The sequence below is a fragment of the Marmota flaviventris genome, chromosome 8, assembly GCF_047511675.1.
Source record: "Marmota flaviventris isolate mMarFla1 chromosome 8, mMarFla1.hap1, whole genome shotgun sequence".
In the NCBI taxonomy this organism is placed as follows: domain Eukaryota; kingdom Metazoa; phylum Chordata; class Mammalia; order Rodentia; family Sciuridae; genus Marmota; species Marmota flaviventris.
This window is the reverse complement of record NC_092505.1, coordinates 2,824,665-2,950,713: the sequence shown is the minus strand read 5'-3', so window position 1 is coordinate 2,950,713 and position 126,049 is coordinate 2,824,665. Positions and strand designations below refer to the sequence as shown.

The window sequence follows — 126,049 nt, the reverse complement described above, 5'->3', positions numbered from 1 at the left end:
TTGTTTGTTAAAGCTGGAAATGAATGGGAGACCAGAGGTCAAGCCAGCCTGGCTAGGGGACAGACGGCATTTGTTGGAAGCCTGGGTTGGTATTTTATACCACACACCCGTGCACACGTCACATCAACCCCGTGTGCCTGGTTACAGGATCCTTAGAATAATCTTCCCTTATGGCATCGTCAAGATTGTAGAAGAGAGGATTGTGAATGTTCTTACACAAAGAAAGGACAAACAGGAGACGCTGGGTTAATGCGTACACGAGGTGGCCTCGTACTGAAACAGCACACCTGTGCCCCAGAGAGGTGGACAGTTGCCATCTGTCAATACAACACAAGATGGCAAAGCAAGGGAAAGGCACACTCTCAACAGGGAGGACGGGGTGCTCTCTCCAGCCGTCGGGGGGGGGGGGGGGGGGGCGTGTCCCGGGGTAAGTCGTGAGGCTGTGAGAGCTTCAGGGTGGGATTGAGATAATCAGCTGCAGCAACAGATTCATGTGCATTTCTCACCAAATGGACTCGTCAGTGGGATTTGTACAACTGAAGGTCAGGCGCGTGCGCACTTGCACACACACACACACACACACACACACACACACAGGGAGAGCTGGCTCCGAGGGCCCACGCCTCCTCCCAGGACCATCACAGCACTCAGCCCTGCTCCCCCGCGTGAGATCTGATGAGAAGCGACGTCTCTCAGATGGGGAAGGAGCACATGACCATGGGCCATGAGCTGTCTGGTCACGTGCAGAGAGATGCAGGGCATCGTGACTGTTTCCTGTCCCCTCCAGGGAGAGGACAAAGGACAGCTCCTGTGCCACAGACACCTGAGGTCAGGGCCAGGCTGCACGGGCTTCCCGTGTTTCCTGCTGCTCCGTGTCGGGCCACTTCTAAGCAAGGTGCTCAGGCTGGGTCTGCAGAGCCACATTGCAGGCAGAGGGCTCCAGCCACGGGGGCTGGCAGTGTGGACAGGCAGAGCCAGGAGGTCGGGGCAGCCTGCTGCCAAGCCCCTGGCCTGGTCCCACCCCAGGGATGGTGAACAGGGAGGGCAGGTGCCTCTATGCGGGAGCTTCCTGCAGGAGCCGGGCCCAGCCAGCACGAGGCGGGCAGTTTCACCAGGTGGGCTCAGGGGCTCTGCCCAGCAGCTCAGTCTGGCTTGAGGACTCTTCAGAGTTAGGTCCCCTTGGACAAGGGGCAGGACAAGGGCTAGTTCTCCACATTTGCTTGGAAGAGTCCCGAGCTGGGCCACTAGTGCGGACGAACCCTACTTCGTAAGAAGTAGCTCCGGGTCCTCCTGCAGCACGTGGAGTCTGTGCCTTTCATACCGTTTCCAGGTTTAAGGATTTCCCTGTGTGGCCCGAGGGTCACTTCCAGCATTGTCATGTCCTGGCAGCCTTCCATGAGCATGCGATGTCACAGCCTGCGGACCGAGGCAACCCTCGCCTCCTGAAAACCTCTTCCCAGCGTCCAGGGCTCGCAGCAGTGGCCGGCCCCGTCTGCACGGTGGCGGAGCCTCTTACCCAGCATGCTGCAGGGAGGGGGTTTAACTGCCCACGAATTCTGCAGTGGACAGTAAACTCAGAAACTTCTGGGACTCAGCGTCCAGGTCAGGGATCCTGAGCAGCCCCCAGTGGTGGCCCTGGAGCTGGAAACCACTGATGAGCCACCCCACTCTGGTCCTCCCTCATCTCCACATGGTGGGAGGGTCTGCCTCTCCAAACATTAGTACAAATGGATACTGGACCTGAATGAGTAGGATATGGAGGGCGGAGGCTGGAATTGCCGGGTGGTGATGGATTGGAGTTGAAGATACTGAGATAAAGTCACATCCGACTTATGACACATGCAGAGAAGTAGTTGTGTGTAACTATCATGTCAGTGTAAGCACATACTGCCCTGCTGTCGGCTGAGAGGGCCTAGAAGCACCCCGGTAGCAACAAGCACACCCAGCTCCCAGATACTGGTTTCTAATGCCCAACCCAGTTCTGTGGAGGAATGGCTGATCCCAGGATCAGGAAAGGAAATATACACGATTTTGTTAGTCAGTTTTCTGTAACTGTGACAAAATACCAGAGAAAACCAACTTAGGGGAGAAAATGTTTATTGTGGTTCATGGTGTCCGAGGTGTCAGCCCATGATCATTCCGCTCCATTGATTCTTAGCCTGTGGTGAGGTAGAGCGCCACGGTGGGGAGCACACGGCAAAGCAAAGTGGCTCTCTTCACAGCAGCCAGGAAGCAGAGGGAAAAAGCAAGAAGTCACGGACAAAGCAGAGCCTTCAAAGGCTGGCCCCCAGCGACCTACTTCCCCAACGAGGCCCCACATCTTGATAGTGCCCCAGGCTGGCCGCCAAACCTTCAACACACGCACGTGTACACACACACACACACACACAGAAAGAAGTAAAATAAAACCCCAAACACAAACCACGTTGATGGTGCATGTCCAGGAGGCTCAGGAGCCACTGAAGGAGCTCTTAGTAGCCAAGAGAGGAACAACTTGAGCAATAAAATAAAGTGGCATTGCATTAAAACCCAAGTATAAAGCGCATCCCCACGAGCCCATGCTGATATGAATAAATGGCTGAATGGACAAACAGGAGGAGAAAAGACAGTTTCCCATGCAGAAGAATTCCAAGAAGTTTATGTAGGCACTCTGCCCTCAGGCGGTGGGGGGTAAGTCCTGGCCCTTCCACGTGGGCTGAGTATAGTCGCTTCCTCCCAGAAAGGACAGGCGGCTGAGGAAGTGAAGATGCCGGGAAGCCACCCTCACACCCACCAGAGCAAACCCTAAACCCAGCGAGGATCCAAGACTCCGCCCTCCACACCCTGCAGAGGAAGGCCTCCAGCCACAGTGAGCCTCGGGGAGACCCCGGGGAGGCAGTAAGTTTGCAGTGGAGAAACCTGCCAAACAGACCTCCACCAGGTGGCCAAGGTCAAGGTCAGCAGTGATGAGTCCCGTGGACAGGCCACTGTGTGCCTTTGATACCAGGTGATGGCCATGGCCCTTCATCCCCCTCCTCCCCAAAACCCACGGCCCCATCTACCAATGAGAAAAAAACACCAGGCCACTCCAGCTACCCACGTCTTGCCACATGGCCCCCAGGGACTTCTCACACTGCCAAGGTCCCCAAAGATGGCAGTCCTAAGAAGCTGTCAGCCTGAGGAGCCTCCAGGGACAAGAGGACGAGGATGCTACGTGGGGTCCTGGCCACAAAAGGACAAGGGAACCCAGGGAGCTCTGAAGGGAGCCTGGACTCCAGTGGCTGCCGTGTCACCGAGCAGCCACTGTCATAAGACGTCGATGACAGGGAAGCTGGATCACTGTGCGTGGGAACTCTGCGCTCTGTCTCAGTAATTTTTCTCTAGGTCTAAAACAGTTCCAAAGGAGAAGTCTTTAATATATATCTGGGAGATCTGCGGCTGTGGATATCCTTGTCAGGATGTGACCTGACCTGCCAGTGGGCCCCAGCCGTGCTGATGCCCTGGGTGGGCCCCTTGCCCTCTCAAGTTCTAGGCAGTCCTCTCTTCGTATAGGTCGCCAGGCTGGGAGGAGGTGAGTTCTGGGCAAAGGGCCGACCTCAATGGTGACCACACAGGGAAAGCCCTGGGTCAGGAAGGGGAGACGGACAGAAGGACATAGGTGGGGCCCCTGGTCCACTTTCATCGAAAGCCACATCAGCCCCCCCACACACTTTTGATCATAAGCCAAGACGTTGCCGGTGCTCACGCTCCCGGAGCCGAGGTCCTCCACTTGAGCCTGGGCGCACTGACACCCGGTTTCCACAGTGCCTTTCCCATGCTGCTTCAAGCCCAGGGCCTCAGAAAGACAAGCCAGTAAACCGGCCGACGACGGTTGGCGCTTGCCCTGGAAACCTCCCGGTTAGATCCCAGCCTATTTTATTCCACCACAAAGCAGCAGCCACACATCCCGGCCCTTCCCAAGGACCAGGGGCCCTAAAATGACCACTGAAAGTTTTGCTGGTGAGCGATGAGATCTACTCCTGCCAGGCAGGTGCGAGGAGGGACAGTAGATTTACATCAAACAACAGTGGCCACGTGCCCCAGGGCGCTTCCTAGCCAGTTACCAAGCTTCCCCTGTACAATGTCAGGGAAGGGTGGACGGTCAGTCACCAGGGAGACGGTCTTTGGAAAGTGTCAGTTCTGGGCATGCACAGGACCCGTGCTTGCCTTGGCCGTGGGCCTGCGGGCCCTGCTGGACGGCAGGGAAGGCGGCTTGCTCTGGGCCTCAGGCGGTCCTCATTAAGGACCAAAGTGCCAGGCATGGCCTCTGACAGCTGATGGCACACGTGGAACCTGCGGGAGAAAGGGATCGAGTCGCCTGAGGTGGGAGCGGAACTGCCTTTGGCTGGCTCTAGAGGGCCTCTTCAGCAGCCCCTAAACCTACGCTCCCCAGGGGGGCCGTGAGCGCCATGGCAACGGTATGCACACGGTGTGCAGGAAGCAGGCCTCCCGGGCCACCACGCGCTCTGCATCCTGCTCCCACAGTAGTCGTGGAAAGGAGAGGCCAGGCGGCAGAGGAGGAGGAGGAGGAGGAGGAGGGGGAGGAAGGGGAGGGGGAGGAAGGGGAGGAAGGGGAGGGGGAGGAAGGGGAGGAGGAGGAGGAGGAGGAGGAGGAGGAAGGGCGGGATAAACACCCCCCCCCCCAGAGGCCCACGGCCATTCCACAGAGAGGAACCGGAGGCCCAGGAGGTGGGCCAACCTACCCAGTGTTGCCCTGCAGGCGAGAGTGGGACTCAGACCCCAGGCCGCCCCGCCCCTAAGCCAGCTCAGGTCACGCCCACCTAGGACACAGCCTGAACTCTGAGGGCCAGTCCCCTCTGCCTCCTTCCAGCCTCCGCCTGGCCAGGTGCCCTGTGCCTCCGCCTTCCCTGGGGGCTCCTTCTCCTTCGCTTGATTCATGTCCTCTCAACACACAGGCACCAGCCCCACCACAGCATCAAGGGGCCGCCCCAGGGCTTCTCTGTCCCTTTTCTCTGCTCTGTTTGTCCCTTTATAGCTTTTGTCTCTGCTAGGGCATCACACCAGACATCCATCGTCTGTTTATTATCCATCTTCTCACCAGAATATAAGTCCCAGGTGGGTGTTTGTTGTCTGTCTCCTCACCAGAATACAAACCCCAGGCTGGCAGAACTCTGCCTGCTGTGTGTAGTGAGGGAGCTCTTTGCAAGCCCCTCTGCTGGAGATGGTCACGCTGTACATAGGTGCAGGGTGGGGCACAGGCTAGCTTCGTCCCCCCTCAATATGTTCCAAGCCCCACAGTGGGGGCCCTAAACTGTGGATAGTACCAAACCCTATATGTGCTGTTTTTTATTATATATACACACCTATGACAAAGTTTAGTTTTCAGCTTGGGCACAGGAAGAGATTAACATCAATAAGCAATTATAAAATGAAACTAATTATAACAATGCATCATAATAAAAGTTATTTAAAACTTATGAACTGTTTGTTTCTAGAATTTTCCATATAATGTTTCACAGAAAGCAAGACCGCTGGTGAGCTGACCGCTGCTCTATGCTCTCACCTTTCTCCCCTGTTGCCCCCAGGCTCTGCCCGCCCAGGGTCTCTGGACAGCCTACCAGACCTGCCGTGGGGCCGGCCACGCCCTCTGGGCTGGCCACGGGGCGGTGGACACAACCGTCTGAGCTCCAGCTCCCCTGGTCCTGTGACTCCCTCCCTCTTCCCCATCCCAGCCAGCACTTCTGAGCAGAGGCTTCTGGGCCTCCTCAGCAGCCACCTCTGCTCGCAACTGCCCTTCCTCAAAGGTGGAGGGGAGAGGGGCCTCGGGGGTCAGGCACAGGGCTGCTGCCAGGGCCTCCTACACCCCCAAACAGAGAAGGGAAGGGTCCACAGGTGAAGTCCACAGGCGCAGGGCTTGCTCAGGAGGGAGCACAGACAGGAGCCTTTCTGAGCCACACCAGGGTGTCACAGCAGGAGGGACACTTCTGAGGGGAGACCACAGCTGGGCCTGCCAAGACCCTGCCCCCTAAAGCTCAAGGCGTCTGGGGAAGGCGCCAGGAGACCACAGAGGCCCCCTACTACACGTGGCTCTCAACCCAAATTCTTTAAATGAGCAAATAGCATCAATGACTCAATGGTGGGAAGGAAAGACAAGGGAGGAGTGATTTTCCGTTGTGAAGACCTAGCTTTCCTAGCATTCTGTAATTTGCAAAACACAGTCTTACACACAAAGCGGGCAGGGGCACTTACATTTGCTTGTTTTTGTGGGAAGTGATAGAAGTGGGTGGACAGGAGCCCTGCACTCTCCCTACTGAGGGGGGGGGGCAGAGGCTCTACCCTTTGACCCACATAAACCCCTGGGGCGTGGGACACTGGAGGACCAGGGCCCCATCAGGATGCTTCCTGCTTATGTAGACAGGCGGAGCTTCAGAAATCAGATTCACAAGAGGTGCGGCCAGAGCTTCTTTGACTATGATATATACAAGCCCCAGGCCCTAAAACTAGCATTTGGGATATTTTTAAAGCATTCCAAGGCACTTCAGAGTCACCCAAAATAAACAGGACACAACCCTCCTCTTTAAGACGCTTGCAATTAAGTTGGAGTGACAGGATCTACAGATCTGTGCTGTTGCAGAACAGTGGCGGACGAGTCTGCACAGGAATTCGGATTCCATGCCCTATTTATGGAAACGATCTCCAGTCTGCAGCCCACCCCACTCGCGATGGCCGGCTCCAGAGTCCAGCCAAGCAAGGGGCCACTGGATTTTTGGATTGGCCTCAACACCAACCTGGAGTCCGGGAGCTGCTCCTGAGGTCACCTTGGGGGGCTGGATGCAGGGGCTGCTGGGAGCAGAGCAGCAGACGCCCCATTTTCCAGGACCAGCCAGAGGCCAATCACAAGGACACCAGCCTGAAAGGTTGGTCTCTGGGAGGAAGTTATTTCCCACAGAGAACCTTCCAGATGGGAGGAAACAGGATAGTTACAGGAAGGAGGTCCCCCTTGGCAAGCTGAGGCTGCCTGGGGCAGGTCTGAGAGCACTCTGCCGGTTATGGCGCCCGAAGAAACCAAACCCTCCTGCTCAGCCCACCTGGACTCCTCTGGGCCTTCCTCCAGCTCTCGGCAGGTGGCTACTTGTGGTTCTCCCCCAGCAGGGGCTGCTCGCTGAGCGAGCCCTTCTGCCCTTCCTCATCAGATCATAGGCTTACAGTCCAAAGAGAGTTGGGGTCACTTTGCAGTCATGGATCTTGAATGCCCTTAGTCCATCAAAGCTGTTAATCAGACTCAGATGTGGAGTGCGTGGCCTGGCCTGGGACTAGTGGAGTCACTTGAAGTATCTGCAAGAGTGACAGGAGTCAGGACTTGATGTTCGACAGCCGTGGCCTGAATGGGCCCAGGAGCCCGAGGACCAGAGGAGGAGGAGACAGGTCAAGCTCTCCATGGAAAGATGGCAGAGGGTTTGTTTTATGTACAGCTGAGTGAAGGGCAGGTGAGTACCCAGGCCTTGAGGGTGTGCCAGCACACAAGGGCAGACTGGCCCAGACCATGCTGCTGCCACAGCCCTCGACAAGGCTGGCTTTCCAGCTAGCCATTTCCCAGCTCAGTGACAACCAGGTGGCACAGTGGCCACAGAGCCCAGTGGCCATGCCCTCGTGTGTGCATCTTGGCCACAGTGCGTCTGGGTCCAGCTCTGGTGGGCACAGGGCACCAGAGGACACCCTGGAGAAAGAGGTCCCCCACATCAGCTTGAGGAGCACCTAGCCCCCAGAAAAGTCCTTCTAGCCACCGGCGCGAGGGTTCACAGCAGCTGGGAGTACTGTTTCTGTGCTACCAAAGTCAAGGTCAAAGACCTCACAAGAGGGATGACCTCTGCACAGACAGCGGCTCCTAGACCACATGGAGTCGTTCAGGACCCAACACCGTCTGGCCTCCCACCCGGCTGTGTGGGGCTCCTGGCAGGGGCCCCTGGACCCCCTCAGTCCCTGCCCTGGATGAGTTCCTACCTCAGGGGACACACAAGGCTGGCTGCAGGGTGGGGCAGGCTGCTCCTCCTGCTGGACACAGTGGCACTCCCGTTGCTCCATTTCCCCACCACTCAGAACGTTCTGGGCCAGCGCCATCACCCGCTTTGGTTAAGTGAAGAATCTGAGTCTTGGAGAGAAATACCAACGTCCAGGGCCACTCTGTGAGGGTCACAGAGGCATGCCAGGGGCCTGGGGACTTGGGGAGGAACTACTTGCCCCACTCCAGGGATGCAGGGATTGGGGGAGACCTGACTGTGTAGGGAACACGTCAATGAATCTTAGAGAAGAAGGTGACCGAAGGGAAGAGAGAGGAGGACGATCCCTTGAATGAAATGATGTGCAAAGTCAGGGGTGGGACCTCAAAGTGGGGGGCCGAGGTGAGGACCAGATAGAGGTCGGGAGAGCCACCTGGGGAGGGAGCGTCCAGGTGAGCTTCTGTGTCAGTCAGCTTTTCATCACTGTGACAAATATCAGAGAAAAACAACTCAGAGGGGGAGAGACTTATTTTGGCTTATGGTGCCAAGACAAGAAGTCCCTTCCAGGGGGCTTGCCCGGTGGCCTGCTTCCTCCAACCCCACCTGCCTGCGGCTCCCACCTCCTCTCAGTGTCCAATCAGCCATCCACGGGTCTGAGCCCTCAGGATCCAGGCCCTTCCCCAAGCCCACCCTCTGGACACTGCACTGGGACCAGTCTTCCTCACACAGCCTTTAGGTATGTTCCAGACCCCCATCCTAACAGCCACCCTAGGAGTGGTGGGAAGACCAGGCCCTGGGTGGGGACAAGTCCCTCAAGGGCCAAGCAGGGACATGACAGGGTTGGGACCCTAGAGGCAGTACCCTAGGGAAGTCAGGAGGGACAGATGAGGGAACCAAACACCTACAGGGAGGCCCCTGAAATAACTGAAGGAGATAGGAAAGAAGGACCTGACCTGGCCAGCTCCCCACAAAGGCCCATCCTGTCCACTAGCAGAGTGTGTCCAGCTGAGGGCCACCCACAGCACAGCATCACCCACACCACCAGAGCCAAGTGAAGGAGGCGTCACCCGAGCCCTGGGCCTACCACACTTTGTGGGTGCAGATCCTCTTTCCTCTGATCACTTATAAGAAAGCAGAATGGTTTTCAGACTGGGGCCAGAGGATCACGAGTTCAAAGCCAGCCTCGACAACTTCACGGGGCCTTAAGCAACTTAGGGAGACCCTAAGCAACTTAGCAAGACCCTGCCTCAAAATAAAACATAAAAAAAGGGCTGGGGATGTGGCTCCATGGTTAAGTGCCCCTGAACCAAAAAGGAAGGAAAGAAGGAAGGGAGGGAGGGAGGAAGAAAGGGAGGGGGAGGAAGGGAGGGAGGGAGGAAGAAAGGGAGGGAGGGAGGGAGGAAGGGAGGGAGGGAGGGAGGAAGAAAGGGAGGGAGAGAGGGAGGGAGGGAGGGAGGAAGGGAGGGAGGGGGGAAGAAAGGGGGAGAGAGGGAGGGAGGGAGGGAGGAAGGGAGGGAGGGAGGAAGAAAGGGAGGGAGAGAGGGAGGGAGGGAGGGAGGAAGGGAGGGAGGGAGGAAGGGAGGGAGGGGGGAAGAAAGGGAGGGAGAGAGGGAGGGAGGGAGGGAGGAAGGGAGGGAGAGAGGGAGGGAGGGAGGGAGGGGGGAAGAAAGGGAGGGAGAGAGGGAGGGAGAGAGGGAGGGAGGGAGGGAGGAAGGGAGGGAGGGAGGAAGGGAGGGAGGGGGGAAGAAAGGGAGGGAGAGAGGGAGGGAGGGAGGGAGGAAGGGAGGGAGAGAGGGAGGGAGGGAGGGAGGGAGGGGGGAAGAAAGGGAGGGAGAGAGGGAGGGAGGGAGGGAGGAAGGGAGGGAGGGAGGGAGGGAGAGAGGAAGGGAGGGAGGGGGGAAGAAAGGGAGGGAGAGAGGGAGGGAGGGAGGGAGGGAGGAAGAAAGGGAGGGAGGGAGGGAGGGGGGAAGGGAGGGAGGGAGGAAGGGAGGGAGAGAGGGAGGGAGGGAGGGAGGGAGGGGGAAGGGAAGGAGGGAGGAAGGGAGGGAGGGAGGGGGGAAGGGAGGGAGGGGGGAAGAAAGGGAGGGAGAGAGGGAGGGAGGGAGGGAGGGAGGAAGGGAGGGAGGGGGGAAGAAAGGGAGGGAGAGAGGGAGGGAGGGAGGAAGGGAGGGAGGGAGGGAGGAAGAAAGGGAGGGAGAGAGGGAGGGAGGGAGAGAGGGAGGGTGGGAGGAAGGGAGGGAGGGGGGAAGAAAGGGAGGGAGAGAGGGAGGGAGGGAGGGAGGGAGGGAGGAAGGGAGGGAGGGAGGAAGAAAGGGAGGGAGAGGAGGGAGGGAGGGAGGGAGGGAGGAAGGGAGGGAGGGGGGAAGAAAGGGAGGGAGAGAGGGAGGGAGGGAGGGAGGAAGAAAGGGAGGGAGAGAGGGAGGGAGGGAGGGAGGGAGGAAGGGAGGGAGGGGGGAAGAAAGGGAGGAAGGGAGGGAGGGAGGGAGGAAGGGAGGGAGGAAGGGAGGGAGGGAGAAAGGGGGAAGGAAGGAAGGAAGGAAAAAAGGGAGGGAGGGAGGGAGGAAGGGAGGGAAGGAAGGAAGGAAGGGAGGGAAGGAAGGAGGAAGGGACCGGCAGGAAGGAGGGAGGGAGGGAGGGAAGGAGGAAGGAAGGGGGGAGGGAAGGAAGGGGGAAGGGAGGGAAGGGGGAGGGAGGGAGGGAGGGAGGGAATCACTTTGAAATAGCTCCATCCGGGCTATTTTATATCACCTAACACTTCACCTGTTCTTGATTTTATGGCAAAAATAATCTCATAACACTAGACAAAATCTTTGAAGATTAGAGAAAAAAAATAAAAAAGAAAGAAGGAAACCCCTTCCTCTCTAAACACAACCCTCTCGACTTCCCCTTCCCATCTTGAAGCTGTCCTGCTCTCTTCTCGTTGTTGGCAAGGCTTCCTCTGGTGTGCAGACCCCACAGGGCAGGGCCTGCTCTGTCCAGGAACGTCACCAGTGTCATGTCCCCAAGAAGTGGGCCAGGCAGGAACAGGCCAGAGCGCCCATCTCTCATGGCCCTGCTACATCACCAGGCCGTGCAAGCTCCCCGGGGCCTCCACGTGCTGGACAGGATTGCCGTCCTTTATACCTCTCCAGAAAATGTGCCTGTTTCATTAGCCAGATGCAGTTTTTGAAAATTTAGGTCATTTCTTTTTTCTAGTTTTCTATTATAAATGCGTCTCCTATGTGAGCTGATGAGAGATCAGAACACCTACAGGAAAAGTGGATCAGTCTCGATTACTTAAACACGCAAGGCCACGTCGTGATGCGTCATGAATAAGGTCAGGAGAGAAGCCGCCAACTTGGAGAAAATATTTGTAGAATATATAGTAGCCCTTTCTACATCAGGAGCCAATAAAAATCGATAATAAACCAAGTTTGAAGAAGAATAAAGTGCAGAGCATATGAATCAACTGGAGAAACACAAACGGCCCACAAACACGAGACACGTCTCACCTATAAACGGAGAACCAAAATCAAATCAAGGTTTTTGCCCTCATGCAGGTGGAAAAGATAAGCAGGATTTAGAGCATATTATTTTGTGGAAGTGTTGACGGCCGTGGGAAATCAATAAATTGGTTTAGCCGTTTTGGAGGGTAATTAGCAAATAGAAAATTTAAATGTGCTTTTGCCCAGCACACAAAAGCATGAAAAGTGCACTTTAACCCACAAAGCTCACTTCCAAGGCCAGTGTTAAAGAATCATGACACAACCACCGCAGGATATGTACTCGGTGTTTGCCGTTAGCGGCAGCAATGTACAGGGAATGCAGTCGTCCGGCATGTGGGGGGAGGGCTGCAGAGACGGTCCAGGTGTCAGGGACCACAGCCAGCCACAGAGGCAGAGGCGAGTCCGTCTCTACCCAGATGGGACTTTGCCTTTTCTTCGACATTGTTTGAAACATTTACAACTGGTAATAATTTTGTGATTACCGAAGTCATAAAGAGAAACAGGTTGAGAGTATAGATCAAACATAACTAAGCCTGCCTCCCCCTCCACACCGCTGTTTGGGGCAGATGGGCAAAGAGCACACCTTCTCTGATTCTTGGTGCTGCGTGTGGCATTCCAGTTCCTCTCCTGGCTGCAAAACCAGCCGACTCCTCCAAGAGCTGAACCTCCCTCTTCAGGAGGTAATGTGCCTCCCATGACCGTTTTAATCTGCTCCTTTTAATCCTCTTCTGCAGTGTGCCAGTGTCCTGGGGCTCCGGTCCCCTTTCCAAGGCTCCGCACAGTATGTACTCAACACGGCTCGTTTGAAAATTTGGCTTCTGTCTCCTCTCCAACCCCTGGTACAGAAGGGCCGTGTAGGAAGCAGTTGGATTCTTCTCGGAGTAGTCATGAAAAATACTGGTTAGCCTTCAGGAGAACAGGCAGAGAGTCGCCCACTGTGTCCTGGCTCAGCAGCAGCCCTCCAACACTTTGCTGAAGCCCACCCAGACCAGGCCAGCTGCTGGGAGCAGACTCCAGGAGTCCTGGCCAGCTGGGCCCGTCCACACTGCCTGGATACCACCCTCTGCCTGCCCCATCGCCCACTGAGCTGCAGGACGCCCGTCTTCCCTCCCACTGGAGGACAGTGGGCTGTGTGGGGTCCAGGAAGCAGCAGCCAGCACCTCAGGTGTGTTTCAACCCTTCCCTTCAGCTCAGCTCCTCCATCTTCTCCTGTGCTCTGATGACTCAACGTGAAATTCCTCTTTGATTGATCACTTTGGCAATTACGAAGTGAGCTCTGCATAAAGGAATGAGTCTGTGTGCATGCTGGAAGGTGCCGGAAGAAACAGCAATCCAGGCAGAAGGTGGGGATGGAGGCTGCCCCTGCCCCCAACACTGTTGTTCCCTGTGACAGGCAGGCAGGAGCTGGTGCTGAGGCCACTGTTGGAAGTGTCCATCCCTCTAACACCCCTTATGGCACTTAAGTTCAGACACCAAGTTCCCCAAGGCCCAAGGCCCCAGCTAAGGAGGCAGATGAGCAGGACCATGGATGCACCCCAGACTCCTGTCACCTGGCCATGACCAGAGGTGTCATTCATTTTTACCTTGACTCATATGGTTGCATTCCCAGGCATGAAACACAGGTTGGGACACAGGAGCCCCTAGGCTGATGTGGGGGGCATGAGGGAGGCCAGCTTCTGGACATTCACCCACAGAGGCCACCCAGAAGGAAGGCCAAACGGTGGTCTCACGGAGGGACAGAAGTAATGTCCGACAGCAATCCAGTAGGGATGAAGACCTGAGCAACCCCACCTGGCTCAAATGCCACCATTTCCACCACCTGCCATGGTGCATTCTGTGGGTCAACTTGACCTGGCTACAAGATGCCCAAAGAGCCAGCACCACATTATTCTAGGAGTGAGGGAGTTTCCAGGTGAGATTGACGTGAATGGTGGGCTGAGGAGCCCCTGTGTGAGTGGACCTCATCAGATCCACTGAGGGCCTCCCGAGAACAAGAAGGTAGGAGAGGAACTGCCCCCGCACCCCTGCCTGCATGCGCGGGGACCCTGGTATCCTGCCTATGGGCTGGGGCTCACACCCTCGGCTTCCGTGGTCCTCAGGGCCTCAGACCTGGACTAGACGACACAATCAGAGGTCCTGGGCCTCCAGCTGGCAGATGGCACACCTTACACCTTCTCGGTTCCAGAATCCCATGGGCCAAAGCCTCATGATGCAGAGACAATAGTCCCGGACTTCAACAGTTCAACTCAAGGACTCTCCACCTTCACCATGGTGCCAAAGCCATACGCCTTCCATAGAAAATGTCTGCAGGGTTTCAAACTTGCATCTTCCCAATCTTGGAAACATACACAGTAGGATTCTTTCTCAAAGACGCCGGCTGTGGTGACCACAGCCCCAGGACCATGAGGGAAACGGCTGGCACTCCACGGTTTGCTGTGTCACTGAGCTATGGAGTGTGGTAGGTTAGGTGGAGTCAGTGCATTTCTGACTTAGGATAATTTATGATACACTTATCAGACCATAACCCTATCATACAATATATATATATATATATATATATATGTCTTCTACTCTGCTATTGCTCTGAAGAACCCTGACACCCCACCATGGTGCAAACCAGGTCCTTGCCCAGTCCAGTGCACTCTCCGCAGCAGCCAGGTGGTCCTGGGGAAGCATGGTTCGGGTGTACACCTCCTGCATGGCACGCATCAGACACAGAGCAGACTGAGGTCACTTGTGTGGCCCATGGGTCTGCCTCCCCGCCACTTCCCAGACACCCAGCCCCCCCCCACCCCAGCCCTGATGGCTCTCTGAGCAAGGGCACTAGCAGGGTATTGCTCCCTTGGGTCCCCGTGGGCTCCTCACACGTGACCTTATGCCTGGCCCTTCCCCTCGTTTCCAGCTCCCCACAGGGCACATTTTATAGCACTTCCCCAAGACTCTTCTTGTGCTACAATCACCCTACACACCACACCTTGTATTGACATATCAATGTCACCTCATCTCTCTACCCCTGCAGGCCTGGGGTTTCAGCTTCTTTGCTAGCTTCCATACCCCCAGTGCTTAGAACATCACAACCCACAGCGATGGAGTTCTTGGTAAGTGGCACACCTCAGCTTCACGGGGAATCGGGGGCAGTGGGCTGCTCCTCTGTGGGGTGACTCGTTGAACATCTCTGTCCAGCAGTTGAGTTTGTCTTCAGAGATAAACTCTGCCATGGTGCCCCAACACGCCCAGGCACAGAGCCGCTGGCCAGCCACCCATGGAAACACATCAGGTCTGGACACTCACCTGTGCTCTACAAGGAACGGAGGACTTGTCCTGATAACAGAGAGTGGAGAACTGGGAGATGCCGAGTGGGGGGCACCACCCCAGGCAGCCTGGGCAGCCCCAACAGGCTCAGAACCCTGACAAGAGTCCAGCCAGCCAAGGTGCCAACCTTGATTTTTGGAGACGCAAGATCACAATGTGAGATAGGAATACAAATGTAACCACCCAGCAGGGTCAACCCCCCCCCCCAAGGGCCTCTGGGCTGTCCCCTAGGCTCCCTCAAGGCACTTGTGAAGCAAATCTCTGGGATCAAACCCCTGGGAGGTGTGGGCAGGAGCTGCAGAACCAGTAAGGGCCAAAACCATCACCCTTCTCTGAGAGCCCCAGTCCCCAGGAGAGCAGGGAGGGGCACATGAAGTGATCAAGAGCTAGTCTGTCCAGGACTGAGGTGACCACTCCTTCACCTAAGGGGAGGAAGAGTCCCTGAGCTCCTGCTGATGCTCTCTCCTCCCCCTGGCCAGTTCTCCAGATGGCCCTGGAACCTGGAAGAGTCTGTAAAGCTGGTGACTGTCCACCAGGTGGAGACCAGCATGGCCAAGTAAGGGCATTGCTGGCCTGGCTCCCAACAGGCCTGAGGGCAAGGAGGGCCTTGCATGCACCGAGTGCTCTCAGAAAGCATACAGCCCAGACAGTCAACAGATGGAAGCTGATGCTGGGAATCCACTTAGAAGAAACAATAAGCGCATTCTCTGCGCCTCTCCTTCCAAAAGCAACATGCCCTGGGAGCCACCGCAGCCCGCTAGCCACTCCCCCAGCCCATTCTCGCTGGGAAAACCCCAGAGAATTGTGATCCGCAGGCCAAGGAGCTGCCCCCAATCCCTCCTTCTTCCCTCCTGCTTTTCCCACACTCCCTGCACAATTAACACAGAGTGGGGGACCAGCACAGCCTGGACCCAGCAGGCTGCCCACGGGCAATCCTCGGGCTCCTTAAAGGACAGAAACAAAATTGCATTTCAGCTCCAGGTGCAGCAGGGAAGAGCCTGGCCCTCCCCCAAGTGCCCACAACTTGGGAAAGGATGCAGATGAATGAAAAGGAACTTTTCCCACTTCCTATTCAAATTAAGTGAGGGTGGCAAGCTTGCCAGAGGGGGGAGCCTGGGGGAATTTTCTAAGCGGGCTGGGTTTGGGTGAAAACCCAGCCACGGCTCGGCTCAGGGCCCTGCTCAGTGATTACTGAGGACTGAATGACCCCCTGGGAGGCAAGGAGTGACATTTGCACAGAGGACAGGTAGACACTGGATGTCCACTTGGCCCCGTCTCCAAGGTGGCTGGGGTCAAAAGGAAGAGGGGGTGCCTTAATGTTGGGAGGGAGGTGAAGAGGATGAGGGGGCAGAGGAGAAAGGGGAAGAGGGTGGGAGAGAGGAGAAGGGGTGAGACGGGGAGAGGGCAGGGAGAGGAGAGGAAACTGGGGTGAGCAGCAGAAGCGGGGAGAGAGGGGAGAGGGAGGGACAGCAGGGTTGAGAGAGGGACCTGGAGAAAGGGAGGGGGCAGAGCAGGAGGAGGACGGAGAGATAAGGTGAGATGGGGGGGCAGGTGAGAAGGTGGGGAGGGGGCGCGTGGGAGGGGGAGGAGCCAGGAGAGGAAGAAAGGGAGGCAGGAGGGAGGGAGAAAGTGGGGAGGGAGAGTGAGGGAGCAGCCGGCGCTGGAGCGGGGAGTGGAGAGGAAGGGAGGGGACGGGGTGACGGAGGAGAGGGAGAGAGAGAAGGGGCAGCGGGAGAGGGAGAGAGGGAGGGGGAGAGGGTGGGGGAGAGGGAGAGGGGGAGGGGCGGGCCGGGGCGGGCCGGGGGCGGAGCCGGCGGCGGCGGCTGGGCGGCGGGCGCTCGGGTTGGCTGCTCGCCCCCGGCCCGCCCCCGCCCCTCCCCCGCCCTCCCCGCGCGGCGGCCGCGTCGGGAAAGTACAGTAAAAAGTCCAAGTGCGGCGGCGGGCGCAGGATGGGGTCCGGCTCCTCCAGCTACCGGCCCAAGGCCATCTACCTGGACATCGATGGACGCATTCAGAAGGTAGGCCCCCGCCGCGCCCCCCGGCCCCGCGCAGCCGCTGCGGCCTCGGTGTGCCGCTCCGCGGGGGCGGCGGGCGCAGGTGTCCCCGCGCGCTGGCTCCCGGGAGGGGGCCACTCTCGAGGGGGCATTTTTGCATTTCGTGGCACTGGTCCCTTTTGAAAAATCGGATCGGGCAGAGCCGTTGCGTTCCCAGGCGGTGCGTGGAGCCCGCGGTTTCCGGCGGAACGGCCGAGGGGCGCTCGAGCGGCGGTGACCTGCCGGCCGCCGGGCGCGGAGCTCGGCAGTGTCCAGCTCTCCCGCCGCCTCTGGTCGCGCCGCGCAGGTGCGGGCCGGGCCGGCGGGGTGGGTGGGGTCCGCGTCCCCGCAGGTGGGCAGCTCTGACAGCCGAGGGGACTCCGGGCTGCTGTGTCTCCTGGGCCCTCGCTGGGGGTCGGGGCGGCCCGCGGTTAGCTCTGCGGTGCGTCTGCCAATCCCTTGGTGGGAAGGACTTCTCCAGATGTCCAGGGTTCCTTATCCACAGGAGTCGCATAAGAGAGGGGTTCGCCAAGGACCCCCTTTGTTCGTAGCCTCTCCCCTTCTAAGCCCCCTCCAGCGTCCAGGCCCCACAGACCCAGGACCTCTGCTTCTGATTGGAAGACAGGGACAATGGCGAGCTGGCTGGGGTGGGGGTGCTCTCGTGAGCTCCCCCTAAAGTCCCTGAGGAAAAGACATTATGAGGAAATTGCTCCCAGACTTCGGCTGGACATCTCAGGGTGCCAGGGCAGCTGCCACCTTTCTGTTCAAGGAAACCCAGCAGAGGAGCCAGGAGGCGATGGCCAGCAGGGTGTGGACCTCTGGGTTCTCAGACTGCCCTCAGCTAGCTTAGTCAGTAGAGTGTGGTCAACAAGTCACCTCACTCTCAGCTAACTGGGAGTGGGAGGCATCATCAAGGACAGGTGGTCAGCCCCTTACTTCATCATTGTGGACAGTTGATCAAGGGCAGATGGACCAGGTCCTCTGACTTCCATGAATGGTGCCTGTGGACACACAGGGAAGTAACAGCCTCCTTCGTTCCAAAGGAAAGAAGGGCCCTGCCCAAAGGCTTCCCCAGGTGCATGTACACAGCTCACACACATGCATGTGTGTGGACATGCAGACATGCCCACGGGCAAGTGTGTGCGCATTTTCCCTTCAGGTGAGGATTTATTGAGATCTGCCTCTTTCTGAAGTGCTGATGAGGTGCTGTGAGCAGATCAGCGTGGCAGGTCCTTCCTAAGAACTCCCCAGAGGTCCTAGAGCAGTAGGTGGGAAGTGGAGGAAGGCTCAGGAGGGACATAGGTGAGCCCTGGGGCGGCCAGGCTGGATGGGCACTGTGGGCAGGTAAGTTGTCCGAAGTGGACACACCTAAGGTGGGTGACCTCTAGGAAAGCTGCCCACAGGCCACCTCTGAGGGACAACAAGGCAGTAGGTGGAGAGGTGGCGGCCAGGGAGGGGACAGAGCTGTGATGGACAGCGAGTGCCTTGGCTCCTCTGGGTGGGCATCCTGGTCTGTGATTTCCGCTTCGTACAGTGCAAGGAGAAGTAGGTGAGGGAATGTAAACAGAGTGCCTGGAACACTGCGGAACGGATCTGTCCGCCCCACAAACATCCTTCACCCTGCCTGGGGAGGACACTGGCCATGCTCTTTAAATCTGGTCATCCCTGTGGCCCTGCCAGTCAGTCACTGTTCTTGACCCTTCTCACCGTCCTCTGCTTTCTGTCATCTGCAATGTCAGACACTTAGAGCTGGATCTTTGGCCTCGGCTGGGAGCCAGGCCACCCCTGGTTTCTGAATCAGTACCAGCAAGTAAAGCCCGCTCACCCACCTTGCAGGCTGCACACCCAGCAGCACCCACGGGACCTTACCTGCTCAGCTGAGAGCACTTTCTGAGATGCTGTCCTTGGCTGAGATGCCTTTTCTTAGAGTCCCAGGCACTGGATGCTCCTGAGACTTCCCAGCATGCTCTCACTTCAGCCTGACCCACTCTGCCTCCCCTCCGCGGGAAGTCCTGGAGCACGCCCATGTGGCTTCCAAGGAGAGGGCATGGGTGGGGGCCCGGGCAGAGAGGAGGGTCTGTGTTGTTTTCTGCCACAGTGGTCACCAGCCTGGTGACAGGGAAGCACAGCACGCCTGCATTCTCTCTGCTCTTTGTCCCTCTCGTTACCAATGCCGCCCATTTCAGCCTTCCCCAGACAGTGCGGAGATGGAAGACGGGGAAGTCATTCGAACACTGGCTTCGTGGGTACCGCCTGGCAAAGCTCAGGGTGGAGAGCCAAAGCTGTCTGGAGCCGGTGCCCTCCCTGTGGAGGTCTCGCTGTGAGCATGATCCTGCTGGCATTCCCAGGACTCGGAGAATCGTGCAGCTATTGGCAGTCCTCAGTGCTTTCTTTAATAGATGAAGAAAATTCCAAACACACACAGGTGTCATGACACCTGCCCAGGCTTATCTAGCAGGGATCAGCAACAAGGCTTGAGGGACTCTGTGCTCCATCCCAGGGACTTTCCCTTGAGAAGCTGGTTAACGCTCTCAAGCCCCTTTCGAAGGCTGTAGGGCCCTGGAGGACGCACTCCTGCCCTGGGCTCTTGTTGGCAGCACCTCCACTTACCCTCTCTGTGGTTAGGTTTTCTCAACAGTGAAATGGGGTAAGAGTGAGCTGCCATTGAAGGGATTAAATGGGACAGGGCAGATCACCTGGTCGATGAGCCACCTGTCTTTATTGACCATCTGGTGTGCTGAGTGCGGGGTTCCATGTGACCATGATGGCACCGGGTTTGGTTAGCTCTGCTGGGTGACTGCCACCTTAGGACAGGCCCTTCTGACCTGAGCAAGGCGCTGGGCTTGGTTCCTTGGAGAGTACAAACGGTAAACAGTGGCAGTTGCTTCGGGCTCTCAGAGGGACACAGCAGAGCGCGTGGTGGGCAGAGCCCATGGCAGTACATGCATGTGGGCCTGATGGATTGCTTTCCTTTCTCTGTGAAGGTCTTCTTGGTGGGGAAGGAACCCTCCCAGAAGACCAGGCAGCCATTGGGATGTCCTGGGTTAGGACTGCCCAGTGGCCAGGGGCAGCCTCCCGTGGCCAGCATCACATGTACACACCTGTCCCTGTCAACCAGTGTTCAGCTTGCTAGGGTGCACAGGTGGGCAGCAGGCCAGGCCTCCTCCCACCCCTGCATCCAGTCCCCAGGTGGGCTGTTGAAGGAGGGAGGCAGGAGCCCCGGGCCCAGAGTCAGGGGACTTTGGAGTCTGCCCTCTGGAAGCCCGAGCTCTGCGCGGTTGCCCGGAGGTCTTGAATTTCTTTTCTCAGCTTCCCTCGCCCAGGCCCCAAGCCTCAGTACCTGCCCTTTTTTTCTCATTTGTGGAGAAAGGATGGGCTCAGCCGCCGTACCCAGGATGACAGGATAAAGTCCTCTATAACAGGGGCCTCCTGCCTGGTGGTACCTCTGGGCTTGGGTGTGCCAACCTCCCAGATGAGGTGGGAGAGGCCACTGGGGGCCCTCTGGCCAGCCGTGGGCGTGGGTTTGTCGAGAGGTCACATCTGGGCAAGGCTGAGCACCCTGCAGCTTCCTTGCTGCGGTGACCCTGTTCTGGTGGCTCTCGGGGAAGGTCCCCACTCTCGGTGCCCCAGCCCCACCCACCACTCTGAGCAGCTGTGGTTTTGCCCCGGCCTGCTCTGCAGCAGGAACCCGGGTCTCGAAGGGTGAAGAGCACTTGGTTCTGTAGGCTGTTGCTGCTCTGAAGCACAGAACCAAAGGACAGAAGCCAGAGACAGAGCAGCTGGGAATCGGGTTGGGTACCCGAGGACTGCCCCCAGCTTCTGTAGCTGCCCCTGCCCCTGCCAGAGCCCAGGGCTCCCTCCACACTTGGTCTTCCACCCAGCGTGGTCCAGGGGCCTTTGTGAGCCTGCCAGGCCTGGCCTGCCATCTTCCCCCCAGAGGTGTTCATCCTTTGCTCAGAACCCTGCATGGGGAGCCCACAGACTCTGCATGCCCTGCTGGGTGGTCTCTGGTCCTAGCCCAACCAAATCTGGCTCCTTGCTGCCTGCTTCTCCAGTGTCCCCTCCCCCTCATGCTCCATTTGGTCATCCTCACCATTCCCAGCAGTCATTGTCCTCCTGTGACACGTTTGTAACTGTTGACAGGTGAGGAAATGGTAACCTAGCCCGTCGAGCCCAGGGAGCTAGACAAGGGGTCAGCCATACCCCTTGGGTGTCCCAGCCTGAGGATGGAGGTGGGAGTGTGGGGTACGGAGCATTTGGATGTCCAGCCCTCTTTCCATCCTGACCCCTGGGATGACCCCTCTGCCTCCGCTGCAGTAAGACCTGGGCTCTGAATCCTGCAAGAACATCTTGGCTTTGTTTCCCTTTCAAGAAGCCACCTGCGGCCAAGCGCCTGCCGGCCAGGGTGATCCACCAGGTACGGGGGGAGGTGCTGTCCATGTTCTGAGTGGGGCACCGTGCCGTCAGGGAGCACTGGATGCTTGTTATGGTCGGATCTGGACTGTCCCCAGAGGCTCGTGTGTTGAAGGCTTGGTCCCTATGCAGAGTGTCCAGAGGGGGGCTCTGGGGAAGTGAGTGGATAATCCTTGGCGGGATTCATAGCTGAGTGGACTCCTGGGAGTGTAGAATGGGGGGCCTAGTTGGAGGGGGACGTTTCTTAGGGGACTATGTCTTGTCCATGGCCTTTCCTCCCCAGCCCCTTTGTAGCTGCCAAGAGCTTTCCTCTGCCCGCCAGGTCCTTCCACCCTGTGCTGCCTCACCTCGGGCCCAGAGCAGTGGAGCCCACTGACCACGGATTGAAGCCTTTGAAACCTTGAGCAGAATGAATCTTTCCTCTGTTAGTTGGTTTTTGTGGGTATGTTGTCACAGTGATGGAAGCTACTCAGAAACCCTCCTCCACCACGGCTGTGGTCTGAGGGCCTCTTAAGTCAGAAGCCTGGGAAGGGACGCTGAAGACCTGAATGCACATGATGCCAACGTGGATGACCGTTAGTGACCTGGGGATCTCTCAGGCCATGTGCAATGCCACCCTGATGCACAGAGGGGCTGTTCTGCTTCTGGTGGTCATGAGGAGGGTGGGAGATGGGACAGGCTGCCTTGCTGGGTCTGGTTTTGCTCTTTGCCAGTAGAAGTGACCTCTCTGGTCACTTTCTCCTGGGGAAAGTGGACTGTGGTGACGTCCCTTTAGAGTGATCAAGCAGATGATGGTGAATCATGTCAAGTGTTTGGGTGGCATGGGCACCAGGCAGCTCAGCACCTGATGCTTCTCAGAGACCCTGGAAGAAGCCATGGCAGGGCCCTTCTTGTCACCTGTGTGACTCTCCCAATGCCACTGCAAGTCTGAACCAAAGGCAGCCACAGAGAGACAGTGCCCAGGGTCCCCAGACGCTGGGCCCCATTGCCCAGGACCCCTTCACCTCCAAGCTGGAGGTCTCCTGTTGCAGGTGGAACTGTCGTGTGCTGGGAGCCGAGGAGGCTGCCGGTCTCATGAGAGCACGTTGTGGTGAGGGAGTCTGGCCTCAGAGATGTGCAGGGTGCAGAGGAGGGACGTGCTGCCCATCAGCACAGACAGGCTGACAGGCACATGGGGGGTGGGACAGGGCCACAGCAGCCCTGACTGACCTCAGTGCCAGCAAAGGAAGTGCTGCCTGGTGGCCTGCGGTTCCTGGGAGGCTAGACCCTGGGCTTGCTTCCTTGGGTGCCCAGCATGCCTGTGGCCTCTCATGGGTACTCACCGATCCCTGTCCCATCCAGTCACCAGCTCATCTGCTGCCCTCAAGTTTCCACCTGGACAGTCCTGCCCAGGCAGACACTGTCTGGTGCTCCCTTCTCCCAGTCCCCCTGAACACTTGCCACTTCTGCTTCAGGGAAGCCCCGGCGGGAACCTGGGCCCACCAAGAGTGCAGTTGGGGCAGGTGAAGGGTGGGCCTGGGGCTGAGCCCGAGCTGGCTCCTCAGGCCTGTCGGCAGTGAGCCTCCTGCTTTTCATCCTGCGTCTGCACAGCCATGTTCTGAATCTGGGGACAGTGTTGTTGGAGCACACAGCTGGCCCTCGTCTGTGGCAGTGTGCAGAGCGTGTGTGTCCACACTCCACAGAGTCCCTCTGCAGGCCACTGTGCCGTGCCCTCAGCTGCCACTTTGGTGGTGCCCTGCTGTCCGTCTGGAGGAGGCTTCCCCATCGAGGGTGCAGTGTGCTGCCTTGTTGGCTCCACCCTGTCTGCTGTCCCCTGCCCCCGCCACACAGTCCCACAGCAGGCTCACAGAACCCTAGAAACTGGGTCTAGAAACAGTTCAAAGAAGCACCAGAGTGCTTTACTCTTTTTGTTTTAGATTCTCTAATTCATTTCTTAAATCGTGATGAACTACACATGACAGAAAAATGTATGACTTTCACCATTTTTAAGTGCACCATTCGGGGACATTAAGCACATCTGCATGTTTGTGTGGCCATCGCCAATGTCTGTCTCCAGAGCCCTCTCCCCGCGGAAGCTCTGCCCAGCTCCTTTGCGGAGCTGGCCCACAGGGTGCTTCCCAGGCGCAGTGGAGGGATCCTGGGTCTGCCGAAGCTTTGTGGACCTCGGTCGCCCCCACTCTTGTCTCCTGGGCTTGCAAGGGGCCAGCCAAGAGCAGTGGGTCCCCGCAGGTAGAGTGGTGCCCCCCCTGGGGTGAGGATGGGGCCACCAAGCTGGGGCAGGTGCTTTCCAGAGGCAGCCTCACTGTGACCTCACAGCTGGCTGCACAGACCCTGGCAAGGCCCTCTGCCACCGAACCTGGTAGCTGTGTGGCATCTGCTGCTCCCCTTGCTCTCCGTGCCTCAGAACCTCCATCTGTGGGTGGAGGTCAGGGCCTGCCTGCTTCACAGGGTTTGGGGAGATTGGGTGCTTTCATGCGTCCAAGTGCACGGGCCCTTGGTGATTGTATGGACAGCATTGTTTTTGTTACTTATTGGACTTATTGATCCATGTCATGGATTCAGGGCAGCCCGATCCCTATGCCTGGTTGGGAGAGGTCCTCTGGCTCCAGATTACAGAGTGGCCTCTGGCGCCCTACATCCCGCCAGCACGGCTGTGTGCTGGTATGCTTTGGAAACAAGGCCTGACCGAGAGCGTTCAGCTCAGGGACGCCTTTCCCAGGTTAGCTTCAGGCCCACCCTCCTTCCGCTGGTTCTCCTCACTAAAAAACGTCCCTGGTGCCTCTCTTTGCTCCTCCCGATGTTTTGGAGGGAGGTGCTGCGGAGAGCCCAGGAGGCAGGGAGGGTGGACGGGGCACCATGGATCTGCATTTCTTTGGCAGTGGGCAGAGCTGGCAGCTGCAGGCTGAACAGTAGCTGTGCAGGCGAGATCACCTGGCCGTGGAAGGGATTGTATGGAAAGCGTCCATTCCAGCCCTGGGCACTCGGCCTCCATTGCCACTTAGCTGCCCACCCACCATGTGCAGCCTCAGGAGCTGCCCATCCCCTGTGGGCCTCTGGGAAGAGTCCAAACCCACACATGGAGTGGCTGGGGCTGGCGGGTCTGCCTGACTGCCCTGTCAGTGGACAGGGCGCCACGCGGAGAAGCTGCTCCTCCCTGCACGTGGCGGGCTCGGGGTGCCCAGGACAGGGTCTGCGTGGGAGGGGGCCCAGCGCCCGCTGTGTTGATTTATTTTTTGCAGGCAGACCAGTTAATGGAGCCTGGTGATTCAGACTGTCTCTCGCCTCATGGCTTCTCCTCTGCAGAAATTTTTTTTTCAACTTTTATAGCCTTACAAATAACAGGAAAAGAGGCAGCGCAGTTGACATTATCATCAAGCCATCTTCGGTAATCTCTCCACCTGGAACTTATATTTGCAGTGACGGCTCCCGCCGGGCTCTGCAGCTGGGCAGGCTGTCTCCAGCACAGTGCCAGGGTGGCTGGCAGGCACGCAACGTCCAGAGCACTGGGGGACAGCCCTGGGGTGCCTCCTCAGGGCCATGTCACAGAGGTCCCATGGGCAGGGAGGCTTTGGATGGCCATGTGAGGTCTGGAGTCTCGAGGCAGCTCCCTTGCAGGCCTGGTACTGCACAGGCACCGCCAACAGGAAAGCCAGAGCCCGGGACCTACTCAGGCTCTGGATGTTGCAGCTGGGGGCAGCCAAGTGCCGTTGGGGTCTTGGAGACCTACAGCGCCCACCTGGGCCCACAGGGTGCAGGGCTGTGGCCTGAGGCCTATTTCAGTGCTGTCTCGTGCCCACGCGAGGGTGGAGCCCACGCAGTAGGGGTGCAGCCCACGCAGCAGGGGTGGGAGGCGTGGAGCACCCTCTTGGCAAGAGCAGACTGTGGTGTTACAGGAGGCAGGTCCAGAGCAGAGGAGTGTGGCCCCAAGGCAGGGGCACAGGGCAGGGCTGCCTCCACCCTTCCAGAGGGACAGCAGCATGGCCTGCTAAGCAGGGACCTGTCCTGACAGGACAAGCACACCACCCAGCACGCAGCACACACATCACACTAGTGCGCACATGAACACACACCTCACACCACACTTCACATCAGTACACACCACACACCTCACTTCATATCAGTACACACCACACACACTGCATCAACACACCACACGGCACACTCACGCCTCCTAGCACAAGACGCACACACACTACAGACACACCACATGCACTCACACAAACACACAAGCTGTTGACTGTGACGGGGTGACGCAGAGCTGGCAGCACCTTGGGGGTTGCAGAGCGGAGGTGAAGGGCGTCCACAGGGCACGGAGGCCACGCGCCCCTCCCCGCTCAGGGTCAGGCTGGGCCTCCTGGTGCCTAAGGGTTCATCCCTCTTCCTGTCGCCCCATGTGATGTCCCCGGCTCCTGGGATCAGGGGCTGTGGGCTGAGCCCAAGGCAGATGCAGGCTGGTGTGTTCAGCAGCTGTGGGGGCGCCCGCTCCCCGCTGCCCTGCATGGTGAGGCGGGCCAGGCCCTCACCTGCTTGTCCCAGCGCATCTCTGCCCAGCTCCCAGGTGACTCGCTGAGGCAGGGCCTCCCCAGGCCTCTGCAGGCAGCTCCACTTGCATCTGCTCTCCTGCCCCCATATCCGTGGTCCCTGGGTGCCAGATTGTCCACGCCAGAGCCTTGGCTCCTTGGCGGCCGCCTGTCTCCAACGTCATTACATGCAGCCACTAAGTCCCCAGCCAGTTTCTGATTCAGACAAACTATGCCCGTGATGAGCCCCTGTGTCTCAGCTGGAGGGTCAGGGACCCCAGGAGGACACCTATGCCAGGGTTACCAGCACCCCGCGAGAGCGGATTCCTGCTCTGAGATAATCAGTAAGAAGACAAAGACAGAAGTTAGATTAAAAGGGGGGCACCTGATGGTCTCCCAGCCCTGAGAGGAGCTGGAACTGGACACCTGGACAAGGCCCTAGTCCTTTATCTAAGGAAGTACATCAGCTTCCAGTGTGGCCGGGACCTTGTGGTGGCAGGTGACGCCCCTCTCGGCGGCAGCGGTGTTTGATCCTGGGGCTGTGAGCTGAGGCAGGGCCATTGTGACCTGGGCTTTCTCCAGCCAGGAATCTCACCCAGGAGTTCCCAGAAAAGCAGCCCCCTGCCTTCATGGCTCAAGCAAGCCCATAATTTATACATGGCTCCCAACAGACACCTGGAGCCCAGAGGGTCCAGATACCAAGGGCCCCCTCAAGGAGACCCCAGCTCCCACTTGCCCACTGAGTGCCAGGAGTGGCTTCTGGAAGAAGCAGCCAGGGGTTTAGCGACTCCAGCCAGGGGCCTCGAGCCCCAGGCATCAGCTAAAAACAGTCCAGGAGGAATCCTTTTGCAGAGGGCAGTGGGCCACATTGCCCACGATTGCCACGTTACAGGTGCCGTCTGACGTGGGCACATCAGTGGTATTGTGCCGTTCTCAGCGTGGCACGGGGATGTGCTGCCTGCAGGTGACAGCACGTCATGGGTGCTCCACCCCCAAAGTGCATCAGCACCAAGTGGAAGGCTGGGCAAGCTCGGGTTGGGCAGGTGGTGGCAGGGCCATGCAGGAGGTCCCCGCCCTGCAGCCTGGGCAGCAGTCATCTGGCACAGGTCATGAGGAAGACCGCTTCCTTTTTCTGTACAGCTTCACACAGAACAAACAAGGGGAGGAAGAAGGGGGTGGGGAAGGAAAGCTCTCTTCCAAATTCCCATGGAATGAAGCTTCCTCAGGGCTCCCGGGGCTGCACCCAGGGGCCCTGGAGACCCCTGTCTCTTCCTCACAGCCCCACGGCCCCCATCTCCAGGTTCCCACGTGGCCTGCCCACATTGTCCCCACATCCTGCCACTGACCTCTGTCCATCCCTTCCTCACTGAATTGTGTCACCTGAGAAGCAGGTTGTGTGACCCTTGTCCTAGCTCCCACCTGTGAGTGCGACCCCCTGGGGAAAGAGGTCTATGCAGACATAGTCACCTTAGGACGAGGCCATCCTGAAGTAGGGTGGCCCTTCCTCCTGTCCACTGGTGTCCCAGGAAGAGGGCAGCTGGCACAGGACCCAAGACAGACCAGAAAGAGGCTGTGTGAAGATGGAGGCAGGGGGTGTGGGCAAGCCCTGGGGTGCCCACAGCACGAGCAGCTGGGAAGGAGGGCGCTTCCCTGCAGCCTCAGAACCCACCGCCCCAGCCTCCACTGAGACACCTGGCCTCCAGAACTGGAGAACCAGCCTCTCGTTTACCCTACCAGCTGGGTGATTTGTTTCAGCAGCCACGGGAATTTCACTCAGCTGCGTGTGCCACCACACTCTGGCCTTCCCAGGGTCTGGTCCAGCTCTTAAGGGACCCTCCAAACTGTCCTGTGCCCCCTCCAGCAGCCCCTGTCCACACCCTGCCCAAGGCAGCTCCCAGCAGCCCCTGCCCACTGCTGCCCAGGGTTCCCACAGGCCTAGGCAGGCTCTGACTGGCAGCTGGCTCTGCCTGCCCAGCTCTGCACCTGCCAGCTTTGTGCCCTAACACCTTTGCCATCGGTGCCCTGCATCTGCTTCCCTGAGCCATGGCACCTACTCAAATGTCCACTCCCAGGAAGCCCCGTGTATGGACAGACTTGTCATTTCCTGCCACTCTGGCCTTGTCCTCTGGCCCTGGAGCTGGGTCATGTCTCACCTCAGCCCTGCACCTGCCATGGGCAGTGGATGGATGGATTCTTAGCTCACCTCTGGGAAAGGAATTCTGCAGCGTGCATTTTCTGCTTATCTGGGACAGGAGGCATGGGGGCTCCTACCTCTGGGACTGCACATGGCCCCAGAGAGGAGCATACGGGGGACTCAGGCTCTGAGAGCTAGAGATGACTTTTCCAAAGAAGGGAGTGAGTCCAAGGTGGTGCCCTTCCTACCCAGGAGGGTCCCAGGACAGACAGAGTGTCTCCTTGGCCCCTTCCCAGGGTGAGGAATAGGGGACCAGTGGCTGGTCTCTGCCTGAACCCACCTCTGATACTCTGAGGAGGGGGGTTCAGTGGCCCAGAGTGTAGAGCAGGTTCCGGAAAGTGCCAAGGACTGACTGGAATTCAATGGTCTCAGCCTTCTGAGGACTTATTCACCTGGCACCAGTCAGCCTGGGCTGCAGGAACAGGATCCACAGACCTAGGCCTTCACATGAGTCTTGGGGAACATTCCAAACCACGGCACATGCCAAGATGTTCGCACCCTGGGCCCCAGGTGGGAGGAGGGTCTGCCCTCCCCACCTCCCAGGCTGGAGCCTCCCCTCCTCACCCTAGCCCACCTGTACCATTCCCATGTGCCACCTTGAAGCCTGGCTTGCAGGCGCTGCTGCCCAGGGCCCCAGAACCTCCTCTGTCCTCGACCCTGGCCAGATGCCAAGGAGCCCAGAAAGGCTCTGATTAAGTTAAGCCAAAGAGCAGGGCGGAGAGAGGGAAGCCGCCTTCTGGCTGGGGTGGCGGAAGGTAAAGGGGGTGGCCACCAGAGAAGCCTCCAGAAGCGCCCCCGGGAGCGTTCCTTTGGGTCCTCACTCTGCAGTTTCCGTCCCCTGTGACCCTGCATTTGCAACAGTGGAGGTTGGCTTCAGCCATCAGGAGGGAAAATGCAGGAGCGAAGCAGCCAGAGAGTGACCAGTGAGGAGTGGATTGACCATGACGAATGAACGGGCTCCTGCAGCAGAGGCCTGGCGCGCAGGCGCGGTCGGGAAATGGGCCCTGAAGTTGCGCAGAGTCGGGCGGCCCTAACGGAGCCCTGGGGGTTGGACAGTCTGATAGCTGTCCTTGTCACTGGGGGAGGACGTGCCCACAAGTGCCAGAACCCTCCACCCCGTCCTGCCCTGACCCAGGCTCACCACAGCTCTCAGGGAAGGGCTGTGACAGTCTCCCTGTAGCCCATCAGGGACCCGCCACCTCAGAAAAGATTCCCATCTACTTAGAATGGGCTCCAGCTCTAGCCAGGTCCCTGTGGCTCCTGTAACATGGCCAGAGCAACACAGCTTAAAACAACAGCGTCTGGGCTGGGCTGTGGCTCGGTGGTACAGCATGGCCGAGCACGTGCCAGGCCCTGGGTTGGATCCTCAGCACCGCATAATAATAAATAAAGGTACCGTGTCCATCTGCAACTAAAAATATTGTAGAAAGAAACAGAAGTTGATTCTGGATGTCCCTGGGCCCACGTGAGGCACAGCAGGGCTGCGCCCAGGACCTCCCCGCCTCTCCCAGCTCTGCGGCTGTGCCCCTCCAGCATCGCAGGCCAGCCCTTTCAGCTGTCTGCTCCGGCTGCACCTCTCCTTCTCTCCTTTATCCAATCTCCCTCCTCCTCCCTTGGAAAGGACACTTGTGATTGCGCTTAGGGCTCACCTAAATAATCCAGGATTATCTCCTTTCAAAATCATTCGTTTAGTTCCATCTGCAGAGACTTGAGCACATAGGGCACTGTCCACGGGGTGCAGGGTGGCAACGGGGATATCTTCAGGGGTGGGAGGTCTTTCAGCTGCTGCAGGCCGTTGGCCAGGTAGGTGTAAATCCCCTCCTGGCCCGGCTTGCACCTGGCCACCACCCGAGGCTGCAGCCTCACATGCTGCAGGCCCCTTGGGCTGCAGGGCAGAGCAGGCCTGAGGAGACCGTGCCTTGCTTTCTCCTCCAGCTCGCTTCCACCCTGTCCCTGTGTTCTGACCTCCTCGGGGCCTGCCTCTTCTGCACGTCCACCCCTATTCCTGTGTGTATGGCTGGCACCTCTGCCCTCCCTCACTGCCTCCTGTTAACCCTGCCGGGTTTCACTGAACTCACTCACGATGTGCTAAGCAAACCTGCCTCTTGATCAGGGCTTGGTTACAGCCCATGGCACTGTGGGGGAGTGTGGGCCCTTTAAGAGGTGGAGCCTGGGGAGGCCCCAGCCACTGGGCATGGACCTGGAGGGAGGTGTTGGGTGACACCTTCCTCTCTCCCCTTCGCATCCAGCCATGATGTGAGCAGCCCGCTCCACCCACACTCCACCAAGGTGTGCTGCCTCGGGGCCGGGCCACTGACTGTGGACTACACCAGGAGCCAGCCTTCCTGTTCCTAGGTCTGTCATCTCAGGCGTGGGCAAGGTGGCTTGTTCAGTGGGTCATCTCATGGTGACCGTCGAGCTCTGCCAGGGCAGCAAGGGTGGGGCTCAGGGGCCTCCATCAGATCTCCTCAGACCGCCTCTCCATGACGCCAGGAGGCTCTGGACACGTGCCACCTGCCCTCTGCCCGCCATCCATGCCTTCCCCTGGCCACCTCACGGTGGTTTGTCCCCACAGGTGGCGTGCTCTCCAGCCTTTGTAATGAGTCAGCCCCTGAGGACACGGGCATTGGCCTTCCCTCCCCTGTCGTGAGGCCTTACTAACTCTGTGAGCCTCGCTACCTGCAAAGCCCCAGCATCGTAGATGTCCACCTTGAAGGGTGGACACAAAGAAAGTGTGTTTCAACAAATAAACGGCAAGAAAAGGAAAGAGGACCCCCCATCTGTTAGCCAGGACCCTAACAAGGCCCACACGTCGCCCTGGGTGGGTGCTTCATTTTGTTTTGGGGCGTGTCTCCTGATCTTTCATCCCCTTTTCATACCATTGACTTATTGAAGAGCACGTGTTATCTTTGATCTCAAAGCATGGCTCCAAGGTGTGCGTGTAGACAGGTGGATGTCACCCAACCTGAGACGTGAGGAGGGACGGTGGCTTCCTTCCTGGGTTCTGATCACATTGTGGTTATCTTAGACCAGGGGAGGAATGCTGGCGTTACAGACCCCACTGAGATACACATGGAATAACATACCGTCTAGAGTGAGCTTAAAAATCTCCCCTGGGGAGCACCGGACGGGAGCAAGAGGGGAAGGGTAGTGCTGAGCCACGGGATGGGGCCAGGTTGTGCCGCACGGTCCTTGTAATGTGGGTGTCTGAGTGCTTCCCAGAGGACCAGGGCTATCTTTTAAAGAAAGGGTCAGGGACGCTTAGTAATAAGTGGAGAATTTCGTAATTATTTTTATATTCTTTTTCAAACATGACCTGAAAAATATTTCCTACTTTGGAAATGAATATGAGGCCTAATACAGATTTTATTTTACCAACCAAGAAAGTGTGGTTACCTGTGTTCAGTGTTAGCCCATTCTGAATGGGACGGTATCGTAAGTATTCTGGAAGCAAGAGGCAGAATCATGTATCATTATATGTAATTCATAATTAGAGGCAAGTTGCAGAATACATAGATGGATGTGTCAGTGCAGATAGAGATCGATGAGGGATGCATAGGTACCAGGAAGATGGATGGTAGCTGTGAACCTTTCTTAAGTGAACATGTACGTTTGTGGGGAAGAAATAAGTAAAACAGTAGGATGTAGAATTTTGGTCCTAATCTCTTTTGAGCTTATTTTTTGTATTAAATGGTTTTAATTCTCAGATGCTGAAAAGAAAATGGAAGATTTGCACCCTGGGTTGGAGTTTGGTGGTCCCTGAGGGTGGGTCTGGCCAAGTCCTCACTCCAGGCCTCTGTGTGGATCCAGGAGTCAGTCTGAACTGTGTGACTGCTCTGGGGACGGAGGAAGCCTCTCAGAAGTCCCTGGCAGCTTATGTAAAAACTTAGTAGCTCAGAAAAGCTATAAGAGATGAATCACAGTCTACGAGAGGCAAACTAAAAGGAACTTGAGTTGGTTTGGTTTCCTTGAGGGGGGGAGGAACTAAATCAATATTCATTCTGAGTGCAGTCAAGAATATCCTAATTTGAGAACATGAAAATTCTCAAACAGAAGGTGCATATTCTGCTTCTGGGGAGGGACAATAGCAGAGGCCAGAGGCCACCGCTGCTCCATGCAGACTGATCTCAGGTGCAAGGGTGTCCTACGCCTTGGGCTCAGAACCAGGTGAGTCCGGGTTTGCATCAGGATCCAGTGCCCAGGCCAGGCTGGGTTCTTCAGTCTCCCCAGTGCCCTTAGCTGTTAAGATGATGATGACGTTGAGCTGTGGGGTCCCCATGAGGACCCAGGGCTTCTGAGGTGCGTGGCTTTGCTTCTGGCCTGATGGTGAGTCAGCCCTGGTTGTTTGGTGGCAATGGTGGTAAGGGCAGCGTTGGCACAGTTATCACAGGGCATAAACCACAGACCACAAAACCCACCCTCACCGAGTGCTCACAGGAGGACACTCTAGCACCAGCACTCCCCGCTCACCACGATGGACAGGTCCGGCATGGAAGGGTGCCGAGGGGCTGACCTGGGTCCAGCAATAGGACCTTCTCTCCCCAAGACTCCTGTCCTGTCTAAGGAAGAAGAGACCAGCACTAATGGGGTGAGGTCACCGATCCTTTACCCTATCAGGCTTTGGGTTCAGCTACTCCTGCGTGGCTGATCCTAGGGACCAGAGGCCTGGAGGCCAGCTGGAGCAATCAGCCTCTTCCTGCAGCATCCCCAGTCGAGGTGGCCTCCATGTTTATGCCAAGAAGAAAACCCAGAAGAGCTGACCAGTCGAGGCTAGGCCTCCTCCCTGCCCTTGCTGGTGAGGTGGCCTCTGCAGGAGGAAGCGGGAGGAAGGTGACCCACAAGTTTGCTGCCACTTTGCTGAGAACTTCCCATGCACCAGGCCCTCCATCTGCCGGGGTGGATCCTCCCAGCACTTCCGTAGGCCAGGTGGGATGACCCCACCTCACAGCTGAAGGTTCAGAGCCTCAGAAAGGTTGAGAACTCTCCCCTGGGTCAGGCTGGCAAGGGGAGGGGCTGCAGCCCAGCTCACGCCCGACCCCTCCTTACCTGCTCCTCTGCCCTCCCTGCACCTGTGTTGAGAGTCAACACACCTGGATCAGTGCACAGCCCAGGGCCATCCTGGAGGTGTGAGACAGCCAGAACATGGATCTGGCCAGCCCTGGGCCGCTCAGTTGGGACAGCCAGCCAAGTACCCCCTGCGCATGGTCAGAGGAAGATCCCCCTGGGCTGCTGTGCAGGTGCAGCAAGGCCCGAGTGCTGGCAGTGCGGCCCCTGACTCACTAAGCGGTAGGACGCTCGGGTCTCAGACCCGCCTGGGCCTTCCCACCCTGCGGACGGTGCTCAGTTGAGGTTCTGAGAGGCAGAAGTGCACTCAGAGAGAACGAACGAGCCTGAATTCCAAGCCCTGGCCCAGAGCCGCAGGGGCCAGCAGGAGCCCCTGCCTACCTAGAAAAGGCCCTGTCCTCCTGCTGGACTGGAGAGAGTGGAGCTGCGCCCAGCTCTCTGCAGCCCCCTCGGAGCCCCCAGGCACCACACCCTTCCTCATTCCAGGTATACGTGGGCTCGGTGGTCCCAGGATGGCTGCAGCTTTAGGAAGGGAGGGTTCTGTGGAGTCCTGGCCCCTGGGCAGAGAGGCCTGGCTGCAGGGCTTTGGCTCAGGATTCAGTGCAACTGTTGGGAAGGAAGACTGGTGGGACAGCTTCTCTTGCCCTTCCTGCATGCCCTTGGGGTCACCAGGCACATGGGCCTCTCAAGCCCTTGGTTTTTGTGAAATCGCTCCACCTATACTCCTGACCAGGGCACAACCTCGGAACTTCTCCTCCCCATCCCAGGAGCCCGGCCTCCTCCTCTGATCGGATTCTTGTTCCTCCACCCTCGGCCCCTCTGCGTCTTCCCACCTCTCTGATTTTCCCCTGGCGCCTCCCTCTCACACCAGTCCCCCCGCACTCCCAGCTCTATGCTATTTAAGTTCTGATTCCCATCCTTTGGCTAACGGTCGTTTAATTTCCTCATGTGTTTGGCTTAATGCCGAAGAGTATTCTTTCCCAATAAAAACGGTAAAGACCTTTCATTTTCTCGGGAGGATCTTATGTAAATGCAGCAGTGCATTTCATAAGCTGGTTCTGTTTCCTGCGGCTCCCTTGGCTTGGGGAGCTCTGTGACTTTTTCCTTGGTTATAAAAGTCCTACATATTCATCATCGGAAATGAGAAAAATGGAGACTGGTACCAGGAAGAGATTACAACATTACCCCAGCACCCGGAGGGAGCTGATGCTCTGGTCTCAGGGCCGGGCCTGCTGCTATTTCTCGTGCAGGTGTGCATGCATCTGTGTGTCTGTGCATGTGTGAACGTGCGTGTGTGGCTTGCTCTTACAGTTTTGTGCCCTACTGTTTTCATTTGGGTACGTTGGAGCAGCTCCCAAAGCAGCATTGAACGGTCTTAAGAACATGATTCCACAGCCTCCATTATCTCGTGGAGACGTCCTAAACCATCACTGTCTCCTGCGTATGAAGACAGCGTCCCCCATTTCCCTGCGGTAGGCCAGGCACCATGCGCAGGGGCAGCCCTCGATGTGCCTCTGCTAGTGCAGCGGCCGCACCCGGCAGGGTTCTGGCAGGAGCCTGACGTGACCTGCTTGCTGTGAAATCTAGAGAGGATTCCGAGGAGGCACCAGGCAGCACCTGGCGCCTCACGGACACTCGTGCCACCATGCTGGTTCTTGCTGCTTCCCTAAGAGCAGTTCTGGAGATGGGGCTGCGGCCCCCAGGGTGCACACTGTCCCTTGTTCACATAAACTCCTGGGCACACTGGGGCAGTAGGGAGAACGGGGAGCCCAGGGTGCCCGTGCTCCCGGGGAGTGTTGCAGGATGCAGCTCCGCACGGTGTCTACACTTGGTTCTACACATGGTGACGTCTGTGCGGGTTCTTCTCTTCATCTGCCTAGTCACTAGACCTGTTCATCACTCTGGGGGTCCCTTTTCCACCCACTCCCGCCAGACTCCTAGAGGACGTTCATCTCTGTGGCTGAATTTTGGTCATTTAAAAACTGTTATACACATGGAATTTGCAGAATGTGACCTTTGGGGATGGGCGTGGTTCACTTAGCATAGTTCTCTCGAGACCCATGCACCTTTCCATGTGTCAATGGCCCCATTTCCTTGCTAGGTAGTGTTCTGGGGCATGGAGGTGGCCGTTGGCCTAACGTTTCCCCACAGTAGGGCGCTGGGCCATTTCCAGTATTTGCTGCCCATGGCCAGTCCCCAGTATTTGCCTTCAGTTTCTCGGAGGCCGTGTGGCTGTTTTGGAATCAGTACCCTTATTCTGGTTGGTTGGAATACCTCTAGTGTCAACTTGACATTTATAATTAACCAGCACCCTCAAGGTACTCAGTAAATCCAAACATGAGATTCCCAAAGGGCTGAGATCAATGGCCACTTCAAATCTAGCCAGAGAGCGGGCAGTGAAGGTGGCAGGGTGGGGTGTCCAGCCAGCCTCACAGGGCCAGGTCCCTGTGAGGGACCTCTCCCGCCTTGGGCGGGGCTTTGAGGAGGAGGGATTCCTTCTTCCCTCTACCCGCCAGGGGCTCGGCATCAGATACCACATGCCCTGGCCCTCATCTGCAACAGTGGCCATTTAAAATCCTCGGAGGAGAGACCACAGAAGAATTGAAACGAGGGAATTTTGCTGGAGATTTGTTACTCCAAGTTCAAAGAAGCTCCCTGAAAACTGTTGCTAAGGCAGTTGAATAGAAAAATTGCACAGTTGGAGTAAGCAATAACCACGAGATGGTGAACGTAATTGTGTGTTTTACAACAGCCAACCCCAAAGCGCGACTTGCCCGACATGTTTTTTAATGATTTGAGAGGTGACATGTGTTTTCAGGGATGTGGAAAGAAAACTCACGCTGTCTGGTTCCCCAGCCTTGTAGGACCATCTCCTTGGTGAGGATGTGACCGTCCTCCCAGGGCACCCTGGCCATGGCTGCTCCCGCAGGGCTGGGTTGGGTGTTCTCACCCCTGCAGCCTGCCGGGCTGAACCCAAACCCTAACTGCCACGTGCTGGTGTATCTGTCCAGGATTTGGAGCATTTCCTAACGTAGAATCAACGGTGCCTGTGTAGGAAGCCACGGTTCCTGGTCGTCCTTGACTTTGTGCCAGTCCAAACCTGACAGAGCAGCAAGAAATTCCCGAGGCAGCTGTAGGACTGTGCCTCCAACAGAACTAGGAAATGGAACTCCCTCCCGGGACAGGAGATGATCAGCTCAGAGCATGGAGAGCCAGGGGCTTGGCTGCCTCCATCTGCTCTGTGATTTCCAGCCCTTCTGCCCAGCTCCTCATTGCCCAGAAGAGGGAACACTCTCCTGGCAGCCATTACCAACCCCATTTGCATTGAATAGAAGCCGCAGTGTCTAGGGTGAATAGGGCAGAGACAACAGAGTCCTTCTTATATCTCACACCCACATCCAAGGGCACTGTGCCAGGCGTCCTCAGCGTCCTGCCTGCCCTGCACCCAGCAGGAATGCCTACCTGAGCTGCCCTTCCTGGGAAGCAGGCTGGGCCCGCAGATGGCCTCCAAGGGTCCTGGGTCAGCCACCTTGAGAAAGGAACAGGGAGAAGCAGAAGGGAAGCCAGCGATGGAATTAAACCAGCTCTCCACAAAATTTTTAAAAAAAACCTTCCCACGTGTGTGAATATTCATGCAAATTTCACGTAGTATGCGTAGGGGGCGGGCATCCTTGAACGCACACCTCCAAATTTCGGAACTGAGCTGGACAAATGGAACAGGACTCCTGATGTACAGCCAGCGTCTCCCAGGAGCCATACCCGGCCTCCGTGTCTAGACACAGATGTAGCTGCCAGGACCACGTGGCAAGGGCCACACGAGCCCGGCAGGTGCTGGGCCTGCCACAGAGCCAGATGCAGATGAGGTGCTGGGGCCAGGTCCAGAGATGGGGGGGTTCAAAAAGGTGGTGCACACCAGCCCCTCTCCCGAGTGCCGGGCTCAGAGCCTGATGTGTGCTCCTCCAAACCTGGGCCTGTCACTGTCCTCAGCCCCGCTGCTGGGTCTGCTCCTGGGCTGAAGAACTGTAGCAGAGGAACCTCGCTGGGCTGGCCCACTCCAAGCCCCCAAAAGGCAGCTCGGCCTTAACTGCACCCTTCACATCCCTAAAGCCAAGCTGAGCCGTGAAGCTCAGGTCACCTGTGACCTTAGAGACCCCAACCAGCAGGAGGTTCAGCCCTGGTCGTGGTGTGGACCCCAGGGTGCACCCTGGCCTCTTCCCGAGGTCCTCCCTGCAGTGCACAGGGCTCTCATCTGCGTGGCTGCCTCTCGTCTGTCCTGTTTGCCATTCCGGGCATGTCATCCAGCCTGAATTGCGCTCCACCACCAGCGCCTCCTCACTCTGTCTCCTCTACCCTCACGGCGCCCTTCCCAATCTTGCCGCACTGCGTACTGAGATCACAGCCGCATTTACAGGGTGGGAGGCTGGCGAGAAGCCTTCGGAGGAACGCGGGAACCCTTTGTTCTGTGCTCTGGTTTTACGGTAAGACCGGAGCACCCGGAGCTGGAGTGTAGCCAGGATCCACCTCCCTTAGCTGAACGGATGGGAAACCTGGCCATCTGGGGCTTCTGCCTTGTGGAGTGCAGATGCACCTAGTGGGCCTCGGAATGGAAACCCGAGAGGTCCCTTACTGCGTCCCCTTGCGCAGTCTTTGGATGGGGTGTGCAGAGACCAAAGGGAGCCCCAAACCACTCAGCATTCTGTCAGCAGAGCCGCGTCCCCAGAAGAGGCCTCTGGACCCAGCCTCAAAGCCAGTTCAGAAACTCATTCCTTCTTCCTGTGTCTCCAGCCAGAGGCCACCTGGAGGTCCCTGCCCTGCTCAGGGTTCTGGTTGAGACACTCTGAACTGCAGGCAGCGTCTCTCCTGTGCCAGTTGCAGGTGGCCTGAGCTCAGGTGCAGCGAGGTGGGCGCGGGATGATCAGTCTCCCATGGCGGCCAGCCGTCCACTTCCCTTCCTCTGCAGCCTCCCCTGCCCTCCGTGCCCTCGGCTCCTGCCCTGTCCCTCCCTGGGCGCTGCTCCTTCCTACTCTTCCCTCAGGTGGCCACTTGTGAACATCCCAGCAAGGAGGCCCTGTGACACTGAGCTCACCACCAGCTCCAACTCTCAGTAAGAGTCTCTTGGGGGAAGTGAGATTGGTCACCAGCTGGGTAGTGGTAGGTCAAGGGGGCAGGGCAGGATCGCCAGGAGCCACGGCGTCCTGTCCAGGGCTCTAGGGAGCAGGCTGGATGCCACTCAGTGAGACCCCATGTGCCATGGTGGGTGCAGGCTGCCCACTGCAGTCCCCCGGCTCTTGCTCCTAAGTCTCCACTTGAAAGGAGAAGCTCAGGGGATGCTTGTCACATAGGTCCCCCATCCAGCCAACCTGACAGGGCCATGCCATGACAACCCACCCAGGGACTGGGCAGAGATTGTCCTGGGTCCCCCCTTTGCCTTCCTGGCCCACAGGAGCCCTGCACACCCAAGAAACCCCGAGTTGGCCCAGAGCGCCCAGGTGTGCTCAGCCACAGCCACTCTTGCCCTGGACTGACTGCCACAGGACCCTGGCTGCGAGCGTGCCCCTGGGGGCCTCTCCTGCCTTCCCAAGGGCAAGGGGGCAACTTTTCCCGGACAAGCCCTGGGAACGGAGGAGCTGAGCCACACACCATTGCTCCCCAGTGCAGGAGATCTGCAGGTGGGAGTGTGGCCTCCCACTAAAATAGTCAGGTGGTGAAAGATCACCGTGGGCATTTGGCCACTTGGAGACCGTGAGACTGCGAGAGCCTTGCACCACTATCAGAGCACTTCAGAGCCACCTGGGTAGTCAACAGGCATGAAGTTGAATTTTGTATTCAGCCCGGTGGGCTTTTGAGTCATTTTTTTCTGTTGTCCTAGGGATTAAACCCAGGGGTGCTCTACCACCAAGCTGCATCCCCAGCCCTTTGTATTTTTGAATTTTGAGATAGGGTCTAAGTTGCTGAGGCTGGCCTTGAACTTGCGGTCCTCCTGCCTTGGCCTCCTGAGTAGCTGGGATCGGAGGTGTGCACCACCCTGTCTGGCTGAGTAATTCTCTCACATGCCCCCTGCACGCTTGCTCCCCCCGCCCTGAGAGGAAGGTGATACTGATACTGCAGTTGTTTACAGATTGGTGAACTGAGGTTCCTGTGGTCACAGTCTTGCCCCGAGAGTGCAGGAGGAGACAGCAGGTGAAGGGGTGATGTTAAGGGCAGAACTTCAACCCCAAATCCACCGCTCTGACACGGTTCCAGAGGGAGGCTGGGCTGAGTGAAGAGCATCCTCAGGCAGCCCCTGGGGGTCAGCAGACACCCACCCCTGGCTGGCTGGGCCTGGGCAGCTCGGGCAGCTCTGTGTGCCTCAGTTTCCTGTGTCCCCACTTTCAAGTGGCTCCTGGCTTGTGGTTGGTGCCCGGCGAGTACAGGATCCTCCCCCGCGGGCATCCCAAGGCTCCCAGACACCGCAGTTCTCCGACTCGCAGAGGGCTCAGCTGAACATGGATGAAGGATCAATATCCGGCCGAGAGCAGGGCTCTGTCTTCTCATTTATCTCCCATCTCGTTCTAGTATCACAGCATGCCAATCAAACCACATGGAAGGTTCGGGGTGGCTTGCCACGCTTGCTTATGACCTCCAGTGCTGATATGCCCCCAAGCTGGATGGCTACACCAAATTCTTGGTGCCTCTGTGTCTCCTGCTTACATTTCAGCTCATTAGCTGTGTGTGTGTGTGTGTGTGTGTGTGTGTGTGTTCTCTGTTTCTGGATGAAGGACAGAAGGTTTACAGAGCTGTTCAGCATGTGGCTGTGCATCCCTGTGCCTCCTGACACGCGGCCCTGGGGCCTTCTGGGGCCATGAGCGGTGGCGGGCAGGGGTCCCAGTTGGTAACAGCTGGTCGAGGCTGGGTGCTTCCCTGACACAGCCCCATCCTCGGGGCTCCTGTGAGCTTCCTGCTCAGTCTCCCTTGGCCCTGCTGCAGGCTAATTCACAAGGACAAAAGATATGTAATGACCCCACGTCACAGATCTTCCCTTGGCTCCTTAATTGAATGAGGGAACTGGTAAGATGTCACGACCAGTTCCAGAGAGCCATGGAAACCAAACCCGTCCTGGAGTAGAGGAGGAGGAGGAGGGATGTACCAGAGACAAGGATCCTTCTCCCCTGGAGGCCTCCAGTGAAATCTTTCTTGCTTATTCCAAATTTCCTTGCAACCTCCCGCCTTTTGCCCAAAAGAGTCTCAAAGAAGCACCATTCTCAGTAACAGTGGGGCTGGGCTGGCGAGGTGGCAGGATTGTTGCGCAGAGGTGGCGGGAGTGTTGGGTGCCCCAGTGGCCTCTTTTGAGTTTGGTTTGCTGGGAGACTTCATAATTAGTCTTTTAAAAGCCTCCATTATACGCTGTCCTGAGGCCAGGAAGCCAAGCTCAGAGAAATCAAGGCTCTTCCTTTGGATTTCACTTGTAGTCCTTTGTCATAAATCTGGGTGATTCCTGGGGCCCCACCTGGACCCACTGTGTGGGAATCCCAGAGCTGGGCTCGCCCAGAGCCGCAACGCTGTTGCTGAGTAATGGTAGACCCTATCCTATTGGGAGATGGTATTAAAACCACATCCATCCTTGAAACAGGCCTAGCCAGCAAGCCCTCAGCAGCTATGGACTGGACACTCTCTGAGTTGGCCTTGCTCTGCAGGACCTGTCCCCCTTCTCCAGAAGTCTTAGGCAAATCAAATATTCAAAAAAAGAGGCTTCCTGCCCTCCTCTTCTGCACCTTCCAGCCTGGAGTCTGTGAGCCACAAAGTACATCGGCCCAAGGAGAATGAGCTGCTCAGAGGACCAAATGGGAAAGCTAGAACCTGGCCCACCTCGGTGGGTCAGCAGCCGGGACCCCAGACTCAGCCCTGCTGGGCTCTGGCAGAAAGGCTGGGCGTGAACTGAGCCCATGCTGCACACGGGCACGGTGGAACGAGGCCGGGTTTGGGGGCCGGTAAAGGCAGGCCTCCTCTGACGGTGAGGTCGGGGCACCTGCCACTCATGAGGAGAAGGCAGGACCAAGAGCCAGGGGTGGGGGACAGGGAGGGCCAGGACACAGGCTACAGGGAACACACCCTGGAACCTCCCGTACCCTGTGGGCAGGAGGAGCCAGCACAGGCCTTGCAAGGCAAAGTGGCCATCAGGGGAGGGGACAGAGATGAGGCCAGAGGACCAGGGTGACCAGGGCTGAGCTGGGCCAGCAGCCAGACTGGGCACCAGGGCTGACCAGCAGTACTGGTGGTGCAGCTCCGAGGGTGGACACAGGTGTGAGCGGGTGTGCTCTTTGCCTTGTTGCTACCGGAATAGTGGCACTCAGGAAGTGTCACTGGCCATAGGAAGGCTGTTTAGGGAGGAAAGTCTGTTTTCCATATCTCTCTGTTTCCAAGAACAGGAAAAGCAAACTAAGCTAAGTAATAATAATAATAATAATGTGACAGGCACCAAAAAATAGCCATCTTCTCAGGCTTGCTCCTCACCCACCCCCGGGGGCTCATGCTGTTTAGCAAAAGACCAGGGACAGCAGTAGCCAGGGAACATGTTGAAGGAACACAGCCATTATGAGGACATGGGGCCTGGTGTGGACTGTCCCTGGAGGAGTCACCCCCAGTACCCCCAGTGGATGCCAAGAGCTGGAGGGGTCACCTGTAGATATATTTTTTTTCTGCACACACATATATAACTATGATAAAAGTCTAATTTATAAATTAGGCACAGACAGAGATTAGCAACTAAAAAAATACATCAATTACTGCATCACGTAAAACAAGGGTCACTTGCACACAAACACTGTGATGCCTCCATAGTCAGCCTGATAAGCAAGACAGCCAGGTGATAACAGGCAGGTAGTGCATACTGTGTGGATACTCTGGACAGAGAGATGATACCTGTTGTAGGCAGGATGGAGCATGTAATCTAAAACTTATGAACTGTTTATTCCTGGAATTTTCCATTTAATAATTGCAGACCCTGGTTGACCACAGGTAACTGGAAGGTGACATCATGGATAAGGGAGGGCACTGTTGTACCCCAAGAGGGCTGCGCAGGACCAAAACTCAGTCTGGACCTGCTGGACAAGAAATACCAATGTACACTGGGGTTTTTCTCTTCCCAGCCTAGCACAGGCGGTGTGTGCTGTAATCTTACATGCAATTCATGTTTTACACCAGCTATTCCCAGCTGCTTTGTTGAGATTCTGATCCCCCCTCTTTGATTTAGTCATTCAGTCTCAGTCCCTCGGTTCCCCAGATCTGAAAAGGCAATCTTTTTAAAGTTAATGAGCTTAAATTTGCTTTTTTAATGTCAGAGACCCACGAGATAATTGGAGACTCGCTGGGATGCAGCAGCTCTAAGCCTCGCAGGCACTGATTCTGTACCAGGCGTTGGTGAGGTCACTGGCCGCAGGCAGGGTCCCTTATCTTTCACACCCCAACAAAAGAATGAAGTTTTCACAACCTGTATGAATCACCCAAGTGAGGAGACATGCGTGGGACATCCCAGAGCCCAGCATCAAGGTTTTTCTTTTTAAAATAAGCCTCAGGTCAGAACAGAGAGGAAGCACAGGGAATCTGACGTCGCCATGGAAACCGGCTGCCCGCCGTGCCTCACCGCCCGGGCTTCTGTTTTGTAGGTGGTTTTCAGCAAGTACTGCAACTCCAGCGACATCATGGACCTGTTCTGCATCGCCACGGGCCTGCCGCGGTGAGTGCTACCAGTGGGCTTAGATGGGCAGCCCCCCCACGGCCGCTCTTCCAAGTCAGCCAACCAAGCCCCACAGAGGACGGGCACACCTCTGCCACCGCCCCAGCAGGTGTTGGCTGTGTCCACGTGGAGAGGAGTGCCACTGGACCAGACGAGGCACCAGTGCCCTCCCCAGGCTGGTTCCCCTTCCGGTTGTTCACCTGCTGTGGGAGAAAGGAGGGCGATGTGTGTGTGGGGGGGTGTTCCCAGCCCCTCACCCTCCTAGGTGGCTTTTCTGTCCCAGGGGTCAACATTCAACACAATGCTCCTCTTGAGGGGGAAAGAACAAGACAACCCTCCTCCTTCCTAGTCCCGCCCGCACTCCCCATCCCTGCGTGGAATTCAGACTTTCCTGCAGCAGTCAATTAAAAGAGAACACAGGTCCGTGGTTTTCTAAATTGACCGTTGCAGGAAAGTCTGAATTCAGAACTGGTTCAGAAGGATAAGCGGCAGCTCATCTCACTCCTGACAGTCCACACCACGTGGAGGGACTAATAGAGTCCTTGGGATTCCCTAGGAGTTATTTTCCTAAATCAAGTTCATACAACAAGCTAGTGAATTTCTAATTACGGGTTGAGCATCTCTAATCCAAAAATCTGAAATCCATAATTCTCCAAAACCTAAACTGCTTTGAGTGCCACTGTGAGGCCGCAGTGACACACAGGGACACTAGAAACACTGCACCGCAGTGTCTTCAGGCTGCCTGTGGGGAAGCACGTGGATTCCTGTTGAGACTTGGGTCCTGTCCCCAGCATACCGCATTAAGTAGACACAAGCTTCACGAAATCCGACCAAGTCCCAAATCCAAAATGCTCCGGTCTCCCGCTTTTAGTAAGAGATGCTCAGCCTGCACCCCACCTTTCTGATCATAAAGGGCCATCAGGAGTGGTGCTGGCATAGTAACCCTCAAGTTAGGGTCAGGGTCAAAGAAGAGGGGTCAGGAGGACAGTGGAAGCTTTTCACAGACAGGTAAGGAGAGGGAGACTCGATGAGGTCATGGGCCTGAAATCGTGGCAGATGGCCGTTCCTGGCAACAAAAACAGCTCACCGTTGGGGGTATCTTGGGGTACAGTGTACTAAGCACTGTGCTGAGAAATGTGTGCACGTCATCACAACTCTGGTATTCACGGCACCTCTGACACCTTCATTGCCTGGGATTTAAAAATCCACAACTAGAGCAGAGAGCCTCAGTAACTCGGTGGCGGTAGCACAGCTCTAAGAGGCCTCCAAAGATGGGAGGCTGGCGGAGACTCCCCGTACCATGTCAGGAGGAGGGTGAGCTCTGTGCAGTTCAGGTGGCCCTGGAGGAGGAGGGTGAGCCCGAGCCCTCCTCTGCAGACCCGCAGGTCCGCGCAGACCACAGGTCAGATCTTTGACCCGGGGTTTTCCAGTCCCCGTCTCTGTCAGTCAGACGCGCTCCAGTTCCTGTTCTGAATTGTTTAGGTCTCTCCCGCCCCAGGCTGCACTCAGCCACCAGCTTCATCGGGGTGGGTCAGTGTGTCGAGGACCACCTGCCGCCCCTTGGCCCTCGCCAGCTGCCCTTGGGACGCCTGCCCCTCCTCTCCTTGTGTCCTGGTTCTTTCTGCACCTGTCCGTGGGGGCAGCGGGCAGGTGCGTGACTCTGGGGGAAAGGCTGACGTGGGTGTCTTTCAGGAACACAACCATCTCCCTCCTGACCACAGACGACGCCATGGTCTCCATCGACCCCACCATGCCGGCAAATTCAGAACGGTAAGGGGCGGCTCGCCTGCTCTGCAGCTCACTCCTGACCCGGCTGCACCACCTGACACCTGAGCCGCGGTTTTAACTGACTGCGGCGGGGAAGCCTGAACTCTACGCAGGGTGGTGGGGGGGTGAGGGAGCAGGACGGGGGCAGGGGGATTCTCTTGTTTTCTTGCATGAATCCGTGTGTCCTCCCCGACCGGAGCCTGTGAGGAGGCGTGTGCAGACCGGAAACGGAGGCACATGGCAGCACTTACGTGGCAGTGCCAGGCCCTGGGGTCCCTGCACTAACTCAGGAAGGGCTCTAGGAGAGTCCTCGAGACCCTGAGCACTGACCTACTCGGGACAATGCTGGAACGTTCTGGGCACAGAAGGGAGAGGTGGCTGGGGCCTAGAAGGTGAGGAACAGTCGGCTACCGTGCCTCTGTGAAAATCTGCAGAACATGGCCCAAGGAGGACACGGAGCAGGAACCCTCAAGCCAGTGACGGGTCCCTTCACCAGGTAGCCTGGAAGTCCCCAGTCATCTGCACCTCGTTTGCCACCGAGCAAGGCAAAGTCCACACCCTGCTCTCTCCAGGGGTGGGGTGAGTCGGTGAGTCATTGGTGCAGGCTGCCCCTCAGGGCCGGCTCTGGGTCCCCTGCTCCTCACTGACCAGCCTCCAAGGACTCATTACAGGTTATGGAGCCTGTTGGTCTGGTCATCAGCGTCTAGCCCGGTTGTCCATGGGCAGCTCTGAGCCCACACAGGAAGCACACACCAGGCAGGCCCTTGCACATAATGACAATGTCAAGATACTCGGGCTCCAGTGACAGGGTGGGCTGAGCTCTCCATCCGGGCCCCACTGGCCCCCGCAGGCATGTGGACCTGAGTGTCCGGCACCTGGCAAACCTCCTTCCTCCTGCTTGCGGAAGGCTGTGGTCCTGGTCAGCAAGGTCTCAGTGGACATGGCCAGCACTGTCCCCGTCACCTCAAGGCCTCAGCCAGGCCTCCTCCATCCAGCCATGCCCATCAGCTCTCCTGTCTGGAGGACAGTCTCTGGTCACTCCTCTTGCTTTGACTCTCAGTTTTAAGACTCCCCAGAGCCACCACTAACGGACTCCCCAAAGACCCCAGCGGGGCACACACATCTCCGCTCCAGCCCACCTGCCCAGATCCCCTCCCAGGGGAGGGCTGCCGACCGACCCATGACCCCGACACCCCTGACCCTCTCAGGCCTGAAGTCACCTCAGTGGCGGGGGTCTCGCAGTGCAAGCCGACTGCAAAGCTGCTCTTCTCTCCTGCACTGAGTTCAAGCAGGTGTCTGCAGAGGCAGGTGGACTGCACAGGACATTGGGGCAGCACACCTTGGCCAGCCTGCCACCCTGGCCCTGGGGCCTCCTGAACGAGGAAAGCCTCAGACACACCAGAAAAAAAGCCCTCCAGAGCCTACACTCTGAACAAGTGCTTGGCCCGGCTCTGCTCAGCTCGACTCTGCTCACGGGATCTGGATAAATGCCTTTCTAATGCAGATGGAGACAGAGATGCTGCAGTGTGAGGACCCTGCCGTTACCTGGACGCAGTCTCCTCCTGGGCTCCGCAGCCTCGGACTGAGGCACTACCTCTGGGCAGGGAGTCTGCTCAGGTGCCTGGTGTCCACATACCTGGATTCTTTGAGCTGCATGTTCACGGGGGCTTTTCACGAGATCTTCTCCAGATCCCAGAGCTCCTGACCTACCTCCATCCCCATCAGGGGGGTGGTCCCGCTGCACTGTCCCTGCAGCTGAATGCTCCTTGGCCCTCTCTGTCTCCGTTCCCGCCCCTAGACCGTGGTCTTCTGGTCCTTCCATGAGAGCACGCCCCTCCCTGAGGCCTTCCTCCAGAGTGTATGGCCAGCTCCCAGCTCAGACCCTGGGTCTCATGGAGGGAGTGTCCTCTGCCCCCATCAAGGACCCCCACTCCAGTCCTGCTTTCCAGAAAACTCAGCCCTCACCTGCTTGCTCCCCGCACAGAGTTCTTGGAGACCTGTGGAGTGTGGTCCAGACCTTGCATTGGGAACACTGGCCCCAGTCCACCTTCATGTCCTTGTCCCCAGCCCAGCGGGCCCCTCCCCTCTGCATACATCCCTGCACTTCCCCACCCTGTGCTCCCTCTGTGTTCCTCCCCCTCTGCCGGTCCAGAGCCCACCCTTCCTGTGGCTGGGAACCCAGCTGCTGGGATGTTGGGTTCACCCAGGGAGCCTGCGGAGCAGCATGTGCAATCACCCCGCAGCCACAGGCCAGCTGCAGGACCCCAGGGTGATTGGCTCCTGCTCTTGTTTGGAGCTGGCAAGAAAGCAGACTGACTCCCGAGCAACCCTGGATTCCTAACGACCAACAGAAACATAAAGACACATCCTTACTCCAGTTGGACAACCCCAGAGCTCTCCCCCAGGGAGGGGCCCTGGATGCAGTGCTGTCCAGCTCACCCAGGGGTCCTCTTACTCTCGGCCCCCCTCTGTTTCTGTCACTGCGGCCTCCGGCCCCTTGGCGAAGGAGAACCGACGCTGGCATCGCGTGCAGAGACATCAGGGCGGGTGAGAGCTTATGGAGAGGGAGGGCAGAGCAGCCCACACAGACAGAACGCAGGCGCTCCTGCTGGCTCTGGGGTCAGCCACCTGTGAGCAACACAGCTGTCTGCCACACACATGCAGGGTGGCCCAGTGGCCGTCCCACTGCTGGGGTCAATGCCTCTGGGTTCTGGGCTGGCTCCAAGCCTCTTTGTCCAGCTCAGACACCACAGAAGCTCAAGGCAAGCTTATCCTCCAAAGAGGGAGTGGCTTCCCCTGTTGCTGGGGAAGGATGAGGATGGGACTTGACCCAGAACCAGGAGCTTCTCCAGCCCAGAGGCGCTGCAGCTGGCTCAAAGCATCACTTCTGTGAGAGGATCAGGGAACCAGCAGTCAAGATAATCCCCAGCGGCAAGAAACGCAGCCCTGGGAGCCTGGCCCCAGCGCCTGGGAGGTCCACAGCTGCCCGGAGTCCATGTCCAGGTCCACACCCGCCTTCGCCTCTGCGACTGGCCCGTTGTTCTCCTTGCTCAGCTCACCCAAACTGGTGGGGTGCTTGAGCAGGTCACATGGCCCTTGGGCCAGCAGCCCCAGGGCACTGCAGCCACAGAGGGTCTGGACAAGCCTGCCGCACATCAGGGCCACGGGGCATCCTCAGCATCCTGCCCAGAGATGCCCCCTCCTGCTCTGTCCCAGCCCCACCAAAGTGCAATCATCCACCCCAGCCCCTGGACTCTTCTCTCCTGGTCCTAGTCACCACCCCTGCCACCTCCAGCATTGATTTTAGGGGCCAAGAAGAAGGACAAGGAGGAAAGAAAAGCCTTTGCTCCCTCTCAGGGGAGGGCAGAGGAAGCCCCTTCCTGTGTCCACTAGGACCCAGGCTCCCCTGACCACCGATGCCCGTCCTGAGTGCCACTCACAGCAGAGAGCTGCAGGAGCAGAAAACAGGGAAGGAGGGGAGAGGGGAGCAGAGGCCGCCACCCCTCTCCTCATGGCCCCTTCGCTCCCATCCTCCAGCCCTGGGGCAGCCTCTCTCCTGCCTGAGCAGTGCTGACCCAGGGACTCCGCAGGGGCCCTGGTCCCAAGGCCGGCCCTGGCCCCCAACTTGTCCCACGTGGCTATCAGTGAGGTCCCTAACCTCCCCAGGCTTCAAGCTCCGCCCGCCACTTGGACCTCTCTTCAAGCCCACGTGGGTCTACCAACCCTGCTTATCTGACCTGGGCCAGACAGCGTTTATGACACAGTCTCTGCCGAGGAAGGAGCAGGGTGGGAGATGTGCAGGTGTGGACTCACCTCTGGAAGGGGACCCGCTCCTGAGAGGGTAGAGCCCTTGTGCCCACGCAGAGTGCCAGCACTTCATGCCCCACGGGTGCTGAGACTGAAGGCTCGCCACGCCACACAGGTGTCAGGCCAGGTGCTGCTCGCGCTGCAGTTTGGAGCCGTGACCCTCATTTTCTGTGCTGTCCTCTTCCGGAAGTGAGGTCGCTCTATGTGATAGTGACCTTGCTGTCTGTGACAGTGACCTGATGGACCCCTGCAGTCGATAACAACTGCACGAGACGTCGAGTGTCACTGTGACACAGACCAGATGCGCAGCTCAGGCAATAGGCAGGAAGCCGAGATGGGGGTCCCCGGGAGGGCCTCCTGCTCCTCGGACAGCAGGCTTCTTGTTTTCTGCTCCTCACATGGCACAGAGAGGGACTTCTGTTCCCTCTGTCCACTTAGGAGGACGAAAATTCCATCCATGGGGCCCCTTCCTCATGACTTCACCCAAACCCGATGACCTCCCAGAGTCCCCACCTCCTGTCACTGTCACCTTGGGGTGAGGACTTCAGCGTGGCCTGGGGGCTGGGATTGCCTGTGTTCAGACTGCTGGACGTGCATGTGTCCTCCACCCCTGGTGGCAGGGTACTCGCAGCTCTGAGCCCTGCGTGGTAGCACCTGCCTGTCAGCCTAGTCTGACCTGCAGTGTCAGTGCCTAGGGGCGGGAGCCTCTGGGTCCCTGACGTCACCAGCACTGACTGCGTGGGCCCCACAGAGCAGGGAACGAATGAACAAGCAAGTGAGTGACGTGACAGATGACATCTGCCGGTCCCGGGTCTGACGTTTAATCTAGACCCGTGGTGCCTCAGCTCTCTCACCAGGCGAGGATTGCACAGTCTGATCTGTGCAGCTGGGCTGCTTGTCAAGGTCACGCCGTCACACCCACCCGCTGTCCCCAGGCCCTTTCAGCCTCCTGCCATCAGGTTTAAATGCTGCTAGACTGCTGGGTAGAGATGGCCTCTCCCGGGGCTGGCTCCTTAGTGTGCTTTTCCAGTCCCTCCTGGCTGGAGTCTGTTCTTTGCCCAGTGTCCACTGGCTTCAGGCCCTTTCCCAGCCCTTGGCTAAACGTCCCTGCAACGGTGACAGTACACTGTCGTCTGTCACATGGACTGCCGATGTCATCTGCCCAGCCTCTCTGGGTCTCGTGATCACTGGGGTGACCTCACCATGGAGCTGGTACGTTCACTCTTGTCCATGTGGGGTACCGTTGCTCAGAGATCCCGCTGTGCAGACAGGAGGGAGCCTGCCTGCCTCGGCCAGGCGCTGGGGGGGTTCAGGCCATGGCGTCCCAACTTGGAACTGTATCCCCCATCAGTAGTGGTTGTGATGTCCACGTTTGTTTCAGTGACCAAATATGAACCTATAAAGAAAGTTCATCACCTGAATGTATACTTAAAATGTTTAGAATTTATCTGTATGAGGTGGTTGGAACAGCCAAAGAACCTAATTTTAAAAAACAGCGATGGGTCTGGGATGTGGCTCAGTGGTGGAGCCTGTGCTCAGGGTACACAAGGCCCTGGGTTCCTTTTTGAGCACACACAAAGCCCTAATCTGCTGATCCCAGTGCTCTAGCGTGCTTATCTCTCACAGCAGATGTGCAGCGCCCTGGACGGCTTCTCAGTGTAACTGTCATCTCTTTTGCAGAACTCCCTACAAAGTGAGACCAGTGGCCGTCAAGCAACTGTCTGGTAAGGCCCTCCTATCATTTTTTAAATCAAAAGGAAAAAGAAAGTTGGAGATAAACTACTTAAGTGTGTGCATGTGCAGTCTGATGCTGTCACAGAATCTGAGACCCTCTGCTGCTGTGGAGACGGCCCATCCAAGTCCCTACCCTGACCCTGAGGACTCAGCAGGTGCCAGGTGACATTCCCCTGTATCTCCAGGAGCCTGGTGCCTGTCCCCCATTGTCCACGGGCGGCAAAGGCTGGCTTCCGACCCACAGGGCTTCTCAGGGTGCCTCAGCCAGTCAGCCGTGGTATTTCGTTACAACTCCATTTCCTTTTAGGTTTTTAAATCACTTTTATTTATGTACTAGTGATGCGTAATAAAATGGCCCCATTTAAGTGCATAATTTGATGAGTTTTTAAAACTTTGTATGTCCGTGTCTCCCGTCACCAAAATCAGGCTGCAGAATGTGGACACCACCTGGAAAGGTTCTCTGTGCCCTGCCCCGATCATCTCGGTCGCCACCTGACCTGTGTTTGGATGCCATCGTTAGGTTGGTCTTGGGAGAATCTGCCCTCTTTTGGACTCCGCGTGGTTCTGAGACCCCTCCTGGCTACAGTGTGCACAGACGGTTCTCTTTTTTTGTTGCTGAGTAGTTTCCACGCTGTGGGATGCGCCAAGCGTGTTTTCCCTTCGTTCACGGACGGACGTTCACACTACTTCCTCCTGGGGGCTTTGGGAACAAAGCTGCCCTGGGCACTCCAGGCAAGCCTTCATGGGGCAGTTGGTAAATGCCCATGAGCAGGCTTGCTGGGGTACGTGGAGCGGCGCCCGCTCAGTGAGCACCATCCGCAGGGTCTTTCAAAGTGTGGGGCCACTGCACGTCCTCCCAGTGCTGGGTGTCCCCAGGCTGTTTCTGTTCAGCTGCCTCAGAATTTATTGGCATATGAAGGTTGAAATATGACCTTGTCATCTCTCTCATGTCTGTAAGTTTTAGTGAAATCCTCCCTCATCCGGACAACAGTGCCGTCATTAGTCGCCTGACCTGGGGGACATCCTGAGAAATGTGACATTGGGTGATTCTGTTGTACAAACACCAAAGCAAGCTCATTAAGATGCTGCAGCATGCCGGCCGTGGTGGCTCTCGCCTGTGATCCCGGTGGCTCCTGTGGCTAAGGCAGGAGTTCAAAGCCAACCTCAGCAAAAGCAAGGCACTAAGCAACTCAATTTAGAGACCCTGTCTCTAAATAAAATACAAAATAGGGCTGGGATGGGGCTCAGTGGTCGAGTGCCCCTGGGTTCAATCCCCAGTACCAAAAAAAACAAAAAAAAAAGTGCCGCAGCATCATCAGGCCATGCAAGGCCTTGGGCCACCCTCGTACATGCAGGCCACCTTGACCAAAACACTGCTGTGTGATGCGGGAATGTCATTTGTATCTTCTACCTTTAAAAATTAATCTGTGTAACTAGCTACGATTTTATTGGCTTGTGATTTCCAAGAGCCGGCTTTGGGTTGCATTGGTCGTCTCCATTTCTGTTGTATCGATCCTTCTCTTTCTTATTCACTTCCTTCTACGCTCTCCAGGTATTTTTCCCACTAGCTTCTAAAGGTAGAAGCTCTATTGATTTTAGAACTATGTGATGAGAATGGCGGAAAGCTGAGGATTTCCCTGTGAGCATGATCTCAAAAACGTTCTGGGGTTGCGTTTCTTTTTCAGTTTACCTGTGGTTTCTCCTCTGACCCACTGGTATTTAGAGATGCATTGTTTGAACTTGGGGTACTTGAGTCCTACCCAGGATCTTCCTATCGTGGATGTCCAAGGGAATCCCACTGTGGTCAGCGAATGCACTGCCCTGGTCCCGAGGTCATGCAGCTGTGGCCGGCCCTGGCGGCTCCTCCCTGAGCGCCGGAAGGAAGGCCCGCTCCACGGCTGGGCAGGACGTCCTGCGGGTCTGTGGGCAGGTCGATGGGGGGATCCAGGGCCTCTGGGTCTCTGCTTCCTTGGGGCAGACGGTCCTGCGAGCACCAAGAGCAGAGTCCGGGAATGCCCGACCCAGGCTGTGGAATCCTTTCCCTGTCCCCAGCACCTTCAGTTCTCTGCTCTGGGAGAGGAGAGGTCAGCCTCTGTATTCCAGTGGCCTTGCCCTTTGTCCCCGGTGCTCTCAGGCTGTGTGCTTTGCCACCTGTCCTACGTCTCTGTGTGTAGGTTTGGAGTGACCTCCATGGGCAGCATCTTCCGTTCTGCGTCTCAGCCTTGACCTTGACCTTGACCCCTCTAGACCCTTCACACTCAGTGTAACTTCGGGTATTTGAATCTACTGTCTTGCTGCCCATTTTCTGCTCCGTTCTTTTTCATGCTCTCCCCTTCTCCTGCTCCTCTGTGAGAGTCAGCAGGTGGAATCGAGGCCCCCGCCCCTGGCCTGGAGCTGTTCTCGTGTCCTTCTTCACGTGGACTGCGCTCCCCGGCAGTGAGCACGCCACCAACTCTGCTTCCAGGCGTTTGGGCCTGCGTCCTTTCTTCATGTGGACGCAGGTTTGCATGTGAGCCGTCCTCCTCCTCCTCCTGCACTCTGGGCTCCGTGCCTCGGCCTCCTCGGGACACACGCCCCAGCTCTCGCGGTCTGAGAAGCTTAGGTTTGGAGGTCCTCCCTGCCACACGAGGTTTTGCACCACAGCTTTGTCTTTTGGCTGGCTGGCTTCCTGCAAGAGCGCTGGGGCCAGGGTCTCGACCTCGTGGTGCTTAACATTTTCCCTGTCATTGGCGTCTGGGACTTTATTTGGATGGCTTGCATGTGGCTTTCTCTGTGTTTGCCCCCTGGGGTCACTGAGGAGTCTTGGGGTCAGGGTTTTCATCAAGCGTGTGTTCTGCTCCCTTCCTGCCTTCTCTGCTGGGACCCTCGTCCCCTGAGCAGGGGGCGGCCTGCCTGGCCCCACCTCAGGATGGTGCACCTTGGTTCCAGTCTTTTTTCTGTTTGTTTTAATTTTCTCAGAATTTTTTTTGTTTTGTCTTCAGTCTCACTGAATCCTTCCTCTGGGGCATCTGATCCACTGATAATCTCATCCAGTGAACTTTTCATTCCCAATCTGTGCTCTTCCTGCCCAGGACTTTGGTTGCTACTCGGTGGATTCTGACTTGAGGTCTTCCCTGTTCCTTGTCACACCCTCGGGTCTTTTAGATCTTCCACTGGGGTATAATTCTGTGTTAGTGTCATTGCTGGGCTCGCCCTCTGTCTACCTGAGGCTACTTCCCTGGACTGACTCTTCTCCTGGGAACAGGACATAGTTTTCTGATTCTTGAGAACCCCGTGAGTCCTGGTTGTACTGAAAGCTGGGCTGCCGACCATCTGGATTTTGTTTTCCCCCACTGAAGCCTGTTGGGCCGACAAGAGTTGGGGGACTGCCGTCTATCTGTTGATGCCTTCGAGGCCTGTTTTTGAGCTTTGGGATGGCTCCAGGGGCTGTGCCTCTGTTCCCACTCCAGCTCTTTGGAGCAAAGCCATTTAGGTGCGGTGCAGAAATGCCAGGGGCAGCTCATGTTGTCCTCAAAGGTCATTGTAAGGACTTACGCCCTCTATGAGTGACGCAGGGAGCTATAAGAAGGTTTTGAGCCAAGAAATTACATAACCAGATCTATATGCACTTAACAGACTTGACCTTCACATTATTTATCCACAGCGAGCACGTAGCACCGAAATTACAGTGTATAAGACAGGCCTTCCCCTGGGGAGCAGCAGTGTAGGGCATCTGTGTCCCCGACTCTCAGAGTGCTTGATGTGACCAGGCCACTCTGCGAGGACACCACCCTGCAGCCCCATGCTGCGTCTGTCTGTGGGACGACACGTCTCCCTTTGGCCAGCTGAGTGCTGAGGGGCCAGTTGTCTTTACCTCCCGTCTCGAGGCCCCCATGTGCACCTGTGTGGAGGCAAAAGCCCTCCCAGACTCCCCGTCTCAGGCAGAAGCCCCAGCGTCGCATCTCCTCGCCATGTTTGTTCTCTGGGGTTTTGTTGCCCTTTGGTTTGAACCCAGGGGCACCTACCACTGAGCTCCATCCCAGCCCTGTATTTACTTATCCAGGGGTGCTAGGGACCCAGCCCTTGCCCTTTTACTTTGAGCCAGGGTCTTGCCGACTAGCCCAGGCTGGCCTGGGTCTTGCCATCCTGCTGCCTCGGCTTCCTAGGGGCGGGGATCACTGGCGTGTGCATGTCCTGGTGTGTGCATGTCCTGGCGTGTGCATGTCTGCTGTGCTCCCTAAGGAGAAGGGAGGCAGGCAGCAGAGGGGGCAGCAGAGCGTCCCTGAGGCCTAGGAGGCCTCTCTCTCGGTCCTGTGGGAGGACCATGCCTGGGCTCGCTGGACAGCAGGCTCCGGGGTGCTCTGAGGAAGGGCAGAGTGCTTTCCTGACTGAGCGGAGGAGTCTGAGAAGCATCTGAGTCCACCCCAAGCCCCGAAAGCCTCCACCTGAGGTGGAGCAGGCCCCGGGAGGAGGAAGCCCACCTGGGGATCCGCAGGGCTGCCGGACATGGTGAGGCGAGGAGCACACGGAGAGGGAGCCTGGTGCAGCCTTTCAGCTGGCATGTGGTGCTGGCAGCTGGCAGCTTGGGGGCAGGCGGGAAGAGAGCCAGAACCGCCAGGAGGCAGCAGCCCGAGAGGAGGGCCGGGCTGAGACACCAGACAGGAGTCGCCTGAGAAGGACGCCAGGATCCGTCTGGTCCAGAGCAGAGGGACGGACAGCAAAGCCCAGCAGAATGAAGAAACGAGACAGGCCAGCCCGAGCGGAGGGAGACCAGGGGAGGTGGCAGCAGTGCTCAGATATTTACAAGAAAGAGGGAATTTTGAGTAGCTTTAGGGCAACCTGGTCCAGTGGAAGACGGTGGGCTCTTCAAGGAAAAGGACTTAATGAAGCTGGAGCCCATCGTAAAGAGGACCAGCAGCCTGAGGGCTGAGCACCCCCACGGAGGCTCTGCCAAAGGCCTGGTGGCCATGTGCCTGTGAGTCACCTGTGCCTGCAGCAGCCCCCCCAGGCCCGGGATCCCCAGAGCCCCCGAGAAGTTTGGGGAACACACTGAACTGTAAAGCACAAGGGCTGTGTTGACATCTGAGCGTCATGGTGTCTGCAGAGAAGGAACAGAGGAGACGTCTCTCCCAAACATGCCAAGAGGAGACGAAAAGCAGAAAACTCCTGTGGCATCTCCAGGATTGCACTCTGCAAAGAGCGGGAGGGGGCCGCTCTCCAGGCTTCTGGCCTGGGGCCTCCTTGGGAGTTCCCAGGCCCTCACAGGCTGAGCGGACGCTGAGTGGCCTGTGGGGCAGCATGCGCTGTGGCCTTCGAGAGGCCAGGGGCTGCGTGCATTCCTGCAGGACAGCACAGGACTTTGCTCTCCAGAGATAAGCAGCCCTGGGAGAGCCCATGCTGGCCCTGGATCTGCTGTGTCCCTCGGGCCCAGCTCAGAGCTGGTACCACATTACTCTGCCTGAGAAGCCTCCCAGCCTCCAAAGGCACCCTGCTTCCCCAGCACGGCCAACACCTCCCTCGGGGTCCGCACCCTTTCCTTGCTCACATTCCTGGTCAGACTGACACTCTCAGCTCTGGGTGTCCGGGGCCTCTTCTCTTCCTCTGTGTCCATATTCCAGGCTTTCTTAGGGGACAGAGTAGATGTTCTGTGGACCCCCATGGCCTGGGCTTTCCTGAGACCAGCCAGGAAAGGGCACGTGACGGGTACATTTGGAAAATACCTTTTCCTTTTGGAGCTCATTCTTGGTCATGACCTTCCACCTCCCTTCCATCTGGCCTTGCTTCCCGGAGCTTTGTGCCTTTGCCCAAGGTCCTGGCCACGCAGGCCTGAGTTGGGCCTGAGCAACCCCCTTTGTCCTTGAACCAACCAGCCACATTACAGTGGCAATAAAGAGAGCCCCAGGAGAGGAAGCAGGGTTCTGGTTCTGGACTGGCCTGGCTGCCGAGGCCCAGCTCCACGCGGCCTGCACCAGCCCTCCCTGCAGTCCTGTCCTCAGCAGATCTGCGTTCCCTTCAGCGAGAACCCCGGCTGGCCCTGCAGGGCTGTGCCAGGCAGAGATGCCCAGTGCTTGGCTGTTTTGCCACTAGGTTTTCAGGAATCAGTTAAGAGGAGAGCAGTTCAGGAGCAGGCCTTTTAAGAGAAAAGGAGAGGCCAGCGCTGAGCCAGGCCCACCGCAGGCCAAGGGGCCACAGCAGCCCCGGGTCTCCAGCCGAGAACAAACGTGAGGACCTTCGTAAACACGACCCTTCTGTCTGCCAAAGGCTTCTTCTAGAGAAATGTCCTTTTACAGCAGCAAACACTCGCTGTCCCAGCTGCTCGGGAAGCTGAGGCAGAGACCCCTGAGTCCATGCGCTGGGGGCAGCCTGGGCAGCAGTGATACCTTGTCTAAAACATGAAATAAAATTAGGAAAAATATCCCGCTTGCCTTGTCCTGGAAGATAATCCTGTGGCTAGACTACTTTTCCCTTTTGTGAATGAAATAAAATTCACAGAAACTACAAAACCACAGGGCACACTTCTATGCATCTTTTTACAGCAGGGCTCCTGATTCTTTTGAAAGCCTTTGAATCATCATTTTTATTTGACTGAAGCAGTTCAAACTCAAATAGGGGTGTTTTCAAATTGTAAAAGGTGGGATTACAGCTGCGACCTGTCGCCGTGTGCCTGCTGCTTGCCCTCAGCCTGCCCAGGGCTCTCGGGACAGATGCCTGTCACAGAAACAATCGCTGGCTGATTAACCGCCAGGACCTCAGCCCCTGCAGGAGGGGTCCACCCTGCCTGAAGCCCCTGAGCACCAGGCAGGCGATGCCAGCCCCGCAGTGTCCACTGTCTCACTGCGCCAAGGCCCCGCTCCTGCACTTGACCTCGCAGTGTCCACTGTCTCACTGCGCCAAGGCCCCGCTCCTGCACTTGACCCCGCAGTGTCCACTGTCTCACTGCGCCAAGGCCCCGCTCCTGCACTTGACCCCGCAGTGTCCACTGTCTCACTGCGCCAAGGCCCCGCTCCTGCACTTGACCCCGCAGTGTCCACTGTCTCACTGCGCCAAGGCCCCGCTCCTGTACTTGACCTTGCAGTGTCCACTGTCTCACTGCGCCAAGGCCCCGCTCCTGCACTTGACCGGATGTGCCTGCTGGATGACAAGGCGTGCTCCGCTTTCGAAAGCCACAGAGCTCGCCATGCCTCTGTGTTTCTCGGGAAGGCTAGTGAACTAACGGTGCTCTCGGGGAGCTGTAGCTGTCAGCCATTGAGTCACGCCCTACCTGGGGACAGACCCTTCAGCTTCAGAGCCAGACACAGGCCTGTGGTGGGACGTGGGCTCTGTTTGTCCTCCATTTCCGTGACTGCCATCGACTCAGGACGGGGCCTCTTGTCACAACACCCTGCCCAGCCACCCGTCTCCAGACCCTGCATCTGGCCCAGTCAGTGAGGACACGCCATGGAGCCCCCGAGGGCAGGGCAGGTGACCCCCAGACTCACATGTTCTGTTGACACTGCTTCCAAAGGACAATGAAAGGCAAGCCACCAAGACACATCAAGATGCAGATGCCGACAGAGTACACGCCAGTGCTCCCGTAAGTCACAGGTGACGGGCAGCCGGGGTGGGGGGTGGGACGACAGCTGGCAGGCTCCACATTGGACACTGCTCAGAATTCCAGCAGGGCCGGGCAGCCTGCCCCCAGCCACACACCTGTGCCTCTTCCTCAGGGAGAGGGCTCCCGCTGCTCTGCAGATGCCCGGATTTTAAGGTGGTCAAGACCCGGCAAAGCTATGCCAGGGGACCCATCTGATCTTACTGTGTGTGCTGCTGGCACCATTGGGCAGCGAGACTCACCCAGGCCTGCTCCCAACGGTTCAGGAAACAGACCTGGCTGTGGATGCCCAAAGGGAGGCTCAGGACCTCTGGGGCTCAAAACACTGTATGTGAAGGGGTCTGGGGGGAGCGATGGAAGGCCAGAGCTGCCCCGTCTGGGCATTCGGCCAGGAGGGCCCCACAGGCTCTCTGAGAGTAGAACACACTGAGCTTTGAAGACTTAGCATAAAAAAAGGGTGGAGATACGCCATGATTGTTGACTCTGGTTTTTTATCTCTTAGACATGATCTGCATAACAGAGAAGCCACCTTTGTACGTACTCAGTAGTTTTTAGTATATTCACTTTCTTCCATCACCTCTAAAAGAAGGCCTCCACCCATTAACAGCGATGCCCGTCACCTTCGCCCCAGTTCCCCCGCCCCCACTGCCGTCTCTGGATTTCCTCTTCTGCACATTCCGTCCAGCACAAGCTGCAAGCTGGGCCCTCTGTGGCAGCTCCTCCCACGCCTGGTGTTTTCAAGGCTCATCGAGTAGCGCCTGCAGCGTCTTCCCTTCCCGTTTATGGCTGACGGATGCTTCATAGCGGCTGTGTCACTTGGTCCTCGTCACTCTTCAGCTGATGGGCATTTGGGCTGTTTCCACGGGGAGCCATTGTGAACGACGCTGCTGTGGGGGACATTAGTGTGCAGATCTTTGTGCGAACCGTACACGCTGAAAATGAAATGTTTTGAGATGTATTGGGTTAAGTAAGATATCAATTTTTTTCAAGTCCAGCCACAGAGAAGGGAAGGGCTGGAGGCTCACAGCTGGCATTCAAGATGCTGTTGATCCCATCCTGAGGTCCCTGAGCTTGGGGAGACAGTCCCCATATCCCCCTGTGGCTCCCTCCTCCACCCGAGTCCCCTGCTGAGGACTTCCTCAGGACAAACCAGAAGTCTGGGCAGTTACTGCCCCTACACAGATGTCCCCAGGGGGAGGAGCTGATGGACAAACACTTGGTCTCCCATCCCGAGGGGTACGGTTCTCTGATGTCATCTGTGCAGGTGCTCAGAGGAACCCTGGAGCGTTCACTGCCTGTCACCTGTGCGTTCACTGCCTCCTGAGTCTCTTCCCTCCTTGTCCCAGTGCCCACCCCTCCCAGGGCTTCCTGGGGGTGCCTCCAGATACACTCACTTCCCAGCTGCCTGTCTCCAGGTCGGCTTTTGAGGAAGCCAAAGTAGAGCTTAGACTTGGAAAGGGGATGGAAGAGCAAAGGGTGCCCCCAGAGGCTCGTTCATTCATCAGCTGGATGGAACAGCCTCGGGAAAGCTACTTCTCTGCTCGGAGCTTCCATCTCCCTTGTAAAATAGGAATCATAATACACTCACTGTGTGTTCTTAAGAGGACAAATGAAGTAATTTATGCAAAATGCTTAGCAAGGGCCTGCCACTTGGTAAGTGCTAATAAATGGTGGCTATCATTTCAGGTGACCCAGGGGGCATTATTGAATGGCTAAAATTATGTCTCTCTGGAATTGCAGGATTTTAATAGGGAGGAGCTTGCTAGGGTCTCAACCAACACATGCAGTGTGGGCTGTTTTTCGCTTGAAAGTCAAGTTAAGGCTTGGATTTGAGCACAGATGTGTTGTTTATGAGAAATAATAATGTTTCTTAATAATGTTTTCTATATTTAGACCAATGTCGTTCCAAAGCTTTGAAGCCTGGAAGCTTCATAAGCATATACTTAGTCATCCATGCTTGCATTATTTTTAAAACAAATGGGGTGCAGTGTACACAATGAAAACAGCCATTTTTGGAATTGTGTGTTTTCACTTCCCTTAGGGTGGTCTAGCCAGCAAAGACGGCACTCTCAGCACACTGCTGCCAAGATGTGGGTGGCACCCAGCAGCCAGGGTTCCTGGAATTGGTGTCTCAGTCTGGTGACAACGATGACATCCAAACTTCAAGCCACCCATAGTCCAGCTGTTCTCTCTGCCCCTGGTCATTCTTGAGGTCCAGGTGGGATGCCCACACGTGCATCCTGTCCAGCTGAAGTGACATGCCCAGGTCCCAGGGTGATGCACGTAGCCACCACCCCAGTCAAGACAGCACAACGCATCACCCTAGAAAGCTTCCCCGAACCTCCCCAAGTCAGTCCACATCACCCCAGACTCCTCCCTCCTGGCCTGTCACCACAGGTGGTTCTGATGCTCTTGAACTTGCAGACGTGGAACCCTCCCATGGGTGCACTCTGGTGTTGGGGTCTGGAGTCTTTGCCTAGCATCATGGTGTTAATTCATCCATTCGAATTGCTCATTCTCGTGTGGATGGACCTTCCAGTCATGTCCATTTGGGTTCTCCTGCCAGACTCACTTTACAAGCCTCACTGTGGACGCCCTTGATCTTGGGTGCTACCTAGGAGTGAGACTGCGGGTGCATAGGGCAAGGATGTGTCCAACCTCATAAGAAACTGCCAGACTGTTTCCCAAATGGCTGTACCACTTCGTGTCCCACCAGCAGTACCTGAGTGAGGGTGCTGTTCTGCAACCCTCAACACAGGATATCTCGGTTTTTTAATTTAAAACTTCCAGTAGGGGGCTGGGCTGTAGCTCAGAGGGAGCACTTGCCTAGCATGTGTGAGGCACTGGGTTCAACTCTCAGCACCACATATAAATAAATAGATAAAGTCCTATCGATGACTAATATATATATTAGCTGGGGACAGTTTGACACATGCCTGTAATCCCAGTGGCTCTGAAGGCTGAGGCAGGAGGATCGCGAGTTCAAATCCAGCCTCAGCAACGGTGAGGTGCTAAGCAACTCAGTGAGAGCCTCTCTCTAAATAAAATACAAAATAGGGCTGGGGATGTGGCTTAGTAGTCAAGCGCCCCTGAGTTCAATCCCCCATACCAAAAAAAAAAAAAAAAAAAAGCAACAATCTTTCAGTAGGTGCAAGATTAATACCTTGTTGCATTTTAATTTGCTTTCCCCAAATGACTTAATGATTTTGAGCATGATTTTTTAGGGTTATTGGCCATTCAGAGGTCTTATTTGTGAAGTGTCTGTTGTAAATACTTGGTTCCTTTTTTGTAACACTTTTCATCACTGGTTTGTGGAAGCTCTGGTTATGATTCGTTTGTCAGACATACATAAATAGCACCTATTTTTCCTAGTTTCTGACTTGCCTTTTCCGTGTTCTTAATGAGGTCACTGGATAAGCAGAGGATTTTAATTGGTTGACGTCTAACATGTTTTTCTTTTATGCTTAGAAGATGCAACTTCTCTCAAACCACTTTTTCTACCCCAAGCACATTTTTAGAAGACTTAGAGTTATAGGCTGTTGTATTTTAATCCGTGATCACTTCAAGTCACTTGAGTGTGTTGTGAATAGGGGTCTCATTCCTTCTCCCCCGGGTATATCCGGTGTTAACACACCACTTGCTAAGAGATTTCCCTGTCCTGTTGAATACCTCCGGCACCTTTGTGAAAACTGGTGGTCTCTCCTGGGTGGGTCTCTTTGGGGACCCTGTGTCCCGTCTCCTCCATTCACCAGTTCCACGTTGGCTCCATCTCTGGGCTGCTGTAAGTCTAGTACATTTGTCTCTCTTTTCTGTTGCTTTTGGTTAAATGGACCCTTTTCTGTTCACTCTGAAGTCAGAACACTCTCATCGACTTCTGGGGGAGTGAGGGTGCTCTGTGGCTTTGCCACCCATGACCTGCAACGTGCCTGGGTTTGGGGTGACAGCATCCTAGAGACCCCCAGTTCATGAGCACAGTGCCACCTCCCTCGTCTGGTCTTATTTCGCTTCTCCCAGCTTTCTGATTTTAGGATAGTTGTCTTGTATATCCTTCATTAAAGTTATTCCCAAGAATTATCTGCTTTCTGGTTTTATTGTAGATGGGATCTTGTCAATTTTCCACTATTGCTGCCAGATTATGAAAGTAGAATAGACGTGCATATTCACATAGTCTTGTGATCTTTGCCTGATTCCTGTGAGCTCTAGTGGTGTTCTAGAGACTCCTGGGTTTCCCATGGAGACAACCTTATCTTCTGGAAACAACGGCAGTTGTCACCCTTGCATTCCAATCTTCGTGGCGTGTGTTTCTTGTTGACTGTGGCTCCTGCCCAGACGCCAGTGACTCGGGGCCGTGAGAGCAGACACCTGCCTGCTGCCTTCCTGGGGCTGCACTTGTCCTCCACCCTGACGGACGGCGTTGGCCTCCGGTCCTCTCGCCAACTGGGAGTGTTCCTCGACTCCGGTTCTCTGCACGTGTTCAGATGCTGAGGACGTGTCCTTCCGCCCTGGTTGGCTAGTGGTCTTTGTCATTGCAGGTGTTGGACTCTGTTGTACGTTCTTTCTGCGTCCACTGGGATGGTCACTGGTTTTCTCCTTCATTCTATTGATGCAGTGAGTTGATCATATGGTTTGATTTTCAGATATTAAAACTCTCTACTTTCCCGGGGTACACACACCTGTATTTCCAGGAACTCCCCCAGGGAAACCCTGGGGGGGGGGTGCAACCCTCTTCCCCGGGGAGCTGGCTGTCTGGTCCACGCTTGCTTGCCCTGCCTGCCTCATCTCTTGGGGATTTGGCCATGTCTGTGTTTAAGGGGGTATGGGTTTGTAACCCTATTTTTCTGCCCCATTTCGATATTGGAGATATGGGGCCTCATAAGACGCTGGGGGTGGTGTCCTTCTCGACTTCCTAAAAGAGCTCACGTAATCCTGGTACTGCTTCTCCCGCGTCCCTTGGCAGGTCGTCAGGGCTACTGTGTCCTTAGGCGTTTTTGTCCCCCTCAGGTGTCACCTCTTGGCTGTGCCTGGGCTCTCCTGTGTGTTGATGAGCAGTTTTCCGTATTCCATTCCCGTCCTTGGGTTGGCGTTCTGGCCACACCTTCTAGCTCTGATTTTAGTTGCTCGTTCCAGCACTAAAATTCATATCCGTGAATTTATTTAAATTGATAGACTTCATTTTTTAGATTTACAGTGAAAGTTCAGGGCGTTCCCACAGTTTGCCTCCCCACAGGGGACTCAGTGCCGGCCACCGGTATCTGCAGTTGAGTGACATAGGTCACAGTCACTGGGCAGCAATGATACCCTGGCCCACAGAGTCCACAGTCCACGAAGGGCTCACATCGTATGTCCTCTGGGCTTGGGCAAGTGCCCAGCACCACGTGTCCTTCGCAGCATCAGAGAGAGAGCCGTGCTGCCGGGAACTGCCCCGTGCTGCCGGGAACTGACCCCTGCTGCCCTGTGCCTCCTTCCTCCCGGCCTCCCTGCTGCCTCCAAGTGCAGCCTTCTCCAGATCATCACGCAGTCGGAACCACACGGGATGCAGCCTTTGGTGGGCTTTCCCCCTTCCTGCTGTGCGCTTAAGGACTTTCTAGGCTTTTTTGTGGCTTTTTGGTGTCAAGTAGCGTCCCACCGTCTGTGTGTGTCACAGGTTGTCTGGTCACCTAGTGCAGGGCGTCTCGGTGCTCCCAGGTTTTGTCCCTTAAGAATCAAGCCTCTGTTCACATCTGTGTGACCTGTTTTCAGCTCCCTGAACCCCAGCGGGCATCACTGCTGGAGCCTGTGGCCAGGGCAGGGCGTCTGGCTTCATAGGACGCTGCCAGACTGACTTCCAAAGGGGCCGCCGGGCGCTGGCTCCCACACAAGGAGCCAGAGTCCCGGAGGCTGCACACGGACCCCCCGATGTGCCTCAGTGGTCTGGATTTTGGCCGTGGTAAAATCGCCTGTTGTTTCCATTTGCGGTTCCCTGATGGCATTTGCCGCCTCTGGATTCTCTTCGTTGGCAGTGTCTGTTCAGACCGTCGCCCACTTGAGTTGGTGTCTGTTTGGAGTTAAAGTTGTGCCATCTCATATAATACGGACATGGCAGTGGGGGTCCCGCCGCCCTCTCCCCCCAGTCGCTGACCCCATAGTCTGAGTCCACCCACACCTAAGCCCTGGAGGACGGTATCACAAGTCTGCTTTAGTCTTTTGAATAAGTTATGGAAAGAGATACTTTTTAACCCTTCCCTGCCAGCTCGCCATTTCCGGTGCTTTATTTCTTCCTGTCCGTCTGGCTCCCAGGCCCCCCAGCGTCGCCTGTTCCTTTTCTCTCCGCATTTCTCAAGGATCTGCTGTGACGGGCCCGCAGCGTCGGCTCTGCCTTGCTCTGCAGGACTGCTTCCCGGTGTCTGGTTTCCTGATGTGTGCAGTCGGTGCCTTTCTTGGCCTCCTTGCCCTGGGGAGCGGGCAGCTGTCCCTGTCCCTGTTCCCGTCAGGGCGTGTCTCTTCCCACGGGTCTGCCTTCTCCCACTTACCCCAGGGCCCCAGCTGGTCAGCTGTGCTGTCCTGCACCTGGTCCCTCTCCCTTCCCCTCTGGGTGTTCGCCGAGTGGCCGAGGTCTACAAATCTGTGTTTTCCCAAACTTGTGAATTTCCAGGCTTGTTTATTTGACCTGTCCGGCACCCTTCCCTCCGCCCTTTCCCTCTGTGGCTCTACCACAGGCACTTAGAAGCCTGCTGTCACCACTCTGTCACTGTGGCTCTGGTTTTGTGGGGGTTTTCTTTTGTTTTTATTAATTTTTTTCCTCTCTGCTCTTCGGATTTGGCGATTTCCGCTGCTCTGTCCTCTACTTCCCCGATTCTTCTGACTCCAAACTGCTGTCAGCACATCTGTGGGTTTTTCATTTCAGATATTCTGTTTTAAAATCCTAAAACATTTTGCCGGATTCTTATTCATAGGTTTCTCTCGGTAACGTCATCTGTTTAGTTTATTACATCTTCTGTCTGGGTCTGTGGACACATTTATAACTGCTGCATTAAACTCTCTGCCTGCTAATTTCAACCTCGGGGTCGTCTGGAGTTTCTGTCGGGTGACTTTCTGGTGACCGTGGGTCACGTTTTCCATTTCTTTGCGTGTCTGTTGTGTTGTACACCAACATTATGAGTAGCCCTGGAGAGACGAGGTTTTGCCCTCTTTCTCTGAAGGATGTGGGTTTTGTTCTAGACTCATTATTTTTGACTGCTCATCCTGAGCTTGTGGGGGCTGGTCTCATCCTCTTTGGGGGAGATCTCTAAAATGACACTTCTGGGGTTCCACCGGTTGAGCCCCTCTAACAGGACTGCACTAACTGTGATTTTTGTCACCATACAGTGGCAGCAGCTGAAATCTCTGAGCTCCCTGCTCCTGGGCAGCTCAGGGTTTGGCCCTCCCAGCTTCCTCCTTTGGAGATTCCCCTTTCGGACAACCTACAACTCCCCTCCGACTCCTCAGCCCACCAGCCTGTGGCTTCCTGCTTGAGTTCCACAGCTGACAGGCTGCCCTAGGCCGCCGCGCCAGGCTTCACCTACGCACGAGTGTGCGCTTAGTGGGTGGCCGGCTGCCTCCGTCATTGTTATGACAATGATCAGTGGTTACTTCTTAGAATTTCTCATGCTGTAGATGTCACAACCGTGTGCAGCCTGTTCAGGGGCACAGGTGTCCAGTGGCCTCTGGTTTGCACCACAGACTCCGTCCTTCGTACGTTTTGGCAAACGGCCTGTCATTTGCACAGCGATCGATTCATTTATTGGGTTGGTTATCCCGACAGAATGCTTCCTGAACTAGACCTGGAGGGTCATCTGACAGGAGGTCAAAGCCCCAGACGCAGGAGGTGAGCTGAGTTGATTCCTTTGGCCTCACAGCAATTAAACTTTCCCACAGTGTGACAGCTGACAGTGGCACACGAGTCCCACCTGCATGGATGGCCGGCTGCTGGTCACCAAAGTCAGAGTCCTCTGGGAAAGGCTCCAGGGCACGTTAGACCCACATCTTCTGCCCCAGAAGGTCATCGCACTGTGGGCCACAGAGAAAGGTGCCCTGCGTCCCCTGAAGAGGAGGATGGTGCACAGATAGCGCCCTGGCCCAGCTCTGTAGCCCAGAGGGGAGCAGAACAGTTGTGACTTGGCCTTCTCTGAATGTCCCGCAGCCACTGCAGGACGAGGACGTCTAACTGAATCAGCACACACAGACCACCTAGAACGGCCATTGGTACAGGGGCTGGGCCGAGAGCTCGGGCTGCAGTGGGTAAGTCAGTGATGGGGCATGCGTGCTGGCTCTGCCCAGCCCCTGAGCTGCCTGGGACTGCCCCTCAGGAGTGGAGGGGCTTGGAGAAACTGCCCCCACCCAGCCTGAAATCAGACGAGGCTGTGCAGAACCCGAAAGTCCCCTCTCCAAGAACACAAGGAGACACTGGCCCAGCACTGCCCCGAGGCCAGGGAGTCTGAACAGCAGGCAGCTGCAGGTGAATCTCACGGGAACCTCACGGAGGGGCGTCCGGGGCCGAGGGGCCTTCTGCCTGCCTCCTTGTCTCTGTGTGGCTGCAATATGGACCATCTGAGGTCATCCTTGGGCTGCTGACCAACCTGGTGACTTCTCAGCAGGACAGACCGGACGGAGGCCTGTGCCTTTAAGAAGCAGGCAAGGTCACTGTTGATCATATAAGTTTATTGTGCTCCCGGGCTGTAAAGGAAGCGTCCTCCTCCTGCTCTGAATATCCATTTTATGACATCCATAAACAGTGAGCTGCCCATGACTGTCCCCGCACTCGAACGTCCTCGCCCCGCTGGCTCGAGGGCGCTGCAGGGCCCGGGAGAGAGCAGTCGTGGATGGGAGGTGAGTCCAGCCCCTCTTGGCTCCCAGGAAGAGGGTGACACCCCCAGCCCCACCCACAGGAGGCCACCAGCCATCCTCGGTAGTGCCCTGGTTCTTGGGCTGGCAAGAGCAGAAATAGGTGACCTCTCTGCAGGGACTCTGAAGAGCTAGTCTCTTTGGGGCCAGGTACATGGGGGTTTTCCCCTAATGCAAAAATAATCGTAGGACACCCTTTCTAAAGGGGCCGTGGGTTTTCTGCGTTGCTCCTGTCTTTTCGCCGCTGTGGGAAGCGTGTTGAGCTTGGATCACGGGGGGAATGTCGGTGTCCACTCTGGTGCTTCAGGTGGAGACAGCGGGTGAAGCCTGGTGCTTTGTGTCATCTCCGCAGGGTGTGGACTTGAGCCCAGTGGGTCAGGCCACGGTCGCCAGCCGCCTGAAGACGGGCATGAGCGTGCAGGGCGCCGGGCAGCAGCCCCAGGCCATGGAGTGCTGTTCTTGCCCTGCTGCGGGGCCAAAGGCTCGCATGTGCGTGCCCACGCTGGCACCCCCGGGTCTCCAGCCCTCAGGCCCAGGCTGGGGTCAGTGCATCCCCAGAGCCGGGTTTGTTTTCGCTTGTCCAGGGCAGGAGGTGAATGTCCACACAGCTTGGCGAGCAGAGCACAGAACAACTGAGGTGGCTGTCCCTGTCCTCAGTGGCACAGGACAGAAAGGTGAGCCACCGTCAGCTGGCCGGCCCACCAGGGAGCACCTCCGGCCACGGTCTCTGGTGGGAAGGGCAGGCTTTCCCGTTGATCCCTCAGAGCAGACCCGTGGGTCATTCTGCGCTGGGCAGACTCAGGATGGTAAACAATTCCTGGAAGAAGTGGGTGAGGCAGGGCAGGTTCCTTGAAATCCAGGAGGCCAAGGCGGAGTCAGACACTCCGTGGGCATTGCAGGGGGCAGGGCAGACTCTGCCGGTCACACCACTGGGGAAGCACCGTGGGCAGAGTGCCCTTCCCGCTGCCCCCACAGGCTGAATCCTGTCCAGGAACCTCAGCTGACAGCCCCAAGAGACCCCTCCTCAGAGTGGCCAGGGACTCAGTTGGCTCCACCTGCCTTGGTCCTTTTCTGTGCCCAGGTGCTGGGCTGAGTGGCAGCGTCCTCAAGCCAGGACCCCAACTCGCCACCCCCAAGGTTGCCCTGAACTAACTCAGCTCTCCTGTAGCACGGGGAGCCCTGCTGCCACTGCCCTCCCAGTGCGCACTCCTCACAGGAGGGGACAGGTGGCTAAGACACAAGCAGAAGGGAGTCCAGACTCGTGAGGCTGTGCACGAGCCTCCCTCAGCCTGTGCCGTGACGGACTGTCTGGAAGGTCACATCTCACCCTTGTTACAGTCACTGGTGCCTAGCGGTCCATCCTGGAAGTCCACAGGACACCCCGACTCCAGGCCACTTTCAGACTGTACGCTGCCTGATCTCCTGGGATGGTTTCCTTTGGAAGCATGAGTCACCACGAGCGTCAGCTTGCTCTTCCTTGGTGTTTATCTGCCTGACCAGGGCCAGTTAAGGCTGACTCCCTGACCCCAGGCTCTTTTTTCTTCTCTCCCCATTTACTTAAAATCCTTGAGATTGAGAGGAACTCCAAAGACCAGTCTTTCCCAGCTGCGAATTACCAAAATCTCTGGCTTTTGCTGATTATTCTGAAACCTGCTAAGAAATTCTCAAAGCCAAGTCACTTGAATATGCTTTGATTTAAAAAAAAAAAAAGAAAGAAAAAAATCAGTACACATCATGCAGCATTTAGGAAACAGCACTAGGCATCATACACAATAGCAAATTTTGCTGGCAGGGTGTAGTTTTGCCAAGAAGGTGGCAAATGACTAACAATTGCAATTGAAACCTGCTGCCCCCATCTTCAGGGGTTTCAGGCTCCTGAGGGTTCCCAGGTGCTGGAGAGGGAAAGAGCACTTTCAGGACATTGCCGGCAGGATCTGGGCCTCTCAGCCCCTCACCCCCATCATCCCAAGGACCACAGCACACCAGGGTGGGTGGCACAAGCAAGAGGGGATGTGGTGGAGAACTGTGACTGTCAGCAAGCCTTAGAGAGATGGCCGTCAGGACGCCACGGCGGGGAAGGTCACGTTGCTTCCCGTGGGCCAGGGCCTGTCCTGAGCACTTCACACACATCCAGCCACAGCTCATTTGTAAGTTCTGAAATCCACCGGGAGGAAATAGTGGCCACTGCAGGAATTCCAGCGACTGGGGGAGGGAGGCACCCACTTCCGGACCAGGCTCTGTTTATGGATGTGTGGGTGGTTGGTCTTTGTGCACACCAGCATTTTCCCCCTCCTTTCTCCTGGAAAAAGATGCAGATTTTGCAGTCTGGAAAGAGACAGCCCAGGGAGCTCGTTGTGCGGAGCTGCGGTGGCCTCTGGGGGGTGTTCCCACTGGCTTTATTTCTGGGCCCTTGCAGAGAACCAGAACATTAACACTTCCCCCAGCGCTGAGCTGGGGAGGAAGGCACCAGATGAAGGGCACGATGCATGACGGCACTTGAGATGGAAGTTGAAATCGGGCATCAGAATGATGGAACACGGAAGGGTCCCACCTCCAGAGTCCTAGGGGAAGTCCCTTCTGTTCTGAGGACTTGTTTGGAGGTAGTTGCAGGTTTGCATGCGGCCAGGAGAACAAACACGTGGCTAGTGCTTTCTTTCTTGGAAGGCTGTTTATTATTCACCTAGCCCATCCGTCTTTGCCCAGTTTCCTCTGGGGTAACATCGGGCACAGCTGTGGCCCGGTGACACCAACTCTGGACACTGACAGTTCTGACATAGATGGCTCCCTCCTCTCAGGACCCCTCCTGCTGCGCGCTGAGGCCACACCACTTCCTTTCTATGCCCCACCTGCTCCTTAACCCCGGCAGCCACTGATCACGGATCCTGATTGTGTCATTCCAAGAATGCCCTGTGAGTACAGTCCTGCAGGGGATCCCTGGGGACAGGCTGGGTCCCCCACCATGATCCTCACGGGCATGCCGGCCGCTGTTTCTGTATTGATGATCCACTTCTTTTTGTGGCTGAGCCGTGTTCTATGGGTGGACCATAGTTCACTTAGCCTTTCACCCTTGAAGAGTCTCTGGCTTCTGTCCAGTCGGGGCTATTACAAATCAAGCTGCTGGGAACGTGGTGTCCAGGTGTTAATGTGAACATAAATTTTTATCTCTGCAACCGCAGGAGTGAATTGTGAGGTCATACATAGGGTGGTTGCCTGCTTGGCTTTTTAAGAAGCTACCCAACTTTTCTGGGGCAGCCGCACCACGCTCCTGCCCAGCAGCAGAGCATGAGTGGCCCCCCCGCCCCTGGGTCTTCCTTGCCACGGGGGCCGGTGCTGGTTTTGTCTTAGCATTTTGATGAGTGTGCCGGGGCAGCGTGCTGCAGGTGCAGTGTGCGTTTCCTCGTGGCGACGGACGCTCGGCATCTTCTCACGCTCCTGTCTTCCATGGGTCTGCACCGACAAGCTCGCCGCCTCTTGCCCGTTTGCAGATGGAGTTGTTTTGAGTTTGACAGTGGACGTGCTTCTGTAGTCAGGCCTTCTTGTCGGGTGTGTGGGTGTTAGCAACCTTTCACCATCTGACAAACACCTGGAAACAGCTGAAGGAGGAAAGGTTGGCTTTGGTTCGTGGTTTCAGGGTCTGTGGTTGGCTGCCTCCGTTGGTGCCTGGGGCACCTCATCATGGCGGAAGGAGGGCGGGTGGAGGGCAGAGCCACTCACTCCGTGGTGCTGGGAGCAGCTCTCATTCAGCTACGGATCTTCCGGAGCTAATGAATGAGGCCGAGCCTTCAGGAGCCACTCACTCCAAACCCTGCTTCACTGGGGACCAAGGCTTCGACCTGTCTTGGGGGGTCACTTCACATCCAAACCGTAACAGGTGGTTTGAAATGTTTCCTTCCATATCCATAGCAGACTGTAGCTTGCCTTTTCATCCTCTTAACCACCTGTCTCAGAATGAAAATGGGTGTTCTGATGAAGTCCAGTTTATCAACGTTTCCTTTTACGGCTGGTGCTTTTGGTATCACACCTAGGAACCTGCCTCTCGCAATATTCTAAAGATTTTCTCCTGTTCATGTCCCTGAATGTTTTATCATGGTTTTCTGTTTTGCAGCCCTGGTCCATTGCACTGATTTTTATGTAAAACTGTGAAGTTTCTGCCTGCGGATGTCTGTTCCTCCAGCCCCTTTGGTTTGGACGGCTGTCCCTCCTTCCTGGGAGTGCCTGTCACCTTACTAACCAGTCAGTCCTGTGTGATGCCATTCAGGGCTCTCTGCTGTCTTCTGTTCTCCTTGTGTCTGTCCGTCCGCCTCCTTCCTCCACTACTGCACAGTCTTGACCACTTTACCTTAAAGAAGTCTTGAAATCAAATGGACCGATGCCCCCACTTTATCTTCTCTTTCACAGTCGTTCCAGTTCTTCTGTCTTTCTACGTAAATGTTGGAATAATCTTGTCTATTTCTGCAAAAAGAATCTTGCCAAGATCTTGGTAGGAATTTTGTTAAAGCTGTATTGAGTCAGCATCTGTGCCGTGGGGTCTCCCAGCCGTTAACGGACCAGGCCTTGTGTGTTTGTGACTTCTTTGATTTCTTCTCTTGCGCTTTGTTGGATTCACACCTCAGCCCTGTCTTCCTTTTGGGGGACTATAAATGATATTGCATGTTTTTTCTCAGGGTCTGCATGGTCCTTGCTAGTATGTAAGTACAGTGGGACTTGTGTACCTTTGATCCTGGGACCTTGCTGACCTCACTTGCTGGTCCTCAGAGGGTTTGGCAGAGATTCCTTGGCATGTGCTGTACAGACGGTCATGTGCTTGGCACACAGGGGCAGCGTTTCTTCTTCTCTCTGGCTCATGAGTTTTGTTTTTGAGTCTTGCCTGATTGCTCTGGTGGACCCCCCAGCACTGTGTGGAACAATGGTGGGGTGGGCCCTGGGCCCTGCCACCCTCAGAGGCAGGCCGCCTGCCCCACCCCACGTCACGCCAGCTGGGTGGGGTGTGGTTGGCGCCTCTTTACCAACTTAAGGAAGTCCCTCTCCGACCCTAGTTCTCTGAGAGTCATAACCATGGGTGGAACGTGGTGGAAGTCGGTTTATGAGTTAACTGGTGTCACTGTGCCTTTCTGTGGTGACACACTCACTGGTGTTCCAACGCTGAGCCAGGCTTGCACACCTGCACTGATTGCCCCTGAGCCTGCATGGTGCTTTTGAAGTGCTGAATTGTGTTTTCTAAAATGTCACCATTTTTGTCGTTGTGTCCTTATGTCCTTGTGTCCGTGTGTCCATGGAGGAATTGGTTTGAAGTCGTCCTTTCGCTGTTGTCGGTCTTTGTGGATTTGGAATCAGGCTAATACTAGCTTCATAAGATGAATCTGGAAGTGTTCCCTCCTTTTTTTTTTTTTTCCTGGAACAGATTGTTTAGAATTGTGTTAATTCTTTAAACATTTGGTAGAATTCACCAGTGAAATCTCTGGGCCTGGGAATTTCTTTTTTAGGAGCTTTTTAATTATGAATCCGATTCCATTAATAGTTGCAGGCTGCTCAGATTACCTTTCTTCTTGGCTAAGTTGTACTTGTGCCTTTTGGGGAGCCGGCCCACTCTGTCTGTGGAGGTTTGTGTGCTCCCTTACAATCCTCACCGTGTCGGGGTCGGCCGTGACGCCCCTTTCGTCCCTCGCTGTCTGACTTGCGAGGATTTTGTCGATTTGTTGATCTTCCCAGTGAACCCAGGCTTTGGCTCATGGCCGTGAGCTTCACGTGCTCTTCTCTCTGTGGGTTCTCAGGGGTCTTGGAGTGCCGGGTGGAGATTTCCCATGCTCTCAGGTCCCCTCCCAGCACTGCTCCGGTGTGTCCCGCGGCAAAGGCTTGATGGTTGTGTTCCCCTGAGACTTCCTCTTTGACCCATGGATCATTTAGAGTGTGTTTAGTTTCTGTTTGGAGACTGTCCTCTTATCTTAATGCTCCTGGGGTCAGAGAGTCCACTCTGAACGGTTTCGGTTCTTTTAAGTTTGTGGAGCTTGTCCTCACGGCCTGGATCCTGGCCCACCCTGGCATGTGCCCAACAGACACCTGACAAGAACGGTGGCTGGGGAGGGTCCATGAATGCCCGTCGCTGGATGGACTTCCTAGTCTATCTAGACTTGGAGGTGGTTGATCTTAACGTCTGTGACACGTTGCTCTTCCTGTAATAAGTGATACAAATCCATGCTCAGCTCACCCCGGGGGCGGTGGATCTCTATGTGATCCTTGCTGAGGTCGCCACTCTTCTTCTCTGGCAGGTGTGGGACTTTTTGAAGGCCAAGTCCTTGGACCGGCCAGCAGCCCAACCTGTGGCTCTAGAAGTGTTTCCTGAATGGGGTTTTTACTCTTGTAATTTCAAGAGACTTTTTCCTCTTCTCTTTTAGTCACGGAATGCTAAATCTGGAGAGACCCAGGCTATCTCACCCACCCACGTATTGGGCACCCATTCTGGGGTTGGGAGACACACATGGAAGTAAAGATCTTGATACTTAGAGGTCTGGGATGCCCAGAGGGCACAACCATGCAGGCCAGGGAGCATGTGGAGAGAGGGCCAGCAGCTTCACTGGGTCCTGGCACTATCCAAACAGGTTTCCCGAGGGGCGTTTGCACTGTGAGTGTAAACTCAGTGCCAGGAGGTCACACTGTAACTGAGAGACAGTCACTGCGACATAGGTCTGCACAGTCCTCTCAGGGTGTGGGATCATACAACTGAGAGTCTACTGTAGGCAGGTGAAGCAATGGAGTCTCAAGAGGTGAATTTAAGTTGATTGGTTTAAATTTTTTTTCTTTTTGTGAAATTAACATGTTCATTATACAAAATGTAGAAGATATAGGGAAGCAAAAATAAGAATGAACTTTGTAACAACTCCTACAACCCAAGGGTAACCACTGTTGTTACTTTGGAATGTATCCTCCCCAGTATATTTTGAAAAATAGGATCATTCTCTATTACCACGTTAATTTTTAAGACTCCAATAATAGGAACATTTTCCAAGATCTTCCCTTCCATTCATGTCATGATTACACAATCCCATTTGATGGACATATAAGTCCTTTAGGTTTTCACTGTTTAAATAACATTGGGATGTGGACATTCATGATTACTTCCTACATATGAGACACTGGGTCACAGCATAGGAACCCCATTGCCAAATTGGGGTATTAGGTCTTGTTCGTTTGGAGTGGTTTTGTTTTCTCTTGTTTTGTTTACACGGAGAGTTAAGCATCAAGCCAACAAAGGAGTTTACCTGGACTCAGGACTGAGCCCCGGAGGCTGTTAGTGCTCAGGGTACACAGGAATGGCACACTTGGACCAGGAAGAGACCTCTCCCTGCCTGAGAACCCAGAGTTGCTGAAAAGAGCAGTCCTGTGGGCACCTAGTCCTGGCCATGAGTCTCCAGCATGGCACTGGTCAAGAAACAGGAAAAGAGGCAGGTTACTGGCATCCCGGGACCTGAGCCCTGTAAAACCAGCCACCCAGCCCAGTTTTACAGACCGGGCGGCCGGGGGACAAATCACTCCACCCTCCTACTTCCTCTCTGCAGGCCGGCCAGGAGAACACCACGCTTTACACTTGAGCTTGCATTTGAACTTGCTTCGTCAGAGTGATTGCCCCCATAAATGGGCCTGGGCACTCAGGAAAGCCTCCCGTTACAGAGCCCCATGGTGCCTGCCTCTGTGGCTGGTGCTGACACCTGGAGACAGCCTGGACTCCACCGAGGACCAGTGGGAGCAGGCTGGGCCTGGGGCAGTCCAGGAGGAAGGGGATCCCCAGGCCCAGAGAGGCCTGCCTGGGTTGCTGGCCGGGAGGCCCCGCGTCTCAGCAGCTCGCCCGGCAGCCCCTGGCCACAGTGCCAGGCCTGGCCCGTGGTGACTTCCAGCTCCCTGTGCCCGTGTTCCATCTGCCTTTCTTCTTTGGTTTTCAGAGAGAGAAGAGCTAACCCAGAGCGTGCTGGCCCAGGTGGCAGAGCAGTTCTCCAGGTGCACAGCCCTCCACACACGCGCTGTCCCGACGGGCCGTCTGCTTCCGTGGCACAGGAGGCCCTTGTCTGAGGCTGGCCTAGGCCAGCAGGACTCCCTCTGTGACTTCTGTCCCTAAGCAGCTTGGCACACCCCGGGAATGCTCACCTTATCCCAAAGACCAGGTCCCACGGTCACTTCTAGAATGTGAGCTCCAACTGCAGAGAATGTTCTCGACTGGTTCTTCTGGACTAGAAGACAGTCTGTACTTTTTTTTTTTAAAGCACCATTTTAAAAATGAGCTTCCTCACTGAGGTCCTCCTAGAGGGGGCTTCATCTTCATCCTGAGCTGCCCACTAATTCTAAGTGGGCGTTTAGTTTCTCAGAGTGATTTCTCTGCAGTGTCTTACTATCCCAGAGTGATTAAAATGGGGGAAAGGACAGACGAGCTGTGTATTTTAAGGCCCATGAATCATTGAACTGACTGGTCAGGGCCTCCCGAGGTTACACCAGTCCCCTGAAGGTGACTGTTCCCAGTGGGTGGGGTGCTTGGTGACCTGAGGACCTTGTAAACTTGTGTTCACTGCCCAGGTCAGAGGAAGTCAGTCCACCACCTGGGGACATTGAGTTCCTTAAAAGCATCTCTGAGTGTCTTGGTCTCCACCCCACACCAGCCACCTGGAGGCCTCGCCCCTGACAGGGATCATAGAGTTTGCTGGGCCACGTTTAGCTCTGAGGATTTTATGAGTTACGTTTTGTACTTTTCTCCATTTTATTTCTAGAGCATTTAAGATCAATGAACTGAAAGCTGAAGTTGCAGACCACCTGGCGGTACTGGAGAAACGCGTGGAATGTGAGTGGGGTTGTTTCCCTTCTGCTTCTGCCTTCTGACTACCCTTAGAGCTAACCACTTGGACGGGGTGAAGTTAGTGCCACTGGTAAGCGAGGCTGTTTTCCTTATGAAATGCTTGGGGCTCCTGTGACCTCACCAGGGCTGGAAGGGTGAGCCATCTGAGCATGTCAGTCCTGCTTTAAAGCACCGCGGCACAGGACACAGGCCTTCTGCGCACAGAGCAGAGGGAAGACACCTCACACTCGGCCCCGGAGCCTCTGCTTCAGGCCTTGCCTGTGGCTTCAGCAGAATGAGGACATTCTCGGCACACCCACCCGCACGCTCTGGTTTTTTGGAATAGGTCTACAAAGTTGTTATCTCTTGGTTTCCAATTATCACAAAAGCAAAGCAGAAAAGCAAAGTGAGCAAAGGAGAGTTGATTCCAGTCTTGATTCAGTTACCGGAACTCCACATTCTGGGAGGAAGGCAGCTTCGAGTCGCCCACGTCTCGCACCCTCGGCAATAATGGCAGGATCGGGGCTTGACTTCCACCCGCCTGACGTTCCGCATCCGGCTCGCAGCCCAGCACGGGAGGTGCTTTGTCAGTGTCCCGGCGGAGGTTAATGGTTAATGGGCAACTTATTTATTAACAGGATCAAGCAAACAATATCCAAACAAGAGGCCATTAGGGGCCTGGCTTGCTCCCCAAAACATCTGGCAGATCTGTGCTTGTAAGATTGACAGAATGTCACTTTTCCTATCGTGTTTGAATTGCTTACAATTTAAAAAAAATGAAAAAATCAGCACTACACCAGGACTGATTCATCTAAACAAGTTGAATCATGAGCTCCATGGACATGTGCAAACTTTTCAAAGAAAATGTATGTGTTGGCGTTTTAAAACTCACCTGCTCATTGGACCTTCGGTTTTCTTTAACCCGTGGAGGATGAGGATGCCACAAGGGTTAGGTGCGGATCAACAGGACTGGGACCAGGGCAGGGAGTCCGGGCCAGGCTGCTCTCAACTCCTGCCCCTGCCTGATGGGGCGAGCACTAGCTGAAGAGGAACAGCCCCAGGAGGGTTCCCATACCCAGGGCAGAGACACGACGGGCTGCTTCAAGCAGAGCACGACTCTTCCGGAAGAACTCCAGGCAGCCCCTGCTGGCCTGGAGGCTGTGCTGTGGAACAGCACTGATGCTCTCGGTGCCAGCGCGGCCATTCCCAAGCCCAGGCACTGCACCCTCGCCCTGGACCCCGGGTCTCCAGGGTCCCGACGGCCTCCCCTGCAGACATCAGGTTGCTTCTTCACATCACCAAGCACAGACTCAGAGCCTGCAGAGCTGGACCCTGTGCCCACCTCAACTGCAGGGGAAGCCAGAGAACCACTGTGTTCACGTCCTGGGGCCACCTGACAAAGTTCCACGAAGTAGGGGCTGAACGACAGAAATGCCTTCTCTCACGATGCTGCAGGCCCCAAGTTCAAAGTTAAGGTGTCAACAGGGTGGGCTCCTCAGGGTCCCTGAGGGAGACCGTGTCCCGGCCTCTCCCTGGCATTCCCTGGCTGGGATGCTCGTCACTGCCATTGCCCTCTGTCTTCACCTGACATCCTCCCTGTGTCCCAAATCTCCCTCAGACACTGGACCTCTGGATCCACAATGGTCTCACCTCAGTATCTCTAACTGGTTACTTCTGTCCAGGACCTTTGCCCAAACAAGGTCATGTTCGCAGGTTCCAGGGGCCTGGTACAACCTCCGCAGTGAGCCTCGGGCATGTCCAGCTTCACAGCGCGAGGCCGGCTCAGCCTCCCACCAGCCCCATTGAGCAGGGACTCTCAGGAAGGGCTTTCAGCCAAGAGCACAGGGAAGGTTTGCCACCGAGTCACCACCCACACCTGCAGGTGCACAGAGCCAGTCTTGGCTCGGCCTGTACCTGCCCCACAGCGGGCGCCCTGCTTCTCTGCTCCTCAGCACCATCGCCCCTTCCCCGCCCCCTCTCTCCCCCCACCCCGCGTGGAAGCTCCAGCCCCTGCTCCCACTCCTCCTGGCATCTCCCCATCCCCCTGGCTCCTCGCCCTCCTCCGCCATGCAGGTGAACCCCGGAAGAGCCCTGATCTCGCAGGTTCTCCGCCCAGAGGACCCCACCTGGCTCTGGGCTCACCTTCCCCTGGTGCATCTGGCTGGCCAGTCCCAGTCTCCTGGCCTGTCCTCCAGTGGATGTGGCCAGGGATGCCCACTGGTGCTGAGCCCTGGGGAATGTGAGCCCCAGAGGGAAGGCCCAGAGACACAGGCCTGAACCCAGAGATGAGCATAGGCCCACATCAGGAAGGGAGAGGGAGGTCCTTTGGAGAAGGGGCCTGCAGCTGACCTCCCATGCTGGCCACGAGGGAACTGCTCCATCCAGTCAGTCCTGACCCTGCACAGCTGCTAGGAGCCAGCTGGCCTGAGCTGCCGGACCAGGAAGGCCACTGGCATGCTGCTCCATGTAGACCCTCTCATGTGACTCTCTCTCTCTCTCTCACACACACACACACACACACACACGCACTCAAGTGTGCTATGCACATGGCTCTGTCAGCCTGCAGGGCGGCCCTCTGCTTCTCAGTCAGGGGGCATCTGCTGGAGTCCACGGCCCAGGACCTGTTCTAGTGGAATCTCCTGCTTACTCTTCGACCTTCTTGAACACAGAATCTTCTGAATCAAATAGCAATTTCTCCTCATTGTCTTTACAGCTTTTCTCCTTGTGTGTGTGAATGTCTAGGCTTCTTCAGGGAGTCAGGGCTTCTCTGAGATCAATGATGAATTCATAGACAAGCACTCGCAGGCTGCGGTGCGCTGGGCTCAGCATGGCCCGCCCTGCCCCTCCTACCTACTGGTGCCTGGGCTTGAACCAAAACCTAAACCTAGCTTGTGCCACTGTCCGAGCTGACCCCTGGGGCAAAATCCATGCAGATCACCAGAAGACTCCTGCTTTTCTCTGTCGTGCGGGAAGTACTTCAGGCAGATCTGGGGACAGTGCTGAAGGGCTCTGCTCAAACCCCTTCTCGAACAGCCCCGTTAGCTCTGTGTCCGCCAGGCCCCCACCAGCCTCTCGCCCACAGCCAGGGGGAGGAGGAAGAGCAGCAGAGCCTCACTGCCTGCTCAGACCTTGTACGCACCAAAGCCCTTCCCCGAGGCAGCATCTCTCTTAGGATATATCTAAAAAGAGCAGATAATTTAAAAACAAAACAGTGCTGATGATTAAAAATAAAATTCGGGAGGCAGGGACTTGCAGAAGGCCCCAGAAACCCTTCTGAAGTCTGAGAAGACAGCCCAAGGTTCCAGACCTGCTAAGCCTGCTGGTCAGCCTGTCTGAGGGCCCAGGCCAGCCAGGGGACATGATGGGCCAGTTCCGGGCTGGACTCCAGGGCCCTGTGAGCGCTGGAAGGGGAGCTTCTACTTTTGGGATGCTTGGTCTCTGCAGACCTGCACGAGGAACCGATGGACAGTATTTGTGTCTGGCCTCAACTCCAGTGTCCTCCTGCCACTGCCTGTGCATCCCCTTCCCGGCCCAGGCCTGGAGCTGAAATGAGCCATGGAGGGGAGCTGCGGACTCTCCTGGAGGGAGCCTGGTGTTCAGACGATGGTATTTAATCCGAGCAACCCTGGACCTCCTGTGCCAGACACGTGATGAATTCGTAAACAAGCGCTCGCGGGCTGCGGTGCGCTGGGCTACCCTGTTTGGCTGCATCAGGCCTGTCTCTCCCCTAGATCTACTAACTTTCCGGAACTTTCTGCCTTTCAAGTGTTGGCAAGATGGAGCTGCTGCTTGCTGCCAATGCTGATCTACTGTTGGTCCTGCCAGTGTCCTCGTGGCAAGCCCACAGGCGGGCAGGGGGGGACACTGAGGTCTGTAAGGCCCCGGGAGGCCACCTCATCTCAGCAGAGGACCGTGACATTCAGCAACTTCTTAAGGGGCCCACAAGGCAGAAAGCAGGAGGAATCCCTCCAAAGGGTGGTGTGGCTGTCCAGCCTCTAGTGCCCCTGTGGCCACCGCCCTGGCTCCATGCATGGCCTCAACCTGAGTGTCTGTCCCCAGTCTGCCCACCGTGGTGGTATAGAGGGGGGACAGAAGCTTCCCTGGCCCGGGAAGCCTCCTGCAGGCCACGCGGGGAGCATGGGGGCAGTGGGCTGGGAGCGCCCAGACCCAGCTCTGCTAACCCTTAGCTGGGCCTCTTGGTGGCTGTCTGGGTGAGGTCAAGGTTTTCTCCTGGTTAACTGCTCTGGGAGCTTAAAGAGAAGCTTTTATCTTAATGAGGTCTCAGTGCTTGCCGAGGAAGCGTGGCCTCACTGCATTTCAGTGCCCAGGGCCACTGTCCCCGCTCCTTCTTTGGGGGATAAAAGACTCTCATACCCTCAGCTGGCACTGGGCAGTGAAGAGGAGCGGACGTGGGCAAGGGTGGGGACATGGGGCGGGGGTGGGGCTGCCACGCTGTAGATACAGCACAGACAGACGTGGCTCCAGCTTGCCGGGAACATGCCTGGGGTGACAGAGTCCCTGTGGCCAAGCCGGGCAGGTGGGGCCATCCTACTGTCAGCAGAGTGGGCCAGAGCGGGAGCCTCTGCCAAGAGCCCGTCCTCCCCGGGGCCCCTGTGTTACCAGGTCCTCCCAGTCTCTCCGCGGTAACCCCCTGCTGTGTCTCTTTGTCACTAGTGGAAGGACTGAAAGTGTTGGAGATCGAGAAATGCAAGAGTGACATCAAAAAGATGAGGGAAGAACTGGCGGCCAGAAACAGCAGGTAAGGTCCACGCTGAGGGCGCTGCAGGCCGCCGGCCTGGGCCTGGGCAGAGCCTGTCTGGGGCGGTGGACTTGGTGTCCCCAGAAGAAGGGCTCGTGTGACTCGCTCCAGCTCCGGCTTTGGCCACACGGGCTGGAGGGAGCCCCACTCTCCTGGGACCTACTGTTGGAGCCCGGGGCTTTCCTACCATAAAGGGTGTTCATGGCTGATAGAGGCGGGAAGGTGACTTCGCGTAAGAGGACCCTCCTGCAGACCCAGTGTGCACAGGAGTCCACTTGGCTTGAAAGGTGTGGACGCCGATTTTTAAAGAAAAAGAACAATAAGAATGCACAGATATTTGGCTTACCAGGCACAACATCTAGGTGCCCCCATCCTCATCCCCAGGCCAGGGGACATCCCCACAACACACGCATCAGGGAACAATATGGGGAGAGCACCAGCCATCACGGACAGAGGGACACCGGGGGGACCAGTGAACCGTAGTTCAGACAAAACATGCCTGAGGTTCATCAGTGCCTCCTCAAAAGTCTATCAGAAGGACCCTCCTCCAAAGCTGTGGTCACCGTAAGCATGGGCCAGCCACGCACGGCCTGAGGACAGAGCCACACGGTAACAATGTGACAATGACGGGCAAGCACGTGCCCGAGCCCACACAGCACTAAGGCTCTGGCTGATCCACTGAGGGACCCCTTCACCTCCCACGTGGTCTCCACCCAGGAGGCTGAGCCACTGAGGAATAGCTGAAGGCCATACTATGACCACGGCTTTGGCAGAGGGTCCTTCAGATGGACTTCTGAGTAACTGCTGTGGGGCCTCACAGGGACCAGTGAGCGGGTGAGCAGCCCTGGGCAAAGGCACGCTTTTTCTCAGGGCCTCGTGACGTGTTGAGAACCGTGCCCGAGCATAGGGGGCCGAGGGCCACCCACTCAGTGAGGAGGGCAGACCTGCAACAGGTGCAGGAGACCTGTCACGGCCAGCACCTGACCTCTTGGGGAGGACGCCGAGCAGCTCACCTCCTGAATCACACCCACCACGGTCACCATACTGACCTGGTGACTGATTGGCCTTGGGGATGTCTCGTGCTGTTTGATTTGGAGAATGTCAAGGTAAAGGAGTTTGTGGCCACAGGAAATACGAGTTAGCGGTTTGTCTCTGTTGTCCCCATGCTAGAGGCTCCTCAGGGATGGGAGTCCCTCCTGGTGGCCTTGGGAAGAGACTGGAGTTGCTCAGCGCAGAGCTGGGCCGGCGAGGCTAGGACCCGGCTGGGCAGTCTGAGGCCCAAGGCACAACCCAGCCTTGGCATCACCCATTTCCCCTGGCCCAGGTGAGGGCAGGTGGCCTTGGGCAGGGATCATGGGTTGGCAGGTCTCCTCGAGAGCCCAGCCAACAGCCTCAGGGCAGTCGGGCTGCAGCAGGTGCCTGGGCTCCTTCAGCTCCTCCGCGCTCTGCAGGAAGTGCATTCTTAGAGCTCCCAGCGCCACAGCCTGAGGGGGCGCCTTCCCAGGGCCTGTGAGCCGTCTAGGCACAGAGTCCTCAACTCTCCGTTCCGGCACGTCCCAAGTAGGTGAGGCAGATACGGGGACTCCAATCCGGAACCAGAGGGGGTCAAACCCATTAGGAAAACAAACCCAGGGCCCAATCCACCTGGTGCTGGAGCCCACAGCCCCTGGGGTACCCCCCAAAGCAGCCCCTCCCTGCTCTCTAGAATAGCGGGCTCAGAGCAGGAGCCATGAGCGGTGGAGGGAAGGGCCCATGTAATCATGAGTGAGTCTTGTAGCAGCTCCGGCCCTGGGTGCTGGGCCCTTGGAGCGCGGCTTCACCTTCCCTGGTCTGCAGGGAGAGGCTGTGTCCTTGCTGAGCAGCCCTTCCTCGTGAGCCCACACAGCACTAAGCTCTGGGCTGATCCACTGAGGGTTCCCTTCAGTGGATGTCGGCCCAGCCCAGGGCCAAGGTTTTGCTTTATGGGGACACAGAGGGGAGAACAAGGGCACCAGGAGGGGCAGAGCCCACCCGACGCCCACAGGGTGGCAGATGCGCCTGACAGGCTGACCTACGTGCACCCACACACAAGCACATCCCACAGGGCCCCAAGCCTGGAGCCTGGAGCCAGAGCAGAGCCCGCCCGGGGACAGTGGGGCTCTGCATGGTCCCCTGGCACCCCTGAGCAGGCTGCCCACTCTGAGCTCCCTGGGTTTCTCGAGGTTGTTTCAAGAGGACAGAGGTTCAGGGGGTTCTCTGGCCGCAGCTGCCCTGGCTCCAACACCGCTCAGGCAGAGAGCCGGCGGGAGAGGGCTGGAGACCTGGGATCGCTGCTTTCACCCCAAAACAAAGGCCTTGACCACTGGACTGAGCCCCAGGGGAGGGGAGGATGGGACGGCAGGGAAATGAAAGCAGATAAGCTCCAAGTGGAATGAAATGGAAAGGCACCCTGCCAGCTGCCCCACGTGTTCCCGTGGCAACGGGGCTCAAAGAGGGCTTCTGGCCCCGGATCGGCTGGCACCCAGCAGTCTCTCTGCTCCCACGGCTGCCGTTGCCAGGAGGGAGCCAGGTTCTGGCAGTCAAGCCATCCTGCCTGCTGGGGGCCTGCAGGACCCTCCTGGGGACGCAAGATCTTGAGGAAGCATGGGTTGGAAAGGCAAAAGGGGGCAGCACTGCACCCCAGTTTTCCCACTGCACAGGTCAGTCTCCCCTGCTCAGAACGAACGAATAGGTTTCCTGTGTACAGGGCAACGTGGAAACGCTCTGATTGGCACGTTTGGTCCTTTTGTTATTGTTTTGCTAGGTCCAGATTAGAATCCGCTCTGTACATCAGCATGCTGTAGCAGCTCTGATGATTTGTCAAGTGTGGACTCTGAGCGAGGCCCAGCAGCTGGCCAAGACAATAACATAGACAGCTCTGTTTCACAAATGAAGAGGTTTGTTATTCTGAGCTTGAAAATAGCTTAGGCTCTTGGCAAAGCCCCAGACTACCTGGACGGGGACTGCGGTGGTCACCAGTAGCCACAGCAGCCAGCAAATGCCCCCAGCAGCCAGCAAATGCCCCCAGCTTAAATCTGGACATGAAGCTTCCCAGGAGTTTCCATGTATATTTATCCAGTTTTGAAAAACAACTAAAATGTACTGTTTCATGATATTTTTTCACTCATTATGAACGATTAATGGATCAATTTTATCCAACATGCAGCTCATGGATATTTCTAGAAGGCCATGACCCAGCACTTTGTTAACCACCAAACGTGCCCTGCCCTGGCCTCCCTACTGTGGGTGGCTTTCACTTTCCCCTCACCTGAGCCTCCCTTGCTTCATATCATAGCCACAATCACCTTGATAATGACGTAGCTGTCCTCCAATTGGATGAGCCAAAGTGGCTTGAATCATTTCCCACTGGAGGCCTTGAGGTGGCCCCTGGGGTGTTCTGCGTTGTAACAGCAGACAACACTGCACGAATCTCTTTGTGCACGGAGCTATTTACTCGTGTCCAATTCTTTCTTCTCAAGATCAATCTCCCTAAGCAGAAGTACAGACTTACAGGCTGTGCATTCCTCTGTAGCTCTTACTGCACAGGATAAATGGCTTTTCCAGAAGATAGAGCTTTGTTTACTGATGTACTGGCCCCTGCACACCGCAGGGTGACTCCAGGCTGCCCAGGGGTCCCACCTCTGCAGCCCTCCTCTGGACGAGTGGGGAGCATGCTCACTTCTAAGGTGGTTGAGTTCCAACCCTGATTCCTGGTCTGCCCAGCCCCCCGGCCAGGGCCGCCAGAGCTCCTGGGGCCACCTCTACAGGAGCCCTGGGGACAGCCCTGCAGGCCAGCACACTCCAAAACATACCTAGCTCATTTCCTTCTCATGTTGAGTGGGGAAGAAAAACTAAGAAATTTCAGCCTTCAACACTGTATGCAGGGGAAACTGCTCTGGGGCCTGGACTGGCAGCAGTTGCTGCAGACACACTCGGAGGACCGCACAAGTGCTTCTCGTCCACTGGAAAATGAGTCCAGCTCGTGAAGCCACAGGGACTAAGCCCCTGACGTCAGGTGGAAGTAGCAAGTTGCCGCACAGTGAATTTGGTCCAGTTCCCTCTTTGTTCAGAGGTACAAGTGGCTCTCCATGGGGTCCATGCCCAGGTGTGCTCTGCAAGGACACACCAAACTGCTCACAGACGGGACCCCCCGGGAGTGGGCACAGGGGAAGGAGCGAGTCATTGAGGACGTGGGGGTGTTTCCTCTGCACTCCTGTGTTGTCTGGACTTGTTAAAATAAGGAAGTTCTGCCTATATCATTAAAACAAAGAGGAACTTTTAGGGCTGGGGAGGGAGCCCAGTGGTAGAGGAGCTGCCTCGCATGTGAGGCCCTGGGTTTGATGCCCAGCACTGGGGGCAGAGGAGTGTCACCATGGACAGAAGGTGTGACTTCTGCAGTCCAGGGGAGAGATGAAGAATGTCCATGCACTTCTGCCCTTGTCAATGCTCTATTCACTTAAATCACTTAATACAATTTCACTCTATAGGTTCTTATGGAATGACAGTCCTTAACTCTGGGCATGGCAATAGACATAAACAATTCACAGCAAACAATTCTGGATTAATTCCAAGCACTGCAAACACACTTCATCATGACAGGCTCATGACAGGCATTCCCTCTGCATGCGAAGCTCAAGTGTCAGATCAGAAGTCTCAAGTCTTAGGCTCTGAGTCCAGCAGATGCACACTCACTCAGACCACGGTGATCAGGTCAGGAACCAAGGCAGGCTTCTCCTGGGATAGAGCTCACGGCTGGCTGAGGAGGTGGTCACAGGGAGAAGTTACTTTCTCACCAGAGTCCAGAGGCTGCTGTAGAGTTTGAGGGTGGTGAGAACAATGCCGAGGATCAGGCACATGGGAAGAGTTGGGATGTCAGTCTTGTGTACGTGGGTGTCGGCTGGCTGAATGTCTGCTCATTTGCTCCAATATTTATACTAAATTTTGGGGCTACTGACCCCCTTTCAACCCCTATCAGCTGCCACCAGGTTTGTCAGTGACGTCATTTGCCCTGGGTTAAAGCATCTGGTCTGGTGGTTCCCACCCTGATTTTCTTGCCTTTCCCCCTTATCGAGGTGAGGAAAACGTAACAGAGACTTCACTCTGAGCTTGTCAGGGTGGGGGAAGTGACCTATTGGTGCCTGAGGGCCACACTGGAGGGCTCTGTGGGTGTGCCTGGTGAGACTGCAGGTTTCAAACTGGAGTTTTAAGATGGAGTTGCTTAGGCTCAGGCCTCAGGCCATCCTTACAAGGGGGTGGGTGGAGGAGGAGATTTAGAAGCTTGTCTAAAGCTGGAAAGAGACTCCTCACCTGACTCTGGTGTTTTCCAAGAGCCGGTAAGACAGCCCAGGTCCAGCCAGGGTCCACCAGCCCCGTGCCCCTGCCTTCAGGACTCCACTGCAATGAGACCAAGTGTCTGGGGCCCGGGGGCTGGCTTTGGGGTTCCGTTCGCTCTTGCTCTGATGGGGTGCCGCTGCCCTGCACAGGTGAGCCCCAGGCCTGAGGCAGTGCTGCCACTGACATCCACCTTTTCTCCTCAGGACAAGCTGTCCCTGTAAGTATAGCTTTTTGGATAACAACAAGAAGTTGGCTCCTCGAAGAGATGTCCCCACCTATCCCAAGGTGAGCTGGAAGTCCAGCCTGGGGAAGGCGGCAGCTCTGTGTGCAAACCCCCCCCACCCCCGGGCCCAGGAGCCCCATGGACATTGATAAAAACAGGTCCCTGGCTGCTCAAGGGTGGGTCACTCTCTGGCAGAAGGTTTTTCTCTTTGATGTCTGTTTGGCAGAAGTGAAGGCAGACCTCCTGACCGCTGGCCGAGTCTCTCAGCACACTGGGCTGACTCTGTAAGAGGTGTTTGCACTCAAGAGAGGTTGAGCTTGAGGGCTGGGCTGTGGCTCGGTGGTAGAGCACTTGTCTGGCATGTATAAGGCCCTGGGTTCGATTCTCAGCACTGCATCTCAATCAGTAAAGTAAAGGTCCATTGACAACTAAATTTTTTTTTAAAAAAGTAGGTTGACCTTGAATATTTGAATTTTCTAAAATGCACTTGGTTGGATCTCCTGTCCCTGAACAATCCACAGTTTTAATGGAGAGTCTCCTCAGGTTATAAAAGCAGCCAGGCCCTTGGTTCAGTCGCCCGGCGCTGGGACTGAGCTGTTAAGGAAGTGGGCTGTTAAGGAAGGTCGCCTTCGCAGCTGTGGCCTCGGGTGGTGGGCCAGCAAACTCCTGGCTCCTACTCTTAGCTGAGACTGAGGCACTGGGCCCCTCAGACAGGTCCTCCCACTGCCCACAGTCTGAGTGGCGGCCAAGGCCTCCAGGAGCCTCCGCGTGGGCCGGGGTGGGGGCGGTGAGTGGTTTTCTGGCGAGGTTTGAGCCGTGCGCTGAATGTGATTGGAGACTTTCCTTTGGAGACCAGTGTCTCTCTGCAGGAAGACAGGACCCACATCCCTAGTAACCCTGTCCCAGGACTCACCACGCACGGCCCAGGCCAGTCCTCCAGGCCAGTCCCTTCTTAAGAAAACCAACAAAAGACCTGGGAGAAGGCCACAGCAGATGCCACAGGCCGTATCTTCCCGTGTGTAAAAGACAATTCACCCTGAACACGGGGTGTGCCGGCGAGCCGGCCTGAGGCTCGGCCCCATCAGCAAGTGTGTGGCTTAGCCCACAGCTAAACCCGGGTGGATCCCAGCATCTGAGTCGCGATTGCCCGTGTGCTGAGGGCCCGTTCCCCTGGGCTTCTCTTCCCTGTGTTTTTATTGTCGGCGTGTGACGCCTGATTGACGATGGGTACAGCTCATCTTCCCTAGATGCAGAGTGCTGTGAGTGTTGACAGACGTCTACACACACCAGACCTCTGCCATGGTCAAGATAGGGAACACTTCCATTGCCCAGGGTCCCAGGCCCTTGCCCTCCTTTGGCCACCATGATGCAAGTCCATTCAGTTGTCTGCCCTCTCCAGAGGAAGGCACCGTGGGTCTGTGCTCAGTATCTGTGAAGGGGATCAAGGAGCACATGCCACCATCTGCATCAGAGGCCACTGGCCTCTGTCTGCACACGCCTCAGGGCCCGGTTAACTTGGAACTCCTGTCCTCCTAGTACCTGCTCTCTCCAGAGACCATCGAAGCCCTGCGGAAGCCCACCTTTGACGTCTGGCTGTGGGAGCCCAATGAGGTAGGTGAGGGCACCATGGGTGCCAGGGTCACTGGGGGAGGCTGCTCAGGACCGTGGACCCTCACCAGGGATGTCACAACTGCTTGTCCGCCTCTGTGCTTTCTCTTGTCTGCTCTTCTCTATAGAAGAAAACCCTGGGTCTCCAGGTTTTAGTTCAAACCAGTACTTCATAGGCTCAGGAGGGCAGGAGATGGGACGGCTGGGGGGGTGGGGGGCTTCCACACCTGGAGTCCTGACCCAGGCGGCTGCACGGCCACAGACACATGGACTCGTGGGATTCGGGGAAAGAGGAGTCACTTCTGGCAGCCAGCTGTTTCTTCAAAACTTCCCGTTGCCTGAGGAACACAAAAAAGGAGGCTTTTTTTTTTTCATTTGAGTCTATTTCTCTAATTATATCAGATATGCCTTTCTCTGTCCACACCCCAAGAAAAGAAAGTCCCCTCATCTTGGATGGACATCAGACCCAGCAATTTTCAACCCACCAAAATCTGAGGACTCTGTGGCTTGTCAGCAACACAGAAGCATGGGGACCCAGCCCGAGTGTGCTCACCTGCAGCCACAGAGGCTCCCGCAGTGAGACTTGGCACCGTTAGGATTCATGACTCAAGGTTACCAGTACCAGGCTCCCCACGCCAGTTCACCCAGGAGAGCAGCCCACAGATGCTGCAGAGCGTCAGCAGCCCACAGTCTTCACCCAGCACTCGGGCTGCAGGACTGGGGCAGAAATCACAGGAGCAGGATGGGTTGTAAGTGGGCAGCCCTCCTAGCCCTGAGCGTGGAGGCCCAGGGAGCGGAGGCAGAGCCTGAGGAGAGGTGGCACGCAGCTCCCCTGAGGCTGGGCACAGCAAGTCCAAGGCAAGTCACCCCACAACAGAGCGCCTAGAGCGCCAGGACTCCTGCTCCAACAGGGGCCAGCACGGTTCTGGCCCTTCCTCTAGGAAAGCCACAGTCATGTGAGTTCAGCCCACTGCAGTGCCACAGAGCCAGGGCGAGGGATGGACAGCCTCACCGTCCCTTCGGCCACCTTCCTCCTCATGGAGCCTCTGAGCATAGAGCTGCCCGTGGCTGGAGTGGTGGGAGCTTCGCCCCATGAGTTGAAGGGCTCATGCGCCCATGAGAAAGCCCACTGTCTTTGTCCTCCAATTTGCAGAGTGTTTACAGCCGTCCTCAGGGCTGCCAGGGGGCCAGTTCCTGCACCTTGACCAGCCGCTGTGTGGTGTCTCCACTGCCCATGGCTTTGGCCAGGGAAACTGGCAAGGAACTTCCAGAAGTATCCAGCTGCCTGCTGTGACAAACCAGGGGTTCCCAAAGCCTGGGGGCTTGGCCTCTGGTGAATCGGGCGATGCCGGGAATTTGTGAATAGCAAGAATGACAACCGGCGGGACAGACCGAGAGCCCGTGAAACTGCCTCTGGCCATCAATAAGCCTCACTCCCTTCCAGTGGGGCAGTCCTGCCACCCCGCAGCTGGGCACAGTGTCCCACCCATCCCAAACCAGACAGAACAGACCTCAGGCTGCCCTGGTGCCTCAGATCTGTCAGGGCTTCCTCCTGGGCTGGGACAGCAGGCATGGTGGCTCTGTCCTGCTGCTGGGCCCCTTATGATTCTGCCCCTCGCAGTCACGCAGCCCACTCAGCCCAGCACCACCACAGTGTCTGGGAGCTGCGCTCGCCCAGAGACAGGGTTCAGGCCTGCAAGCAGGGAGCAGATGGGCCGTCCCTGCACCATGCTGGCACCAGATGGTTTGTCTGCCAGCTGCCTTTGTCTCCAGACTCTGATTTCACAGCAAACACTTCAGTTCTTCAGGGCTGATTTGAGCAGAGTCTGGGCTAGTGGGGCGGGAGCAAGGGGTCTGCAGGCCCCGTGGTCCTGAGGCTGACATCCAGGACAGTGGGAACACTGGCAGCTCTGGACAGCGAGGCCCCCGGCTGGGTGACCTGGGTAGTTGCTGTGCAGCAACCTGGAGCCAGCCCTCTAATCCTCATCCAGACCCAGATGCCAGCCCTCTGTAAGGGGCTCCTTAGGGGCCACCATCTCCCAAACCTGGCCCCTTCACATTAACCACACCTGTACAGTCCTATCAGGGAAGATGAGCCTGCGGATAGCACGCTTCAAGGACGTCCCAGGTGTGACATCTCAAGCTGCCATATGTGGCCCGTGTGTGCGGTAGTGTCCAGCCTTCCAAATGGACTGACTCTCAGTGATGCACAGAATTTGTTCCCTATCCTGAAGGCACTAAGAGATCAGCGTCACGCGAATCTGTCTTCCCTGCCGCGCCCGCTTCTCCTGCACTGCTTACCACGCGAGAGTGCGTGTCAGTGGCACGCCTGCCGTCCTTCGCTCAGATGGCCAAGGCCAAGTGCACACACTGGACAGCCTACACTATGGGAACTTACTGTCTCACATTCTGGAGGCTGAAGTTGGCCAAGGTCAAGGTGCCTCCAGGCGGGTTCCTCCTGTGGCTCATAGATGGCATCTTCCTGCAGGGCAGTCCGCTGTGTGTGTCTGCATCCCGATTTCACAAGGACGGGTCGTGGTGGATCAGGGCCACCTCAGTGACCTGTTGCCCTCCCACCTCTGTAAAGGCCCTGTCTCCTCATGTGGTCAGGCCGGCTGTCAGGCTTTGACGTGCCTGGTGGACACAATTCAGCCCCGGATGTGACCTTCCCACATGGTGCACCCAGGGGAGAAGCGTGCTGGGCTCCAGCAGGGACAGCCACTGCCGCGTGCAAGCACCAAGCCATGGGTGGACAGACAGAGGCAGGCGCCGTCACTGGGTCCTGCCACATGCCCTCGGGAGCTGCCTCGGTATCCCCATTCTGCAGATCTCCATCTCCCTGGGCTCTGCTCCGAGACCTGCTTTCCCCGGGAAACAGCCGGCTCTTGTCGAGCTCCCTGATTTAAAATCGCCTGTCTCTTCCTCCCTGGCTTAATGGACTCCGGGACAACAGGGCTAAACAAACCGTTTCACCTTGAACAGGGGTCTGTAGACAGCAGAGTTCCCTGAAATCACCTTTAGGAGGAGCCCTTGCCCCAGCGGGGCCCACACTGCAGACTCTGTGATTAGGACATTAGAAGACGTCCCTGGTCCCATTATGCTCCTCAAAGGAGCATAATTTAGCACTTTTTATATGTAAACCATCAAACTCCTTTGATCCCTGAGCCACAGTCAAGTGAAGGGCTTCCGCTCCAGGAGGTGCCCGTCCCCAGGTGTGCACTGGGTGAACTGCACTAAACTATGCTATTGACCTGCGTGCTTTCCAGTGTAGGTGTTAATAAAGTGATTTCTGTAGTCGTTGGGAGTGGGGGACCCCCACCCAGCCGCTGTTCCTTCTTGTGTGAACCTCAATAGCTTCTGCACTGGCTTCCCCAATCCAGGAGACCTGTCTGTGCTCCCAGACCCCACACCCCACTTGGGTGATCCTGGAGGCACACCCACTGATCAGGACCCACTCTGAGGATAAAAGCTCACTCTCCCTGGGACAGGCCTGGTCACACCACTGGGTCACCCTGGTGGCATTTCCCAGGACAGTGCAGGCAGCTGGAGTGGGCAGCTGGCCTCCCTTCTCCCAGCGCTGACCGCCTGGCCCTTTGCCCACAGATGCTGAGCTGCTTGGAGCACATGTACCATGATCTCGGCCTGGTGAGGGACTTCAGCATCAACCCCATCACGCTCAGGCGGTGGTTGGTAAGTGTCCCGTCCACTCTGTCCTCAGGCAGACCCTCCAGCCACACTGGAGTGGGGGCTGCATACCTCCCGGGGGACTGCTACCAAGGGAGGCGTCATTTCTGTGCAAGTTCTGCAAGGACTTTAGGGCATTGGGCCCATCTCTGTCCTCCCACCTGCCCTGGGCCCCCCAAGCTCCCGCTTGGAGGAGCAAAGAAATAGCTGAAATCAGAGTCAGAGAGGCAAGTGAGGTGGGATGGGCTCCGGCAGAGCGTGTGTGTGTGCGTGTGTGTGCGTGTGTGTGTGTGTGTAAAAAGTTAGACAATTGCTCAAAACTGAGCATTAAAGACCTGTGGGATGGTGAGGGGACTTAGTGCCCCTCATGTACTGTCCCCTGCCCGCACCCAACTTTGCTTCCCAGCAAGGCTTATCACACACCCCCGTGGACACCTCTGTCCATGCCCCAGCGAGCCAGGGCAGGGCCCATGGACGTTCTCAGGCTCCAAGGGCCCCTGGTTTCTACAGCAGCAAATGCAGGAGCGCTCTGGCCTCGATTCGGGTGGAGCACCCCTGGTCCTCCTTGGGGCCCTCTGGGGGCAGGGTGGGCAGGGTGGGCAGGCCAGGCACAGGGCGGCCCTGACTCTCTGGCCTCCGCAGCTCTGTGTGCACGACAACTACAGAAACAACCCGTTCCATAACTTCCGGCACTGCTTCTGCGTGACCCAGATGATGTACAGCATGATCTGCCTCTGTGGGCTCCAGGTGCGTCCCCCCACGGCCACCCAGCTGTCTCCCAGCAGGGGAGCAGCAGCACCATCCCCAGAGACAGCCACAGGCCTGGGGTCCCAGCTGTTCCACCTGTGTGAGGCCACTCCCAGGATCGAAAGTCGCTGGGTCCCACCCCCCCACCCCAGCCAGGGTCTGGGTCCTCCTTCCCCCGGCCTAGGGGCTCATGTTGGCTGGAGGGCAGTGTGTCCTGCCTGTCACTGTCTCCCACCACCCCACCCCTCCTCGGCCAGCCCTGCTCCCTGTGAAAAGGGCAGAAACTAAACGCTGTCCCTCATCCAGGAAAAGTTTCCCCAAGTGGATATCATGGTCCTGATGACAGCGGCCGTCTGCCACGACCTGGATCACCCAGGGTACAACAACACGTGTGTACAGGTTTCTTTCTCCTTTTCTCTTAAACATGCCCCTGGCTATCAGGGAACCCTCCAGCCTGACCCCCAGACGGTTCCTAGCCGGGGATGTGGAGGAAGGCCCCCCAGCCTCCCCACCTTGTCCAGGGCCCTGGGCCTCCCCTGAGGGGAGCCTTCAGAGTCACCAGCAGAGGAGGGTGGCCACTCCCAGAGCCCTGCATGCAGGCCCCTCGCCTCCCCCTTCAGGAGCACAGGAGCAGGCCAAGGGCAAGGGCAGAAGGGAGCCCGAGAAGGGCTGGGAAGAGGGGCAGAGGTGGCCCAGGGTGGGGCTGTGGGGCCAGGAGGATGGGCAGAGCCCTGAGTCCCTCCTGCTGCGGGGCAGAGTGCTGCCCACACAGCCAGCAGGGCCCAGCATGTGGCAGGGGCCTGCGTTCACAGTGACATGTGGGTCCTTCCTCATGAACCTGTGTGTCTGTGCAATGACACTAAGTGTCCTGAGAGCCATGCCGCCAGGACCACAGTGGATTCCAGGGTGTGGATTCCAGGGTGTGGCCATCTTGCTCCTCAAAGGAGGCTGGTCTCCAGGCAGCCACCGGTTCCCTTTGTGCCGGCACAGGCCAGCGGGGAGGGCCGACCCTCCGCATCTGACCCAGAACGCAGCTGGTCCCTCTCCCACACCTGCCTTCGCACAGGCTGACGACTGACCGTTTTTGCCACAATGCTTGAGGCTCTCTGCCAGGGAGAAGCCCGAGCTCGTGGGTGGGACCTGGCCGGTGGGGTTTTTTAAACGTGGGTTACCCAGTTACGGGAGCAGCTGGGAGCCGGGGCGCTGACAGAGTGGGCTCCTGGCAAGGCAGACGGCAACCCCTCCAGGCCGTGTCACCTCCCGCAGGCCACTTGCACCTGAGCTCCTCTGCTCTGCCCTCGCACCCCAGGTACCAGATCAATGCCCGCACAGAGCTGGCCGTCCGCTACAATGACATCTCGCCCCTGGAGAACCACCACTGTGCCGTGGCCTTCCAGATCCTGGCCCAGCCCGAGTGCAACATTTTCTCCAACGTGCCTGCAGACGGGTTCAAGCAGATCAGACAGGTGCGTGGGCCAGGGTCCTCTGCGTGCAGGGAGGCTGTGGAGACAGCAGAACCCTACTGTCCATGGCTGGAGGCCCCAGAGAGTCCTGGTCACAGCAAAGCCACCTGGGACTCTGGGAACCTGCCCTCCTTCCCTGCCTTCTCCGGGACCGCGAATGGAGAGGGGACCCATGCCGTGGGCACCTGATGTCCACTGGCCTGCATATCACAGCCACTCAATTCAACCCCCACCAGCTCTTTGAGATGAGCCCTGTGTCCATCTTGTAGTTCAGGACACTGAGGCTTAGACAGCTTGGATCCCTTGCCCAAGGGGGTGCACTCCATGGACAGGCACGTCTGCTCCAACCTGCTGAGCTGACCCCTGCGCCCATAGCTCCAGCTGGGTCATCTGACCATGGCATGGTCAGCCCCACTGCCACCGGCACAAGAAGACCATCTCACCCAGCAGCCCCTGCCCGGGCACCCAGAGAGATGGCCTCCTCCCACAGGTCCCCATGGAGCTCCACCTGCTGACACTGCAGGGGAGGGACGATCCCAAAGTGAACCAGGGAGGGCCGGGTGGGCCCGATGACAGCCGGCCCAGAACGTGTGCCCGTGACTTTATCTGGAAAAAGGTCTTTGCAGAAGTACTTAAGTTCGTTTCCAGATGCCAGGGTGGAGGCCCAGCTGGGCCCTGAACCAACAAGTGTCCTCCTCAGGGACAGAGGAGGACAGGGCACACACAGGAGGCAGAGACCAGAGTGATGTGGACACCAGCCAGGGAAGGCCTAGGCCCACCAGCAGCTGGACAGGCAGGAGGAACCCTTGCAGAGCCTGGGAGACCCTGTCGACAGCTCTCTGGACTCCGGCCTCCAGTCGTGTGCTGCCCCGTGTGGGGGCTCTGCAGGCAGGCCAGGACACAGGCTCGGAGAGCAGCTGCTGCCCTCCATCCCACGGGACTTGCCCTCTGTCTCAGGCCCCTTACCCCGCAGCCAGCACAGCGGGGGAAGCACGGGCCCCTCACTCCAATAGAGAGCCGTGGCCTGCACGCCACCAGGCCCCTCTGTCCACAGCCGAAGTGCAGAGCCGGCCCTGGGCTTGGTCAGGTCCCTGCTGCACCACGACCCCTGGCCCCACATTCCCGTAGGCTGTCTGCCCTCTCCTCCGAGTTCGTGGACCAGCTGCAAGCTCGTGCCATGGTGGTGATGGCGGGCTCTGGCCGGCCTCCCCCTGTGAGGGGACGCCCACCGTATGGCGGCTGCTGCCTGGGCCTGCCCAGCAGGGCTCCTCCAGTAAGAGGGCCTGGTGTTTGGCTGGGGGGCCTGCTAGGCAGCACGCAGAGAGGGCTCGCCTGACCCCACACAGGCTCTTCCCCCTGGCGGCCACCCAGGGACCTACAAGGACCGTCCTGCTTCAAAACCTTACTGGGGTGAAGACTTTCTCTAGGAGTAAAATCCAGTTGCTCCAATTTAAAAAAAAAAAAAAAAAATCTTATCATTGAAGATTCTGAGGATAACTGGACAGATCCTTTAGAATAACAGATTTTTACATCGATATTACATAATTCAAAATGCAGGTGATGCCCCCTCCCAAATGTATATTTGATGTTGCCTATATTGATTGTATTTGATGCTGGTGGTTTTATTTTCTTGGAAAAGTAGAACACCCCACCTGGCAGAGAGGCTCTGTAAATGTCTGTGGGAGGGATGGAAGGATGGATGCATGATAGTGATTTTGACTTGTGTGACTTTTCCTGATCCAATATTTGGTTAGCAAAGTAGTCATTTTGTACATTTTCTGTTGCTGTAACAAAATACCATAGGTTAGGTGATTTATCCAGGGAAGAAGTTTCTTTCTGCTTACAGTTCTGGAGGCTGAAAGTCCGAGAGCGTGGCTCCTGCCTCTGCTCAGCTTCTGGTGGGGGCTGCTCGGCTGAGTGCTTCACCAGGACATGACAGGAGCTTAAAGGGCAAGTGAGCGTGAGAACTCACCACTCCTTGGACAGTTATCGCAGTCCCCAGAGGGTGGAGTCCTGGGACCCAGACTCCTCAAAGGCCCCAGCACCTCTCACACAGTTACCCTGGGGACCCCATTTCAACATGAGGTTTGGAGGGGCCAACCACGTTCAAACCACAGCAATAATGAAAACATGTATGTTAAAAAAACTCACTGCCTCCTCATTTACAAATTGGTTAAAAGGTTATTAAATATATTTTTATAATTTCCAAATAATACGTACACATAGATGAGATGATAGAAAAAATACCCTTAGAAAATCAGTTCTCGACTTCAACAAGGTCTGGAAGGAACAGACCTATCTAGACGGCCAAACGTGGGGGAAAGGTCCTTGGCGGAAATTGCTAGATTTCACAAGTCCACCTGTGAGCCTGAGTCAGTCAGTGTCCCTCGGCCTGCCCGGTGGTGCATGGACCAGGCCTCACGGCAGAAGCCATGCCAACCTGAGCGGGGCCCCAGGCCTCCCACCAGCTGTGGCCTGGGCGAGTCCCTCTGCTCGTCACATTGCCGTCTCCGTGTCTGCAGAGTGAGGACAGTGGTTCTTAGACCACAGGGAACCACGTCGGGGGCTCAGTGACCGTCCAGGTGGTGCCCCTGCTAACACTTTCTTCTGTCGCGACTCAGGGGATGATCACGCTGATCTTGGCCACTGACATGGCACGGCACGCAGAGATTATGGATTCTTTCAAAGAAAAAATGGAGAACTTTGACTACAGCAACGAGGAGCACATGACCCTGGTGCGTGGTCTTGCTCTGCCCCCCGGGGACTGCCGCCCGGGATCATGGCAGCCAGCACAGGCGGGAGACCCAGACACTAAACCCATAGCCTGGCCTTGGGGTGAGGGCCCCATACCGCTGGCACCCAGGGTCACGACTTACAAGGCCAGCTGTGGCAGGGCTGCCCCCCCCAAAGGGCCCTCCTGCGTGGCTAGGACATGTTTCCCCATGGGCCAGCAGGGCTGGGCTGGGTTCCCAGAGTTCCGAGGCACCCCGCCCTCGGTGCTTTAAATGGGGGTTTCCTTCCTCTCCCTTTCTTGAAAGACACCTCGTTCTCACACTCCCAGCCTCGGGTCTCTTCTTGGCACCCTGTCCATCGTAGCCTCCTGATAGGGCCTCCTCTCTTAGCCTCCTGACAAGGCCTCCTCTCTTAGCCTCCTGGCAGGGCCTCCTCTCTTTCTCCTGCCTTGACAACCAGGAAATGATGTTTGAACTTGCAGTTTACAGTTGGTATCACAAGTGTCAGTGTCGGATGCCGTGGGGGGGCTGGCGCTCCCAGTCTCCTGGTGGGGGGAGCATGTCCCTCCAGGTGGCACAGCTGTTTCCCCTCACCTGGCCTCGGGGCCAGTTCCCACCTGGGAGGTCACCTTCCCATGCCGCAGCAGTGGTCTACACTCTGATTCTCTTTCAGCTGAAGATGATCTTGATCAAGTGCTGCGACATCTCTAACGAGGTGCGGCCCATGGAGGTGGCGGAGCCCTGGGTGGACTGTTTGTTAGAAGAGTATTTTATGCAGGTAAGAGACTCACGAGGCCCACGGCTCTTAGCGGCCTGCGACATGGGGTCGGGGTGTGCTGGCGTGCCCAGCCCCCACCCCCAGCCTGCAGAACGCCTTCCCAGCAGCAGCCGAACCAGGGGCTCAGACTCGAGGGGCCTGAGGAGCCGAGGGGCTGAGGCCCACCTGTCACCACTGTGGAGCTGCCTTCAGGGGCAGCTCCTCAAGTGAACTGCAGAAAGGTCGAGAAGCGAGAGCCAGAGAGGCAGGGGGAGCCCAGGGAAGGGGAGCCTGGGCGGGTCACCTCATGAGGACAGCCCTGCGATGCCCTGGCGAGGGCGGCCTGGGGCCAGGGCTCCACTGCCCCCCGGCCACGGCTCCGCACACCTGCTGAGGCGCCTCCCCCTCCCCGCACGCAGTGTTGGCCCCGCAGCTGCTTCCCCGCTTCCTATGTGGACAGTGACGCTCAGGGGTCCCAGGTCCCACAGCGCCTCTGTCTACCACACTCCCACAGAGCGACCGTGAGAAGTCAGAAGGCCTCCCTGTGGCCCCGTTCATGGACCGAGACAAAGTGACCAAAGCTACAGCCCAAATTGGGTTCATCGAGTTTGTCCTGATCCCGATGTTCGAAACGGTGACCAAGGTGAGTGGCCGTCACCACAGACTGATGGTGCACCAGTGAGAAATGCACACGTCTGTGCACATGAGCACACACACACCTGCAAACGGGCATTCACACATTCATGCACGCACGTCAGCGCACACACGTGCACGTGGCCACAGAGCACCGGCGCCTCACCGTCTTGCTGTCATGGAGACGGCTGCTGGGGAGCCACTGCACCCTGCTGGGCCCAGCCGCCTTCCGGCTCTCTGGGTGCCGGCCTCCCCTGCACTGTGGGGTCCCACCTGCTGCCCGTCACCACTGGCTCAAAACCCAGCCTGCAGTTCTGGCGCCTGGCTCTCCTGACCCCCAGGCCTCACCCCTAAGGAAGCAACCAGAATTGGTGCCTATGGCCACTCCCCAAGGCCTCCACCTCGAGTCCCCCATGTCCAAGACAGAGTCATCTTCCCCACCCCCATCACCCACCCCCTGTTCTGCCAACCCTCTGGGCCGGGGTGTCTCTCAGGGCTGCCCTTCCTATTCCAGGACCACCAGCCAGGGGGCTTTTGGCAGCCGTCACCTGTGTGTGTCAGCACAGGAACTTTGCGGCCCGTTCCCCACCTGTGACCCCTGGGGGCAGGGGAAGGGAGAGGGCTTGGGGGGTCCCCCAAGGAGCAGCGGAAGGGGATGGCGCTGGAGCCTGGTAACAGTCCCAGGTACTGGGCTGACCACAGGCTTCCCACCACTGTCACCTAGATCTCCCTGAAGGCCCCCTCCCAGGAGGGCCAGGAGGGCCACCTGGGGGAAGTGGCTCCTGTGGGATCTGGGAAACTGCAGGCCTGACAGCTCTCTTCCTGGGCATGTACCATTGCCCAAGAGCGGTGGACAGACACAGGGCCGTCTCTCTCCACAGCTGTTCCCCGTGGTGAAGGAGATCATGCTACAGCCCCTCTGGGAATCCAGAGACCACTACGAGGAGCTGAAACAGCTGGACGACGCCATGCAGGAGGTGAAGGCCACGCGAGGGCTCAGGCAGGCCACGTGGAGGGCTCAGGCAGGCCACGCGAGGGGTCAGGCAGGCCACACGGAGGGCTCAGGCAGGCCACGCGAGGGGTCAGGCAGGCCACGCGAGGGGTCAAACAGGCCACGCGGAGGGTTTAGGCAGGCCACACGAGGGGTCAGGCAGGCCACACGGAGGGCTCAGGCAGGCCACGCGAGGGGTCAGGCAGGCCACGCGAGGGGTCAGGCAGGCCACGCGGAGGGCTCAGGCAGGCCACGCGAGGGCTCAGGCAGGCCATGTGGAGGGCTCAGGCAGGCCACGCGAGGGCTCAGGCAGGCCACACGGAGGGGTCAGGCAGGCCACGTGGAGGGGTCAGGCAGGCCACGCAGAGGGGTCAGGCAGGCCACGCGGAGGGGTCAGGCAGGCCACGCGGAGGCGTTAGGCTCTGCTGTCACCCAGCCCAAGCCCTGTATGTGCTGCACAGGCAGCACCCAGGCTACCAAGCCACGGGGAGGCCGGGCGTCTGGACACTCGGGGAAACACCTGGCCTGTACACGCAGGCCCTGAGGAGCGCTGGGGTGACCTGGCTCCTCTGAGGGGTTGGCCACCATGCCTCATAGAGAACCTGGGGTGGGGGTGGTCGCACAGCCTTAGAGCACCGGTCCCTGTCAGGGGCTCTGGCCTGGGGAGGTCCCTCGCTTCTTGGCCCCAGCTGTCCATGCAGGGCAGCAGAGAGACCAGGACAGAGTGACCACCCACACTGGGCTCCCAGCACAGAGCACACACCAGGCGGCCCAGCTCCTCTGTGGTCAGGGAGCCTGTCTGGCTTCAGGCTGCACTGGCTGATGCTGGCTCTCAGGAAAGGTCAAGGTCACAGGTTCAGGGAGGGTCATGTCTCCACAAACCCAGGAGCTGGCACGGCTGCCTCAGTACTCCCTGGTGCACGTGTCCCTTCCAAAGCCCTTGCTGCTCGGGACCCACAGGGTCTCCAGCCTGACACCAGCTTCCCACGAGGCCTCTCTCTGTCCATCCTCCTGCTCAGGGCCCAGGACATCTAGAGCGGTCTCAGGCCCCTCACGCTCCTCCCAGACCTGGCCTTGGCCACCACTGCCCCCTCCCTTCCTGGCCCGCTCAGTGCTTACCTCAGCCAGGGCTCCCCATGACGGTGCGCCAAGCCCCACCCACTGGGTGCCAAGTGTCCTCCAGGGCATCACCCACCTCCGGGCAGAGCTGGGCACACGGGGCTCAGCCAGCGCTGACGAGGCAGCCGAGAAGCCAGACCTGCCGTGCTGGTTCTTGTAGTTGGTCCTTCACCACAAAGTCGGGGGGGGCTCTGAAGTCCTGAGGGGACAAGATGTCCACAGAGGGGTCAGGCAGGCCACACGAGGGGTCAGCTTCTGCCTCTCTGCAGGGCCATCCCACGAGCTGCTGCTGGGAAGGTCTTGAGTCTCAAGTCCTTTGCCCTGCTGCCCAGGGGGGACACCAGGACTCCCCACAGTGCCATCATGTCCCCAAAAAGGAGACACCAGAGCAGTGACAGGGCCATGCCTGAGCCACAGACCCTGCACCCACTGCCAGCCCCCAGCTGTGGGATGCAGCCGGCCCAGCTCCTGTCCAGGTGCTGGTCACGGTCTGCCAGGCGAGGCACAGGACAGGGCAGTGCGCTCCGGCATGAGGAAGCCGCGGACAGCAGGCTCACGGTTCAGCCCTTGCCGCCCTGGCCCTGACTCTGGCCTGCTCTGCTCTGTCCCAGTTACAGAAGACGACGGAGCGCCTGGCACCAGGGAGCACGAAGAGGTGCGGCAGGAAGAGCAGAGATGGGCAGGAAAGTGCAGGTAGCGTTCCCCGGGGCGGGCGGGGCGGCTCCCACTCGCGCCCTGCGCGGGCCGCTTAGACAGAGTGGGAGAGGGTTGGGACCCCTGTGTGTGCGTGTGTGTGTGCACGTACACATTTGTGTGCTGGTCTCCCCCTGTTCTTGTAAGGCGCAACCTCGGGGCTCCACCCCACGGCCTGTCTAATCCCTGACTTCCCACAGGCCCCACCCAGACACCTCCTCGGGCCTCACAATGGGGTTTAAACGTCACCTCGTGAACCCTTGAGGGTCACTCAAGCCATGGTGCACAGCGTGTTTAATTCCTTGAATAAAAATATAGTAATCAGAACTGGGCTCTGAGAAAAGGAGAGCACACTTCAGTTAGTAGAAAAGATCCATAATTAGGACATATATAGGGCGTTGATCCACGAGGGGCAGGCACAGGGCCTGGGCAGGGTGGTGAGGCGGCACAGGCTGTGTGGGAGCACCACGGGAGGCAGGTGCACACCTCGGGGAGCCAAGTCTGGCTCTCAGGGAGCTGGGGAGGGGTCTCCATCACAGCAGGAAAGATTCCCTTTCTATGGTGCCTGTTTTGGGGACAGGCGTTACAGGCATTCTGAGTAGTCCTGTGCCCATCCAGAAAAAAATGTTTTTAAAGTGAAATTGAAGTACTTAAAAGTTTTCCAAAATAAAGCATTTGTGTATTTCGCCTAGGCATTTTCCCCCGCACCTGCTGACACTGGTCATTCACTTAACCCGCGTGGTGGCAGAAGTGGTCCATGCAGCCACCCCGCAATAAGGTCACACCAGTCACGTGTCTGTCGGGTGACTTGAGAGCTCCTCAGTTTATAAAGCGTTTGGAGCACAGGGCCTGAGAACTGGGGCTGGGCCTGCCAGAGGGCCAGCGACAGCCGCAGGCCGTGGACTCCCGCACGCCCTAGCCTCGCTGCACACAGGCCGAGCATCTCCACCTCAGACCTCTAAACCGGGGTAGCACCCGTGTCACTGTGGCTCGTGACCTGCCCGCCTGCCCGCCAGGCCCCACGGCTCACCAGGAGCCCTTTCCTTTTCCCAGCAGACTGTTCCTGAAGGAAGCGGAAGAGCTGCGGTACTGTCCAGGGCAGCGGAGCTCCACAGGATGTCTGGGCCGGGGTCGCGCCCTGCGCCGGGCACTTCCAGGCCACGTTTTCTAAGAACCATTTTGTTCACTGATCAAAAAAAAAAAAAAGGAATTCATGATGCTGTACAGAATTTTTATTTTTAAACTGTCTTTTAAATAATATATTCTTATACAGAAATGGGTACAGTACTTTTTCTTTGGTAGAGTTGTGTATCCGGGCTGCTTCCCAAGTGTTCACGTGGAGACAAAGGACACTGCTTTTTCAACAGATGTATCTCAGACCCATTGACCAGTGTGATGTAATGCAAACGTCCGTGTAAATTCTGCATTAAATGTCAGACCGGTGCCAGAGTGCGGGGCCGTGCACATTCCTGTGTTCACGAGCAGAGGGCCGTTGATCCACGAGGGGCAGGCACAGGGCCTGGGCAGGGTGGGGAGGCGGCACAGGCTGTGTGGGAGCACCACGGGAGGCAGGTGCACACCTCGGGAGCCAAGTCTGGCTCTCACTCACAGGGAGCTGGGGAGGGGTCTCCATCACAGCAGGAAAGATTCCCTTTCCATGGTACCTGTTTTGGGGACAGGCGTTGGAGGCATTCTGGGTAGCCCTGTGCCCATCCAGGACGGCCAACCCCCTGGGACGGTGGCACACATGGTGACCTTGCTCAGACTCACTACCCCCATGTGACTCACCACAGACTCACCAGTCCATGCCTGGACTACTGGACTCTGTGAAAAGCAAACAGAGGTTTCTAACCCCCACCCCCGGGGCTGTGTGCCCAGCTCTGCTCCCCTGGAGGAGGGACAAAATCACCCCAAGAGCCTCCATTCTAAAGAACTGACCTTAAAAGGCCACTTGCATAAGCCGAGCTTTGGGCACCCCTAAACGGCTAGTAACACCTGACACATCGCGAATGCCACATCTGTGGAGGAAGGGAAAACGTACGTAGTCAGTACGGATGTGAGTTTTTTCTAAATGTTTCTTTTTTTAATATTTATTTTTTAGCTTTAGGTGGACACAATATCTTTATTTTATTTTTATGTGGTGCTGAGGATCGAACCCAGTGCCTCATACATGCCAGGCAAGCACGCAACTTGAGCCATATCCCAGCCCCAATGAGTTTCTTTTAAAAAACTTAACATTGGGGATAGCATTGTGGCTCAGTGGTAGAGCACTCGCCTAGCAAGCGTGAGGCACTGGGTTCGATCCTCAGCACCACAAAAAAACAAATAAAGGTATTGTGTCCAACTACAACTAAAAAAAAAAAAAAAAAACCTTTAACCTTTATTTGATTTTATGTGGTTCTGAGGATTGAACCCAGGGCCTCACCTGTGCTAGGCAAGCGCTCTACCACCGAGCCACAGCCCCAGCCACCCAAATATTTTTTAAATATTTATTTTTCAGTTGTAGTTGGACATAAGACCTTTATTCTATCCATTCATTCATTTTTTTTTGTGGTGCTGAGGATCAAACCCAGGGCCCTGCATGTGCTAGGCGAGCACTGTACCGCTGAGCCACAACCCCAGCGCCTCCCAAATGTATTTTATACAAGAATATGGATGCTGTCGATGCAGAGGGCAGGATGCACACCACCACATGTGCACATGTGCATCCACACAGGCAATGCGTGTGCACTCCCAGACAAGCCACACGTGAGCTCCGAGGAGCTGCCCCTGCAGGGCCACACACTTCCTCTGGGCTCAGCCTCTACCACGTCCCAGTACACAAAACCCGCAGACGGCAAGTTGGCAGGGAGAGGAGCTCTTGGCAGAGTCTGCAGAGGGTCAGGTTCTTGGTTGACAGTGTGGCCTTAGGAACTGGCACGGGGGCATCAGGCTCCCCACGAGTGCTCCCCCAAGGCCTCTGCTTCAAGTGCTTACACGCGGGGCAGTTCCTGCCCCATCAGCTGAGCCTGTGGGGACAAGGAGCCTGAGTCACTGCTCCCAGGGCAGGTCCCCAACCTTCACGTTGCAGAGAAAGCCCACCGGGAACAATCCATGGCAGAGCATCCCCACAATCCCCAAGGACAGAGTCCCATCCTCCCTGGTCGTCTGCACACCCAGAGACCCAGAGCCTGGCCCCCCAGATACCCACACATGCAGGGGAGTCCACGGCCACACTCAGCAGTTGAGGCGAGGGAACTCTTGGTACAGCAGAGGAGGTGCACAGGTCAGGGCAGCCCCCAGCCCCGGGGGGGACAGGTCCAGCAAGAGGAGCCAGTGTGCAGACAGGCAGGCTCAGGGAAGACGGACTCCTGGAGGGCCCGTTCCCAGGGAGCACCGCCCACTAAACAAGCTGCTCCTGAGTGGCCGGCGCCAACCTGCCCTGCACAGTGGACTTCCTGCCCCACACTGGCATTCCGCCAGCACAAGGGGACAGGTGCCCAGACCAAGGTGCACATCAGGGCACAAGCAGCAAAGCAGCCAGGAGAGCACCGCTGCCGGGCAGCTGTCCAGCCACAGCCTGTCACAGCCGGACTCTCGCCCTGCAGGAGCTCGTCGCCTGTGCTGGCGTGACCACCACACCTTCATGGCCTTGGGTCCCTGCCAGCAGCAGGGAGACGCTGTTTCCAATGCTTTGCCCCCAGAGACTCGGGAAATGCTGCGCATGTCCAAGACTGAATCTGACCAATCCCAACGAATCTGCCTCTGCAGCGTCACCCTCCGAGTCGGGCCCTGCCACGTGCTGCCCTGGGAAGGCAGGGCCCGGCCACCTGTTCCCCTCTTCTGTCGAGAGCAGCCTCATCCCGGCCAGCATCCCGGGGCCAGCGCCCGCCCTGCTCCTGTGCTCACCCTGCCCAGCTCCCTTCGCCTGTGAGAGCTGAGCCCGGGTCCTCTTCACTTGCTGTCACTGGCCACCACGTCACATGGGGACACGACACAGAAACGGTGCCCTGAGGTCGGGCGCACACTGGACACACAGAACACCCACTCCAGGTAAATGTGGGGCGGTGGGACCTGCTCCAGGTTGCCCTGGTACAGGACGGCAGCTGCTTCGTGTGGCCAGCCGCCCAGCTGCCCGCCTGGCCCACCGCCACAGGAGACCCGTAAGACTGTCTAGGGAGAGATGGAGCCACGGCTCCGATGGCGAGGGCTGCTCCCCCGACGAGCCGAGCCGTGGGCGAGGGCACAGGGGCCAGTGTCCCCCTGGGTCCTCGGGCAGGTGTTCCAGAGTCCACCGTGGGAGCTCCAATCCTTCCAAAGGGAGGTAGAGTGGGCAGCAGCAGGTCCCACAGGCCCCTGCAGCCGGGGTCAGAAGCTCTCCTCCGCCTTTGGCAGAGCTCCTCACGGTGAGAACACACGATGCAGGAGCTCACCTGGGACAGAGCCCGGCCCTGAGGGGAGGAGCCCCTTGTCACGGGCTGCACGGTCCCCCTCAAAGTTCCCTTGGTCCTGCACAGTGAACCCACGGGCACTTTTAAAATTTTGACACAGAGCCTCCTGAGTTGGCCAGGCCACTTTCAAACTTAGGATCCTCCTGCCTCAGCCTCTGGAGTCACTGGGGTCACCGTGTGCTTCAGCCCACCCACCCCCAAAATTCATACGTGAAAGTCGACCCATAGTCCCTCAGAATGTGACTGTACTTGGAGTCAGGGTCTTTAAAGGTAAAATGGGGTCCTTGGGACAGCCCTGAGCCAATGCGACTGTGTCCTCACAGGAAGGGGATTGGGACACACACACACACACACAGGATGGCCCTGTGAGGACACAAGTAGAGCACGCCAACCACCAGCCACAGAGAGGGGCCCCAGGAGGAACCAGCGTGGAGAACCTTGACCTGGGTCTCCAGCCTCCTGGAGGGTGTCTGCTGCTTAGTCCTGGCCGGGGTACTTGGTTATGGCCACCCAAGCAGACTGATCACGAACCGCTGCCTACCTGGGCACCAAGATGCCCGCTGGCCTCCAGGCTGTCCTCTCTCTGGGACTTGCCTGCCATGGGGAGATGGCCCCATCCTGGGGAGCCCCTGAAGGTCTTAGGCCAGGGCACCCTGACACCCTAGCCCCCATGCAGCCCCCAAAGTCACCCCTCCATCTCAAGGGCCGTGAGGCCAGGAGGGGAACCCAGGAAACGCCCAGGGCTTCACCCTCCTCCCCAAGGGCAGGCCCGTGGCTTCCTCCCCGGCAGATACCAGCAGCAAGTGGCAGTGGACTGAGAAGCCCTCAGACACAGACACCCTCGGAAACAGAAGTCATGACCTTGAGCACTGGCCACCCGAGGACCGCTGACTTGGCCGGCCCAGCACATGAGGTCGGGTCACTAAGCCAAGCTCTGGGCCCTCTGAGCCCAGGTCCTCAGCTCTGCGGTCAAGCTGGGCCTAAAACACCACTAGGGAGTGTCACTGCCCACTTCTCCTCTAGTGTCTAAATCTCCTAAGATTTTCCTCTAATGAGTAAGTAAATGTGATTTTATTTTGAAGATGGGCATGAGCCTGGCAGGAGTTTCAGTCCACAGGAGAAGGCTGTGGAAGGTGGGGGCAGAGACGAGTCCAGATACACACCATCAGAGGCTGAGGGTCACCTGCGTCCACCGGCCACTCATCGGATACCACACGCTGTGCGGCTCACAAACAGCAGCATGTAGTGGCTCACAGTTCTGGAGGCTGGACGTCCAAACCCCAGGTGCCCACAGGCTCAGTGTCTGGTGAGGCTGCTTCCTGGTCACATGGTGCAGAGCGAGGCCGCCTCTGGGGCCTCCTTCAGAAGGACACTATCCTCACCACGAAGCCTCCACCCTCATGACCTGGTCCCCTCCCACAGGCTCACCTCCTAAAACTGTCACACCAGGGTTGATTTCAAGGCATGAATGAGGGCAGGGGTCACAGACATCTGGACTGTAGCTGCTGGTGACCCCTGGAACCTGGGAGAGGCGGGAAGGGTCCTTCCCTGAAGCCTCAGAAGAAGTAGCCCTGCCGTGTGACACCTTGATCCCAGACTTGTACCTCCAGAAGGACAGGGAACCCCTCCCCTCCGCACCAGAAAGACGGGGGACAGGGAGGCTTACCTGGGGTCACTAATGGAACCACAGATGCCAGTTTTTGTTCAGCAATGCTTTTTGGCATTAGGGATGCTTTAAAGCACCAAATGAACGATTCACAGCAGTGACAACCGTCCTGCCACAACCAGGCTGACCCCACTTGCTTAGTTACTGCCCCCACCCTCCCGCCGTCGCTCAGCTCTCAGATCTGCCCATTGCTCCCCACCTAGCATGGGACTTCCACTCTGCCAGGCTGTGAGGACTGGCACCACGTGCCGCCCTTCCACCAACCACTGCTACCAGCCGGCCCACGGCTCAGCGTCCCCCGTGCCTCTGCGATGGTCAGTTTGCATTGTGTTGCTGCCCAGGAGGACAGGTGTCCTGTGAATGCCTGGCGGCCCTTTAGCTCCCCTGTTCTGAAGCTCCGACCTCTGCTCACTTTCCTCCTGGAAGCCTGTCTTCTCTGCTGACCCTGGAGCTCCTTCCGTGCTGACCCTGAGCTCTGTGTGCTGGCTCCCAGCTGGTCCCCTGGGATGCTGCTGTGACGGAATGTGTCTCCCACGAGGTGAGGCCCTGGAGGGGCTTCGCCTCGGGATGGCATCAGTGCCAGGGAGCTGCCTCGGCCTCTGCTACCAGGAGGACACAGAGGGAGGAAGGCAGCTTGGAAAGGGAGGCCCACCCGCAGCCAGAGCCGCTGGCCCATCTCCAGCTGCAGCCTCTAGAGCCGCGAGAGGCACACGCTGTGGCCTGGGGTCCCCGTGCTGGGCTCTGTGACAGCCCACACCCATGCGGCCAGTGACTCCCTCACCCTGCCCACATCCCCACGCTGGCTGCCCACAGTGGACTCTCCTACAGACGTGGGCTCAGAATTCCAGGTGCCGCTCGGCTGGGCTGGAGGCAGCAGAGGAAGTTCACGTCCGAGCCCTTGTCTGCGTCCAGAGGCCACCCACGTTCCCTGGCTCGTGGCCCCTCTCCCCATTCCAAGCTCACCACTCCAACCTCTGCTTGTGACCTTCCATCTCCTCCTTCTCCCGGGCCCCCGTCTGTCTTCCCACCCCACCTTCTCTGCGTCCCCTGCACAGGGGCCCTGCCCTGACACTGGACCCTCATGGGCAATGTGGTACAACCCCCGTCTCAGGGTCCTGAAGTGACACATGGCAAAGCCCTCTGCTGTACACGCTCACGGCCAAGCTTCCGGGGAGGACAGGGTCATCTCACTGCGTCCCACACACGGCTCAAGTGCTGGGTTGCGGGCGGGGCCTTTCCTTACCCCGTCGTCGTCGGCACTGCAGGACCAGCGCCCCTGAGGCCCCTCCCCTTCTGGGTTTTAGCTTCCTCCTCACACTCTAAGGTAAGTGGCCAACCCCTTAGCCCAAGGCCAAGGAGGTGGCCCTGTCCAGGGCTTTTACTACCAGAACTGGGAGCGCTGCCCACCAGCCAGCTGCCACCCTACACTGGCTTTCCTGCTGTTGAGGTCCCTCCAGCTGTCGGTCTCCCCTGCTCCTGCTGTGCCCTGCAAGGGCCGCCCTTGGTGCCCTCACAGGTGTGCGCACTGGTGGGTGTGTGGGCACATGGGCACGTGGGTACATTTACATGCACACCTTACTCCCTGAGCCCTGCTCCCAGTGGAGAGAAAGGAAACCAAAAAGATAAAAGTATGGAGAGTGTTCACCCTTGGCACGGTGGGCAGTGAAAACAAGGAACATCTGGGCTTCGTTTAAGAGCAAAGGCACCGGTGCCCAGGGAGACTGGGCGGGCAGGCAGTTGGGTGGTTTGTGGAGCAGTGAGACCAGGCAACCAGACCTTGCGCAAGTTCTGAGGATGGGCTGGGGCATCGTGATTTCTGGACTTTCTGTAGTTTTTATTAAAACTAATTTTTTTTCCGCCGCCCCCAATCCAAGCGCATTGGCTCTGCCAGCTGCCAGGTGACACAACAAAAGGCCCACCAACTGGACCACTGCCCAGACCTGCTCTAACTGCTGCTGCAGGCTGGCGCCCCGACCTAGCCCACGTGCCCCTCCTGCACCAAAGCCAGGCCCACAGCCCCTGACACGCACTGTCTGGGGCTCCACGGGCTCCACCTCTGCAGGCCACGCATTGCGGGAGTGACAGAGGCAGCGTGCCGAGCACTGCAGAAACGTGCCGAGCCTTCCTCCGTTCACACTCCACCTGCTGCCCCCGGACAGGCCCCGCCAGCCTTGGTAGAAGCACTGGGAAGCTTGCGGGGCCCAAGCCGGCCTCCCCGACTTCCCCAGCCACTCCCCTCCGACTTCCAGGCCACACTCATCATTTGTGGGCTGGGTCAGCTTGGCCTTCAGGACAGAGGGTCACCCAGAAGCCACCTGTCCTGCAACAGCCCGGCAGGCTGAGCTTGAATCCTCACGGGTTTCTCATGACTCGTGTGGCCCGTGCACCTCCCATGTTGGCATCCAGGGCTGCCAGGGCCAAGGCCACAAGCTCAGAGGCTGGACACAGCATCTTCTCCAACAGGAGTCCAGGATCAAGGGACCGCAGGCCCACGCTCCCTCTGCAGGCTCCAGGGAAGGATCCTCCCCACTCTTCTAGCTCCCAAGAAGTTCCCAGCAATCTAGGGGCGTCCCTCGGCAAAGGCAGCACCACTCCAGTCTCTGCCTGCCACTCCAGGGCCTTCTGACTGTGTGTCTGTCCAACTTTCCTCTTACAAGGATGCCAGCCCTGCTCCAGGCTGACTTGCCTCAACTTGGCTGCATCTGCAAAGACCCTCTTCCCACAGGAGGTCCCTTCCTTGGGTCTGACAGTTGACAGGCCTCAGGTCTGTTCCCTACACTCTCTAGGTCTTAGCCTCCCACACCAGCTTCCACCTCTTCAAGTTTTGTAAACTAAAATCACATCTGCCATGAGCTCCACGCAGGTCTGCAGCTAGCTCTCCCTCCTGGTCAGGCTTCCCCAAACAAGCAGGATGCACCCGTGACAACGCATGAGTGACAGGCCCAGGGAACATCAGCAGGTGCAGAGAGCAGCCACAAATTCTGTCTGATAGGACCAGGGTAGCTGCAGCGTTCTGGGCACCTTGTGACTGGGAGAAAGGGGCAAGAAGGCAAAGATCAACCAGGAGATGGAATCCAAGGGAAAAAACCATGACCTCACATAATCTGCTTAGTCAAATTCAGACCTGAAATTCTGCCATGGATGGATTGGATATGAATGGAGGGTGTATCTGTCAGCTACTGCTGCGTAAAGGGCATCCCAAACTCTACAGCTTCTCAGTGCCGTGTGTGCCTCTTACTGAAGGGAGGCTGGAGAGGGGGGAACGGGTGCCTGGGGCAGCTCCCAGGCAATCTGGACTCTTCATTTCTGCTGGGATTGCACAAAAACCCCGGGAAAGGCAGGAGCTGATCAGCTGTGACAGCTGCTGCCCACCACTTTAACTAGATAGATTTTGTCCTTGGTTGTGGACTCTGCCAGGCAGGCCCAGCTGAGCTGCAGTGGGTTGTCTGGACAGTCTCACCCCAGGCCTGGCACTAGCTTCATGTCAGCACAGTGTCAGCCATGTATGTGGCCCTCTTGTGGCAGCCATGTGCCCATTCACAGTGGTAATGGGCTCTAAGCAGCCAGAGAGCATAAGCCCCCGTGCTCAAGTGCTTGTCCAGTCCAACACACGCCATGCTTCTTACACCTGGCCGGAGTAAGCAGTCATACGTTCAAGCCCAGATTTAAGAGACGTGCAACCAGATTCATGATAGAAGGAGCGATGGCTTAGTCAGAGCCCCGTCAGCCATAACTGGAGTGAGGAAGACCGCGGCTGGTGCCGTGGTCAGCCATCTGTCACAGAACCTGCCTAACCCTCTCTGCCACCACACCCAGCTGCGTCTCCTACAGCCCCCCAGTGACCTCATTCCAGGGGCCAGGACATGCCATAAGCCACACAGAGCTGTTGGGGTTGGCATATGTCGCAGTGCTGCTCCCCGGAGTCTCACTAAAGGGTCCCAACCTCTGTGACTGGGAGATGACCAGAGGCCTGCTTTTGCCACCAGCACCTGCCAGTCTGGTGCCACCAGCACGTCACCTGCCAAGACCCAAGAGCAGATGACAGTGGGCGTGTCCCAGCTGGTGCATTTTCTCAGCAGCTCCACGGCAGCAAGCACCTGAGCCACACCTGATAAAAACGGCAAGCCTCTGAACGCTGGCCTCCAGCAGGAGCTGGGGGATTTGTCAACGTGAGGTCGAGGCCTTCTGGGAGCCCAGCGGGCTGCCAGGTCCAAGTTCAAAGGCGTGGCGCTCCTGGAAGGCGGGCTGATACGAGCATCTCATGAGTGAGAACGGCACGTTCACAGGATGACCGCGGCCCTCAGAGAGCACGAGTTTTGAGGACATTCCGTTTTATTCATTTAGATGAACAACGTGGATGCAAACTGTAGTCTGACCCTGATTTTGCTGAGGGAAAATGTCGGCGACAGGACGTCCCTGTGGGCCATTTCCCTCCGGCCCAGCTTCCTCACCCTCCGCGGTGCAGACGCATCCCTTACTTCCTATTCACTTACTTACTCGTTCATGTTCAGATGCTTAGGGGCAACCTGGGGCCTTCTGCAGGGAGGTGAGCAGCCCCCCGCCAAGCTACACCCAGCCCCTTCTCACAGGAGGCAGTGTGAAGGACACACCGACCGCAGAGACCCACGGGTTAGAGCAGGTCCCCCAGGAGAGCTGCCAGTGTCCACCTACGGGCTGTCCAAGGGCCTGAGCCAGCAGAGCAAGCACGGCCCGAGCCTGACCTTAATCTTCTTTATATTCATTGTCAGAGAAATGCCCCCTCCCCAATGGCAAGGGCAGCACACTCAGGTCATCCAGTAGCCAGCCTCGTGTTGAGGACTCCGGATGCTCTGAGTTCCTCCAAGAGAGACCAGGCCCTGGGAGTGGGGCGCAGAAGTGAGCGCCTCTGCGGCCGGGTGCCTACGGAGGTGTCCAGTGCGGCAGAGTTAACCACAACTGGAACAGCAGACGTGAGCGTGGGGGGACAAGCGTGCGGACCAGCCTGCTCTCAAGCCACCAGCTGCCTCATCTTCCCCTTGTTAGGCACCTTTGGTCCACTCACGCCTGGAGCTCGGGGGCCTCTCATGCTCCCCGGCATGAGCCAATGTATGGACCACGGGCCCCCAGGTGCCTCCGCACCGGGTCATCGTCATTGCCATGAACGAGAGTGAACAAATGAACACGCCAAGAAACGGCAACACAGCAGTCTTCATTGAAAAAAAAATCAAGTCCAGTAAGGACGGGGTGTGGCTCAGCGGTGGGGCGCTTGCCTGGCACGTGCAGGGCCCTGGGTTCGACGCTCAGCATCACATATAAATAAACAAAATAAAGGTATTGTGTCCAACTACAACTAAAAAATAAATATATATAAAAAGCCCAATGAGGACAGGAAGCTTTTTAAAAAGCACCTATTGTTAGCCGAGTGAGCCCGTCTCCTTGGGTCTCATGAAGAAGGCTGCCAGCTGGGGGCACTGGAGCCAAGGAGGGATGAAGGACAGGTCAGCGCAGCTCACAATGCTACTTATCAACTGTCCTGCTGAAAAGGCTGCATCTTCTGCCCATGCTCCCAGACGGAGGGGTCGCCAGCATCTCGGGAAACTGACTGAAGGGAGGCTGGAGGGAGAACGGGTGCCGGGCAGCTCCCAGGCAATCTGCACTCTTCGTTTCTGCTGGGATTGCACAAAAGCCCGGGAAAGGTGGGAGCTGATGCGCTGCGGCAGCCGCTGCCCACCACTTTAACTAGACAGATGCTGTCCTTAGGAAAAATACATCTGCCTTTGAACAGGAAGGAAAGGCCACAGAGAGGGGGAGGACGCTGGTGTGACTACAGAACGGGGGCGGGCTGTTCTCTCCTCCTTGGACCAGGTCAACAGTAAACCCAGCTCTCTCACAGCCATAGGTCATGTGATCCAACTATGTGGGACAAACAGCAGGACTTACACAGAGGGCCTGGAAGTGACCTTGGTTTCTTGAATTCCAGCCACCTGAGCCTCCCTGGAGAGTGCAGCAGCCCCCACAGGACATAAGGCCCGTGGCTCAAATCTTGCCTGTTCTCCAGATCATGAGGGCTTGGGCCAAACGGCCCTGGGGAGATGCCTGGACCGCACATCCTCATCTGTCAGTCTGGGATTTCTGCTGAGCACAGCCCCAGGGCGATGGCCACCCACAGGGGACAGAATGGGCTCCTCACTCTCCACTACTGCTGACCACTGCCAACAAGCATGGGCTCCCTCCCTGGGGAGGCAGAAAGAGCCCGGATGCAGAGCAGAGAGACAGGGTCAGGTCCAGCCTGGATCATAGGGCACTCTGAGCAACCTGCCACAGCCTCCTATGGTGTCCAGGGTGGGCTGGGAGACCCTCAACATCACAGCTGAGGGTACCATGACAACCTGCATTCAGGCTGTGTCCAGCACCCAGGATACCTGCAACCCACACTGTCCCCACCACCCCAGGACACTTCCAGCCCTGACTGCCCCACCAACTCATGGTGACCTCTTATACAACATCCGCAGCACAACGTCACAACCACTAATATGACACAGCACTCGTCCCTGCAGGATCCCCTCTGCCCTCCACAGCCTCACCTCTTCATACCCTTCCCACCCCAGCAACTGACCTGCTCTCCCTCTCTAACTTTGCTGTTCTGGGACTGTGACATAAGTGCAGCCACAGCATTCAGAATGTCTGGCCTGGCCTTCCCTCAGCATAGTTCCCTGCAGGCTCGCCCAGGTCACTGTGAACACCCAGCATTTATCCCTTCCTCCTGCTCGGCACGAGTCATGGTGGATTGACAGTCTGTGTAATCATTCACTAGCTCAGGGACATCTGGGCTAATTCCAGTCTGGGGCTATGATGAACACAGCTGCTTTAAATGTTCACCCACTAGGTTTGTGCAAATATGAGTCAGTGTTTCTCTGCAATGAATACCCAGGAAAGGGAAAACTGTCAGTGCTTCAAAATGGACCACTGGTGTCCAACCTGACACAGGGAGTGGGAGACCATGAGGCATGACCACGAGGCCAGAACCTCACCTTTGCACAAACAGTACACGGGAAGCACTTCTGCAAGGACGTCTGCCCACCCGCGGCTCGGGCCACCCTTGCTGTTGGTCCTGTAGCCAGGGGGCACTGACTCCAGCAACCCCCCTCCCTTTGCCTTTACTGACTCCCCCTGGCTTCAACCTGCTTCGTGCACACATAGCTACCGTGGTGCCTGCCTCACATTGCAATGGTAAGCTCACTGTCTTCAGGAATCTGGGTCACCTGTCAGCAGTCCTTAGATCACACTGTAGTTGATGTTTCATTTCCTAAGATGCTGCCCAACTGTGGTCCAGAGTGGCTGCCCACCTCACATTCCTGCCAGCAATGCACGAGGATCTTCACATTTGCATCAGTGTTTGGTTTTGCCCCACCACGTCTTAGCCACCCTGCTGGGTGTCCAGCACTGCGGCTGTGATCTACCTGTTGTGGTGGCTGAGTGGGCGAGCACCTGGACGGCTTCCCTAAGCTCCCCCTACATTCATGTGCTTGGTCTTTCGCTCAATTTTTGATTGACAGTTTAATTCATCGTCTTTCCTGTTGAGTTTCTAAAGCTCTCTGTATGACATTCTGTGTCCTGGACCTCTGCTGGATAAGGGGTTTGCAAACCCCTTCTCCCAGGCCAAGGCTTGGCTTTCCGTCCTCTAGTGTGTGTGCTGCTCGGGGTGGACCTAGGGTGCTGTCCAACACCTGTGTCTTCCATTGAGTAGCACCTCCTCTCAACCTCCAAACAGCATCTTCAGAGCAGCAAACATTTTTTATTTTTGATGAAGTTCAATTTTGCTTTTTCTTTTACCAATCTTGTTGTCAAGTCTAAAAATGCTCTGCCTAACACTAAATTTTGATGATTATTTTTCCTCAAATTTTTATAGTTCTGCATTTCACCCACTGTCCCTTCAGGATGATTGGTTTGTGCATGCAATCTGAGGTTAAGTTCAAGTTGAATTTTTGCCTCCACATCTCCAATGACTCCAGCACCTATTTTTGAAAACCCATTTTTTTTTTCTCTACTGATTGCTTTTATGCCTTTCTCAAAATCAGCTGGGCATATTTGTTGGGGGCTACTTTTGAATTTTCTTTTCTATTCCATTGATCTCTGTATCTATTTCTCCTCTAATCATTATAATGATTATAAATCTTAAAATTGGGTAGCCTAATTCCTCCCACTTTCTCTTTTAGCTATTCTAGCTTCTTTACTTTTACATATAAGTTTACAATTATCTTCCCTGTATTTATAAAAATTTGATTTTCACATGTATTAAATTAAACACATATTTCGTTTTGTGGAGAATTAACATCTTTACTATATTGAATCTTTCAATCCATGAACATGGTATGTCTCTTCATTTATTTAGACATTTTTAAATTTCTTTCATCTGCATTTTCTAGTTTCTGGCATACACGTCTTGTTTTGTTGATTACACCTAAGTATGTCTGCTTTCTTTTGAGTGATCTTAAATGTTACTAGACTTTGCATTTCAGTGTCCACAAGTTCATTGCTAGTCTATAGTAATACTATTGGTCTTTGTGTATTTCTTGTATCCTATGACCTTGCTGAACTCACTTATGTTCTGGGAGGGCTGGGGATTTGTTTTTGTTTAGGGGTTTCTGTACATTCTTTGGTATTCTTGTGTAGACAATCACATCATTGGAAAATAAGGATAGATTTCTTTTTTCCTTTCTGACTTGTGTGTTTTGTAACAGGTTAAAGAAGAAAAAAAAATCACATGGTCATGTTGATCAAAGCAGATCAACTTTTTTTTTTTTTTTTTCCGCCTTCTTCTACAGGCTAGAACTCCCAGCACTGTGTTGAATAAAAGTGGGCAGAGCAGTTACTTCCTCTGTTTCTGATCTTTGGGGGAGAGTATTCAGTCTTTAAAGCATTTAACTTTTGTTTTGAATCTGTAGACGTTCTTCATCAACATAAGAAAGTTCCCCTCTATCCCCACTTTTCTGAGAGTTTTTACTATGAATGCGTGTTGTATTTTGTCAGATGCTTTTTCTACTTTGATCAACAGTGACCATGTGATTTTTTTCTTCTTTAACCTGTTACAAAAGCGATGGTTTACACTGATTAGGTTTTGACTATTTAACCAGTCGTGCATACCCAAAATATTCTCCTCCTTGTCATAATGATTCATTCTTCTTATATATTGTTGAATTCCATTTGGGAAAATTTCATTAAGGATTTTTCTTCTATATTAATATTGATCTTTAGTTTGCTTTTTGTACCATCTGGCTGGTTTTAGTATCAGGGTGATACTAGTTTCATAAAATTGAGAAGTGGTCCTCCCTCTTCTATTATCTGCAAAAGATTGTGTAGAAATGACACTAATTCCTCATTAAATGCCTAAAATAATTCTCCAATGAAAACTCAGGTATAGGAATTTCTTTTTAATCATTAATTCAATTTCCTTACTAGCTATGGAGCTATTCAAATGGTCTATCTCATAATGGGTGAATTTTCTATCTTGTTGTTTCAAAGAACTTGTCCTTTTCATCTAAGTTGCCAAATTTATGTGTGTAGAATTATTTCTAGTGATCTCCTACTACCCTTTGATGCCTGCAGGGTCTGTAGTGATACTCCCTTTCATTCCTGATATTAGTAACTTGTCTGTTCCTTTGTCAGTCTTGCTAGAGGTTTATTGATCTTTTCAAAGAACCAACCCTTTGTCTGATTTTCTGCATTGTTTTTCTGTTTCAATTTCATGATTTCTTATCTTTGTTATTTCTTTCCTTTGGCTTTCGCCTTTTAGTTAGATTATTGATTTGAGCTTACTTCCTCTCTTCTAACATAAGCATTTAGTGCTATAAATTTCCTTCTTGACCCTGCCATAGCTGTGCCCCACAGCTAAATTTCATATGTTGTCTTTTCAATTTCACTCAGTTCAATGTCTTTTTTACATTTCCCTAGAGAATTCCTCCTTGACACATGGATCATTTAAAACAGGGTTACTTAGGCCCCAACTGCTGGAAGATTTTCCTGCCATCTTTCTGTTACTGATATCTAATTTGATTGCACTGTGGTCAAAGAACACACTCTGGGCCTGGGGCTGTAGCTCAGCGATAGAGCACTGGCCAAGCCAAGCAAGGCCCAGATTCGGTCCTCAGACCTGGGTGGGGCGGGGCACACACTCCACATGCTTTCAGTTTGTTGAGGTCTGTTTTCTGCTTTCTGATGCAATCTATCTTGGTATGTGTGACATAATGTGTCTCATGCTGAGGTTTGGATGGTACGTTCTATGAACATGGAGCAGATGGTGCTGGTGGATAGTTTTGTTGAATTCTTCTACATCCTGGCTTGTTTTATGTCTGGCCACAAATTGGCTGTGGTCATTTATTAAGGGTCACCGCTATTTTTTATCCATACTATCTAAAAAAAGCCCACCTTAAATACTCAGATACTGATAGATTAAGAAGAAAAGGGTGGTAGAGGCTGAGTGCACAGCACAGCACGTGTGTGCTCAGCATGCACCAGTTCAGTCCTGGCTGGAATTCAAGAAAGCAAGGTTCCCTGCAGGCCCTCTGTTCAGTCAGCTTGTTCTGCCATTGTGCACGGTGCAGAGTTGGGCAGTCCTCGCCTCAGCCTCCCGAGCCTACTAAGACCCTCCCACTCAAGGAAAGCCCCTTTCTTAAGGAAACTGGAAGGATGACTTCCCTCCCCTGTTTACCTGGACTTTGGTCCTAACTCATTTCTTCCTCTGGCCAGTTGCTAAATGCTAGTTCTCTGCAGAGCTAACTTACCAAATGACCAATTCCCCAATTTTTTATTGTTTCCTAGAACTTGATACTTTACTGTTACTGATACTTTACACTGATACTTCACTGCTCTGGATTCCAGTAAGTTTCCTCTCTTGCTCTTTCAGACCTCAGAGAAGCAAAACCTACCTGTTTCACTTGCCTTGGAACACTGGGTTCTCTAAGCTCTGCCCACTGCTTTGTAAATGGTCTCATTACTAAACTTTTCTCAGTGACCCAGTTTTCTGTGCCATCTGTTTCCCACTGTGGTCTTATCAAACAATGTACAGCCCAGGGAGCTACTGCCATTACCCAGGACCCCCACAGAGGGAATCTATCAGGCTCTTTCTGCAATAAAATGCAGATACAGACTTCTGTCTCCTCTTAAACATAGAATGCTGCAGAGAACATAGCTCCCCACCAATAGTGAAAAAAGACAGATGACCCTCAAAACCATCAGAGGCGAGTCACAGGGAACAAAGCAAACTGGATTCTGAAAAGGAATGGGTCCATCGATAAGGGAGAGAAAACACCAGGTGCTTCATTTTGACAGGTGTTAAAGTGATTCAGCGATGCTTGTCAAAGCACAGAAAGGAAGAGCTCATTCACCACCACTGGACAGATGTAAGGCCCAGGCAGAGGGGCTCTGCAGTGGGGGAGGGACTGGGCTCTACTCCAAATACAGTGCCAGCAATGGGGGCCAATTGCTAAGGACAAGAGAGGCCAGTGGGTGGAAAGCCACAAGAGATTTCAAGGTGAAGCAGGCCCTGGCTAAATCGACTTAATAGGGTTCTTGCTGAAGGCAGGTCAGGTGACCAGACGTACCCTGGGAGGCGGGAGGGTGGGGAGCAGGCCAGGTATCAGTGATATTGAGGGTAGGACTACCTTGCTGGTTGCCTTAGCAGGTTTCTTGTCAAGACTGAATTTTACAAGCACACTGAGGAGCCTAGGAGAAGGTGAGAAGACTGGCAGAAGATGGGTTGAGCAGAGACTCTTTGCCACAGGGCACAGAAGAAAGAGGTGGCTGCCACACAGACGGCAAGAATGATCTGGCTAAATGCTGAGCTGAGCGATTCCTACAGATCAGTTAGGTGGCAAATGGGAAGAGAGCCCATTCACAACAGGTGTGTCAAAGTGGTCAGCACACCCTAGGACAGGTACAAGCCCCACAAACTCTGGACTCTTCAACCAGCAAAAGACAAGCTGTCCAGGGAGGGGCGGTCAACCCTGGTCCTCAGGGCAAAAGCAAAGATCCACTGGTTCTCAGAGAAGAAAGATCCAACCCCTCTCCCTAAGGGGCATAAAATGCCCTCCATCAGCAAGGATAGAGATCCTCTGCCCTGAGGGAGGGAGGCCCTGGGTTGGAGTCTGCTGCCATAGGCACAGAACCACTGGCCAGCTCCTGCCTGGGTCATCTCAGCTCCGTACCAGGGGCTGAAGGTGGGCAGACCCCTTCTGGGCCATCGTGCTACTTGATCCAGTAACTACTGAGACAGCAACTGGAAGCCTGAAGCTGGGGTGTGCCTCCACTTCACCTTCGGTTCTTTGTGTACCTTGAAGCAAGGTGTCAGGTGCACACATGTGGGACCGTCAAAAGACAAAATCACAGCAGATGTGAAGACCTAGTTGGCTTCTGTGCATGACTCTAGCATCAGGCAGCACTTCGTTCTGTATAAAATGAGTGTTCCAAAGAGCTGAGCAAGTGGGGACCAGGAGCAGATGGCCCCTGAAGGTTAAAGTCACAAAGGTTAAAGCAGAGACTTCCTTACGGCACTGACGTGGGTGGGCCAGAATCTCCTGGCTTTTTGAAAACTGGTCTGTTTCAAAGTTGAGCCCGATGCTGTGGCACCTCACACACACGACTCCACACTGGGCTGCCCTGGGCTGCAGGGCCCAGGCAGGAGACTTGTCCAAAACAACAGCCTCCCATCAACTGTGACGGGACTGTGCTGACCTACTGTAATACCCTCTTTATTCCTTGTGTTGAAATCAGCTTCATGGGTATTATTTCCAGGCCGGGGCCTTCCAGGAAACTGAGGCAGTGTAAAGACTCACCTCCCCCAAACAGTTCTTGTGACATGTCCATCCAAGTAACAGGCATGTTTATGGAAGGAGTAGGAAAAGGGAAAGAGGACAGTCTCAAGGGTGTGCCCCCGCCCCCCCGAGAGGAGAGGGACAGTGCTCCTCTCCTGACCTCCAGTTTTACTGGAGTCCCAGGGAAGTTTCCAGAGAGGCCTGCCTAGGTCCACCTCTTGACTTTTGACTGACAGCAGGATGACATGGCAACTCTAGATCACTTTGGCCCACGCTGACCAGTTCTAATTGGAGCCTGTTTTACAGAACTTACGGCTGGGGAATTATCCTTATCTCCCCGATTCCGGGATCTAGTCTGCGTCAGGGTCACAAAGTCTCCCCTCGGGGTTCTTATCAGCACCCGGGGGCCTCCATTTCCCCTGCAGATGGCAGGTGGCTTTCTGAGGACTGACTTATCCTGTGGACTTAAGCCAGGCAGGGCTGCAGGGAGATGGCTTTTCAAAAGTGAAAGCACATGGATCAGCACAGGGAGCCATTTATTTATTTATTTTTAGTTGCTGATGGATCTTTATTTACATGTGGTGCTGAGAACTGAACCTCACACATGCCAGGCAAGCACTCTATCACTGAGCCACAGCCACAGCCCAGGGGGCCCATTTTATAGAATTATTCCCTTAACCCTGTGTGTATTCCCACCACTCTCATCTGTCCATTCCCTACTGACATCACCATTTCACTCCAGCTGTTTTTATAATTTACATGTCTGGGGCATAGCTTTTCCGACCCTCTCTACCTATTTACTGGGGTGCTTAGGACTGAACTGGTGCATGCTGAGCACACATGTGGCCCTGAGCTACATTCCCAGCCTTTACCCCCCTTTCCTTCTTAATCTATTAGTATCTGTGTATTTAAGGTAGGCTTATTTTAGATAGAATGGATAAAAAATAGCATTTATGAACCATGAAACAAGATATCATTTTTAAAAGAATTTTTAAGTGAATAGAAATGTGAGCTAGGTTTATTATGATTCATGGACATAAGGATTGTACAGCAGACCAGAAACAGCTGAAGAGGGAACTAATGAGCCGGAAGCTCCATCTGTAGCACAGGGAAATGAAACATAAGACAGAATACGCAGCTCATGTCTGTCCTCTAAGAAAAGAAACAGAAAGGGAAAGGACAACATTCAAAGAGAAAGTTCCAGGCTGTTTTCTTTGGGGAAAAAAACCTCAAAACTGTGCACTGGCTGGATGTCCTGTTTGGGTTCTGGCTACTGGAAAACCATACACGAGTGTCTCACCCCGACACAACTTGCATCTCCTCCTATTGGCCGTGGGCATCACATGGGCAGCCAAACGCCTGGCAGCCCTGACTCAGGATCATCTCTGGGTGTCCTGGGAGGAGACAGGCCTCACCAGGGGGCCACAGACTCCACGCTGCACGTCCTTGCCCAGCGTAAAGACATGGTGAGCTGAGCACACCTGACCAGGAACCTACCCAGACGCAGCTGTGGGTCCTGCCATCCTCGCAGTTCCTGGAGAGGCTGTGACGTGTGCCGAGTTCTCAACAATGCTCATTTGATAATGTTTTCTTTCTCTCCTGACTTCGTGGAGAGGTTTTTCAGGCTGGGAGACTTTGTTTGATTCAATTTCTGGGGCAGTCTGGGCTAGGACAGCAGGCCCCTTCCACCTGCGATCGGAATCCCTAGTTTCTGCTTCACCATCAATAAGGAGCTCAGCAGCCTGCTCCGTGTCTGGCAGAGACTTGAGGCTGGGGGGAAGGGAGCTCCACAGTGGACACGGGAAGGCGCCAGGGCTTGGGCGCGCATGGGCGGCCCTGGTAGGGTGCTGCGCACGTCTTCTGGGATTGGTGCAGACTGGGCTTTTTCTATATAGTGCAAAATTGGAAGCGGGATCAAAAAGCAAGGAAGCGGACAGTTATCAATCAAGTCCTGGACGTTTTGAGCCAATTATTATGGGCTTATCATTCGGTGGCTTTCTGAACCAGTTACTAGAAGTACCGGTTTGAATTCCTACAAATCTAAATTGTAGATATCAAGCAAGCTTCCTGGGCTGTTGCTATGGATAATGAGTTGGTGATTGAGGCTGGCTGCTGCAGGCTGTGGGACCGAGTTCTTTTTGTATTATTCTATTTATTTGTTGGGATGGGTCTATGTTGCCCAGGTTGACCTTGAACTTCTGGTCCTCCTGCCTCATCCTCCTAAGAAGCTGGGACTAGAGGCTTGTGTCCCTGCACCTGGTCTGAGTTCTATCTGTGGTGTGAACACTGTCGATTTACATATTCAGTCTCTCTGCATCAAGATTACCTCATGATCCCAATACGGGTCCCATATGGTCCCAATATGCAGATCCAGCCATTGTGACCACACTCCAGACAGGTGGATAAGGAGCACGCTTTCTGAGTCTCTTTGCAAGACTTTCTAAACGAGGCATCATCCACATGCATTTACTTATAACTCCCCAGCCCTCTCAGCCTTCAGGGAGACAGGGAAATGCGAAGAAATGGAAGGCTTCTTTCACAAGAAAAAAGGAAGATCGAATGTGACATACACAACCTGCTACCTCCTCCACCCCTTCAGATGGAAAAAGTAGAATGTATCATGAAAAACACATTGTAAAAATACAGCCTTTTGGCTGGGGGAGGGGGTAAGTTGCCAGGGTTTGAACCCAGGGCCTCACACAAGCTCAGTGCAGGCTCTACCAGCAGGCTACATCTGCACCTGAACATAACCTGAATAGGAAACACTTGTCTCATGACCACTACTTTAATAAATAACCTGTTGGCTGAATTCCACAGTCAAGGTTATTTGCTTACAGCGTCCTCTCCTCCTGCCTTCCCAAATCCCTGGCATTACTCCCACCCCCGTTCTCAGGGTACTGAGACAGACATAAAATGACAGTCTGAATCTGCTGATATAAACACAAATTGAAAACTGCCCAACTAAAACACAAGTTCTAGGAAACAATAAAAAATTGGGGAATTGGTCATTTGGTAAACCGGATCTTCATAGAACTAGCATTTAGCAACTGGCCCAGAGGAAAGAGCGAGTTAGAACCGAAGTCCGGGTAAAAAGGGAGGGAAGTCATACTTCCAGTTCCTGGGGGGCTTTCCTTGAGTGGGAGGCTCGGGAGGCTGAGGGGAGGACTGCCCAGCTCCGCACCCTGCAGAATGGTGGAACAAGCTGACCACCCCTGGACTAGAGGATGTAGGGGACATAGGAGGTGCAGGGGATGCGAGAGACACAGGGGGTACAGGGAATGTGGGGGACACAGGGAATGCAGAAGATGCAGGGGGTGCAGAGGACTTGGGGAATGCAGGGGTACTGGGGTGCAGGGGATGTGGGGGATGCAAGGGAGGCAGGGGGATGGGTCCTTTGCATATTCACAATGCCTCAAGAAGGTGAAGCAGGGGCTGGGTTGCGGCTCAGTGGCAGAGCGTTTGCCTAGCATGTGAGAGGCACTAGGTTTGATTCTCAGCACATGTAAATAAATGAATAAAATAAAGGTCCAGCAACATCTAAAAAATAATTTAAAAAATGGTGAAGCAGTGGTAGTATTGGAGGAAATGCTTTGATAGAGGGAAAGGGCCAGAACACAGGCCTTGAAAGCCACACATGGGTGGTGGCATCTAATTCAGTGCTTCAAGAGGAATTGGGAACCGAGACACTCCAGTTTGCGTATTTCCTTCCCGGGGAAGAGTCCTGCACTCCCCTCCGTCCCTCTGCATCCTGGGTTTTGTCTTCTCTGCTACTGGGACGGGTCAGGCGTCCTCTAAGGATTTGCTCCACTCTCACCACGGCCTGGAGGATGTGTACTGCCCTCCCTAAACCAGGCGGTGATCGATCGCACAACACTGCGAACGCCCTGAATGCCAGAGGGTCCCCCTCCAAATGGGCTCATGTGGACAGCAAAGCCCCATTCTTGGCTCTAGGCTTGCTTTAGTTTATGTGGCTGCAAAAACCAAGGGGAGGCTGGGGCTGGGGCTCAGTGGTAGAGTGCTCATCAGGCACGTGAGGCACTGGGTTTGATCCTCAGCACCACAGAAAAATACAATAAAGGTTTGTTTCGAGACCACCTACAATTAATAAATATATTTTTTTAAAAACGAGGGGGAGGAACAATCTTCCAGCCCATCTTGAGCACCAGACTCAGGGGGCAACACACCCTCACCCACTTCTTCCCGCGGTGGCTAAGCTGCCTGCCACTTCCCTCGGGCCAGGCAAGCTTCCTTAGGGGCTTTCTGAAGGGGGACTTGAGCATCTGGGAAACGTGTCCTTGCCATTCTGTCAGCCTGTCCCAAACCCCACAAGGCAAGCCATCTAGCCGGGAGCCCCAACTCTGCTTGGGGCTACAGGGACTCCGACCCAGTGACCAAAGGAGTGGCGAGAATCCAGTGAGACAATGTGCAGGAAGGGCCGGTCCACAGGAAGCAGCCTACACCCAGCCAGAGGATCCCAATTCAGTGGGACACAGAGGCCAGCAGCAGGACGCAGGCCTAAAGCACCTCCCTCTCCCAGGCACAGCGTGGAAGATCTCATCCTCCATCAAGCACTGCCCCAGCTGCTGCTTACAGGCTCACACCAAGGGGGCTGCATTCCCAGCAGCAGGGTCTGAGCGTCCCTCGGGCCCATCACTCAGCACCCTGTCTTCCGACAACCCTCAGGTCGACTCCTTCAACTGAGTGAAGGTGAGCCTCATGCTCCCTGAACTCCGTCAGAACTGCATTCCCGGAGTTTCTTGACAAAGATGCTTCTGACATCCTCACATGGTTCTCCAAAGAGAATTTTGGCCAAAGTTTTTTTTAAAAAATAAAAAAATCCCAGAACAGTCACTATCATTTTCTATCCAAAAGCAAAGCTCTGGCCTCAGAAGCTGAACAGAGGATCCACCGCTCGGCTCAGCCCACCAGGGGGCGATGAAGCTTGGAGGCCTCAAACAGGAGAGGGACAAGGGACACAGGCCCTCTGGGGGCCCAAGACGCTCCATAACAAAGAGACTAAACAGGCAAGACAACTAGACACAATGCACAGAGCCGGACCAGACCCCAGACCACATTTTTCCCCTAAAGGACATTATCCGTGGGTTCAGGGCATTATTGGACTATTGAGAAAACATGAAAAGGTCTACAGGCTGGACCACAGTGCTGCACCAATGTTCTCTGCTTATGACAAGAACATCCCATTCTTAGGAAATGACCCAAGTACTTAATGGTAGAGTCACTACATCTGTACTTATGCTCAAAATGCCCACGAAAATATGCCCACATGTAGATAGGAAATATAAGGCAAGTTTGATGATGATGTTAACAATTGGGGGATCTGGGTGAAACACACATGGAATTCACTGTATTCTAACTTCAAGCCTAAATCATTTCAAAAATCTAAAAACTGAAATGTTTTCATTCTGTCTGTACTGGGTCTTGTGTGTATGTGTGTGTGTGTGTAGTACTAGGAATCAAGCCCAGAGGAGCTTAACCACTGAGCCACATCCCCAGCCTTTTGTATTTGAAACAGGGTCTCACCAAGTTGCTGAGGGCCTCACTAAATTGCTGACACTGGCCTGGAACTTGTAATCCTCCTGCCTCAGCCTCCTGAGTCACTGGCATTACAGGCATGTGCCCCCCTACCTGGATGCCATTATTCTAATTATTTTTTTACCTTAATCTCAATCTTGTCTCACATAAGTCACCAATTTTTCTTTGACTAGTATTGGCCTAGTATATTCCTCTTCTATCCTTTAACCTTCAGCTGTGTTTTGTATCACAACGTTCACAGTGTTTTTAAAATTTGCCTAGACCCACTCTTCCCAACCATACTCTTTATCTTGCCTTCAGAGTTTAGTCCATTTACGTTTAATATATCACTTTATCTTGTGTTTTCTTTTCCTCTTGATTTCTCTAAGCTTTTCTTCTTGTTTCCTGGATTAAGTTATTATCACTTTTTCTCGTTATCGTGTGGGAGTTATATATTCACATTCTTTTTAGCAGTGTTCCTTTTTTAAACTAATTAACAAAGTTCAAAGCTACTGTCTGGGGCTGAGAGTGCAGCTCAGTGGTAAAGCCCTTGCCCAGCAGGCAGGCAGCCTGGCTCAGTGGGTGGCACTGCAAGGCACTCTACACCTATCCCACACGCACACACCTCAGGCCGTTCTCTGACTGCTCCCTTCTGGGTGCTGCTGTTGCTAAATGTTCTAGTCTACCTTGGTGTGTGGTCTATCATATATATATATTTTCTCTTTCAGTAGTTGATGGACTTTACTTATTTATTTATATGTGATAATGCTGAGAACGGAACCCAGGGCCTCACACTTGCTATGGAAGTGCTCCACCCCCGAGCCCCACGCTCAGTCCCACCCCATCAGACCTCTCCAGTGCTACTTTGCACATCCGCTCTCCAGCTCCCCCTGCACCTCTGCTTCTGCATCTTGGACGCCTGACTGAGCTTGCTCTTCTTGGTCCTGCTGTGCAGCTCCCCTCATGGTGAACTTCTGTCTTTATTCCACCCACCATGGTCTGGGTTCAGTTTGAGTGGGGCCCCCAAGCTCAGTCCCCAAAGCAGCTATATGAAGGACCTTTAAGATGTGGAGCCTCTGCCTTGGAAGGAGTTACGCCTGGTCTTGTAGAATGCAGGCACTCTCATGAAAGCGGCTGTTACAAACACATGCTTGGCCCCTTCTGCACAAGGCCAGTTCCCTTTCCATTTCTCCATCATGTTCTGACACACCCAGGGGCCCTCACCAAAAGTCAAACAGATGAGGCTGATATTGCACTTTCAGCCTCCAAACTGTTAGCTAAATAAACCTCTTTCCTTTATAAAGTACCCAGTTCCCGGCAATTTATTATAGCAACAAAAAATGGACAATACACCATCTTAGTCTGGGAAAGATAAGTTAGCCATGTTTGTGGTTCTAGTTTGGCAGTTTTTTTTTGTTTGTTTGTTTGTATTCTGATTATTCTGTGACCTTATAGTTGCTTCACTGCCACTAAGACATCAGCTATTAGTCCTAACTGCCATTTAGCTTCTCTTTCTCTATTTCTCTCTAAGGGATTATTTAAATCCAGGGCCTTGCACACACTAGGCAAGTGCTCCACTAATAAGCTACATCCCCAACACTCGGCTTTTCT

General features: G+C 56.0%; 1 protein-coding gene and 1 long non-coding RNA gene across 5 annotated transcripts; one reads left to right on the top strand and one right to left on the bottom strand.

The window, feature by feature from the left end:
- The first annotated feature begins 16,665 nt into the window (after positions 1–16,665).
- Positions 16,666–101,465, top strand: Pde9a (phosphodiesterase 9A). 4 transcript variants are annotated; one of them, XM_071615004.1, is made up of 19 exons: positions 16,666–16,791; positions 42,639–42,709; positions 44,402–44,479; positions 49,964–50,007; positions 74,381–74,435; positions 75,197–75,267; positions 79,936–80,020; positions 85,576–85,657; positions 87,132–87,206; positions 90,807–90,893; positions 91,530–91,634; positions 91,941–92,023; positions 92,944–93,100; positions 95,719–95,832; positions 96,503–96,607; positions 97,101–97,229; positions 98,101–98,196; positions 99,947–100,022; positions 101,079–101,465. In XM_071615004.1, the coding sequence occupies exons 1-19, from the start codon at positions 16,723–16,725 to the stop codon at positions 101,087–101,089; spliced, it is 1,593 nt and encodes a 530-aa protein (XP_071471105.1). In that variant the 5' UTR covers positions 16,666–16,722; the 3' UTR covers positions 101,090–101,465. The 4 variants fall into 4 exon arrangements, with proteins under 4 accessions (XP_071471105.1, XP_027784816.1, XP_027784814.1 ...); XM_027929015.2 differs by having other exon boundaries at positions 99,941–100,022; XM_027929013.2 differs by having other exon boundaries at positions 99,941–100,022; positions 101,076–101,465.
- LOC114087544 (uncharacterized) lies at positions 35,839–49,094 on the bottom strand. The gene is made up of 3 exons (XR_003581855.2): positions 48,290–49,094; positions 36,460–36,526; positions 35,839–36,097 (listed from the first exon to the last, which is right to left on the bottom strand). It is a non-coding gene; the product is annotated as an uncharacterized lncRNA (long non-coding RNA).
- Positions 101,466–126,049: the final 24,584 nt, after the last annotated feature.

Bases quoted from the DNA above. Each gene is read 5' to 3' on its own strand.
- Pde9a (XM_027929012.2), top strand. From the start codon at position 16,723: ATGGGGTCCGGCTCCTCCAGCTACCGGCCCAAGGCCATCTACCTGGAC. The intron at 85,658-87,131 runs GTGAGCTGGAAG...CTGTCCTCCTAG, and splicing joins ATGTCCCCACCTATCCCAAG to TACCTGCTCTCTCCAGAGAC. The intron at 95,833-96,502 runs GTGCGTGGTCTT...ATTCTCTTTCAG, and splicing joins ACGAGGAGCACATGACCCTG to CTGAAGATGATCTTGATCAA.